This window comes from Somniosus microcephalus, chromosome 7 (genome assembly GCF_052327205.1).
Source record: "Somniosus microcephalus isolate GS21.2 chromosome 7, FLI_Smic_1.0, whole genome shotgun sequence".
NCBI lineage: Eukaryota > Metazoa > Chordata > Chondrichthyes > Squaliformes > Somniosidae > Somniosus > Somniosus microcephalus.
Genome location: NC_140993.1, coordinates 120,351,138 through 120,495,316, shown reverse-complemented (window position 1 = coordinate 120,495,316; position 144,179 = coordinate 120,351,138).

Below are 144,179 nucleotides of genomic sequence, written 5' to 3'. Positions count from 1 at the left end.
GTCATTCGTGTAGATGTTGTACAGCAGCGGTGCAAGCACGCTTCCCTGAGGAAGACCATTCTTCTGAATACGCCACCTGCTGCGCTTCCCACCTAGTTCAACATAGAACCGGCGATTCTGAAGCATGCTTTCTAACAGCTCTGTTAAGTGAATATCTTTTGTCATCTCTAGAATCTTGCAGAGGAGACGTCTATGGTTCACTGTATCGTATGCTGCTGACAGGTCTACAAAAACAGCACCTGTTACCATCCCTTGCTCAAAACCACCTTCGATGTGTTGTGTGAGGTTGAGCAGTTGGCTTGTTGTTGATTTGCCGGGGCGGAAACCTGCTTGCTCTGGAATGATCTTCTCATCTACAGTTGGTGCTATCCTATTGATTATCAGGCGTTCAAACAGCTTATAGGTGTGGCAAAGCAGTGAAATTGGCCGAAAACTCTTAGGATCTGAGGGATCTTTTCCAGGCTTTAATAATGCTATTGCATGTGCCTTCTGCCAGATATTAGGTAGCTTGTGTGTTGCCAGACAGTGGTTGAACAATTGTAGGAGCCACTTCTTTGCTTGCTCTCCAAAATGCTTTATCTGCTCCGTTGCTATGTTGTCAAGACCAATTGCTTTCCCATGTTTTAGACTAGATGTACCAGTTTCCAGCTCTTCCATGGTGAATGGTCTAGTGAAGCCAGGATCATCGCTGTACTTCTTCCTATCTAGTTGTGCTCTTGGTTGTTTCTTGTTGATTTTTCCATTTAGGAGCAACTGGTGTGCAACTTGGTTAGCAGACACATTTGGATGTTGGGCAGCTTTCTTGGGATCACCTCCAAGTTTGCGTATGAGAGACCATGCCTTCTTGCTGTTTTTTGTAAGATCTGTTGTCTCTATCAAGGTGTTCCAGGTGTTTTGACGTACTTGAGAGATACTTAACATCACCCTCTCACCGGTAGATATTGTTTCCTCTGAGAAGGGGTCAGATTCAAACATTGAGACATACTCCCAGTAGAGTTCAGCATTCTCCTTGGTGAGACCAGGGATGTAGTGTACTCTGCAACCTCGGGGGATCTTCCTTCTAGCTGTTTTTTGGGCAGCTTTTGCAAAGAGGTTGTAGTGCTCAGGTAGTGGTTTAATGCATTTAACCTTGCGGTCAAGTGCTCGTGTGAAACCGTTCCAATCGGCCTTCTTGAAGTTGAAGCGCCTTTTGATTGGTACGATGGTTGGTAACACTGCTGCATTTACCTGGATGCCAATAGGGCGGTGTTGTGTCTGTGGTATTGGGTCTGTGACAAACTTCTTGCAGAGGCCAGTGATGTCGTTGCTGGCAATGGCAAGATCTGGATTATACCTACACTTCCAGCGGGCACTGTGGAAGGAGGTTGGCAATTTAGGATCATGGATGAGACTAAGCTGGTTAGCGTCCATCCATTCTTCGACTGCTTCTCCATCGTTGTTAGTCTCCTTGTACCCCCATTGGGTACTGTGGCTATTAAAGTCTCCAATGATGATCTGTGGTTTATTGTGCAGGTTGGGTACAGGGTTAGAGAAGTTGAAATCTGTGCCAGGTGGCTTGTACACTGAGGTCACTACTACTTTGCTCAGCTCTACGGTTAGAATTTCGATGTTGTCTTCCTCTGTTTTAGAAGTGGCTTCTACAACTGAACCAGCTCTAACAAATACAGCACTGCCATATTGTCGATGAGGTCTTTCAATAGCCAGGACCATTCCTGGTATTTTTGGGCGGTTGTTCTCACTTCCTCTATGTGTCTCCTGCAGGCAGAGGATATCACACTCCAACTCATTGCATAATGTAGCGAGGATGTTTTGTTTAGCTATAGAGAACCCTTCAACATTAGCAGATATAACAGTCAATGCCGGTCTTGAAAAAGACCCGTGTTTCTGACATCGACGACTACTTCCGTCTTCAGGCATGATGTTGGTACTTGATCAAATTAGCGGTACGAAATCAATGTATACACTACTTGGGACCAGTACAAATGGGACGGTTTGCACCTGGGCAGGGCTGGGACCGATGTCCTAGGGGTAGTGTTTGCTAGTGCTGTGGGGGAGGGTTTAAACTAAAGTGGCAGGGGGTTGGGAACCTGAGCAGGGAGACAGAGGAAAGGGAAACAAGGAAAAAAGCAAAAGACAGGAAGGAGAAAAACAAAATTAGAAGGCAAAGAACTCAATGGTTTAAATCAAACATGGTCACAGTAAATAATAATTCATATAGGTCTGAGAGCATTAATAAAACAAGCCTGAAGGCTTTGGCCTAGAAATTCATTATAGCCACTTTTGGGGTGATAAAGTCGGGCGGCCGCTAAAGTTTGCGCCCGGCGCAAAGTCGAGGTCACTTCGCCGATATTCAGTTGCATCGCCCTAAGAGGTTGCTGCTGCGCTAAAACAGGCGATGCACGACTATCATTAGGCGCTAAGCCGGCAGCCCGGGGCGCTAACACCGGAAGTTGGGCGCAGGGCAGGTGCGGCGAGCTGCTGATTGTCGGCAGACACTCTGGCTCCGGTGAGCTCTTAAAGGGGGAGGGTGGATTTGTTTTTTTGACAGGCCGAGACTAGTGTATTTGTGTTTTTGGGGAGGGCTTTCCTCCTCCTCCTCCTCCTCCTCCTCCTCCTCCTCCTCCTCCTCCTCCTCCCAAAGAAGGAGTGTTGCAAAACGGCTGCCTTTTCTACTGCAGGAGTGCCCTTTAATTTGCGCTCCCCGCGGCCCGCCTCGGCTGTGCACCGTTCCACTTCACAGTCCTTCGGGCCGCCAGGCACACAATGGGGCGGCGTGAGTGAAGCTCCGGTTCTGGGCGCACAAAGGGTGTTGCACGACGAAATGACGTCATGATCTGCGCGCGCAGATGAGCGCGCGCAATGACTTTGCGCCGGTGCTAAATGTCTACTGAAGTTGGGGCGAGGCGCAGATCGCGCTGCGCCCGGGCACTAAGCGCCTAGCGCTCGAGATCTACTCCTCCTAAGGCGCTAACGGCTGGCGCAGCCAACTGAATTTCTAGGCCTTTGTGTCTTAATGCAAGGAGCATTTGAAACAAGGTGGATGAATTAGCTGCGCAAATAGAGGTAAACGAATACGATTGAATTGGGATTACAGAAACATGGCTCCAGGGTGGCCAAGGCTGGGAATTCAACATCCAAGGGTATTCAATATTTAGGAAGGATAGGCAAAAAAGAAAGGGAGGTAGGGTAGCATTGCTGGTTAAAGAGGGGACTAACACAATTGAAAGGAAGGATATTAACTCTGATGATGCGGAATCTGTATGAGTAGAACTGAGAAATATCAAGGGGCAGAAAATGTTAGTGGGAGTGGTATATAGACCTCCAAACAGTAATACGGAGGCTGGGGATGGCATTAAAAAGGGAAATTAGAGAAGCATGCAGTAAGGGCACAGCAGTCATCATGGGTGACTTTAATTTACATATAGATTGGGCTAACCAAATTAATAAAAATACTGTGGAGGAGGAATTCCTAGAATGTTTATGGGATGGTTTTCTGGAACAATATGTCGAGGAACCAACCACAGATCGGGCCATCTTAGACTGGGTATTATGTAATGAGAGAGGATTAATTAGCAATCTTGTTGTACGAGGCCCCTTGGGTCAGAGCGATCATAATATGATAGAATTCTTCATTAGGATGGAGAGTGAAGTAGTTGACTTGGAGACTAGGGTCCTGAATTTAAATAAAGGAAACTACGATGGTATGAGGCGCGAATTGGGTAGGATTGATTGGGGAATGTCACTCAAAGGGTTGATGGTGGATAGGCAATGGCAAACATTCAAAGACTGCATGGATGAACTACAGAAGTTGTTCATCCCAGTTTGGGATAAGAATAAAACAAAAAGGGTGACTCAACCGTGGCTAACAAGGGAAATTAGGGATAGCATAAGATCCAAGGAGAGGGCATATAAATTGACCAGAAAAAGCGGTAAACCTGAGGATTGGGAGCAGTTCAGGATTCAACAAAGGAGGACAAAGGGATTAATTAAGAAGGGGAAAATAGAATATGAAAGTAAGCTTTCAGGGAACATAAAAACTGACTGTAAGAGCTTTTATAGATATGTGAAGAGAAAAAGATTAGTGAAATCAAGTGTAGGTCCCTTGCAGTCAGAAGCAGGGGAAGTTATAATGGGGAACAAAGAAATGGCAGACCAATTAAATGCATATTTTGGTTCTGTCTTCACAAAGGAGGACACAAATAACCTCCCAGAGATGTTGGAGAACATAGGGTCTGATGAGAGGGAGGAACTGAAAGAAATCAGTATTTGTAGAGAAATGGTGTTAGGGAAATTGACGGGATTGAAGGCCGATAAATCCCCAGGGCCTGATAATCTACATCCTAGGGTACTTAAGGAGGTGGCCCTAGAAATAGTAGATGCATTGCTGATCATCTTCCAAAATTCACTGGAATCTGGAACTGTACCCATGGATTGGAGGGTAGCTAATGTTACCCCAATATTCAAAAAGGATGGCAGAGAGAAAGCGGGGAATTACAGACCGGTAAGCCTGACATCGGTAGTGGGGAAAATGCTAGAGTCCATTATAAAGGATGTACTAGCTGAGCACTTGGGAAACAGTGACAGGATCGGACAAAGTCAACATGGATTTACAAAAGGTAAATCGTGCTTGACTAATCTACTGGAATTTTTTGAGGATGTAACTGGGAAAATAGATAAGGGAGAACCAGTAGATGTGGTGTATTTGCACTTTCAAAAGGCTTTCGATAAGGTCCCGCATAAGAGATTAGCATGTAAAGTTAAGGCACATGGGATTGGGGGCAAGGTATTGACTTGAATAGAGAACTGGTTGGCGGACAGAAAGCAGAGAGTAGGAATTAACGGGTCTTTTTCCGAGTGGCAGGCAGTGACTAGTGGGGTACCGCAGGGATCGGTCCTTGGACCCCAGCTATTCACAATGTACATTAATGATCTAGATAAGGGAACTAGATGTAATATGTCCAAGTTTGCAGACGACACAAAGCTGGGTGGGCGTGTGTGCTGCGAGGAGGATACCGGGAAACTCCAGGATGATTTGGACAGGTTGGGTGATTGGGCAGAAGCATGGCAGATGCAATATAATGTGGATAAATGTGAGGTTATCCACTTTGGTGTCAAAAACAGAAAGGCAGACTATTATCTGAATGGCAATAGATTGGGAGAAGGAGAAGTGCAACGAGACCTGGGTGTCCTTATGCACCAGTCACTGAAGGTAAGCATGCAGGTGCAGCAGGCAGTGAAGAAGGCAAATGGTATGTTGGCCTTCATAGCGAAAGGGTTTGAGTACATGAGTAAGGATGTCCTGCTGCAGTTGTACAGGGCCTTGGTGAGACCGCACCATGAGTACTGTGTGCAGTTTTGGTCGCCTTATCTGAGGAAGGATGTTCTTGCCATGGAAGGAGTTCAGCAAAGATTCACAAGGCTGATCCCTGGGATGGCAGGAATGACGTATGAGGAGAGATTGGGTCGATTGGGCTTATACTCGCTGGAGTTTAGAAGAATGAGAGGGGATCTCATCGGAACTTATAAAATTCTGACAGGCCTGGACAAACTAGATGCAGGTAGAATGTTCCCGCTGGTCGGAGAGCCCAGAACCAGGGGTCATAGTCTAAGGATAAGGGGTAAGCCATTTAGGACAGAAATGAGGAAGAATTTCTTCACCCAGAGAGTGGTGAACCTGTGGAAGTCTCTACCACAGAAGGCAGTTGAGGCCAAGTCTTTAAATATATTCAAGAAGGACTTAGATATATTTCTTAGAGCTAAAGGTATCAAGGGATATGGGGAGAAGGCAGGTACGGGGTACTGAGTTTGGATGATCAGCCATGATCTCATCGAATGGCGGAGCAGGCTCGAGGAGCCGAATGGCCTACTCCTGCTCCTATCTTCTATGTTTCTATGCATTCAAGTGCTGGGGACACAGGATTATGTGTGCTCCCTGGCCCCGGCACCCTGAGAGGTCAGTACCTGTCATAGCGTGCTCCCACTTAATGACGTAAGGCGGGACCGCTGTGAAACGAATGTGTGCACCCCCTTGAATGACTCCAATGTTCACAACCCTGTATACCGGCGTGGGTCGGGCTGTCCTACCTATGACCGGCATCCTAACTACTACTCCCATGATTGAGTGGTTGGACCGCCCACAATCCACGAAGACTGGGTAGGCTTCGGAGGCTAGCCGGAGTTGACACGGGCTCAATGCATTCTCAAATGGGTGGAGGGCTGCGAGGTGCTTGTTGCTAATCCAGGAGGGGACCAAACCTTGTTATAAATCCTCCAGATTACTGTGGCCCTCGCCCAGTAACCATGCCCCATATAACACGCACACCTCATTCTGCGCAGCCTGGTCAGAAGCATTTCTGTTCTCCCTTATGACAGCATTTACCTTCTTTGCGTGCTTTTCCAACTCGGCTATGATCTCTTTTAATTGGACCATCATGGCCTGGTCCTCATGCAACTCCGAGCCCACTACCTTGTTCTCGTCCAGTAATCTCCTTTTTAACTGTGTTTTTAAACCATTTATCTGGGTCTGCAGCTCTTTGTCATCCAAGCTGTTGATGACAGAGGACCCAGTATTAAACGCAGTAAAAAAACATCATTCCATACTCCCCTTCTTTGCCTCCCTGCATTACCCAAAAACTCTCGGTGTGTGGTGCAGAGTACGGTCTTGTCCACGTGTGCAAAATCGAACTCGTAAAACTTCTTGAACATGTCCTTCAATAGGGCCTGGTATAACTGCTCTGTTTCTTTGGGGCGCCACTCCGGTAAATGTACCTCGGTGAGATTTAAAATCACTGAGGCTACAGCGTAGTGTACCCCCTGGTACTGCATCTGATCGGTGGGGACTAGTACCAACCCATTCCCTGGTCCCTTGGTGGCGGTGGGGCAACCTTCCCTGAGTAACCTTGCTGCCTGCACCGTGGGCGGAGCACAAGCTCATTGGCGTTGACTGGGATCGGGGTGTAAGGGACTGCACACACCTTCAGGCTGGAATCCCACTTCATCCCCTCCCCGGTGTCATGCCACTGCCGGTGGAAAATAATGGATATGCCTGCGGGGCAGACCTCCTCTGACCCCCACATACAGATGTAAATCCCTTGGTCCGGTTCCCACCACTTGTCCCAACACACGCTTAGTCCTCCATGAGTCCCTGTAATCATCCGATGGGTGTTGATTCCCAACCGTTCCCACTCGACTTCGGGGTTCCTCATGTCCTTGCTCAACTTCTTGAGCAATCACCACCTATCCAGTGGAATGTGTCCTTTACACGTCAAACATATTCGCTTTCCAACGGTGAGGCTGACCCTCGTGGTAACGACTCGTACCCTGGGGCACAGGAGGGAGGCTTCCCCGTACGTGAATCCGGTTTGGCTGGAGTACTGAGATGAATTGGACCCCAGCCATCCTGGCCACCTTCCCTCGTGGAAGTAAATGGCGGTCTCCTCCACATCCCGTTCACAACTCCCATCGATCGCCAGGGGCGCCTTGTCTCCTGAACACCCATAGATGTGGGAGTCCTGGACGTCACCCCTCCTCTCCACACTCATCCCGATCAGGGCGAATGGGATCACGATCCATTCCATCCCGAATATCGTTCTGCAAAAGATGTAAAAGAACATGCAGCCAGGTCCCCAAGAGATTCTCTGGCTTGGTGAACCATGGTCGGGTCCCGCTACCTCGACCCAAAGATACACTCTTAACAGATTACTTAACTTAAAACTACCCATCACCTTATTTAACTTAAATTATTAACACCCACACTTAAGCCAAATAATTACACTTTACTTAAACTTAACTTAAACTAAACCTTATACATGCGCCGCCCGCCTCTGGGCGGCCAGGCTAATCCCTGGTCGGACTGCGGCTCGCCGCTATCCCCAGCGTGGCCATACCGTCCTTCACTGTTGGTCCCTCGCAGCCCGTGGCTGCTGGCTGAGGGCCTGTGTCCTTGGACCTCTCCCTGACTCGAGGGGCGGCCCTTGGTAACTGGAGGGCTGGTGACCATGGCTTTCTCGGCTGGGGCGTCCGTGGGGACCTTCTGGGGGCCTTGGCGGGTGGGGCTTTCTTGGCTGGTGGGCCTTTAACCTGAACCGCTGCTCCCTCAGGCTTGACCTCTCCCGAACCTGGGCTGGGGGCAGGTAACTTTTCGCAGCCTGCTGCTGCGAGCTGAGAGTCTCCGCCCCCAGGTCCCATGGCTGGGTCTGGGGCGGGGTTTTCGACCTCAGGTCCCTCCCTCTTTATACCTGGGTTAGGGGTGGGGTTTTCGCCCTCCGGTCCCTCCCCCTCGTCTGGATCCCAGAAGAGTGGGGGAGTGTCCCAATTGATGGGCGGGATGGCCCCTCCCTTGACGCAAGCCACAGCGCCTGCCTGTGCAGTCTGTGAACTCGCTCCTGCTCCAGGCTGAGGATCTTTATCCTCAGACCTTACCCCAACTGGCTGTTTTCCCCTTTCGGGTGTAAACAGCTTACACTGGTTGATATGAAACCATTTTGTACGCCGGGGCATCTTCACGGCGTATACCATGGGGCTGGCTTTATCTACAATATTGTCGGGCCCCATGTACAATGGCTCCAAACTTCCTACTCGGGCATAATTTCTCACCATAACCTGATCTCCAACCTCCCACTCGTGGTGCTTTCTCGGTTCGAGCAGCAATTGGTTACTCCGATGCTGCCTTTCCATGTTCCCAGCCGCCTGCTCATGGACCTGCTTCAGGTGCTCAAAGAGGTTTCGGGCAAACCTGTCCCGGTTTACCTCTCTGAGCTGACCTTCCGTGAGCACCGGGACTAGTACATGGGTGGGGGTCCGCATAACCCTGCCGGTCATTAGCTCGTATGGGGAGTACCCCGTGCTTTTAGACTGGCTGGCCCGGATTCCTATCAAAACCAACGGTAGGACTTCGGCCCATTTACGGAGCGAGTCCACCGTTTCCTTTCTTAATCTTTCTTTCAGGGTCCGATTCATGCATTCTACAATCCCCGATGACTGGGGGTTGTGGGCTACGTGCCATTTCCCTTCAATGTCTAGCAGCTTCAGGGTGTTCTGCATCACCTGTCCGGTGAAGTGACTCCTTTGGTCGGACTCCACAAACTGCGGTAGTCCCCACCTCGAGAACACTTCCCGGACTAGGATCCTGGCAGTACCCAGAGCTGTGGCAGTCTTGCAGGGAAAAGCCTCTACCAACTTGGTAAACACGTCCACCAGGACTAGGCAGTATTTATAGCCTCCCCGGGCGGTGGGCAGGGGCCCGATGTAGTCGACTTGTATCAACTGCCATGGTCCCTCTACCCTCCTGACTTGTCCAATAGGGACCTTCCTTTTGTGGGGGTCAGGGTTGTGCGCAGCGCACACAAGACAGCCTGCACAGAACTCGCGGACATCGTCCCTGCGTCCCGGCCACCATCCCGCCTGTTCCACCCGCTGCCAGGTTGTGTCAGGCCCGGGATGCCCCACTCCTGGACCCTCGTGGGCCAGTTGAAGGAATTCCCTCCGGTGCTGCTGCGGCACAACCCACTGTTCCTCCCGGAACAGCATACCCTCTTTAACTGAGGGAGTCGCTGTGCCGTACGGACCTTCCATTCCCTTTCCCTCAGCAACTGTGCCGAGGACTGCTTTTAGGACGGGGTCTTGGGCTTGGACCGCCTTTAGGTCCGGGGCTAACGTTACTCCTACACTCCTTTGGGTCCCATCCCTACCTCTAACCGCTGCCATGGGTCTGGACCCAAATGGGTCCCAGAAAGTGCCTGTGCGGGCACCCTCCTTGGCGAGCAAATCAGCCTGCTGGTTGCCTTGGCCATGGAGTTCTGTGGAGGAATGAGCCTTCACCTTCTGGATGAAAACCTCCCCTTCCTCCCCCACTGCTGCCAGGATCTTTTCCAGCAGGGGCTTTATTGTGAGGGGTCTCCCATCAGTGGAGGTGTATCCGCGGCGGGACGAGATGGCCAGGTACTCCGTACACGAATTGCACGTGAACATGCTGTCCGAGCAAATCATGTAGGGGGTGGGGAAAATTTCGGGGTGTAAATCATTCTTGATAAGATTACTTAAGCAGTTTAAGTAAAGGGGAAAAGTTAAATATTTGGGATTCTGTTGGTTTAGGAAGAGTAAAACAAGGTTACACTGCAGTAGGAGTAAATTGGCACAGCAGGCAGTGGAAACCAGTTTTCTAACCAATCAGCAGGGGTGACTCATTTGGCTGTAAACAAACAAACAGCATAAAAAGACCAGTCCTAATGCGAGCAAGCACTGAGTGCGAGCCATCAAACAGTGCTGTGAGTTTGGGTAGGTGTGAGTTAGGGTAAGTGGGGTGTTAGGTGCTCTTTTCAAACTTTAACTCTGTGGGTTGCAGTTAATGAGGCCTTTCTGGTGCAGAGTGACTGTTGGTAAACCATTTAACTGGTGTAATTAGAGGGATTGATTTAATTTAAATCCAATTAATTAAAGGAGATAGTGGCATCTAAAATCAGGCAGAGGGTGTCCATAACTAACAATAAAAAATTTAATTAATTACATAGAATGGAGCAGGTGATGTGTTACTGTTGCGAGAAGTGGGAGCCGGTGAACCCCATTGAGGCTCACAGTGATTACGTCTGTGACAAGTGTCTGCTGCTACAGGAACTCCAGCTCTGTGTTGATGAGCTGGAGCCTGAGCTTCAGACACTGCGACACATCAGGGAGGGGGAGAAGTACCTGGACTCTGTATCAGGAGGTGGTCACACCTATGAAGTTAATTAATTCAGATGTAGCCCATGGTCAGGGACAGGGCGGTGTGACTATGAGTGAGGCAGGTACGGGGATCCAGGAGGTAGAGCTGGAGGAGCCGCAGCCCTTGCTCTTGTCCAACAGGTTCGAGGTTCTTACTCCCTGTGGGGACAGGAGCAGGGACTGCAGGGAGGATGAGCAACCTGGCCACAGCACCGTGGAACGGGGGGCCATTCAAGAGGGGGGAGTAAATAGAAATGTTGTAGTGGTAGGGGATAGTATTATTAGGGGGATAGATAGAGTTCTCTGCAGCCGAGAGCGAGAGTCCCGAAGGCTGTGTTGCCTACCCGGTGCCAGGGTTAAGGACATCTCCTCTGGGCTGGAAAGAAACTTGCAGTGGGAGGGGGTGGATCCAGTTGTCGTGATCCATGTTGGTACAAACGATGTAGATAGGACTAGGAAGCCGGTTCTGTTAAAGGAGTATGAGCAGCTAGGGGTCAAATTAAAAAACAGAACCTCAAGGGTAATAATCTCTGGATTATTACCTGAGCCACGAGCGAATTTGGCTAGGACAAGTAAAATTAGAGAGTTAAATGCGTGGCTCAAAGACTGGTGTGGGAGAAATGGGTTTTGCTTCCTGGGACACTGGCACCAGTACTGGGGCAGGAGGGAGCTGTTCCGTTGGGACGGGCTTCACTTGGCCAGTGCTGGGAATAGAGTCCTGGCGAATCATATAACTAGGGCTGTAGAGAGGGCTTTAAACTAACTAGTCGGGGGGAGGTTCCTAGAGAGCAAATAATAAAAATGACAACAGAGAAGGTCATAGACTTAGGTAGCAGTGGGGAAATTAAAAAGCAGAGCGTGTTGTAACGTCCGTGTGTAATTGAGACACAGACTGCAGGAGTTGGTTATAACAGGTGTTTACTGAATGGAGACAAAACTGGAACTACTATAGAAAGTTACTACATAGGCTTATATACAGGGGTGGTCACTACTGGTACTGCAGTATACAGGGGCTGCAGAATATAGTTCCTTCTTCAAAGTACATACACTACAATTCCTCCCCTTTTAGTTAAACAGTACATAACATTCGATTAATAATTAAATAACATATTTACAATTACAGTTGCTATATGCATTAGCTGAAGTTAAGCAATTATAAATGCAGTCTTTGAGGAGGCTTCCTGATTCTGTCCGGATAACGCCTCTTTGGGGTATCAGGTTCTTCTGGCAAAGTTGATTCGGGATCAACGTCGTTGTTTGGTTCGTCTGCTTCCAACATCACCGATTCTGAGGTAGATGCAATTGGTACTTTGGTTTCATCACCAGGTGTATCGGATCGTGGTGTGGATTTGACGTTTTCCAGTGACTCTAGAATCTGGTCAGCATGGCGTCTTACAATGCTCTCTCCAATGTCCACGGTATACATTAGAGGTCCTTGCCGTGTGCAGATCGATCCTGGCTGCCATTTCTCTGCACGGTAGTCCCGGGCCAAAACTGGTTGACCTATCTTAAAACTCCTGGTTGGCCTGTCATTCATATTCTGAAACTGCCTGTTCTCCACATCTCTTCTGATATTTGGCTTAACCAAATCCAAGCGGCATCTTAGTCTTCGATTGAAGAACATCATGGCTGGAGTTTGGTTGGTAACCGCATGTGTCGCAATCCGGTGGGCAAACAAGAAGTTATCCACCTTGTGTTGTAGGGGTATGTCTTCATTACACATTGCCTTGATAGCCTTCTTGAATGTTTGAACGAACCTCTCAGCCAATCCATTGGTGGCTGGATGATATGTGGCGGATGTGTAATGCTTAACACCATTGTTCTTTAAGAACCTCCTGAACTCTTCAGACACAAACTGTGGTCCATTGTCGGAGCAAATTAGTTCAGGCAGCCCATTTCTGGCGAATATGGTTCGTAAGACTGTGATAGTTTTTTCTGTGGTGGTTGAGGACATTTTTATTACCTCTGGCCACTTTGAATGTGCATCCACCGCAATTAAAAACATCGAGTCCATAAATGGACCAGCAAAATCAATGTGCACCCTTTGCCATGGAGATGAGGGCCACTCCCATGGATGTAGAGGGGCTTGTGGTGGGGCGTTTTGGACCTTCTGGCATCCTGTACAGCTCTTGGTCATCTCTTCGATTTCTCTATCGATTCCCGGCCACCACACAAACGCTCTGGCTAAGTTCTTCATTTTTACCCCTCCCAGATGACCCTCATGAAGCTCATTGAGCACTCTATCCTTCAATTTGGGTGGAATTACTACTCTGGATCCACACATCAAGGTTCCTCGGCACACTGACAGCTGTTCTCTTCTCAGCGAGAATGCTGGCAACAGTGGCTCGCCATGTCCCTCTCCTGGTCCCTCAACACCTCCTCTCTGGTGAAGAAGGTCCAGCAGCACCTATATTTCTTGAGGAGGCTGAAGGGATGTAATCTGTCACCCCCGATCCTCTCTAACTTCTACCGCTGCACTATAGAGAGCATCCTGACAAACTGTATCACGGTATGGTACGGCAGCTGTAGCTCCCATGACCGGAAAGCCCTGCAGCGGGTAGTCAAAACTGCCCAACGCATTACCGGCACCCGGCTACCGACCATAGAACATATATATCAGAAACGCTGCCTACGGAGGACACGGTCCATCATCAAAGACCCTACCCACCCCAGCCACAGTCTGTTCGCCCTCCTACCATCTGGAAGACGCTACAGATGCATTCGCACCCGTATGACCAGATTTAGGAACAGCTTCTTTCCCAGGGCTGTCATCCTACTGAACTCCACAAATAAACACTAAAGCCTGCACATCTGCCGATGCACTTTATTATGGTCATATTTATGCTAATATACATGTACAAATGTATGTTGAAATGTTTAAGTGTCCTAATCCAAATTGTACACTCTCGGGAGCCGCAAGCCTACATTTCGTTGTACTGCACTTGTGCACTAACAATGACAATAAAAGTTGATTTGATTTGATTTGATGTGCTCGCCATCCCTTCACCGTTAAATCATAGACCCTGGAGAGTGTCGGGTCATTTCGTGTTTCCTTTTCCATGTTTGCATTCATCACAGGTAGACATTCGACTATGGTCGAGTGGAATATCTCCACAGGATCCACTGCAGGTGCTTCTTCCACCGTCAGCAATGGTAGGCGTGACAATCCATCAGCATTCCCATGCTGTTTAGTTCCTTTGTACTCGATGTCATATTGGTGTGCCCCTAGGAAAAGGGACCACCTCTGTAGCCGTTGTGCTGTCATTATCAGGACGCCCTTCTGAGGGTTGAAAATGGAGACAAGAGGTTGATGATCAGTTAGTAGAGTAAATTTCTGTCTATGCAGGTAGTGATTGAACTTCTTCACCCCCCATACCAGGCTGAGGGACTCTCTGTCAATCTGGGTGTAGTTACGCTCGGCTGAAGTTAACAAGCATGACGCAAAAGCTATCGGCCTCTCTGAACCATCAAGGAATTTATGTGACAGTACCGCTCCAATGCCGTAGGGAGACGCATCACACGCCAGTCTTATCGGTAGTGATGGGTTGTAGTGAGCCAATACTTCTCTTGAAGTGATCAGGTCTTTACACTTCTGAAAGGCCCGCTTACATTCATCACTCCATTTCCATGCTACTCCAGTTTGTATCAGGGCGTTCAGTGGGTGCAGAATTGTGGACAAATTCGGCAAAAACTTATGGTAGTAATTCACCAATCCGAGGAATTACCTCAGTTGCGACACATTTTCAGGTGCTGGAGCTTTAACTACCGCTTCAATTTTGTCAGGGGACTTATGTAACCCCTCTTCATCAATCACGTGGCCACAATACGATATCTGTTTCTTAAAAAACTCGCACTTGGGGTGATTGGCTCGTAGCCCATATTCTCTTAGTCTAGTGAGCACCTGCTCTAGGTTGGCAAGGTGTTCACTGTCATTTTCACCTGTCACTAGGGTGTCGTCCAAGTAACACTGAGTCCCCAGAATCCCTTACAGGACTTGTTCCATCGCTCTTTGCCATATCGCCGGAGCTGATGCTACTCCGAGTACCAGTCGATTGTACTGGTAAAGACCTTTGTGAGTGTTTATCGTGAGATATTTCTTAGAGGATTCTTCAACCTCCATCTGCAAATATGCTTGGGCTAGGTCAATTTTTGTAAAACGCTTCCCTCCAGATAGTGAGGCGAAAATATCTTCTATCCTTGGGAGAGGATACTGTACTTTGTGAAGGACTGGGTTCACAGTCACCTTGAAGTCCCCACAGGTGCGAACCTTCCTTGGCTCCTCAGACTTATTGTTTAGCGTTTTCTTCATGACAGGAACGATGGGTGTCGCCCACTCGCTCCAGTCTACCTTAGATAATACGCCTGCATTCTCCAGATTCTCCAGCTCTGCCTCGACGGCTGGGCGAATTGCATACGTTACCGGTCTTGCTTTGAAAAACTTGGGAATTGCATTCTCTTCTATTTTTATCGAGGCGGTTATGCCTTTAAGAGTTCCCAGTTCTTGTTGAAATACCTCTTTAGCGTTAGCTAAGATTTTTGACAATCGTCCAGGTGTGACGTCGTTATCCTTTTTACCAGCCACAGTCAGTGCCTGAATGGAGTGCCAGTCTAAACTTATCCTTCTGATCCATTCACGTCCCAATAACAGTGGTCCACCATCTTGCAGTATGTACAGACACAATTTCGGTATTTTGTTGCCGTTGTATTCGACAGGCACCCTTATTTTCCCTCTGGGGTATACTTTCTGCCCCGTATACGTCTTCAAGACAATGGATGTGTCTTTCAAGTGTATGTGTGAGAGTAGCCTCTCGTAGTCTCGTCGATTCATGACGGTCAGGGCTGATCCTGTATCCAATTCCATTTTGACTTGGGACCCTGCTATTGTGAGGGTGACCCAAATGGTTCGGTGATCCTCTTTTGCAATTATGTTGCGCAGTTTGAGACAGCTTAGTCTCTTGTTGCCGGATTCACTATCGCTCTTCTGGTCTTCGGAACTACTGTCCGTCATCTTTTGTACTTTCCTGTACTGTTCCTTAGTAGCCTTTTTGTTGTCGTTAGTCTTCTTCCCGGACCTGCAACCTCGTGCAATGTCGCCCATCTTTCCGCATTGCCTGCATGTTTTGTCCTTGGACCAGCAGTCCTTCTGGTCATGGGTTGTTCTGCCGCAGCGATAACATTTTTCAAATCCCCGTGTCATCTCATGGGTGCCGTATTCCTGTGGCTTTTGCTGTATTTCTGCAGCTCCCCTTGCTGCTGCTTCGTACGATACTGCCACGCTGAAAGCCTTATCTAGCGTCAGCTCTTTCTCTGAGGGTAACCTCTTCTGGGTTCCTTCACTCAGGAGTCCACAGACAAATTTGTCCCGTAGGGTATCTGTCAGTCCTGCTCTGAACTGGCAGTGCTTTGATAGCTTGCGTAGTTCTGTAAGGTAATCAGCATTGCTCTCATCTTTATGCTGATTTCTCTTGTGGAATTTAAATCTTTCTGCTATCAGCAGCGGTGTAGGATTTAGGTGTTCCTGTAGGATATCAACAATTTTGTTAAAACTCTTCGCCATCGGTTTCACTGGAATGATCAGGTTCCGCAATAGGCCGTACGTTTTGCACCCATTAAGTTTAGTAGTACCGATGCCTTTTTCTCATCGTCTACTTCATTTGCCTTGCAATATACTTCGACTCTTTCCACATACGTGGTCCAGTCTTCTATTGCATTATCGAAGGCAGTGATATTGCCAGTCTTTGGCATCTTCGAGATCTAAGATGGCGCCTCCCGCGCTTTGCCTTCTTCCCCGATTGAGCAAAATGGCGCCTCCCGCATTTGCCTTCATCCCCACTGGATTAAGATGGCGCCTCCCACGCTTTCTGTCTTTTTCCGCTGCTGCTAGCGCTGTTGCTGGCATTTTTATGCCTTGATGGCGACGCCCTATGGTCTTCGCGCACTTCCCCCCCGCGCTGCTGCCAACGCCGCTCTCCGCGGTCCCCGTGGCAAAATGCAGCTCCTCACGGCTTTCTGCGCTCCTAATTTCTTTTATTTTAATTACTGTTCCCGTCGTCAGAGCAGACCCTTTGGGACACTTTCCTCCCTCTTCTCGGGTCTGTATGCTGCCCGGCTTCGTAGCACCGGCCGCGCCCAATGTGCTCCACCCTCTCTCTCTCTCTCCTCTTCCCGACAAAGCTGCTCGGCCCCGTTGAAAAGCCAGCCGATCGAGCTCTAGCCCGCCTCAGCCCAGGAAGGATCAGTGTACTACCTGCCATCAGCCCGATTAGCTGGAACACCATAGACTGGATAACCAAGCCCAGATATCGACAGCCTCTCCTGCAAATCTTCAAAATCGATGAATCAGAGGGCGGTTGCCCACGGTCAACGCCCGTTTCTTCTGTTTTTTTTTTTCTTTTTGGATTTCTTCCTTCTGGCCTCGACCTCTAACAACTTCGCTTCAGTGATGGATCCCCGTGAGGTGGTGCAGAACTGTAGGAAAGTTCGGATCTGTTCCTGTCCCTGACGACTATGTGTGCGGGAAGTGTGTCCAGCTGCAGCTCATGTGGGACCGCATGACGGCCCTTGAGCTGCAGATGGACTCACTTTGGAGCATCCACGATTCTGAGAGGGGTGTGGATAGCACATTTAGTGAGTTGGTCACACCGCAGGTTAAGGCCAGCGTAGACAGTACATGGGTGACCAAAAGGCAGAGCAAGGGCAGGAAGGTAGTGCAGAAATCCCCTGGGGTTGTCTCCCTTAGCAACAGGTTCACCGTCTTAGGTACTGTTGTCGGGGGGGGTGACGCATCGGGGGAAGGCACCAGCAGCCAGGCTCATGGCACCATGACTGGCTCTGTTGCAAAGAAGGGAGGGAAAAAGAGTGGCAGGGCTATAGTAATAGGGGATTCGATTGTAAGGGGAATAGATAGGGGTTTCTGTGGTCGCGACCGAGACTCCAGGATGGTATGTTGCCTCCCTGGTGCAAGGGTCAAGGATGTCTCGGCGCGGGTGCAGAACATTCTGGAGGGGGAGGGGGAACAGCCAGTTGTCGTGATACATGTTGGTACCAACGACGTAGCTAAAAAAAGGGAAGAGGTCCTACAAGTAGAATTTAGGGAGTTAGGAGCCAAGCTAAAAAGTAGGACCTCGAAGGTAGTAATCTCTGGATTACTACCAGTGCCACGTGCTAGTAAGAGTACAGAGAACAGGATAGTTAGGCTAAATACGTGGCTTGAGCAGTGGTGTAAGAGGGAGGGTTTTAAATTTTTGAGGCATTGGAACCAGTTTTGTGGTAGGTGTGACCTATACAAAAGGGACGGTCTACACCTGTGCAGAGATGGAACTGATGTTCTCGGGGTAATTTTTGATAAAGCAGTTCGGGAGCATTTAAACTAGTATGGCAGGGGGCTAGAAACCTATGTAGTGAAATAGAGGAAAGTGAAAGGCAGACAGAAATAAATGGTAAAAGGGTGAGGAACAAAAAACAAAGGGCCAAACTAATTCATAAAAAATGTGAGCATAAAAAAAGCCTGAGGGTTTTATACCTTAATGCGAGAAGCATCAGGAACAAGGTAGATGAATTAGCTGTGGAAATAGAGGTTAATAATTATGATCTAATTGGGATTACGGAAACATGGTTGCAGGGTGAGCAGGGCTGGGAGCTTAACATACAGGGGTATTCAGTATTTAGGAAGGATCGACAAAAAAGAAAGGGAGGAGGGGTAGCATTGCTAGTAAAAGAGGGGATAAATGCAATTGAAAGGAAGGATATTAACTCAGTTAATACAGAATCTATATGGGTGGAGCTAAGAAATAGCGAGGGGCGAAAAACATTAATAGGAGTGGTATATAGGCCTCCAAATAGTAAAATAGAGGTTAGGGAGGGCATCACGAGGGAAATTAGAGAAGCGTGCAATAAGAGCACAGCTGTCATCATAGGTGACTTTAACTTACATATAGATTGGACTAGCCTAATCAGTAAAAATAATGAGGAGGAGGAATTCCTTGAGTGTTTAAGGGATGGTTATCTGGATCAATATGTCGAGGAACCAACTCGGGAACAGGCTATATTGGACTGGGTACTGTGCAATGAGAAGGGACTAATCAGTAATCTTGTTGTACGGGGACCCTTGGGTCAGAGCGATCATAACATGATCGATTTCTCACTCGAAATGGAGAGCGAAGAAATTGACTCAGAGACTAAGGTCCTGAATTTAAACAAGGGGAATTATGATGCCATGAGACGGGAACTGAGTAGGTCTGATTGGACAACGTTCCTGAGAGGACTGGAGGTAGATAAACAATGGCAAACATTTAAAGATAGAATGACAAAATTGCAAAAATTGTTTATACCAATCTGGCATAAAAGGAAATCTAAAAAGGTGACTCAACCGTGGATAACAGGGGAAATTAGAGACAGCATAAAATCCAAAGATAGGGCGTATAAAATAGCCAAAAAAAGCGCCAGAGCGGAAGATTGGGAACAGTTTAAGATAGAGCAAAGGAGGGCAAAGGGCATGATCAAGAGGGGCAAAATAGCTTACGAAAACAAGCTGGCGGAAAATATAAAAACTAACTCCAAAAGCTTTTATAAATATATCAAAAGGAAAAGACTGGTGAAAACCAAAGTTGGTCCATTGCAGTCAGATACGGGGGAATATATAATGGGAAATAAGGAAATGGCAGATCAACTAAATGCATACTTTGGGTCAGTCTTTACGAAGGAAGACACAAAAAACCTCCCTGGGATATCGGGAAAAATAGGGACATTGGCAAAGGAGGAACTGACGCAAATCAATATCTCTAAGGATATGGTGTTAAGGAAGCTAAAGGGATTGAAGGTGGACAAATCCCCAGGGCCTGATAACATGCATCCTAGGGTACTGAAGGAGGTGGCCCTAGAGATAGCGGATGCACTAAGGATGATTTTTCAGAATTCATTAGACTCGGGAACAGTGCCGATGGATTGGAGGGTAGCTAACGTTACCCCACTATTCAAAAAGGGGGGTAGGGAAAAAGCAGGTAATTACAGACCTGTAAGCCTTACATCAGTTGTGGGCAAAATGCTGGAGTCCATCATTAAGGATGAAATAGCGGAGCACTTAGCAAATGGGGACAGGATAGGACAGAGTCAACATGGATTTACAAAGGGTAAATCGTGCTTGACTAATCTATTGGAATTTTTTGAGGGAGTAACTGGTAGAATAGATGGGGGAGAGCCAGTAGATGTGGTGTACCTGGACTTCCAAAAGGCCTTCGATAAGGTCCCACATAAAAGATTAGCATGGAAAATTGAGGCTCATGGGATAAAGGGGAAAGTTTTGGCGTGGATAGGGAACTGGCTGTCAGATAGAAAACAGAGAGTTGGAATAAACGGCTCATTTTCTGAATGGCAGGCAGTAACAAGTGGGGTACCACAGGGATCTGTCCTGGGCCCCCAGCTGTTCACAATTTACATTAATGACCTGGATCAGGGAGTCGGATGCAGCATTTCCAAATTTGCAGACGACACTAAACTAGGAGGTGGGGTGGGCTCAGAGGAAGAGACCAGGAAGCTCCAGAGCGATTTGGACAGACTGGGCGATTGGGCGGATAAATGGCAGATGCACTATAATGTGGACAAGTGCGAAGTTATCCACCTTGGGTGCAGGAACGGGAGGGCAAATTATTATTTAAATGGCAATAGATTGGGAGAGGGGGAAGTACAGAGAGACCTGGGTGTTCTTGTACACCAGTCACTGAAGGCGAGCATGCAGGTGCAACAGGCGGTCAAGAAGGCAAACGGTATGCTGGCCTTCATAGCAAAAGGGTTAGAATACAGGAACAGGGATACCTTGCTGCAGCTGTACAGGGCACTGGTGAGACCACACCTCGAGTACTGTGTACAGTTTTGGTCGCCTCATCTGAGGAAGGATGTTCTTGCCATGGAGGGGGTGCAGCGGCGATTCACCAGGCTGATACCAGGAATGGCGGGAATGACCTATGAGGAGAGACTATGTAGTTTAGGGATGTACACACTGGAGTTTAGAAGATTGAGAGGGGACCTCATAGAAGTGTATAAAATTCTGACAGGTCTAGACAGACTGGATGCAGAAGGAATGTTTCCCTTGGCGGGTGAGAACAGAACTAGAGGACATAATTTAAGGATAAGGGCTAAACCATTTAGGACAGAGATGAGGGGGAATTTCTTCACTCAGAGAGTGGTGAACCTGTGGAACTCATTGCCACAGAGGGCAGTGTACGCCAGCTCATTAAATATATTTAAGAGGGAATTAGATATATTTCTACGGGCAAAAGGGGTTAAGGGTTACGGAGAGAAGGCGGGGACGGGATACTGAATTAAAGGATCAGCCATGATCTCATTAAATGGCGGAGCAGGCACGAAGGGCCGAATGGCCTACTCCTGCTCCTATCTTCTATGTATCTATGTATCTATGTTCGTCGTCAGTGTAACGTCCGTGTGTAATTGAGACACGGACTGCAGGAGTTGGTTATAACAGGTGTTCACTGAATGGGGACAAAACTGGAACTACTATACAAAGTTACTACACAGGCTTATATAAAGGGGTGGTCACTACTGGTACTGCAGTATACAGGGGCTGCAGAATATAGTTCCTTCTTCAAAGTACATACACTACACGTGTCAGGAAGGGGCAGAAGGTATGGTGTAAAAGGTAAAGTAATAAAAAGGGCAAAAGCAGGAACTACGTGTCACAAAACATATTTGAAAGTTCTCTATCTGAATGCACGTAGCATTCGTAACAAAATAGACGAGTTAATGGCACAAATCACGGGTTTGGGGGTAATATTGTGGCATGGATAGAGGATTGGCTATCTAACAGAAGGCAGAGAGTTGGGATAAATGGTTCATTCTCAGGCTGGCAATCAGTAACTAGTGGTGTTCCGCAGGGGTCAGTGCTGTGTCCCCAACTCTTTACAATCTATATTAACGATTTGGAGGAGGGGACCGAGTGTAACATATCAAAGTTTGCAGATGATACTAAGATGGGAGGGAAAGTAGTGAGTGAGGAGGACATAAAAAACCTGCAAGGGGACATAGACAGGCTAAGTAAGTGGGCAGAGATTTGGCAGATGGAATACAATACGGGAAAGTGTGAGGTTATGCACTTTGGCAGGAAAAATCGTAGAGCAAGTTATTATCTTAATGGCAAGAAACTGGAAAGTACTGAAGTACAAAGGGATCTGGGGGTCCTGGTGCACGAAACTCAAAAGGTTAGTATGCAGGTGCAGCAAGTGATTAAGAAGGCCAATGGAATGTTGGCTTTCATTGCTAGGGGGATAGAATATAAAAATAGGGAGGTATTGCTTCAGTTGTACAAGGTATTGGTGAGACCGCACCTGGAATACTGCGTACAGTTTTGGTGTCCATACTTAAGAAAGGACATACTTGCTCTCGAGCCAGTACAAAGAAGGTTCACTCGGTTAATCCCGGGGATGAGGGGATGGACATATGAGGAGAGGTTGAGTAGATTGGGACTCTACTCATTGGAGTTCAGAAGAATGAGAGGCGATCTTATTGAAACATATAAGATTGTGAAGGGGTTGGATCGGTTGGATGCATGGAGGATGTTCCCGATGATGGGTGAAACTGGAACTAGGTGGCATAGTCTTACAATAAGGGGCTGCTCTTTCAAAGCTGAGATGAGGAGGAACTACTTCACTCAGAGGGTGGTAGGTCCATGGAATATGCTGCCCCAAAAAGCTGTAGAAGCTACATCATTACATAAATTTAAAACAGAAATAGACAGTTTCCTAGAAGTAAAGGGAATTAAGGGTTACGGGGAGCGGGCAGGAATTTGGACATGAGTCTAGGTTCGGATCGGTCATGGCCCTGTGGGTAGCGGAGCGGGCCCAGTGGCCGTGTAGCCTGATCCTGCTCATATTTCGTGTGTCTAATTCTGTTAGATTCAGGAGATGGTTATGTGATAGTGGATTGGCGGTTAGGATCAGATCAGCCATGATCTTATTGAATGGCGGAGCAGGCTCGAGGGGCCGATTGGCCTACTCCTGCTCCTATTTCTTATGTTCTTATGTTCTAAATAACTACATATGGGTATGATCTTGTGGCCATTACAGAAACATGGCTGCAGGGTGACAATGCCTGGGAATTAAACATAACAGGTTATTTAACGATCAGGAAGGACAGGCAGGAAGGAAGGGAAGGTGGGGTGGCTATGTTAATAAAGGAAGGAATCACTGTAATACAGAGAGATGATATTGGGTCAAAAGATCAGGATAATGAAACAGTTTGGGTGGAGATGAGGAATAATAAGGGGAAAAAAACACTAGTGGGCGTAGTCTATAGGCCTCCGAACAGTTGCAACTCTGTTGGGCGAAGTATCAATCAGGAAATAGTTGAGACTTGTAATAAGGGAACATCTATAATTATGGGGGATTTTGACTATCATATTAATTGGACAAATCAAATTGGGCAGGGCTGCCTTGAGGATGAGTTCATTGAGTGTATTAGGGAGGGGTTTCTTGAACAGTATGTAACTGAACCGGCCAGGGGGCAAGCAACCTTAGATCTGGTCCTGTGTAACAAGACAGGATTAATTAAAAATGTCCTTGTAAAGGATCCCCTTGGAATGAGTGACCATAACATGGTTGAATTCCATATTCAATTAGAGGGTGAGAAGGTTGGATCTCAAACAAGCGTGCCAAGCTTGAATAAAGGAGACTATGAAGGTCTGAGAGCGGAATTGAGTAGAGTGGATTGGGAAAATAGATTAAAGGGTAAGACGATACATGATCAGTGGTGTACATTTAAGGAGTTATTTTACAACTTCCAAAAAATATATATTCCACTGAGAAGAAAAGGGTGTAAAAGAAAAGACAGCCATCCGTGGCTAAGTAAAGAAATTAGGGATAGTATTCGACTAAAAACAAGGGCATATAAGGTAGCCAAATCTAGTGGGAGGATAGAGGATTGGGAAAACTTTAAAAGACAGCAAAAATAACAAAAAGATTGATTAAGAAAGGGAAGATAGATTATGAAAGTAAATTAGCAAAAAATATAAAAACAGATAGTAAGAGTTTTTATAGTTATATAAAAAGAAAAAGGGTGGCTAAAGTAAATGTTGGTCCCTTAGAGGATGAGACCGGGAAATTAATGGTGGGAAATATGGAGATGGCAAAACCACTGAATGAATATTTTGTATCAGCCTTTACAGTAGAGGACACTAAGAATATCCCAACACTGGACAAACAGGGGGCTATAGGGGGGGAGGAGCTAAACACGATCAAAATCACTAAGGAAGTGGTACTCAGTAAAATAATGGGAATCAAGGCGGATAAATCACCTGGACCTCATGGCTTACACCCTAGGGCCTTGAGGGAAGCGGCGGTAGGGATTGTGGATGCATTAGTAATAATTTTCCAAAACTCCCTGGACTCAGCAAAGGTCCCGGCAGACTGGAAAACTGCTAATGTAACACCCTTATTTAAAAAGGGCAGTAGACAGAAGGCTGGAAACTATAGACTGGTTAGCCTAACATCTGTCGTAGGTAAAATTTTGGAGTCCATTATTAAGGAGACAATAACAGGACATTTGGATAATCATAATTTAATAGGACAAAGTCAGCATGGTTTTATGAAGGGGAAGTCATGTTTGACAAATTTGCTGGAGTTCTTTGAGGAAGTAGCATATAGGGTGGATAAAGGGGAACCAGTGGGTGTAGTGTATTTAGACTTCCAAAAGGCATTTGACAAGGTGCCACACAAAAGATTATTGCTTAAGATAAAAAATCACGGGATTGGGGGTAATATTCTGGCATGGATAGAGGATTGGCTATCTAACAGAAGGCAGAGAGTTGGGATAAATGGTTCATTCTCAGATTGGCAATCAGTAACTAGTGGTGTTCTGCAGGGGTCAGTGCTGGGTCCCCAACTCTTTACAATCTATATTAATGATTTGGAGGAGGGGGCTGAGTGTAACATATCAAAGTTTGTAGATGATAAAACAAGATGGGAGGGAAAGTAGTGAGTGAGGAGGACATAAAAAACCTGCAAGGGGACATAGACAGGCTAAGTAAGTGGGCAGAGATTTGGCAGATGGAATACAATACTGGAAAGTGTGAGGTTATGCACTTTGGCAGGAAAAATCGTAGAGCAAGTTATTATCTTAATGGCAAGAAACTGGAAAGTACTGAAGTACAAAGGGACCTGGGGGTCCTGGTGCACGAAACTCAAAAGGTTAGTATGCAGGTGCAGCAAGTGATTAAGAAGGCCAATGGAATGTTGGCTTTCATTGCTAGGGGGATAGAATATAAAAATAGGGAGGTATTGCTTCAGTTGTACTAGGTATTGGTGAGACCGCACCTGGAACACTGCATACAGTTTTGGTGTCCATACTTAAGAAAAGACATATTTGCTCTCGAGTCAGTACAAAGAAGGTTCACTCGGTTAATCTCGGGGATGAGGGGATGGACATATGAGGAGAGGTTGAGTAGGTTGGGACTCCACTCATTTGAGTTCAGAAGAATGAGAGGCGATCTTATTGAAACATATAAGATTGTGAAGGGGTTGGATCGGGTGGATGCGGGGAGGATGTTCCCGATGATGGGTGAAACTAGAACTAGGGGGCATAGTCTTAGAATAAGGGGCTGCTCTTTCAAAACTGAGATGAGGAGGAACTACTTCACTCAGAGGGTGGTAGGTCCATGGAATATGCTGCCCCAAAAAGCTCTAGAAGCTACATCATTACATAAATTTAAAACAGAAATAGACAGTTTCCTAGAAGTAAAGGGAATTAAGGGTTACGGGGAGCGGGCAGGAATTTGGACATGAGTCTAGGTTCGGATCGGACCTGTGGGTAGCGGAGCGGGCCCAGGGGCCGTGTAGCCTGATCCTGCTCCTATTTCATGTGTCTAATTCTGTTAGATTCAGGAGATGGTTCTGTGATAGTAGATTGGCGGTTAGGATCAGATCAGCCATGATCTTATTGAATGGCGGAGCAGGCTCGAGGGGCCGATTGGCCTACTCCTGCTCCTAATTCTTATGTTCTTATGTAACAACGTACACCACCGCGGACAGTTCAGCCTGCTGGGCGCTCATGGTGCTGGGGAGCTTAATTGCCAGGGCAATGTTTGCTGCTGGGTCGTAAACTCTACACCCCGCGAGATGCTCGCCAGCAGATACAGTGCTGGAACCATCTACATAGATCTTGGGGCCTGTGGGATGTATCCCGGACGTAAACCTATGTCCACTTCCCAAACCCCTTCAATGGAACACCGATGGGCTGTTCCAGGGTATACCATGTTGGCTGCGAGCTTTGGCTCACAGAGACCCTTCACCTTCAGATCCATCTGTGAGAGGAGCAAGGTCCAGCGGGCAATGCGGGCACTGCTCACTGTTCCATTCTTGATCCTCCCGTCCAGAAGCATCTGGGTGGGTGTGTGATGGGTGAGGAGTGTGATGGGAGTGGTGCCTGTGAAGATCAATGATCTTTTCACAGTCCAATGTGTGGCCAAAAGATGCCGCTCACAATTGGAATAGCTCCTTTCCACATCCGTGAGTATCCTGGAGGAGTAGACCACCGGCCTCAGCCTGCCGTGCCGCTCTTGGAGCAGCACAGCACTGAGGCTGTCCCTGCTGGCTGCTACCTCCAGGAAAAACTCTTTCCCCCCATCTATGGCCCCTAATGCTGGCGTGATCTGCAAGTCCTTCTTGAGCCGGACAAATGCTGCCTGGCAACCCTCATCCCAAAGCCACTCCCCTCCCTTGTGTAGGAGTCAGAGCAGAGGGGCTGCGGTGGCTGCATAGTCATCAATGAACTCTCTACAGTACCCGGTTAGCCCCAGGACCGACCTCACACCCGTTACTGTGTTAGGGACCAATAGTTCTTGTACCGCCTCCCTTCTAGCCTTATCTATGGCTCTTTCTCCAGCGCGCACAGTCAGACCGAGGAATTTCACCTCCTGCTGGCCAACCTGCGCTTTCTTGTGATTTACCTTGAAACCCTTCTGTCCTAACAGCTCCAGCAGTTCGGCCAATAGCAGGCCACGCTCCTCTTTCGAATCAGTGAACAGGAGCAGGTCATCCACATATTGAACCAACTGCCTGGGCTGGCTAAAATCCTTTAAACTGTTGGCCATGCACTGATGGAAAATGCTGGGGCTGTTGTGGAAGCCCTGAGGCAAACAGTTCCATGTGTACTGTTGCGCTTTAAACGTAAAGGCAAACTTGTACTGATCCTCCCTCCTTACAGGGATGGACCAAAACCCATTTGAAATAACCAGCACCGTGAAAGTGGTCGCGGATGCTGGAATACTCCCGATGAGGTCGGCAACTGCTGCTACTGTGGGTGCACAGGCTGGGATGTTACTATTGAGCACTCGATAGTCCACCGTGGCCCTCCAGGAATTGTCCGGCTTTCTGACTGGCCATAACGGAGAATTCACGTGGGTCGCTATCGGTCTCGGAACTCCCTGCTGCACTAACGAGGACATAGCTGCTTCCATGTCCGGCTCTGCTTCCCTGGGGAAGTTATACTGTTTCTGTGGTCGGGCCATGGGATCCCCGTCTACGCTGACCGCAAACCCTGTGACCCTCCCACAGTCGTGTTTGTGAGTGGCAAACGTGGCCAGGTGGGCCTGCACAAATGCCTGGAACTCTGGTGGGGTGTTGCTGACCATGGGCTTCATGGTGCAGAGGGTCCCCTTCCCTTCCTTTCCCGGGATTACTACGATCTCACCGTTCTTTACTCTACCTGACCCCCAAAGGCAGTAATTCCTCAAATCCACTAGGATCCCATGGCCTGCGATAAAATCGGCCCCCAGGACCCCTCTTCCACCCTCCACGTCCCATTTCATCAGGACGCATGTCCACTTGGAGCGGAGCGGTCCTATCCGAATCGCGGGCGGGATGGAAAACGAGCCGGCCTGTTCTCTACCCGTGAACCCCGACAGACTGTATGGGGCTCCGCTGGAGAGAGGTGAGGCGATGGGGTTAGCTGAGCAGATCAAGATGCACGATGCCCCCGTGTCTAACAGATAAGTCCTTGTCACCTTCTGCACCTCCATCTCCAACAGGGGTCTTTTCCACTCATCATATCGGAGCGAACACAGATAAACAGGTTGCGCTGGCTCTAGTCACGGCTGTGGGTTGGATGGGGCTGACGGGGTGAGAGTATCGGTGGCGGCTGCTGCTCTCACCTGGCCAGTCAGTAAGGACCTCATGGCATCCAGAAGTGACTCGACCTCTGCGGAAGGGGTCCCTACCCCCGCCTTTTGGGCTGGGGCTGTGGGCTGCTTTCCCTTGTTATCCTTCCAAGGGTTTTTGTACTCCTTCCGCCAGTGACCATCCTTCCCACACGCGTAATGTAATGAAATCTGTTTGTCTTGCCTGTATTCGTTTTGCACTCATGTATATTACCCTCCCCCACACGGTGTATAGTTTCACTTCCTCTTTCCTGACTAACCTAGAAGGTTCCAGGTCTTGGCTCTTGGCTCCGCCCCTGACTTCTCTTACTTAAAGATCCCAAGATCTGTATGACTCATTCCTGTGAGCCAGTCGGTGTGTTGAGATGTTAGCTCTGACCTTAGTGATTAAAAGCCAACTTGTTAAAGTCTATAACTTCTAGTTTTGTGGTTATTGAAGGCACATCAATTTTAATCACTAAAGAATACTAGGATGGATCGACTTCTAAAACCAGAGCGTCTGGACTTGGATCCACATTCTGCTGATGCATCAAATCAATTTGGACACTGGCTCAAATGCTTCGAACTCTTCGCGAGGGCCTCATCCGCTAGCGAGGTAGATAAACTGAGCCTACTGACTACTCGCGTTAGTCATCGGATTTAGTCGTTCATCCAGGACGCCACCTCTTACACGGAGGCCATCACTATCCTGAAGGCCCAATACCAGAGGCCAGTAAACGAAGTGTACGCCAGATATCTGCTGGCTACACGCAGGCAGTGACCAGAGGAATCAATGGACGATTTCTTACAGGGCCTAAAGGACCTGGTCCGGGACTGTAACTGCAAGGCCGTGATGGCCAACGCGTACTCTGATGAATTCCTTCATCACGGGCCTCAAATTGAATTATATCCGGCAGAGACTGCTGGAGGAGGAGGTCCTGGACTTAAAAAAGGCAGTGGCCACTGCGCGATCGCTGGACGTGGCCCAGAAAAACTCTGACTCTTATTCTTCCGGCCATGCGGCCCTCACCGCCTCGTGCGCGCCGAGGGGGCCGCCATCTTGGAATCAGCCATCTTCCCCATCCAGGTCTCAGACCAGCTCTACGCCGTTGGAGTCCCCACAAAGAAGTTCACCCAGGAGTCCTACTACAGCGGCAATGCCTCGAGGCCCGAAATGCTACTTCTGCGGCCAGGCCAAGCACCCCAGACAACGATGCCCAGCGAAGGACACCACATGCTTCAAATGTAAGAAAAAGGGGCATTTTAGCAAAGTCTGCAGGGGGAATCCGATTTCCAACTCCGTCACCGCCTCGTGCGTGCCGTGCAGACCGCCATCTTGGGATCCGCCATCTTTTCCCGACTCAGCGGCCGCCCAGGGCCCAACAGTGGCTCCGATCACGGTGGATCAATCCAGGCCACACCCGTTGACAAAATCCATGATGGACATACAGGTAAACGGGAATTTAACTAAATGTTTAATTGACTGTGGGAGTACCGAGAGTTTTATCCACCCTAGCCTGGTACGGCGGTACTCATTAACGGTAACCCCTACACGGAGCAGAATTGCTATGGCTGCTAAGCCCCACACTTCGGACATTTTGGGCTACTGCGTGGTAACACTAACTGTAAAAGGCACGGACTACAAGGATTTTAAACTCCTCGTGATGCCAGAACTCTGTGTTAATGTAATCTTGGGCCTGGACTTCCAGTGCCACCACGAAAGTGTCACGCTAGCATATGGCGGGTCCCAGCCGCCACTCACAGTCTGTGGCCTATCAACCTTAAAAATCAGCCCGCCCTCTTTATTCGCTAATCTCGCTCCGAACTGTAAGCCCATAGCGACCAAAAGTAGACGGTACAGTCTGGAAGACAGACACTTTATCAAGGCGGAAGTGGACAGACTCCTGCAGGAAGGCATTATTGAATGCAGTACCAGTCCGTGGCGTGCCCAAGTAGTCATAGTTAAAAATAGCGAAAAGAAACGGATGGCAATTGACTACAGCCAGACTGTTACTATTTATACCCAGCTGGACGCCTACCCTTTACCCCGCATATCAGAAATGGTCAACCAGATTGCGCAATACCGAGTCTTCTCGATTATCGACCTCAAATCTGCGTATCACCAGCTCCCCATTAGAACGGAGGACCGCCCATACACCGCCTTTGAGGCGAACGGACGCCTCTACCATTTTCTCAGAGTGCCCTTCGGGGTAACAAATGGGGTCTCGGTCTTCCAACGTGAGATGGACCGCATGGTTGAGGAGAATAAACTACAAGCTACCTACCCCTATCTGGACAATGTCACTATCTGCGGGCACAACCAGCAAGACCACGATCTAAATCTTGCGAGATTTTTAAAAACTGCCCTAAAGCTGAATCTAACCGACAACGAAGACAAATGTGTCTTCAACACAACCCGTCTCTGTATCCTCGGCTGTGTGGTGGAAGATGGGGTAATTGGACCGGACCCTGACCGATTACGCCCCCTAAAGGAACTGCCCCTGCCACACAATCCCAAAGCTTTACAAAGGTGCCTGGGACTTTTTTCGTATTATGCCCAATGGGTGCCCAATTACTCTGATAAGGCCCGACCCCTCATTAAATCGACGTCCTTCCCACTACCAGCTGAAGCTCGGGAGGTTTTCACCAGTATCAAACAGGACATTGAAAGGGCTGCACTGTGTGCAGTGGACGAAAGCATTCCCTTTCAAGTCGAAAGCGATGCGTCAGACTTTGCCTCAGCTGCGACCCTCAATCAGGCTGGGAGACCTGTGGCCTTCTTCTCCCGAACCCTTCAGGGACCTGAAATCAGGCACTCTTCTGTCGAGAAGGAGGCACAGGCTATAGTGGAGGCAGTGCGGCACTGGAGACACTACCTAGCCGGCAAACGTTTCACCCTGCTCACCGACCAGCGGTCGGTGGCTTTCATGTTTAATAACAAACAAAGGGGGAAAATCAAGAATGACAAAATACTCAGGTGGAGGATCGAACTATCCACGTTCGACTATGATATTATGTACAGGCCGGGAGCCCTTAATGAACCCCCAGACGCCCTATCGTGGGGAATGTGTGCCAGCATTCATACAGACAAATTACAGGGTCTCCACAACGACCTCTGTCACCCTGGGGTCACCCGACTATACCATTTTATAAAGTCCCGCAATCTGCCCCACTCCATCGAGGAGGTCAGGGCAATGACCAGAGCCTGCCGCATCTGTGCAGAATGCAAGCCTCGTTTCTACAGGTCTGACCGTGCACACCTTATCAAAGCCACACGGCCATTCGAGCGCCTAAGTCTGGACTTCAAGGGAGCCCTTCCCTCTGCCGACCGTAACGTATACTTCCTCAATATCATCGATGAATATTCCCGCTTCCCCTTCGCCATTCCCTGCCCAGACATGACCAGTGCCACAGTCATCAAGTGTCTCTGTAATCTATTCTGCATGTTTGGCATGCCGAATTACATACACAGCGATAGGGGGACATCATTCATGAGTGACGAGCTGCGCCAGTTCTTGCTCTTGAAGGGTATAGCCACTAGCAGAACCACTAGCTACAACCCCCGGGGTAATGGGCAAGTGGAAAGGGAGAATGCTACTGTTTGGAAGGCTGTCACGTTAGCCTTAAAGTCAAAAGGCCTTCCGACCTCCCGCTGGCAGGAAGTCCTCCCAGACGTGCTCCACTCCATAAGGTCTCTGTTATGTACAGCCACTAACGCTACCCCTCACGAAAAGATGTTCGTTTTCCCCCGAAATCCACCTCGGGCATATCTCTACCCGCGTGGCTGACGTCTCCGGGGACAGTACTATTGCAGAAGCACGTGAGAGGCCATAAAACGGACCCCCTTGTGGAAAAGGTACAGCTCCTCCATGCAAACCCGCAGTACGCCTATATCGAATACTCTGACGGGCGAGAGGACACTGTTTCCATAAAAGACCTCGCTCCCTCGGGGAGCGGAGAGAACGATGAGAGACTACCCGAGGAAGACCTGCACCAAAAAGAGACAGGACGCCCAGAGGTATCAATACCCAACTTTAACCTGGAGGACACTGCAGATAACCTGGAAGACACTGCGGAGGCCCGGACAGCGGAGGAACCAGAATCCACTCCCCTAGAGGCACCCCAACCAGCTTTGTGCCGATCACTGAGAACCGCAAAACCTCCTGACAGACTCACTTGTACCAACTTTTAAGAAACATCACCCCGATGGACTAAATCTAAAGAAGGGGTGAATGTAATGAAATCTGTTTGTCTTGCCTGTTTTCATTTTGCACTCATGTATATTACCCTCCCCCACACGGTGTATAGTTTCACTTCCTCTTTCCTGACTAACCTGGAAGGTTCCAGGTCTTGGCATTTGGCTCCACCCCTGACTTCTCTTACTTAAAGATCCCAAGATCTGTATGACTCATTCCTGTGAGCCAGTCGGTGTGTTGAGATGTTAGCTCTGATCTTAGTGATTAAAAGCCAACTTGTTAAAGTCTATAACTTCTAGTTTTGTGGTTATTGAAGGCACATCACGTAACAATTGGTCTTTGTGTTGGGGGGGTTACTCCCTTCCTGGTGCCACTCTTTCCTACCCGGTCCGGGTTTTACCTCATGCACCTTTCCCTTGGGTGGGTGTGCATCGGCTCCCCTACCGTTTTTGTAAGCCAGAGTGAGCTGTCTAATTACCGTGAGTTCGGTGGTCTGGGGATTTCTGAGATCGAACCAGTCTTCTGCCTTGGCCCGGACCTGTGGCAAACTGTTCGCCACCAGGCAACAGAGCCAATGCGTCAGGGAATCCCCGTTCAGGAACGCCCGGTCCGGCGTCCCCCGGCAATCCCTCCAGTACACCGGCCACAGCCGGTCCACAAAAGCCTGCGGGGTTTCCCCTGAGAGCTGGATCGTTTTCTCCACACGGGAGAAACGACTTCCCTCATCCATCCCCATGGCCTCCAGAACCGCATCTCTAAGCTCCTCATACCAACACTGCCCCCTTTTACACTCGTCAGAGAGTGATTGGAGGAGATTACTCTCCAGGGAGAATAGCAGCATTTTGGCCTTCTCCGTGTCATCGCAGTCGTTGACGCTGGCGGTTTGCTCTATTTCCCTGAAGTGGATCGAGGGGTCTCCCTTTTCAGAGAGCCTCGGGAGATGGCTGACCATTGCCCTAAGCTGTTGGGTGTTAAAGGGTAATACGAACTGGTTTTGGAGGGGTCCCTCAATGTCTCCATTGGCGGGTGGGCCGAACCTCCGATGCCGCGCTGGGCACATCGGTCCCGGCTCCGACCTCTCGGGCGGGGTTTGCTCTACCTCCGCCTCCACCTCTGGCTCCACTTCGGGTTCCACCCCCCGGTTCCATCCCCCTTGCTGCCAAACCTCGCTGAAACTTGGCGCTACGGGTGGTGGCCGTGAGGTCTCATCTCTCTCAACCGGGTCGTCCCTAGACACTACCAGTGATGTTGGAACTGTCCTCCCCTCGTTCCCCAAAAAATCTGCCTGGCCTGCCTTTGGGGTTATGAGGCATACCATGCCTTTTGCCTTCCGGAGGGCCCGGCTCATTTTCTATCCCCTCTTTACAGGGGCCGTGGTCTGCCTCCTCAAACCCCTGTTCAGTCGCAAGCTTACACGCTGCCTTTACCTCCTGTACTTTCTCTTCCTGTTCCCTGATCTGCCTTGCCAAGTGGGCGTTTTTCTCTCGTAACCTGAACTCATTTCCCTTGGCCTCGGTGACTTGGCACCGTAGGTATTCCAACTGGGCCTTGTGTTCTCCCACTAAATGCACTCTCTCCTGATTCAAAGCCTGCAAAGCTACTAGTAACTTTTCCCCTGCGAGAGCCTTATCCTGGATCTCCAGGGCGGACTCCCTTAACTCGACTGCCTGTGCTGCAACGAGCCTGTCCAAAAGCTGGACCTGCTTTTTAAAGCACATCAGCCAAACTGCCTTCTCCAAGGACTTCTTGTGTTCCTTTCCCTCTGTCCACTTAGTTGCTGCATCTACCGGATGCCCAGCCTTTAACAGAGTGGTGATCCACTTCTTAGTGATATTCACCTTGCTAAACACGTAATCAGAAATCCTTTCCTCCATCGCGGTTCGCTCATCCGAGCCATTGTCTACTGTATCACAACACTGTTGCCGGTGTCCTGCCACGGTCGCCATTTCTGTAGGGGGTGGCCTGTGGTGGTGGTGCGTGCGCCTAGCCAGTTATGCCTCTGACTGTTTTTGGTGAGCGGTTCAAATCGCTCCCACGCCCCTGGGTTCGAGACACCAGACTTAGGTACAAGGTGGCGGTACAGAGAAGACTCGAGTAGACAGGTGGTTGGATGTAAACAAAAACCAAGATTTTATTGAAAAGGAAAACAACTGACACAATCTTATGGAAAATTACTAGTGTACACTTCTACAGGCAAAAAATACAAAAGAATAACTATACTTATACAGGGAATGGAGAACACACGGCACATCGAGGGAAAACAACTATCTTAACAATCCCCTTATCTTTATCCCACCCCCTACACCTAACTAGATTAAGCTATGAGGGGTTAGAACTTCATGCTTACCAATCAAAATGGTTTGTTGGACTCAAAACAGCAGTGTGGTTCGGGGTTCGCTCTTGGTGCTATCTGGAGCCTGCCATCATCACGTGGTCTCTGGGCGCTGCAAGGGCATTGTCCAGGTTCGAGTACCCCAAAGTTAAAGTCTCTGTTTGGGTACTTTACGTTGCAGGGATGATTCTTCGTCGCCAGCCGACAGTTTGAGTTGGTGTGCAGATATTCGCAGGTCGGCTGAGGCTGAAGGCCCGATAATTCGAAGCTTCCCCTCAGTTCATCTCCTCAGTTGGTCTTCTTCAGTCGGTCTTCCTCAGGTGGCCTTCCCTCCAGTGGTCTTCCCTCCTCCCCTCGTCGCTCCCCGCCTCGCCTGGCCTGAATTGTCCGTGTCCGCCCGATGCATTGCCAGGGCTCTTTTTCAGATGGAGTGGCAAAAGGCACGGGCAAAGGCCAGGGGGTAAGCGTGGGATGGGGAAAGTGTGGCAGCCACGAGGGCGAGGGGCTGAAGAGCAGAGAGAGAAGAGAAGAGAGCGATTGCTACCCGGGGGCCTTCAATTATACTGCTTTCGAAAACCCTTATCTGCGCCACCTAATTTTGGTGGGTTATTTTAAATAATGGTAGCAATCCATACTAACTGGTTTCAGATGGCCGGTAATCGCATCTACCGGCCCGATAATTGACATGTATTGTCATGAATGTTACTTGATGGGCCTGTCCAGCCTCGATGGCTCTCTTAATCTGTTTCCGATTATATATGTAGACTGCTTGATGGCCTTAACTATAGGCCTAAACTGAATTTAGAGTTGTCTCCAATTCGGTCTAATACATAATTCAGAGTCCTGTCTGGTTTCAAAATACAAAGTCTCTCTTCACAGAAAACTACAGCTTGGGTTTCGATCCACAAGCTGTCTGCGTTGCAGAATCCATTTTAAAATCCCACAGGTTTTCTGCCACGAGGCACGGACGCCATCTTGGGTACCCTTTTTGATTTAAAATGTCCACGCAGTGTCCCGTTTATTAATAACAGCCTTCGGGGAAATGCAGAAATTTTGCAAATCTTACACCATTTCCTCTGTTCCCATCCAACGATCGCGTGGCCCCATTATTGGGCCTCTCACACTCGGGATACGCAGGCAGTGAGGCTCCGGCTTGGTGTTCCTCCTCCTCTCCCGCATCGCTGGCACTGGGAGGCTGAGGGACGGGCTGGTCAAATGGTGGCTGATTATCTGAAAGCATTAAGGCACAAGAGTGGGTTTAACGTCAGGAGAGGGGGCAGGAAGGGAGCAAGAACATAAGAACATAAGAACATAAGAAATAGGAGCAGGAGTAGGCCAATCGGCCCCTCGAGCCTGCTCCGCCATTCAATAAGATCATGGCTGATCTGATCCTAACCGCCAATCTACGATCACAGAACCATCTCCTGAATCTAACAGAATTAGACACATGAAATAGGAGCAAGATCAGGCTACACGGCCCCTGGGCCCGCTCCGCTACCCACAGGTCCGATCCGAACCTAGACTCATGTCCAAATTCCTGCCCGCTCCCCGTAACCCTTAATTCCCTTTACTTCTAGGAAACTGTCTATTTCTGTTTTAAATTTATGTAATGATGTAGCTTCTACAGCTTTTTGGGGCAGCATATTCCATGGACCTACCACCCTCTGAGTGAAGTAGTTCCTCCTCATCTCAGTTTTGAAAGAGCAGCCCCTTATTCTAAGACTATGCCCCCTAGTTCTAGTTTCACCCATCATCGGGAACATCCTCCCCGCATCCACCCGATCCAACCCCTTCACAATCTTATATGTTTGAATAAGATCGCCTCTCATTCTTCTGAACTCCATTGAGTAGAGTCCCAATCTACTCAACCTCTCCTCATATGTCCATCCCCTCATCCCCGGGATTAACCTAGTGAGCCTTCTTTGTACTGACTCGAGAGCAAGTATGTCTTTTCTTAAGTATGGACACCAAAACTGTATGCAGTATTCCAGGTGCGGTCTCACCAATACCTTGTACAACTGAAGCAATACCTCCCTATTTTTATATTCTATCCCCCTAGCAATGAAAGCCAACATTCCATTGGCCTTCTTAATCACTTGCTGCACCTGCATACTAACCTTTTGAGTTTCGTGCACCAGGACCCCCAGATCCCTTTGTACTTCAGTACTTTCCAGTTTCTTGCCATTAAGATAATAACTTGCTCTACGATTTTTCCTGCCAAAGTGCATAACCTCACACTTTCCAGTATTGTATTCCATCTGCCAAATCTCTGCCCACTTACTTAGCCTGTCTATGTCCCCTTGCAGGTTTTTTATGTCCTCCTCAGTCACTACTTTCCCTCCCATCTTAGTATCATCTGCAAACTTTGATATGTTACACTCGGTCCCCTCCTCCAAATCGTTAATATAGATTGTAAAGAGTTGGGGACCCAGCACTGACCCCTGCGGAACACCACTCGTTACTGATTGCCAGTCTGAGAATGAAACATTTATCCCAACTCTCTGCCTTCTGTTAGATAGCCAATCCTCTATCCATGCCAGAATATTACCCCCAATCCCGTGATTTTTTATCTTAAGCAATAATCTTTTGTGTGGCACCTTTTCAAATGCCTTTTGGAAGTCTAAATACACTACGTCCACTGGTTCCCCTTTATCCACCCTATATGTTACTTCCTCAAAGAACTCCAGCAAATTTGTCAAACATGACTTCCCCTTTATAAAACCATGCTGACTTTGTCCTATTAAATTATGATTATCCAAATGTCCTGTTACTGTCTCCTTAATAATGGACTCCAAAATTTTACCTACCACAGATGTAAGGCTAACCGGTCTATAGTTTCCAGCCTTCTGTCTACTGCCCTTTTTAAATAAGGGTGTTACATTAGCAGTTTTCCAGTCTGCCGGGACCTTTGCCGAGTCCAGGGAGTTTTGGAAAATTATTACTAATGCATCCACAATCCCTACCGTCACTTCCCTCAAGACCCTAGGATGTAAGCCATCCAGTCCAGGTGATTTATCCGCCTTGAGTCCCATTATTTTACAGAGTACCACTTCCTTAGTGATTTTGATCGTGTTTAGCACCTCCCCCCCTATAGTCCCCTGTTTGTCCAGTGTTGGGATATTCTTAGTGTCCTCTACTGTAAAGACTGATACAAAATATTCATTCAGTGTTTTTGCCATCTCCATATTTCCCACCATTAATTTCCCGGTCTCATCCTCTAAGGGACCAACATTTACTTTAGCCACCCTTTTTCTTTTTATTTAACTATAAAAACTCTTACTATCTGTTTTTATATTTTTTGCTAATTTACTTTCATAATCTATCTTCCCTTTCTTAATCAATCTTCTTGTTATTTTTTGCCATCTTTTAAAGTTTTCCCAATCCTCTATCCTCCCACTAGATTTGGCTGCCTTATATGCCCTTGTTTTTAGTTGAATACTATCCTTAATTTCTTTACTTAGCCACGGATGGCTGTCTTTTCTTTTACACCCTTTTCTTCTCAGTGGAATATATATTTTTTGGAAGTTGTAAAATAACTCCTTAAATGTACACCACTGATCATGTATCGTCTTACCCTTTAATCTATTTTCCCAATCCACTCCACTCAATTCCGCTATCATACCTTCATAGTCTCATTTTTCAAGCTTAGCACGCTTGTTTGAGATCCAACCTTCTCACCCTCTAATTGAATATGGAATTCAACCATGTTATGGTCACTCATTCCAAGGGGATCCTTTACTAGGACATTTTTAATTAATCCTGTCTCGTTACACAGGACCAGATCTAAGGTTGCTTGCCTCCTGGTCAGTTCAGTTACATACTGCTCAAGAAACCCATCCCTAATACACTCAATGAACTCATCCTCAAGGCAGCCCTGCCCAATTTGATTTGTCCAATTAATATGAAAGTTAAAATCCCCTATAGTTATAGATGTTCCCTTATTACAAGCCTCAACTATTTCCTGATTGATACTCCGTCCAACAGAGTTGCAACTGTTCGGAGACCTGTAGACTACGCCCACTAGTGTTTTTTTCCCCTTATTATTCCTTACCTCCACCCAAACTGTTTCATTATCCTGATCTTTTGACCCAATATCATTTCTCTGTATTACAGTGATTCCTTCCATTGTTAACATAGCCACCCCACCTCCCCTTCCTTCCTGCCTGTCCTTCTTGATCGTTAAATAACCTGGTATGTTTAATTCCCAGGCATTGTTACCCTGCAGCCATGTTTCTGTAATGGCCACAAGATCATACCAATATGTAGTTATTTGTGCCATTAACTTGTCTATTTTGTTACGAATGTTATGTGCATTCAGATAGAGAACTTTCAAATATGTTTTGTGACACTTAGTTCCTGCTTTTGCCCTTTTTATTACTTTACCTTTAACTCCATACCTTCTGCCCCTTCCTGACACGCTCTGGTTTTTAATTTCCCCACTGCTACCTAAGTCTATGACCTTCTCTGTTGTCACTTTTATTATTTGCTCTCTAGGAACCTCCCCCCCACTAGATAGTTTAAAGCCCTAGTTATATGATCCGCCAGGACTCTAGCCCCAGCACTGGCCAAGTGAAGCCCTTCCCAATAGAACAACTCCCTCCTGCCCCAGTACTGGTGCCAGTGCCCCAGGAAGCAAAACCCATTTCTCCCACACCAGTCTTTGAGCCACGCATTTAACTCTCTAATTTTATTTGTCCTAGCCAAATTCGCTCCTGGCTCAGGTAATAATCCAGAGATTATTACCCTTGAGGTTCTGTCTTTTAATTTGACCCCTAGCTGCTCATACTCCTTTAACAGAACCGGCTTCCTAGTCCTATCTATGTCGTTTCTACCAACATGGACCACGACAACTGGATCCACCCCCTCCCACTGCAAGTTTCTTTCCAGCCCAGAGGAGATGTCCTTAACCCTGGCACCGGGTAGGCAACACAGCCTACGGGACTCTCGCTCTCGGCTGCAGAGAACTCTATCTATCCCCCTAATAATACTATCCCCTACCACTACAACATTTCTATTTACTCCCCCCTCTTGAATGGCCCCCAGTTCCACGGTGCTGTGGCCAGGTTGCTCATCCTCCCTGCAGTCCCTGCTCCTGTCCCCACAGGGAGTAAGAACCTCGAACCTGTTGGACAAGAGCAAGGGCTGCGGCTCCTCCAACACTACCTCCTGGAGACAGTATACTTAGATGGAAAGTGGGAAGGGCTTGTGTTGTGAGGGGCAAGTGGCATGAGAGAAGAAGGAGAGGTGATGAACATACCTTTGTCCCCTAAGGAGGTCGACCTCTCCGACTGCCACAGCGCCCGTGACCTGGGCTGCAATGATGCTGCGCACCCGCTCCTCCAGGTCTGTAAGGGGGTGCAGTGCCGCCTGACCTCCCCCGGTGCATTGCGGTTTCCTCCTGTTAAGAGCAAGCTTGGCCTGCAAGAAAAAGGACAGCGTGTGAGTGAGTGTGCAGCCATGTGTTTGGCAGATGTGCCTACCATAGTTCAATAGCTGTTAATGTATGCAAGGCATGAGATATGGATGTCATTTTTAGTAGGTGGGCATAGTTGCTGGGTGAGTGTTGGGGATTTGGTGGTTTATACCGTCTGTGCATAGAGTGAGGTTGAGATGGTGGCATGTACAGATTTTTGAAGCACGTACTCACCCTGACCACCCGAGTAAGGTCGTTGAACTTTTTGCAGCACTGGGTGGGAGTCCTCTGGACCACGCTTCTGGCCAAGACATACTGGGCGACCTCCCTCCACATCCTCCTGAACCCCTGCCGCAATGGGAACAGCACTGTCTGTCGGCATTCCACGGCCGCGACCAGAGCCTTCAAAGCCTGATCACTGAACTGGCGAGCTCTCTCCCTGGGCCTCTGATCAGCTATGAGATTTGTGGTTGATGGATTGCACCTCTTTGCAGGCCCAGTTCACAAGCAGCAATGATCAGAGTGAGGCTGTGCAGCATGATTGAATCTCCCCTTTAGGAACTGAAAGGCGCCAGTCTGTCTGTGGTCTTGTAATTGACAGCTCCGCGGTTGCACCCTGCTCTCTGACATTAGCGCCCTAAGAGGAATGTTTAGCATTTGATTTAGCGCTCCACTTCCCACTTGGGCTGCTAAAACTGAAATTCATGATCGCCGGCGCTAATTAGCGCCAGGCGCTAAAGTTAGAGCCCAGGCCATGTTGGCGCCCCAAAATGGGCGATACCAAATTTTTCCCCCTTAAACTTTAAAAGGCCTGTTTCCCAAAAGCAATGAATCACAGAACAATCGAATTGCTTCTGGAAAAGTGGCCTGCAGAGAAAGTGGCACCATTTCTTGTTACTTGTTCTGGCAATGCTGTAATCAGTGCCATAAATGGTGCATGTACCCACCAGGACAGCGGAAGTACCCCTGACTCTGAAATTTTGGGACAGGGTCAGGAACATATCCACAGAAAAATCAGAAATCCCACTCTGCCCGAAAATTACCAAAAGGTCCTTCCCTGGATTTTCTGGATCCTTCTTCCTAATGCAACTTTCACAAGTCAGATGTCATACTCAGTTCAAACCACAAAAAATGAAAAATCTTTGTAAAAATATGCAAAAAGAGAAAGAATTGCAGTCATTCACTGTTGTTTTACGGATTTTGAGAGATCCTCACCTGCTGCCAATGAGAGGAGTCAAACAGCTGCCAGTCCAGAGACATGTTCAACAGCAAGGTCAATTGGCCTCCACCTGGCCTCCGGATGTGCCTATTTACTTCCCACAAGGTATATCTGACAAAGGGACAGGTCAGGCTACCAGCTAATCTTCACAACGGTGCTTCAGACCCAGATAACCCATAAGCAACACCACAGGAAATCAGTCAGTAACTATCTATCTTATATACATATAATATATATAAAAGGATCATGCTGTCTGTCTGTCTGTCTGTCTGTCTGTCTGGGGCATCACTCAAAAGTTATAGAGCGTGACTACACATATGTTATATCAAAAGAAAGCTTATGATTAGGGGGCTCTCATAGGTGTATTTACTTTTTGGCCAGACAAATATTGTTCGGACTGTATACAAAAAACTTTTAAAAAACGGACAAAATCCGCTCATTAGCGGTTGACCAAACCTTCCGCTCATTAGCGTTGAGTGACGTGATGGTTGACCAATTGGGGGGCATTTCATGGCATTTGTGGGTGGGGCCTAATCCTTCAAACTGCCGAGCAGGAGCTGAGCTGAGGTGAGTGGCGGCCATTAAAGATCGGCCGGGCCTGAAGCTAAAAAAATGGTAATGGAGGTGAGGAAATTGTTCATTCATTAGTATTGATTCAGGAATTTCTCTCTCTCTCTCTCCTTCCCCCCCTCGCTTTCTCTCTCTCTCTCTCTCTCCCGAAGCGGGAGTGCACCATCGCGGCCATCAGGCGCCATTCCCTCCTTCCTCCCCGCCCAGTGATAAGCAAGCTGCGGCTAATCGTGACAGGTGTTGACGTTGGGTGGTGGTCCGAAGTGGGAGCTCAGCTCGGGTGACTCGGGCCGGCCCTCAAGCGCGAGCTCGGCTGGGGTGACTTGGGCCGGGCCTCAGGTGCTACTCCGCGCACTGGGACTCCGGGCCTCTCTCACTCTCTCTCTCCTTCCCTCTCTCTCTCTGTCTCTCTCTCCTTCCCTCTCTCTCTCTCTCCTTCCCTCTCTCTCTCTCTCCTTCCCTCTCTCTCTCTCTCTCTCCTTCCCTCTCTCTCTCTGTCTCTCTCTCCCTCCCTCTCTCTCTCTCTCCTTCCCTCTCTCTCTCTGTCTCTCTCTCCTTCCCTCTCTCTCTCTCTCCTTCCCTCTCTCTCTCTGTCTCTCTCTCCTTCCCTCTCTCTCTCTCTCCTTCCCTCTCTCTCTCTGTCTCTCTCTCCTCCCCATCTCTCTCTCTCTCTCTCCTTCCCTCTCTCTCTCTCTCTCCTCCCCACCTCTCTCTCTCTCTCCTTCCCCCCTCTCTCTCTCTCTCCTTCCCCCCTCTCTCTCTCTCTCTCTCTCTCCTTCCCTCTCTCTCTCTCTCTCTCCTTCCCTCTCTCTCTCTCTTCTCTCGCTCCTTCCCTCTCTCTCTCTCCCTCCCCTTCCCTCTCTCCTTCTCTCTCTCTCTCTCTCCTTCCCACTCTCTCTCTCCTTCCCACTCTCTCTCTCTCCTTCCCTCTCTCTCTCTCTCTCTCCTTCACTCTCTCTCGCTCCTTCCCTCTCTCTCTCTTCTCTCTCTCCTTCCCTCTCTCTCTCTCCCTCCCCTTCCCTCTCTCCTTCTCTCTCTCTCTCCTCCCCTCTCTCTCTCTCCTCCCCTCCTCTCTCTCTCTCCTTCCCCCTCTCTCTCTCTCTCCTTCCCCCCTCTCTCTCTCTCTCTTTTTCTCTCTCTCTCTCTCCTTCCCTCTCTCTCTCTCCTTCCCTCTCTCTCTCTCTCCTTCCCTCTCTCTCTCTCTCCTTCCCTCTCTCTCTCTCTCTCCTTCCCTCTCTCTCTCTCCTTCCTCTCTCTCTCTCCTTCCCTCTCTCTCTCTCCTTCCCTCTCTCTCTCTCCTTCCCCCTCTCTCTTTCCCTCTCTCTCTCTTTCCCTCTCTCTCTCTCTCTCTCCTTCCCCCCCTCTCTCTCTCTCTCTCTCTCCTTCCCCCTCTCTCTCTCCTTCCCCCCCTATCTCTCTCTCCTTCCCTCTCTCTTTCTCTCTCCTTCCCCCTCTCTCTCTCTCCTTCCCACTCTCTCTCTCTCCTTCCCCCATACAGACAGACAGACAGACAGACGGACAGATGGACAGACTCATTGATATATATAGATAAAAATTATTTATACTTTTTTCATAACAACATGCCCTCAAAAAACCCTCGGCACTGCCGGGCACTCCAGCTAGTAATCTATAGTTACTATGCTGCGAGTGCAGTGAAAAAACAAGTGCTAACGTATGTAAAATATGCTTAATTTGCCATTTCTAAATTCATTCTCCATCGTCATGACAAGCCATATAAGCACTGTTATTGACCATATTTTACATATTAACCCAGCCTGTCAGGGGATAATCCCAGACCTCCCCAGGGATTCCACCAGATGCACTCCTGATAGGCCCAGTTGAATGGACTGAACTATAGATGTTTCACAAAATTCATGTTTGATGACAACATTTCTATTGATATTCATTTTATCAAAAAGGTGAGTAAAAAGTGATAATTTGCCCTTGTCAGACTGTAGTCCATAATCCAGACTTGCTTACCTATGAAACCCAAGGGACCTTATGGATGTTATTTGAGATTATTAACTTAAAACAAATTTTAATAACGCCCATATAGCTGCTAACAATTACTGAAGATAAAGGGGGCGGTTTAAAAAAAAATATTCGTTCATGGGATGTGGGCATCGCTGGCACGGCCAGCATTTATTGCCCATGCCTAGTTGCCCTTGAGAAGGTGGTGGCGAGCCGCCTTCTTGAACCACTGCACTCCGTGTGGTGAAGGTATTCCCACTGTGCTGTTGGGAGGGAGTTCCAGGATATTGACCCAGCGACGATGAAGGATTGGTGATCTACTTCCAAGTCAGGATGGTGTGTGACTTGGAGGGGAACTTGGAGGTGGTGGTGTTCCCATACATCTACTGCCGTTGTCCTTCTAGGTGGTAGAGGTCGGGGGTTTGGGAGGTGCTGCCAAAGAAGCCTTGGTGAGTTGCTGCTGTGCATCTTGTAGATGATACACACTGCAGCCACGGTACGCCGGTGGTGGAGGGAGTGAATGTTTAAGGTGCTGGATAGGGTGCCAATCAAGCGGGCTGCTTTGTGTTGGATGGTGTGGAGCTTCTTAAGTGTTGTTGGAGCTGCACTCATCCAGGCAAGTGGAGAGTATTAAATCACACTCCTTACTTGTGCCTTGTAGATGGTGGAAAGACTTTGGGGAGTCAGGAAGTGAGACACTCGCCATAGAATACCCAGTCTCTGACCTGCCCTTGTTGCCACAGTATTTATGTGGCTGGTCCAGTTAAGTTTCTGGTCAAAGGTGAACCCCAGAATATTGATGGTGGAGGATTTGATGATGGTAATGCCATTGAATGTCAAGAGGTGATGGTTAGATGCTCGTTTGTTGGAGATAGTCATTGCCTGGCCCTTGTGTGACGCGAATGTTACCTGCCACATATCAGGCCAAGCCGTCCAGGTCTTGCTGCCTGCGGGCATAGACTGCTTCATTATCTGAGGAGTTGCGAATGGCACTGAACATTATGCAGTCATCAGGATAGGCAATGGCAAACATTCAAAGACAGAATGGATGAACTGCAGAAGTTGTTCATCCCAGTTTGGCATAAAAATAAAACAAAAAAGGTGACTCAACCGTGGCTAACAAGGGAAATTAGGGATAGCGTAAGATCCAAGGAGAGGACATACAAATTGGCCAGAAAAAACAATAATCCTGAGGATTGGGAGCAGTTTAGGATTCAACAAAGGAGGACAAAGGGATTAATTAAGAAAGGGAAAATAGAATATGAGAGTAAGCTTTCAGGGAACATAAAAACTGACTGTAAAAGCTTTTATAGATATGTAAAGAGAAAAAGATTGGTGAAGTCAAGCGTAGGCCCCTTGCAGTCAGAATCGGGGGAATTTATAATGGGGAGCAAAGAAATGGCAGACCAACTAAATACATATTTTGGTTCTGTCTTCACAAAGGAGGACACAAATAACCTCCCAGAAATACCGCGGAACATAGGGTCTGATGAAAGGGTGGAACTGAAAGAAATCAGTATTTGTAGGGAAATGGTGTTAGGAAAATTGATGGGACTGAAGGCCGATAAATCCCCAGGGCCTGATAATCTACATCCCAGGGTACTTAAGGAAGTGGCCCTGGAAATGGTAGATGCATTGCTGGTCATCTTCCAGAACTCAATAGACTCTGGAACAGTACCCATGGATTGGAGGGTAGCTAATGTTACCCCACTAGTCAAAAAAGGTGGCAGAGAAAAAGCGGGGAATTATAGACCGGTAAGCCTGACATCAGTAGTGGGGAAAATGCTAGAGTCCATTATAAAAGATGTAATAGCAGAGCACTTGGAAAGCAGTGACAGGCTCGGACAAAGTCAACATGGATTTACAAAAGGTAAATCATGCTTGACTAATCTACTGGAATTTTTTGAGGATGTAACTGTATCGATTTGTATGTGGGTTCAATGACGAGACATTTATGAAAGAGATGTCTTTTTATCTAAAGTCTGTTCAACTCTTTTTAACAGCATTACAGGAGGCACCATGCTAGTGATCCATCTAAAAGCAAAACTAAAACTCTACAGCTTGCCTCTGTCACATGCCCTCTGCTGGTCAGGCATAAGTAATCAATCAGGCAAACATGCTGGTAAGGCATCATAATCAAACAGGCAAAAAGCATCACTACTTGCTGATATCATTACATCTCCCTTTCTTAAAACAAAAGTATTTTACTTTTAACGAACAACATGTTTTCTTTGTATTAATCTGCATTTTAACTGTAACACTTAATGAACTTACATTAACATTATCATTATCAAGGTCTTTTAACCTTGCTTTGTGTGTTCACTGAAATATGTAAATACACTAGAACTTGAAGAAAGAATAAGATAACATTACTTCCTTCTATCACAAGAGTCCTTAAATTTGCTCAATGAGTCTCTCAGGAGGCTTCACGTGTCTTGAGGATTTTCTGATTGATTGTCCTTGAATCTGAGTTGTTGCCTCAGATGATGTGTTCTCAGCTGTGTGATCAGGTTGTTCAACAGTATCAGTCTTTTGACTTGCTGTGGCTGGTCCCATGAGAAGATCTCGACGATTTCTTCTCAGAACAACACCCTCATCTGTCTGAATGGTGTATGATCTTGGTTGAACTTCACTCAGGACAGTTCCCTTCTGAGTCCATATGTTTGTTTTGTCTTTGAACCTTACTTGGTCACCAGTGTGGAGTTCAGGTAGGTTTTGTGTTCCTCTGTCATAGTAGTACTTTTGCTTTTCTTTCTGTTGTTCTTTGAACTTCCTCACTTTCTCCCCCTCTTTTGTTTTCAGGAGGTTCTCCGGGATGGGTAGGTTTGACCTTAGCCGACGTCCCATAAGGAATTGGGCTGGTGACATACCACACTCGAGCGGCATTGTGCGGTATACAAGCATGCTTTGGTAGAAGTCAGTTCCACCGTCTCTTGCCTTGTACATCAGTCTTTTCACTGTCTGGACCGATTTTTCCACTAGTCCATTGGACTGTGGAAAGTGAGGACTTGACGTTGTGTGGACAAAGTCCCACTCTTTGGCAAAGTGTCGGAAACTTGCATTGTAAAACTGGGGTCCGTTGTCTGTGAAGACCTCGCTTGCCACGCCATGTCTGGAGAATATGGCTTTCATACATGTTATTACAGCATCTGCAGTGGTGGTGTACAGTCTACAAACCTCTGGATACAGGGAGTAATAGTCTGTGACTACAAGATAGTCCTTCCCTTGACATACGAATAGGTCAGCTCCTACCTTCTGGTAAGGTCTGTCTGGCGCTGGGTGTGGCTTTAGTGGTTCTACCGGATTGCTTGCTCGATATTTCAGGCATATTGTGCAGTTTGACACCTCATTTGTCACATCTTGGTTGATTCGTGGCCAGTACATCGCCTCTCGTGCTCTTTTCTTACACTTTTCGATTCCCAGATGCCCTCCATGGATCCTTTTTAGCATCTCTTTTCTCAGACTCTTTGGGATAACTATTTTACTTCCTTTGTAGATGATGTCTTCGACCACTGATAGTTCCGCCCTGGAGTTCCAGTACTCTGCCATGTCAGGTGAGCAGTCTTGCTTCATGTTGGGCCATCCATCCAAGATGCTTTTCCTCAGTCGTCTCATTGTTTCATCTTTGTTTGTCTCAGTCTTTATGAGCTCCATTTTTGCATCTGCTATGGGCAGTGCACTTGTGATCATGTCCACGTAGGCGTTCACTTTTTCATCCATTTTGGTGTTTGCGGGCTCACTTGGGTCAACAGCTCGGGACAACGTGTCTGCTGTATACATCAGCTTACCCGGTGTGTATGCAACATTCAGTGTATAGCGTTGCAGCCTGATCATCATTCTTTGTATTCTAAGCGGACAGCTATTTAGTGGCTTTTGGAACAATGCAATCAAGGGCTTATGGTCAGTCTCTACACTGATTGCTTGTCCTGCCACAAACTGGTGAAATCTTTCACAGGCGTATGTGATGCTGAGCAGCTCCTTTTCTATTTGAGCATATCACGTCTCCGCGTCTGTCATTGAGCGCGATGCATATGCAATAGGTTGCCAGTAGTCATATTTTTGCAGAAGAACGGCACCGAGCCCACTCTGTGATGCATCTGATGATATCTTGATGGGTCTCGCTGGGTCATAAAACCTCAGAACTGGTTCCTCTGTGAGAAGTTTCTTTAGATCGCTCCATGACTTCTCATGCTCATGATTCCATTCCCATTCTATGTTCTTTTCAGTTAGTCTTCTCAGTGGCGCCATCTTTTCTGAGAGGTTGGATATGAATTTACCCATGTAATTGATCATTCCATTAAACCTCTGCATGTCCTTTTTGCATTGTGGCTTTGGCATATTCTCAATGGCGGGCACCTTTCTGGGATCTGGTCTGATGCCCTCACTGCTAAGGATATCTCCCACGAATGTCAGTTCTGTCACCCCAAGCTGGCATTTCTCTCTATTCAGCTTCAGGTTTGTTTTGCTTGTTGCTTCCAGCACATTTTTCAATCTCTCGTCATGCTCAGTTCTCGTGGTTCCCCATACTATGATGTCATCCATTGATGTATCAACTCCTTCCAGGTGCTCATAGATCATATGGTTAGTTTTGTGATACACTTCAGGAGCTGAGGCAATGCCAAAGGGTAACCTTAGGAATCTGTATCTGCCAAATGGACTGTTGAACATGCATAGTCTTGAACTTGCCTCGTCCAATTTCATCTGCCAAAATCCTGATGATGCATCTAACTTGCTGAAATACTTTGCATTTGCAAACTGTGACATGATTTCCTCACATGTAGGAAGCTTGAAGTGCTCTCTCTTTATTGCTCTGTTTAGATCTCTTGGATCCAGGCAAATTCTGAGCTTTCCATTCTTTTTGTCCACAACGACGAGGGAACTCACCCACTCAATTGGCTCATCTATCTTCTGAATCACGTTCAGGCTTTCCATCCTGTCCACCTCTGCCTTCAGTTGCTTTTGAAGAGCAAACGGAACTTTTCTGCATGGATGTATGACCGTTGACATACTTTTATCTACTCTGATCGTGTGTTCTCCTGGAATGCAGCCTAGACCCTTAAATAGGTCATTGTACTCTTTCATGAGTTCATCATAGACTGTCTCTCCTTCGCTTTCCACAACGAGGACTCTCTTTACCAGGTTCAGTCTCTCACAGGCTTTTAAACCTAGTATGGCTTGCACATCCTTGGGCACCACGATTAATGCTAGCGTGTGCTCTCTGTCCTTGTGTGTTACTTTGACAATGCATCTTCCTTTCACTGGTATATCAGTACCTGAGTATCCTGTCACTTTCACTTTTATTCCATGTATCTTTGGTCTGGGTCTAATTTTCTTAAACTCAGTCTCTAATATCACATTAACTTGTGCTCCAGTATCCAATTTAAATGGAATGTGTATGTCATTCACTTTTAGTGTCAACATCCAGTCTCTTTTTTCTTCTTTGTTTTCAGACACAACATCTACATTGAACTCCTCTATCTCGCTTTCATCTACTGCATGGACCTTGCTTTGTTGCACTTGGTTCTTGCAGCAATGGGCATAATGGTTGTTTTTGTTGCAACTATTGCATGTTTTACCATATGCTGGACACTTTTTTGGTGTATGCTGTGTACCGCATCGACTACATGACTTTCGATTGTCCCTTTCATTTTCGTTCGCTGGCCACGCCTCTTTTTTCACATTGGCGCTCTTTTTGTTAAACGGTTTGTGTCCGTTCATTCTCACTGCATCCACGTTGCAGCTATTGTCACTGAACAGCTCCTTTGCCTGCAACTTCACAGTCTCTGTAGCCCTACACAGTGCTATGGCTTTTCCCAGGTCTAGATTTTGCTCTCTTAGCAGTCTTTCCCTCAGACCATTATCTGGAATACCACACACCAGTCTGTCTTTTATCAGCGAGTCTGTCAGTCCCCCAAATTCACATGTTTTGCTTCGGTTTCTCAGTTCAGTCACATACTGATCAATAGCCTCTCCCGTTTTCTGTACACATGTGAAAAATCTGTGCCTCTCAAACGTCACGTTACGTTTAGGTATGCAGTAGGCCTCAAACTGTTCCATTATTTTATCTAGCTTCATTTTGTCTCCATCAGCAGCGAATGTGAAGTTATTATACACCTCCAGCGCTTCATCACCCACGACATGTAAGAACACTGACGATTTCTTTTTATCACTTTTCTCGTCAGCTCTGATTGCCGCTAAATACAACTCTAAACGTTGTTTGAATCTCCTCCAATTTTCAGCCACATTACCTGTCAACTGAAGCTTCCATTTTTTCACTTCGTTAGCTATTCTCCAATGGTAAGTAACGATGTTCTCTTTTGGCTTGCTAATATGTGGAGAGCTGATTTAACTTCAGATTTTTCCTCTTCATCTCTTTCAATCACTTCTGACACCATGTATCGATTTGTATGTGGGTTCAATGACGAGACATTTATGAAAGAGATGTCTTTTTATCTAAAGTCTGTTCAACTCTTTCTAACAGCATTACAGGAGACACCATGCTAGTGATCCATCTAAAAGCAAAACTAAAACTCTACAGCTTGTCTCTGTCACATGCCCTCTGCTGGTCAGGCATAAGTAATCAATGAGGCAAACATGCTGGTAAGGCATCATAATCAAACAGGCAAATACCATCACTATTTGCTGATATCATTACAGTAACTGGTAAAATAGATAAGGGAGAACCAGTGGATGTGGTGTATTTGGACTTTCAGAAGGCTTTCGATAAGGTCCCGCATAAGAGGTTAGTGTGCAAAATTAAGGCACATGGGATTGGGGGCAAAGTATTGACTTGGATAGAGAACTGGTTGGCGGACAGAAAGCAAAGAGTTGGAATAAACGGGTCGTTTTCCGAGTGGCAGGCAGTGACTAGTGGGGTACCGCAAGGATCGGTCCTATGACCCCAGCTTTTCACAATATATATTAATGATCTGGACGAGGGAATTGGATGTAATATCTCCAAATTTGCAGATGACACAAAGCTGGGTGGGAGGGTATGCTGTGAGGAGGATGTCATGAAACTCCAGTACGATTTGGACAGGTTGGGTGATTGGGCAGAAACATGGCAAATGCACTATAATGTGGATAAATGTGAGGTTATCCACTTTGGTGGAAAAAACAGGAAGGCAGATTATTATTTGAATGGCAATAGATTGGGAGAAGGGGAAGTGCAAAGAGACCTGGGTGTTCTTGTGCACCAGTCGCTGAAGGTAAGCATGCAGGTGCAGCAGGTGGTTAAGAAGGCAAATGGTATGTTGGCCTTCGTAGCAAGAGGGTTCGAGTACAAGAACAAGGATGTCTTGCTGCAGTTGTACAGGGCCTTGGTGAGAACGCACCTTGAGTATTGTGTGCAGTTTTGGTCACTTTACCTGAGGAAGGACATTCTTGCCATGGAGGGAGTGCAGCGAAGATTCACCAGGCTGATACCTGGGATGGCAGGAATGACGTACGAGGAGAGATTGTGTCAATTGGGCTTATACTCACTGGAGTTTAGAAGATTGAGAGGGGATCTCATCGAAACCTATAAAATGCTGTCAGGTCTGGACAGACTAGATGCAGAAAGGATGTTTCTGATGGCCGGGGAGTCCAGAACCAGGGGTCATAGTCTAAGGATAAGGGGTAAGCCATTTAGGACTGAAATTAGGAGGAATTTCTTCACCCAGAGAGTGGTGAACCTGTGGAATTCTCTGCCACAGAGGGCGGTGGAGGCCAGTTCATAAAATATATTCAAGAAAGAGTTGGATATATTTCTTGAGGCTAAAGGGATCAAGGGATATGGGGAGAAGGCAGGAACAGGGTACTGAATTTGGATGATCAGCCATGATCTCATTGAATGGCGGAGCAGGCTCAAAGCGCCGAATGGCCTACTCCTGCTCCTATCTTCTATGTTTCTATCCCCACTTCTGACCTTATAATGGAGGGAAGGTCATTGATCAAGCAGCTGAAGATGGTTGGGCCTAGGACACTGCCCTGAGGAACAAATGCAGCGATGTCCTGGGGCTGAGATGATTGACCTCCAACCACCACCAGAACTATCTTTCTTTGTGCTAAGTATGACTCCAGCCAGTGGAGCGTTTTCCCCCCGATTCCCATTTACTTCAGTTTTACTAGGGCTCCTTGATGCCACACTCGGTCAAATGCTGCCTTGATGTCAAGGGCAGTCACTCTCACCTCACCTCTGGAATTCAGCTCCTTTGTCCTTACGGTCTGGAGCAAAGTGGTCCTGGCGGAACCCAAACTGGGCATCAGCGAGCAGGGTATTGGTGAGTAAGTGCTGCTTGATAACACTGTCAACGACACCTTCCAACACTTTGCTGATGATTGAGAGTAGACTGATTGGGTGGTAATTGGCCGGATTGCATTTGTCCTACTTTTCGTGGACAGGACATACCTGGGCAGTTTTCAACATTGTCGGATCGATGCCAGTGTTATAGCTGTACTGGAACAGCTTGACTAGAGGTGTGGCTAGTTCTGGAGCACAAGACTTCAGCACGACAGCCGGGATTTTGTCGGGGCCCACAGCCTTTGCTGTATCCAGTGCGCTCAGCCGTTTCTTGATATCACGTGGAGTGAATCGAATTGGCTGAAGACTGGCTTCTGTGGTGGTGGGGACCTCAGGAGGAATCCGATATGAATCATCCACTCGGCACTTCTGGCTGAAAATGTTTGCAAACACTTCAGCTTTGTCTTTTGCACTCATGTGCTGGGCTCCACCATCATTGAGGACGGGGATATTCATAGGGCCTCCTCCTCCCGTTAGTTGTTTAATCGTCCACCACCATTCATGACTGGATGTGGCAGGACTGCAGAGCTTTGATCTGATCCGTTGATTGTGGGATCGCGTAGCCCTGTCTGTAGCATGCTGCTTCCGCTTTTTAACATGTGTGTAGTCCTGTGTTGCAGCTTCCCCAGGTTGGCAACACATTTTTACGTACACCTAGTGCTGCTCCTGGCATGCTCTTCTACACTCCTTATTGAACCTGTGGTGTGGAGATGCCAGAGTTGGACTGGGGTGGACAAATGTAAGAAGTCACACAACACCAGGTTATAGTCCAACAGATTTATTTGAAATCACAAGCTTTCGGAGCGCTGCTCCTTCGTCAGGTGAAGTGGAGAAATGCATAAAGACACAGCTTATATAGTCAGAGAATAATGTCAGATGTTTACAGGTAATGTTTCCAACTGCCATTTATCTCACCTCGGCAGAGAGATAATCACAGCAATCAAAGGTGTGAATGGTGTCCAACAGGTCAGTCAGGAAAACATTACATCAAAGAACAATGAGGTGGGGTCACAAGGGGTCAAATATTGCAGATGCTGGGGTCTGTATGAAAAACAAAAAAACAGACAAAAAACATTTTTTTTGCTGGAAATCACAGCAGGTCCGGCCGCATCTGTGTAGAGAGAACAAGCCAATGTTGACTCGAGTCTGGATGACCCTGCGTCAGGTGGGGTTACATGTAGCGTGACATGAACCCAAGGTCTCGGCTGAGGCCATCCTCATGGGTGCGGAACTCGGCTATCAGTTTCTGCTCGACAATTTTGCGTTGTCGTGTGTCTCGAAGGCCGCCTTGGAGAATGCTTACCCGAAGATCGGAGGCTGAATGTCCTTGACTGCTGAAGTGTTCCCCGACTGGGAGGGAACACTCCTGCCTGGTGATTGTTGCGCGGTGTCCATTCATCCGTTGTCGCAGTGTCTGCATGGTCTCGCCGATGTACCATGCTCCGGGGCATCCTTTCCTGCAACGTATGAGGTAGACAACGTTGGCCGAGTCACATGAGTATGTACCATGTACCTGGTGGGTGGTGTCCTCATGTGTGATGATGGTATCTGTGTTGATGATCTGGCATGTCTTGCAGAGGTTGCTATGGCAGGGTTGTGTGGTGTCGTGGTCGCTGTTCTCCTGAAAGCTGGCTAATTTGCTGCGAACGATGGTCTGTTTGAGGTTAGGCGGCTGTTTGAAAGTGAGTAGTGGAGGCGTGGGAATGGCCTTAGCGAGGTGTTCGTCGTCATCGATGACATGTTGAAGGCTGCGAAGAACATGGCGTAGTTTCTCCGCTCCGGGGAAGTACTGGACGACGAAGGGAACTCTGTTGGTTGTGTCCCATGTTTGTCTTCTGAGGAGGTCGGTGTGATTTTTCGCTGTGGCCCGTCGGAACTGTCGATCGACGAGTCGAGCGTCATATCCCGTTCTTACAAGGGCGTCTTTCAGTGTCTGTAGGTGTCCATCATGTTCCTCCTCGTCTGAGCAGATCCTGTGTATTCACAGGGCTTGTCCATAGGGGATGGCTTCTTTAACGTGGTTAGGGTGGAAGCTGGAGAAGTGAAGCATCATGAGGTTGTCCGTGGGCTTGCGGTAGAGTGAAGTGCTGAGGTGTCCGTCTTTGATGGAGATTCGTGTGTCCAAGAGTGAAACTGATTCTGAGGAGTAGTCCATGGTGACTTTGATGGTGGGATGGAACTTGTTAATGTTATCGTGTAGTCTTTTCAGTGATTCTTCACCGTGGGTCCATAGGAAGAAAATGACGTCGATGTATCTGGTGTATAGCGTTGGTTAGAGATCCTGTGCAGCGAAGAAGTCTTGCTCAAACTTGTGCATGAAGATGTTTGCGTATTGGGGTGCGAATTTGGTCCCCATGGCTGTTCCGTGTGTTTGGGTAAAGAACTGGTTGTCGAAGGTGAAGACATTGTGGTCAAGGATGAAGCGGATGAGTTGTAGGATGGCGTCTGGAGATTGGCTATTGTTGGTGTTGAGTACTGAGGCTGTCGCAGCGATGCCGTCATCGTGGGGGATACTGGTGTAGAGTGCTGAGATGTCCATCGTGGCGAGGAGTGTTCCTGGTTCAACTGGTCCATGGGTGCTGAGTTTCTGTAAGAAGTCTGTAGTGTCGCGACAGAAGCTGGGGGTTCCCTGTACGATGGGTTTCAGGATGCCCTTGACATATCCAGAGAGGTTCTCACACAAGGTTCCGTTGCCTGATGCGATAGGACATCCGGGTGTGTTGGCTTTGTGTATCTTTGGGAGGCAGTAGAAGTCTCCCACGTGGGGAGTACGTGGGATGAGAGCATGTAGGATGCTTTGAAGGTCTGGATCGAAGGTCTTGATCAGTCTGTTGAGTTGGCGGGTGTGTTCTTTGGTCGGATCTGCGGGTAACTGTCTGTAGTGTTCCTGGTTGTCCAGTTGTCGGTATACTTCTTTGCAATAGTCCGTTCTGTTCTGTATGACGATGGTGCCTCCTTTGTCTGCTGGTTTGATGACGATGTTGTGGTTGGTCTTGAGAGCGTGGATGGCGTTGCGTTGTGCTCGGGTGACATTCTGGACTGTCTTGTGAGTGCGGCTGATGAATCTGGCGTTGATGCATCTCCTGACAGCTTGAGCATACATGTCAAGCTTAGGGCAGCGACCCTCCGGAGGGGTCCAATTTGACTCTTTCTTCTTCGGTTGCTGCACTGCGGATCCCTCTGTCTGCTGTTCCGGATCATTGATTGTCTCATTGGGTTCGCTGCTGACATCTTGGGATTTGTGGAAGAATTCCCGGAGCCTCATTCTCCTGATGAATTCCTCTGTGTCTGCCGCGAGACCGATGGGGTCCATTTTGGTGGTGGGGCAGAAATTGAGCCCTCGGCTGAGAACTTCAATTTCGTCTGGTTGAAGGGTGTGGTCGGACAGGTTGATGATGGATTTTCCTATGGTTTCAACCGTGGTACCGTGGGAGGCTTGGTTGCTGCTGCTGGTGATGCCGAGGTTCTCAAGCTTCCTGTTCTTGGTGTGCATGTAGGTAGCGTAGTTCCATTGCCTTGTTTGTTTGGCAGTGTCTCGTAGCTGGTCTGCTGTGTCCTGAGCACAGGCTGAGAACATGGACTCCATCTCGGTTTCGAGGTTGCGGCGTCTGCTGTAGAGCTGGTGTACGAGATGGTTGAGGAGTGTGCGAGAGGTACGACGGCAGAGTCTCTCAGCATAGTCTGTGTTGTAGGTTGACTTGAGTGGGTTCGTGATCTGTAGTCCTTTCGGGATCTTGTCTGCTTTCTTGCATCTCTGTAGAAACTTGATGTCTGTGTCGATATGCGCGATCTTCTTGGAGATCCTCTCCACTTTGAGCCGGCAGTTTGTGGTGTCGATAGTAGCCATGTTGTGGAGATGCCGGAGTTGGACTGGGGTGGACAAATGTAAGAAGTCACACAACACCAGGTTATAGTCCAACAGCTTTATTTGAAATCACAAGCTTTCGGAGCGCTGCTCCTTTGTCAGTTGAAGTGGAGAAATGCATAAAGACACAGCTTATATAGTCAGAGAATAATATCAGATGTTTACAGGTAATGTTTCCAACTGCCATTTATCCCACATCGGCAGAGAGATAATCACAGCAATCAAAGGTGTGAATGGTGTCCAAACAGGTCAGTCAGGAAAACATTACATCAAAGAACAATGAGGTGGGGTCACAAGGGGTCAAATATTGCAGATGCTGGGGTCTGTATGAAAAACAAAAAAACAGACAAAAAACATTTTTTTTGCTGGAAATCACAGCAGGTCCGGCCGCATCTGTGTAGAGAGAACAAGCCAATGTCGACTCGAGTCTGGATGACCTTGCGTCAGGTGGGGTTACATGTAGCGTGACATGAACCCAAGATCTCGGTTGAGGCCGTCCTCATGGGTGCGGAACTTGGCTATCAGTTTCTGCTCGACAATTTTGTGTTGCCATGTGTCTCGAAGGCCGCCTTGGAGAATGCTTACCCGAAGATCGGAGACTGAATGTCCTTGACTGGGTTGATCCCCTAACTTGATGTTAATGGTAAAGTGAGGAATATGCCGGGCCGTGAGGTTACAGATTGTGTTGGAATATAATTCTGCTGCTGCTGATGGCCCACAGTGCCTCATCGATGTCCAGTTTTGAGCTGCTAGATCTGTTCTGAATCTGTCCCATTTAGCATGGTGGTAGTGCCATACAACACGATGGAGGGTGTCCTCAATGTGAAGACGGGACTTCGTCTCCACAAGGACTGTGCGGTGGTCACTGCTACCAATGCTGCCATGGACAGATGCATCTGCGACAGATAGACTGGTGAGGACAAGGTCAAGTAACTTTTTCCCTCGTGTTGGTTCTCTCACCACCTGTCGCAGGCCCAGACTGGCAGCTATGTCCTTCAGGACTTGTCCAGCTCAGTCAGTAGTGGTGCTACCGAGCCACTCTTGGTGATGGACATTGAAGTTCCCCACCCAGAGTACATTCTGTTCCCTTGCTACTCTCAGTGCTTCTTCCAAGTGATGTTCAACATGACGGAGTACTGATTCATCAGCTGAGGGAGGGCGGTAGGTGGTAATCAGCAGAAGGTTCCCTTGCCCATGCTTGACCTGAAGCCATGAGACTTCATGGAGTCTGGAGTCAATGTTGAGGACTCCCAGGGCCACTCCTTCCCGACTGTATACCACTGTGCCGCCACCCCAGGTGGGTCTGTCCTGCCGGTGGGACAGGACATACCCAGGGATGGTGATGAAGGAGTTTGGGACATTGGCTGAAAAGTATGACTCTGTGAGTATGACTATGTCAGGCTGTTGCTTGACCAGTCTGTGGGACAACTCTCCCAATTTTGGCACAAGTCCCCAGATGTTGGTGAGGAGGACTTTGCAGAGTCGACTGGGCTGGGTGTGCCATTGTTGTGTCTGTAGCCGGTGCCGAGGTTGATGCCGGGTGGCCTGTTTGGTTTGATTCTTATTGTGTTTCGTAGCGGTTTTTTACAACTGAGTGACTTGCTAGGCCATTTCAGAGGGCAGTTAAGAGTCATCCACATTGCTGTGGGTCTGGAGTCACATATAGGCCAGACCAGGTAAGGATGGCAGATTTCCTTCCCTAAAGAACATTAGTGAACCAGATGGGTTTTTACAACAATCCAATAGATTCAGTGTCGCCATTACTGATACTAGCTTTTTATTCCAGATTTATTTAATTAACTGAATTTAAATTCCCCAGCTGTCGTTGTGGTATTTGAACTCACGTCTTCGGATCATTAGTCCAGGCCTCTGGATTACTAGTCCAGTAACATAACCACGATACTAGCGTTCCCATTTTGCCGGCTCCTTTAGGCGTGAAAGAGCCTCCGAGGTGGCTAAGATGGGATCTTAAGCTGAAACGCCAGAATACTGGACCAGAATGAGAAGTTTTATTTATTATTAAAATATGAATTCTACTATGGACAAACTGCTGCTATGAAAATGATACAGAGCCTGATGTTTCATTTGAGCTGGAAAGTTGTTATTTTAAATAAAACAGTTTATAGGGAAGAATATATATACAAAGGTAGTAATGGGTATAGCTAATGGCTGGGAAGAAGTATTTTAAATATAACAGTGAACTAGATGAATTGTCTGGTTTAAACAGCTTAACATATTCAGAGCCTTTGAGCAAAATTAATAATTGATATGTTCAAACAATTTCTTGTCCTGTTGCACCTAATTTCTTCAACTGCCCCACAGGAATGTAACTCCGTGTTTTGCAATTTATTTCATGTAACCAATTATGAAGTAGTTTGTTCGTGTGAGGTATACAGAATCTAAATTTAAATTGTCCATTGCTTATATTACAATATTTTGATGTTCCTTATTCTGCAATCGGAGTACCAGCTTCACGACGGCCGTGTGCTGCACAGCTCTGGATGACTCGGCTCTACATTTAGAAAGGAACAATGAAAAAAACGATCAAAAATTGAATAAGTTATAGATTTGTAACCCATGGATGGAAATATGAAGTACATGGATTTGCAGCTCCGGGTTATGTTGACTGAAGTGCAGACTTTATTATATCTCTGTGCTTCAAGTACTGAACTCTCCTGTGTTACATGGTCATCGAAACATCTCTGAAATTCTATCCCCTGTCGCCTGTAATGCTGATTCACTTTTCACTCTGAGACCTACATGAATAGGGTTTTCATTCACTTTGTGCAGGCTTCCAGCATACTCCAGTTTGACATCCATAAAGTAAAAGTGATGCTTTTTTATTAGGGATGGATAATATCTATGGCCTAGAAATTGGAAAAGGCCCGAAAACGGGTGCTGGCAGCGCGAAGCGAGATGTGCCCGCGCCAATTCAAAGTGGTGCAGGCACCATGCAAAATTCGTGCTGCCTGTTCATTTCAATGATTGCAGGGTAAACACGCTGCCGATTGGATTAGGGCTGAACAGGGGGGCCAATAACGGGTGTAGTCTATTGGCCAATACAGTTTGGCCCAGGCTCCCTGCACTATTTAAAGGGGGGGTGCTTTGTTGCAGAAGCATCTCATTGTCATTGTGGAGAGAGCCATGGCCCAACAGCCAAGAGAGGGGGTGAGGAGATTTTCCGATTCAGCACTGGAGATCTTGGTCCTGGGGGTTCAAAGATGTAAGGTGTTTAGCTTTCTCATCCTTACAAGGGTTCTTTAACTCTGGGTTTTACAGGAACAAAATGGTAGATGATACAAAGGTTCAGGTTCAACCCAAAACTGTTAGTTTATTAAAACCAACAAAACACAGACAAAAACCTGTTGAGATTTGGCTAAAACAATCACCTATATGGCCGGTTGTTACCGTTTTGGATTGTAGGCCTGGATCAGAGATGACCTGTCCCCGTCCTCCTTTATCTGACTGCAGCTGCCTACATAGCGTAAACCCCTTGTAGAGTCAACTGATACTTACAATCACCCGTCCGGCTGGTCGTGGCCGACGTCGATTGCAGGCTGGGAGCCGGAGATGACCGTCTTCCCTTTCTTCTTTCACCTGGCAGTTGCTGTAGTCAGAGCTAGCTTCCAAGAGAGAGAGAGCTGTGGTGTGGTTCCTTTTTACTGCTCTTCCGTCACACCTTTATCGAGTCTGGGCCTTCCCCCAACTCTTGTTTTCCAATATACACCTGGTAATCCAAACCACAGGATAGGTACAGGGCTGAGGGATGGAAGATAATTCCTTACCTTGTCTCCCCCCTGCGCCCCACCCGTGGTACATATTTAATGTGATTTAGTCTTACTGCTGATGTGTTTTGCCCAAGGCTAAAGTGTTTTCCATTGAGGCCAGGAAGTCCATTGTTCCAGCGAAACTGGTATTGTTGTTGTTACATTGTTATAGTATCACATCGTTAAATGGAACTACTTTGGTATGGAACTACTTTGGTATGGTGTAGTTATATTACTATGTGGCACACTGTGCACGGGCAGTGCACAGTGCAGCGTCAGACATCATGTATCACTCTGCACCATGCGGCAGCACAGAAACAAAGCAAGAATACAGCTAAGTAAAAGCAGTAACTAAAATGATCTAAAAGTGCCTGTATTATTATAGTATAAGAACACAAGGAGACACAACATGGTGGCAGCGGTATAAGTGAGTACAAATTGTGCTATACGAACTACGAATAAGACGAAAAGTGATTTTATGAGCTGATTGTGAGTGCTGCTGTCTGCGGTGATTGAGAGTAAATCGTACGGGAAACTAAAATGACGGCTGCCGCTGCACTGACTGTGCAAATGCAACCCCTCATGAACTGAGAAGCCGACAATATAGTAGAAGCATTCCGCAAGTTCAAACAGAAATATGAGCTTACATTCAAAAGCTTCCTGAAGGGTACTACCAATGAGGAAAAGGTTAGTTACATTCTGTTGTGGACAGGAGAAAAAGGCCTAGATTTGTATAATAGCTGGAGCTTGACTGAAGAGGAAAAGGAAAACCCTGTGACAATTTTTGATAAATTCAGCAACCATCTAGAGCCTAAATCCAATCACCGTATACACAGATACAAATTCCAGAGTCTAAGACAGGAACCCAGTGAAACAGCTGACAATTTCCTGACAAGGCTGAGAAATGAAGCCAGCAAGTGTAAATTTAAGGAAATGGAGGAAAGGCTTGTGGATCAGCTGATATGGGGGTCAGCGCATGTAGAGGTACAAAAAGCCCTGATAGGAAAAGAAAAGTTCAGAATAACAGAGGCTATAGATACTGCAAGAGCTCATGGAGCCATGAAGCAGCAAATGAAAACGCTGATTTCTCAAACGGTTGACATGCGGACGGCTTCTGAGGCGGACAACAGAGTGGATGCAGTGAGAGAAAAGTACAGCACACAAAGACATGCACATGACAACAGGGGAAACATGTGCAGAAATTGTGGAAGGCTGCACGATTACACAGACAAGAGGAAATGTTCAGCATATGGAACAAGCTGCAATGCATGTGGCAAACTAAACCACTGGGAAAAGAGGTGTAGAACGAAGAAAGAAGGAACATACATCAAAAACAAAGGCGGACAGCAGAACCAGAGAAAGAAACACAATATCCATGCCATGGATGAGCAGGATGATGATGATGATCACGACAATGCACTAAACATCGAAACCATAAAGATACAGCTTCACCATCGATCCAGAGGTAAAGCCCGTTATCCATGCTCCACGAAAAGTACCCATCGAGCTGAAGGCAAAGCTTGAAAGAGAGCTAAAGGAGGTGGAAGAAAAGGGAGTGATCATAAAGGTCACTGAACCCACAGGCTGGGTAAACTCAATTGTGGTACGAGAAAAGCCAAACGGGCATCTCAGAATATGTTTGGACCCAAAAGATCTAAACCAGGCGATAAAGAGGGACCACTATCCCACCCCAACGCTAGAGGAGATTACGCCATCACTGGCAGGAGCCAAAGTTTTCTCAAAACTAGATGCCAGAAATGGATATTGGAACGTGAAGTTGGATGAGGAATCAACAACACTGACAACATTCAACACACCATTTGGGCGTTACAAATTCCTGAGGCTACCATTCAGGTTAAAGGTCAGTCAAGATATCTTTCAACAGAAAGTAGACGAGACATACAGAGGCAGTGAAGGAGCTATAGGAATAGCTGATGATATTCAGATCTATGGAGCAGATGAAAGAGACCATGACATGCACTTACATGAGGCCATGGAGCATACCAGGAAGGCTGGCAGCAAGTTAAATGCAGATAAGTGCATAGTTAAAGTCAAGGAATGCCAATTCTTCAGTATGATTTATACACCAGAGGGAGTCAAGCCAAGTCCAGAGAAGATTGCGGCGATTGCTGAAATGAAACCACCCAAAGATAAGAAAGAGCTGAGGAGTTACCTCGGCTTAGTCCAATACATGAGTTCTTTCATCCCACACATGTCGGAACATACAACAAATCTCAGAGAGCTATTGAAAGAAGACGCCGAATACCAGTGGTCTGAATCACACGAAAGGAATTTCAAACAACTTAAAGAACTGTTGTGCAAAGAAACAAGTCTGTCATATTATGACAGAAGAAAACCAGTCACTCTACAAGTAGATGCTTCTACCAGAGGACTAGGGGCAGCTCTGGTGCAGGAAGGAAAGCCGATAGCTTTCGCATCAAAGGCCTTGATGTCAGCCAAGACGAGATACGCCAACATAGAAAGAGAACTATTAGCAGTAGTGTAAGGATGCGAGAAATTCCATACATACCTGTATGGCAGGCGATTTACAATAGAGAGTGACCATCGTCCACTAGAACAGATCTATAAGAAGAATCTGTGCAAAGCGCCTGCAAGACTGCAAAGACTACTTCTAAGGCTCCAAAGCTATGACTTCACGCTTAAGTATAAGCCAGGAAAGGAAATGGTGCTAGCAGATGCGTTGTCTCGGTTGTCACCATATGAGAAACGTGAGGTGGAGGGCCTAACAGTAAAAATCTACCACCTAGTGAATGTTACCCCTACAAAGCTCAGTCAAATCAGAGATGAGACTCGCAAAGATGAGGAATTGCAACTACCCACACAACAAGTAATACAGGGGTGGCCGGAGAGAATCCAGCAGGTACAGGCGACAATTCGTCAATACTGGACGATTAAAGACGATATTGCAGTAGAAGACGGTATTCTCCTTGCTGGATCGAGGATCATCGTGCCAAAGACGATGCAGACACAAGTTCTCCATCTCATACATGAAGGCCACATGGGAATGGAGAAATGCAAGCTGAGAGCCAGATCAGCTGTATACTGGATAGGCATGTACAAAAATGCGCAACAGAAAGAGGAGATGATACCTAGTGAAATACCGTCAAGACCATGGCACACTGTTGGGGCAGATCTCTTCATGTGCAATCAAGAATGGTATCTCATAGTGGCAGATTACTATTCCAAGTTTCCTTTTGTGAGAAGGATGAAAGACTTGAGAGCCACAACTACCACCAGGATTGCAAAGAGCTTGTTTGCTGAACAAGGAATCCCGGAAAAGGTAATCTGTGACAATGGAACCCAGTTTACATCGAGCGAATTCAGAGCTCTGGCAGAAAAGTATGGGTTCAAAATAGTAACCTCATCCCCACATTTCCCAAGGGGACACGGGTTCATCAAAAGACAGATCCAGACTGTCAAGAGAACTCTCATCAAAAGTAGTGAGATGGGGGAAGACCAAGACCTTGCCCTCCTATCATTCAGATCAACACCACTGAAAGCAGACATGAAATCACCTGCGGAATTGCTGAATGGGAGGAAGTTTAAGACTACACTACCAGCAAAAATACATCCTCCCCAGGACCAGGAGGACTTCAGACAAAAGCTGGCAGAAGCACAAATCGTAGGAAGCAAACATTACGATAAACATGCAAAGACGCTACCAGAATTGTTGAATGGACAATCAGTGCATGTGCAAGACCCGGTGTTGAAAACCTGGAATCCAGCCAAGGTCATTGGAAAAGCTGATACTCCAAGATCCTACTTCGTAGAGACTGAACCTGGTAACCAATACAGACGGAACAGACTCCACATCAGAGCTTCACCTGAACTGGATAAGGAACAGACAACATCAGCAACATTGACAACACCAGCTACCACAAGCAGTACAACACCAGAAACAAGTGCTACAAATCAAACAACCACGAGCATGCACACTCCAACTCCAAAGGCGACAGCAACAACAACAATGAGAGCGGAACACACCAAAACACCGCAGAGAGGAATGGTCACCACCAAATCCACAAGATGGAGGGACAACATCCAACCACCTGAGTGATATCGCGATTAAAAAAAAACCTCACGATTCTTTGTAGTTGATAATAAGAGTTTAGATATAATATTTGTTAATTTAAATTGTTAAATTTCATGTTTTAGTTTTTTTGAGAAAGAGGGATGTTACATTGTTATAGTATCACATCGTTAAATGGAACTACTTTGGTATGGAACTACTTTGGTATGGTGTAGTTATATTACTATGTGGCACACTGTGCACGGGCAGTGCACAGTGCAGCGTTGGACATCTTGTATCACTCCGCACCATGCGGCAGCACAGAAACAAAGCAAGAATACAGCTAAGTAAAAGCAGTAACTAAAATGAGCTAAAAGTGTCTGTATTATTTATAGTATAAGAACACAAGGAGACACAACAGTTGTCTTATCCATTGAAGATCCATCAAAACCCATTAAAACACGAAGTCTCATTGTCCAAAGTTAAATCACCTATTCACCGTTAAATCAAAGTTAAATTAAAACTCACAGGTGTGTCTGTGCTTCTAGGTTTAACTGTATCATGCCCTTACCACTGGGCCAAACAGGCTTCCAGCATTTTGCTATTGTACAGGGTTTTTTTGAAATCTACAAAGATGCTGTCAGGTCCTCTACCCGCAGGGGGGGACAAAAGGACTTTAAGGCAGAAGAGAAGGAGGCTGTGTGAGGAGATAGCTGAAGCCGTCAGTGCGACGAGTGTTGTCCCAAGGACCTGGATCCAGTGCCGCAAGAAGTTTAATGACCTCACGTGAGTGGTCAAGGTGACTGAATGCCTCTTCAAATGCCATATCTCACCATCTGCACCACTAACCTCACACACTGCTCAATGCACCACACCCCCATTACTCACCTACCAACAATCTCTAGCAATCACCACACATTCCTCACATTCATAGTGTCAATTCACCCTCACACACTCACCACTGCTGCAAGACTCACACCCACATCTCACACCTTGCACACACTGCCAGCTATTCAACCATGGCAGACACATCACCCAGCACATTGCACCACACTCACTGACACACTTCCCTTTCTCTTGCAGGCAAAGGTGGCGCATAAGCACTGGGAGCAGCAGCAGACAGGTGGAGGGAAGCCCGCCTGCAGAACTTGACAGAGCTGGAGAACACTGTGCTAGAGATTATTGGAGGGCCGTCACGGAGTCCATGGCGAGTGACAAAGTTGAAAGCATTGCTGATGATGACGGTGTGCTGATACCTAATCCTTCTTCTCACATCCCACTTCTCCCTCATTCCACAATCTCTTCTCACTTACAAGCTGCTGATGGTGTATGCATGGATACCTTGCTTCCCCCCCCACTCCCCTCACCACAACCCGACTCTTGGGCCTTTCTCCTTTCAGATACCCAAGAAGTCCCACCAGCACAGCCAGTCTCCGAAGTGATGGAGGAGGAGAGTGAAGAAGAAGAAGACACAGCCTCACTGCATCTGACATTCGCAGGCACCAGCTCAGAAAATGGTGGGATCTGCTCGTGGTGAGTTACTGGACACGAGTGGGCTGCAGCCAGATCAGGGGGAAGGGGTAGCTCGAGTGCCAGCTCCCCCGAGGGTGAGTCCGCACAAGAGTTCTGCTGCACAGGACTCAGATGATGGCCTCGATGTGGCGGGCTTCCGAAGAAGGGTGATGGGCATGCACACAGAAATGCTTTGCTCTATGGCAAACCTGCCAGAGAGACTCTTGTCAGTGTCAAGGAACATGGAGGAGTCCAGCTCCAACATTGCACAGGGCTTTGCGTGGAGATTGATTTCCAGGATGGAAATGATGGGCAACTCCATGAGAGACCTTGTGGATCCAACCATAATGCTGTGTGTGATGAGCAATTTCACAGCTTCTGTTGCAGGACAGACAGAAGTGACACATCTGATCTGGAATGTGTAGGGGGTGGCATGTGCCCAGTCAGCTCTGCCCCTGACTGACTCTGAGTGGTTTGAATCGCTCCCACATCCCTGGGTTCTGGACATCGGACTTAGGTACAGGCGGCGATACAGAAAATAGAGTAGACAAGTGGCTTGGTGCAAGAAAACCACAATTTTTATTAAAGGCACAATAAAACACAATACTGAGAATTACTGGAATAATTACAGGCATATAAAATTACACTTATTTGGGAATGGAGAACACACAGCACATCAAGGGATAAAAAAACAAATTAAAAATCCCCTTATCCTTATCCCACTCTCAATACCTAACTAGATTAAGCTACGAGGGGCCAAGAATTCATGCTCACCAATGGGGTTTCTTTTACGGTTCAAAACCTGTCGATTAAGCTGGTTGTGGTTTTTGGGGTTCGCTCTTGTTGTCCTTTGGGCCTGCCGTCGTCACGTGGTCACAGGGTGCGGCGATGGAGTTGTCTGTGCGAAGTACCCTCCTTTTCCTTCGTTAGAAAATACAGTGTAAAGTCTTTCTTTGGGTACTTTACTTTGCAGCAATGGTTCTTCTTCCGGTGGCGGTTTTGTCGCCGACGGTTTTGTTGCTGTTGGAGCTCGGTTGGCGGTTTTTACGGTCGATTTGATTTTACTACCCAAGCTTCAAATGCCAGCTTATAACTAGGCCATTTGTCCCCCAACGCTTCTTCTTGCTGCCCTTCTCTGCCTATCGGTTTTTACCATTTGTCTTGTCTCGTCTGCCCGTTTGCGGCCTGTGTGTCTTGTGCGTGTTCGATTCGGTTCCGTTCTCCTCCCCACGTTTGGCCCCCGGTGTTGTAATGGGCGTCCTCGGTGTCGGGAGAGGCAAGGGCACGAGGCAAGAGAGTGAGAGGCAAGAGGCAAGAGGCAAGAGAGCGAGCAAGAGAGCGAGAACTACCGGTGGGCCTACCGCTCTCGAATTATACCTGGTTCTTCACCCCTTATCTGCGCGTCAAATCAGGTCAGTTCTTTGTCTAACTTTTGGCGGGCTCATCTAAAATGATTACAGTCATTTACTTTAACGACTTCTGGGGCGGTTGTCTCCTTGTTTAATGGCTTCGATATCCTGGCTGTTTGTTATTTATGAAATTTAATCATCTTTCCTGGCTTGGCAGCTACCTGTGAGCTGTTACCGATTATTTATGCGAAAAGTTAATGGCCTCAAGATTAGGTCCATCCTGACTTGATCTGTTCCAAGGTGAAGAATGCATATTCTGTGTTTATTTAGCTGTCTGGCTTTAGAAAATGGTAAAGTCCTTCACAGATCCACGCATGTTAGGTTTCGTTTCAGGTTTTGAATGGGCCTGCCTTCTGCAGGGCCTTGCTTTTAAAATCCTGCAAGCCTTGGTCACGAGGTTTCAGAAGCCATTTTGGGTACCCTTTTTAATAACTTGTCCATACACCCCTGCACCACTTGGTACACATACATCTTTATTAAAACAACACGTCAAAAATCTTTATTGAAAACAACAAAAACACAAAAAAATAACAATCTTTACTCAGAAACACAAAATAAAAGATTCAAACAGGTGTATCTCCCTCCACCTTAACATAATGTTACTTCCAAGTCCTTTGGTTTTGGAATTTTAGTATTTGACCTTTTCCCTTGCACTGAGTGCACACTAGGTACAATACCATTCCCAGCTGACAAACCACGAGGGTGTGTGAAGCCAGTCTAATCCATGAAGGGACCTCTATATTTTCAAAAATGTCCCACCAGGGTGGAACTACAATGTCCAGTGTCTTGGCCCCTATCTCTACCGTCTTCTGCTCCAGAGTGTAGAAATGTTTCTGTGAGACTATTACTGCTTTGAGTATTTTGGTAAGGTGTTCTGGGAGAGGGGGGATTTCATAGTCGAAATGCGCTACATACTTTTGCAGGTTGGTGAAATTCTCTTTTACAGTGAGGTGAACAGTGGAGGGTTCAGGAATAGGGACAATTCATTCCTGGGCCACTTGAACTTCTGCCTCGGGTTTAAAGCAGAAACTGCTATCACTTACCGGACACCAGCTATGCTGTCCATGCTGGTAGTGGGGCGCACCTGTGGTGACACAATATGTCCCACCTCCTATATATGCTACCTGTGGGGGAACATGGTCTTGTGCCATTACCTCCATGGTACAGTTTATAGGTCTTGCACCTGCAGCTTTAAACCTGCACTGTGGTTTTGAATAAGCGTTCAAGTGCTGGGGACACAGTATTATGTGTGCTCCCCGGCTCCGGCACCCCGAGAGGTCAGTACCTGTCATAGCATGCTCCCACTTTATGACATAAGGTGGGACCACTGCGAAACGGATGTGTGCACCCCCTTGAATAAATCCAATGTTCTCTACCCTGTATGCTGGTACGGGTCGGGCTGTCCCACCCATGACCAGCATCCTTACTACTATACCCATGATGGTATGGTTGGAACGCCCACAATCTACTCGGACTGGGTAGGCCTCAGAAGCTAGCCGGAGTTGACACGGGCTTAATGCATTCTCAAACAGGTGGAGGGCTGCTTGGTGCTTGTTGCTGATCCAGGAGGGGACTAAACCCTGCTATAAATCCTCCAGGTTGCTGCAGCCCTCACCCAGCAAACATGCGCCGTACAGCACGCACACCTCGTTCTATGCAGCCTGGTCTGAAGCATTTCTGTCCTCTCTTATGAGGGCTTTTACAGTCTTGGCGTGTCTTTCCAGCTCAGCTATTATTTCCTTTAAATGGACCGTCATGGCCTGGTCCTCATGTAACCCTGAGCCGACTACATTATTTTCATCCATCAAAATTTTCCTCAATTGTGTCTTTGGACCGTTTATCTGCGTCTGCAATTCTATTTCATCCAGACTGTTGATGACAGAGGACCCTGTGTTAAATGCTGTAAAAACATCATACCAGACTCCCCTTCTTTGTCTCCCCGCATTACCAAAATACTCATGGTGTGTGGTGTAGAGTTCGGTTTTGTCTACGTTGGCAAAATCGAACTCGTAGAATTTCCTAAATATGTCTTTCAACAGAGCCTGTTACAGCTTCTCTGTCTCTTTGGGGCACCACTCAGGCAAGTGTACCTCGGTGAGGTTTAGGATCACGGAAGATACTGCATAGTGTACCCCCTGGTACAGTACCTGTTCCATTGATACAATACCAGCCCATTCCCTGGTCCCTTGTTGGTAGCAGGGCACCCCTCTCTGTGTGTCCTTGCTGCCTAAGTCGTGGGCAGGGGCTTCCGGGCGCGTGCCGCTAGCACAGTGGCTTTGACTGGGGTTGGGTAACGTGGGACTATGCAAGTGTGTAGGTGGGAAACCCATTCCACCCCCTTCCCCTTATCCTGCCATAATGCGGAGAAGATGATAGATATGCCTGTGGGGCAGGCCTTCTGTGACCCCCACATGCAGACATAAATTTCCTGTTCCGACTCCCACCACTTATCCCAACATACGCTAGTCCCTCCTTGGGTCCCTGTGACCGTCCGGTGGGTGTCGTTCCCCATTTGTTCCCAGTCAGCTATACGGTCCCCCACACCTGTGCTCAGCTTCCTGAGCCACCACCACCTTCCCAGGGGAATCTGTCCACTACAAGTCAGGCACACGCATTTCCCCTCAGTGACCCCGACCCATAAGGCCACAAACTGTACGCTGGGGCAGGGGAGGGAGGCCTCCCCGTAGGTGAACCTGGTCTGGCTGGAGTACCGGGTGGAGTTGGATCCCAACCACCCGGGCTATCTTCCCTCATGTGAATAGATGGCGGGCTCCTCCACGCCTTGTTCGCTGCTCCCAGCAGTCACAATTGGTGCTTTCTCTCCCTAGCACCCATAGATGTGGGAGTCCTCCACGTCACCTCGCTTTCCAATGCTCATCCCTATCAGGGCGAGTAGGAGTACGCGCCCCTTCATCCTGAAATCCTTTCCTGCAAAGAGACACAAGAGCATACAGCCAGGTCCTGAGGAGATTCTCTGGCTTGGGTGAAGCATAGTCGAGTCTCGCGACCTCGACTTAATATAAACACTCTTAACAATACTACGGCTATTTAAACTACCCATCACCTTATTTAAACTTTAACTAAACACCCAAACTTAACTTAAACTAAAATTACGTAAACTATGTACATCTGCCGTACGTCTCCGGGCGGCCAGCCTAATCCCTGTTCGGGCTGCGGCACACTGCTCCCTTCGGTGTGGCCGCACGGTCCTGTACTTTTGGTCCCTCGCAGCCTGTGGCTGCTGGCTGAGGACCTCTGTCCTTGGACTTACCCCTAACTCGGGAGGCTGTCCCTTTAAAATGGGGAGCCGGTGACCACGGTTTCCTTGGCTGGGGTGTCCGTGGGGATCTTCTGGGGACTTTAGCGGGGGGGATTTTCTGGCTGGTGCTTCTTTAACCCGAGCCACTGCCCCCTCCGGTGCGGTCTGTGGACTTACCACTACCGCTGGCTGGGGATCTTCATCCTCAGGCTTTACCTCTCCTAAACCCGTGCTAGGGGCAGGTAGCCCTTCACAGCCTGATGCTGCAGGCTGGGGGTCCTCGCCCTCAGGTCCCAAATCTGTGTCCGGGGCGCGGTCTTCGCTCTCGTGTCCCCCCTCCTCTAAACTTGGGTCAGGGGCGGGGTATTCACCCTTGGGTCCCTCCTCATCTGAATCCCAGAAGAGTGGGGGAGTGTCCCAAGTGGTGGGCGGGATGGCCCCTCCCCTTAAGCAAGCCACAGCGCCTGCCTGTGCAGTCTGTGAACTTGCTCCCGCTGCAGGCTGAGGATTTCTATCCTCAGACCTTGCCCCAACTGGCTGTTCTCGCTTCTCAGGCTTAAACAGCTTACACTTATTAATATGGAACCATTTGGTGTGCCGACGCATCATAATGGCGTATACCATGGGTACAATGCTTTAGGGCCTCATGTATAATGGTTCCAGACTTCCTACCCGAGCAAAATTCCTCACCATGACCTGGTCCCCTATTTCCCACTCGTGGTGCTTTCGGAGTTCTAACAGCAATTGGTTACTCCGATGCTGCTTTCCCATGTTCCCAGCCGCCTGCCCGTGGACCTGTTTAAGGTGCTCGAAGAGGTTTCGGGTGAACCTGTCCCGGTTTACCTCCCTGAGCAGACCTTCTATGAGCACCGGGGCTAGTACATGGGTGGGGGTCCGCATAACCCTGCCAGTCATCAGCTCGTGCGGGGAGTACCCCATGCTTTTTGACTGGCTGGCCCGGATCCCCATCAGGACAAACGGTAGGACCTTGGCCCATTTTCTAGGTGAGTCCACCGTCTCTTTCCTCAGCCTTTCCTTTAAGGTCCTGTTCATCCTTTCCACAATCCCTAAGGACCGTGGGTTGTGTGCAACGTGTCACTTCCCCTCGATGCCGAGCAGCATAAGGTTATTCTGCATTACCTGCCCGGTAAAGTGACTCCCTTGGTCAGACTCCACATACTGTGGTAGCCCACATCGCAAGAACACCTCCCGGACCAGGATCGTGGCTGTACCCAGAGCTGTGGCTGCTCTGCAGGGGAAGGCTTCTACCAATTTCATGAACACATCTACCAGGACTAGACAGTACTTATAGCCTCCCTGGGCGGTGGGCAGGGGCCCAATGTAGTCGACCTGTATCGACTGCCATGGTCCCTCTAACCTCCTGATGTGTCGCACAGGTACCTTCCTTTTGTGGGCATCAGTGTTGTTAGCAGCACACACCAGACAGCCGGCGCAGAAATCGCGGACATCTTCCCTGAGTCCTGGCCACCATCCCGCCTGTTCCATCCGCTGCCAGGTGGTCTCAGGCCCGGGATGCCCTGCTCCTGGATCCTCATGGGCCAGTTGAAGGAATTCCCTCCGGTGCTGCTGTGGTACTACCCATTGTTCTCCCTAAACAGCATGCCTTCTTTCACAGAGAGGGCTGCTGTGCCGTAAGGGCCCTCTACCCTTTTTCCCTCAGTCACTGCACTGAGGACTGCCTTGAGGACGGGGTCTTGGGTTTGGACTGTCTTAAGGTCCGGGGCTAAAGCGACCCCTGCCCTCACTTGTGTCCCATCCCTACGCCTGACTGCTGCTTTGGGTCTGGACCCATATGGGTCCCAGAAAGTGCCTGTGCGTGCACCCTCCTTAGCTAGCATGTCAGCCTGCTGGTTGCCTTGGCTAAGGGGTTCTGTGGAGGAATGGGCGTTCACCTTATGGATGAAAACCTCCCCTTCCTCCCCGACTGCTGCCAAGATTTTCTCCAGCAGGGGTTTTACTGTGAGGGGTCTCCCGTCAGCGGAGGTGTATCCGCGGTGGGACCAGATGGCCAGTAACTCCGTACACGAATTGCACGTGAACATGCCGTCTGAGCAAATCGTGTATGGGGTGGGGAAGATTTCGGGGTGTGTAACGACGTACACTACCGCGGACAGTTCAGCCCGCTGGGCGCTCATGATGCTGGGGAGCTTAATTGCCAGGGCAATGTTTGCCGCTGGGTCATAAACTCCACACCCCGTGAATCGCTCGCCAGCAGATACCGTGCTGGAGCTGTCCACGTAGATTTCACGGCCTGTGGGGTGTATCCCGGCCCATAAACCTATGTCCACTTCCCAAACCCCTTCTATGGAACACCGGTGGGCTGTTCCAGGATATATCAGGTTGGCTGCGAGCTTTGGCTCGCAGAGACCCTTCACCTTTAGGTCCATCTACGAGAAAAGCAGAGTCCAGCAAGCAATGCGGGCACTGCTCACTGTCCCATCTTTGATTCTCCCGTCCAGGAGCATCTGGGTGGGTGTGTGATGGGTAAGGAGGGTGATGGGAGAGGTGCCTGTGAAGATCAGTGATCTTTTCACAGCCCAATGTGTGGCCAAGAGGTGCCTCTCACAATTGGAGTAGTTCTTTTCCACATCCGTGAGTATCCTGGAGAAGTAGACCACCGGCCTCAGCCTGCCATGCCGCTCTTGGAGCAGCACAGCACTCAGGCTGTCCCCGCTGGCTGTTACTTCCAGGAAGAACTCTTTTCCCCCATCTATGGCCCCTAGAGCTGGTGCGGTCTGCAGGTCTTTCTTGAGCCTGACAAATGCTGCCTGGCAACCCTCATCCCAAACCCACTCCACTCCCTTGTGTAGGAGTCGGAACAGAGGGGCTGCTGTGGCTGCATTGTCCTCAATAAAGTCTCTGCAGTACCCGGTTAGCCCTAGAAACAACCTCACACCCGTGACTGTGTTGGGGACTGGTAAATCCTTTACCGCTTCCCTCCTAGCATTATCTATGGCCCTTTCTCCAGCGCGTACGGTCAGGCCCAGGAATTTGACCTCCTGCTGGCTGATCTGCGCTTTCTTTGGGTTTACTTTAAAACCCTTTTGCCTGAGCAGCTCCAGCAGTTCGACCAGTCGTGGGCCATGCTCCTCTCTTGAATCGGTGAATAGGAGCAGGTCATCCACATACTGTACCAACTGTCTGGGCTGGCTGAAATCCTTTAAACTGTTTGCCATGCACTGATGGAAAATGCTGGGACTGTTGTGAAAGCCCTGAGGCAAACAGTTCCAGGTGTACTGTTGCCCTTTAAACGTAAAGGCAAACTTGTACTGATCCTCCCTCCTTAAAGGGATGGACCAAAACCCGTTGGAAATATCCAGCACCGTGAAAGTGGTCGCGGATGCTGGGATACTTCCTAGCAGGTCTGCAACTGCTGCTACCATGGGTGCACAGGCTGGGATGTTACTGTTGAGCACCCGATAGTCCACTGTGGCCCTCCAGGAATTGTCCGGCTTTCTAACCAGCCACAGTGGAGAGTTTACGTGGGTGGCTATCGGTCTCAGGACTCCCTGCTGTACTAAGGAGGACATGGCTGCTTCCATGTCTGGCTCCGCTTCCCTGGGGAAGTTATACTGTTTCTGTGGTCGGGCCATGGGCTCCCCGTCTACGCTGACCTCAAACTCGCTGACCCTCCCGCAGTCGTGTTTGTGTGTGGCAAATGTGGCTAGGTGGGCTTGCACAAATGCCTGGAACTCTTTTGGGTTATTACTGACCATGAGCTCGAGGTTATAACCCTCTTTAGGCTTCATGGTGCACAGGGTCCCCTTCCCTTCTTTCCCTGGGATGACTACTACCTCGCCGTCCTTTCCTGTACTTGCCCCGGATAGGCAATGGTTTCTTAAATCCACCAGGATCCCGTGGCCTACAATAAAGTTGGCTCCCAGGATCCCTTTTCCACCCTCCTGCTCCCACTTCATTAGGATACAGGTCCACTCAGAGCGGAGCGTACCCAAGAAAATGGAGAGCGGGCTGGAAAATGAGCCGGCCTGTTCTCTGCCTGTGAATCCCGACAGGCTGTATGGGACCCCGCTAGAGAGAGGTGAGGTGGTGGGGTTAGCTGAATGGACCACGGTGCATGATGGCCCCGTGTCCAACAGATAGGTCCCCTTCACCTTTTCTACCTCCATCTCCACGAGGGGTCTCTTCCATTCATCGCACCAAAGGGAACACAGGTAAACAGGCTGCACTGGCTCCAGTCATGGCTGTGGGTTGGATGGGGCTGACAGGGTCAGAGCACCGGTAGCGGCTGCTACTCTCCCCTGGCCAGTCAATAAGGACCTCATGGTGTCCAAAAATGACTCGACCGTGGCGGGAGGGATCCCTGCCTCTGCCTTTTGGGCTAGGGCTGTGGAATTCTTTCCCTTGTTATCTTTCCAAGGGTTTTTGCACTGCTTCCTCCAGTGACCATCCTTCCCACACCCGTAACAATTGAGCTTTGTGCTAGAAGGGTTATTCCCCTCCTGATGCCACTCCTTCCTAACCTGTCCGGGTTTTACCTCATGCACCTTCTCTTTGGGTGGGTGTGCATCGGTTCCCCTACCATTCTTATAGGCTAGGGTCAACTGCCTGATCACCGTAAGTTGGCCCGGACCTGTGGCAAGCTGTTGGCCACCAGACAACGGAGCCAGTGGGCCAGCTGACCCCAGTTCAGGAATGCCCGGTTAGGTGCCCCAGGGCAGGCGCTCCTATATACCGGCCATAACTTGTCCGCAAAAGCCTGTGGGGTTTCCCCTGCGAGCTGCACTGTCTTCTCCACACGGGAGAAAGGACTTCCCTCATTCATCCCCATGGCCTCCAGAACTTCATCCCTGAGCTCCTCATAACCATTCTGCCCCCTCTTACACTCATCAGAGAGGGACTGGAGGAGCCTACTCTCCAAAGAGAACAGCAGCATTTTGGCCTGCTCAGCGTCATCGCACTCGTTGACACTGGCTGCCTGTTCCACTTCCCTGAAGTGGACCGAGGGGTCCCTTTTTTCGGTGAGCCTTGGGATATGGCTCACCATAGCCCTAAGCTGTTGGGTGCTATAGGGTAATACGAACGGCTTTTGTAGGGGTCCCACGTCCTTGCCATTAATGGGTGGGCCAAACCTCCGATGACGGGCTGGGCACATCGGCCCCGGTTCCAGCCTCTCTTGCGGGGGTTGTTCCACCTCCGTGTCTACCCCTGACTCCACCCCCCCTTGCCACCAGACCTCGCTAAAACCTGGCGCTACGGGTGGTGGTTGTGAGACCTCCTGTTCCTCCATCGGGTTGTCCCTTGGCAGAACCAGTGATGTCTGAACCGATTTCCCCTCGTTCCCTATAAAATCCGCCTGGCCTGCCTTCGGGCTTATGAGGCATACCATGCCCTTTGCCTTCCTTAGGGCCAGGCTCAGATTCTCTATTTGTTCCTTGCAGGGGCCATGATCTGCATCTTCAAACCCCTGTTCGCTCGCTAACTTGTAAGCTGCTTTTACTTCTTTTACTTTCTCCTCCTGTTCTCTTACTTGTCTCGCTAGGCGGGCGTTCTTTTCCCGCAACTTCAACTCATTACCCTTGGCCTCGGTGACCTGGCACTGTCAGTATTCCAACCTGGCCTTATGTTCTCCCATTAATTGTACCCTTTCCTGATTCAGGGCTTGCAATGCTACCAGTAACTTTTCCCCTGCTAGAGCCTTGTCCTGGATCTCCAGGGCTGACTCCTTTATCTCGGCTGCCTGTGCTACAGCGAGCCTGTCTAAAAGCTGGACCTGCTTCTTGAAGCACATCAGCCAGACTGCCTTCTCTAGGGATTACTTGTGCTCCTTCCCTTCTGTCCACTTGGCTGCGGCATCTACGGGACGCCCAGCCTTTAACAGATTGGTGATCCACTTCTTTGTGATATTCACGTTACTAAACACATAATCAGAAATCCTTTCCTCCATCATGGTTTGCTCTTCCGAACCATTGTCTACTGTATCGCACCCCTGTTGCCGGAGTCCTGCCGTGTTCGCCATTTCTGTAGGGGGTGGCGTGTGCCCAGTCAGCTCTGCCCCTGACTGTCTCCGAGCGGTTCGAATCGCTCCCACACCCCTGGGTTCTAGACACCGGACTTAGGTACAGGCGGCGATACAGAAAATAGAGTAGACAAGTGGCTTGGTGCAAGAAAACCGCAATTTTTATTAAAGGCACAATAAAACACAATACTGAGAATTACTGGAATAATTACAGGCATATAAAATTACACTTATTTGGGAATGGGGAACAATCGGCACATCGGGGGAACAAACACATTAAAAATCCCCTTATCGTTATCGCACCCCCAATACCTAACTAGATTAAGTTACGAGGGACCAGGAATTCATGCTCACCAATGGGATTTCTTTTTCAGTTCGAAACCTGTCAATTAAGCCGGTCGTGGTTTTTGGGGTTCGCTCTTGTTGTCCTTTGGGCCTGCCGTCGTCACGTGGTCACAGGGCGCGGCGATGGAGTTGTCTGTGCGAAGTACCCTCCTTTTCCTTCGTTAGAAAATACGGTGTAAAGTCTTTCTTTGGGTACTTCACTTTGCAGCAATGGTTCTTCTTCCGGTGGCGGATTGGTCGCTGACGGTTTTGTTGCGGTTGGGGCTCGGTTGGCGGTTTTTACCGTCGATTTGATTTTACTACCCAAGCTTCAAATGCCAGCTTATAACTAGGCCATTTGTCCCCCAACGCTACTTCTTGCTGCCCTTCTCTGCCTATCGGTTTTTATCGTTCGTCTCGTCTCGTCTGCCCATTTGCGGCCTGTGTGTCTTGTGCGTATTCGATTCGGTTCCGTTCTCCTCCCCGCATCTGGCCCCCGGTGTTGTAATGGGCATCCTCGGTGTCGGGAGAGGCAAAGGCACGAGGCAAGAGAGCGAGAGGCAAGAGGCAAGAGAGTGAGCAAGAGAGCGCGAGCTACCGGTGGGCCTACAATTATACCTGGTTCTTCACCCCTTATCTGCACGCCAAATCAGGTCAGTTCTTTGTCTAACTTTTGGCGGGCTTGTCTAAAATGATTACAGTCATTTACTTTAACGACTTCTGGGGCGGTTGTCTCCTTGTTTAATGGCTTCGATATCCTGGCTGTTTGTTATTTATGAAATTTAATCGTCTTTCCTGGCTTGGCAGCTACCTATGAGCTGTTACCGATTATTTATGCGAAAAGTTAATGGCCTCAAGATTAGTTCCATCCCGACTTGATCTGTTCCAAGGTTAAGAATGCATATTCTGTGTTTACCTAGCTGTCTGGCTTTAGAAAAGGACAAAGTCTTTCACAGATCCATGCATGTTAGGTTTCGTTTCAGGTTTTGAATGGGCCTGCCTTCTGCAGGGCCTTGCTTTTAAAATCCTGCAAGCCTTGGTCACGAGGATTGGGTACCCTTTTTAATAACTTGTCCATACAGGGTTCCTTTGTCCATAACTTTTGGGGAATGTGGGAATTTTGAGAACCCTACAAATGCACTGCCTGAAAGCGTGGTGGAAGCAGATTCAATAATAACGTTCAAAAGAGAACTGAATAAATACTTGAAGAGAAAAAGCAGGTGAGTGGGACTTTCAAAGAGCCGGCACAGGCCTGACCAGCCAAATAGCCTGCTTCTGTGCTGTATTATTCTATGATGCTATGATTCTGTATCATTATTTCTGTTTGTGTTTCGTTTGGAGTCTCCGTCAACTAAAGTTGGGCCCCAGTATGCTGTTCGATTTTACATTTGCATGGGAAGTGTCATTGATGGATCTTGACTACTCACCCTGGCCTTTCTTGACAATTATTTGAAAATCAGGCTGTAATTCAATTCATAAAATTAATCTCAGGTAATGGCAATGTGTAGGGGTTCTATCTTCCTTAGGTATCATTCCCTCCCCTGTAAATAGGAGTAAAGTATTTGGGCATCTAACAGAACTGGATAATGTAAGTAATAATCAATTTTTATACAGCGCTGACAGTGTCTAGAAATTGTCCAACACTCCTGCTTCTTCTTTAGGTGGTGGTGGATCGGGAGGGAGCGGGGTAAATAGATGCCTTTTTTTCATTATCTTAAGGTCCCGCATAAGAGATTAGTGTGCAAAATTAAGGCACATGGGATTGGGGGCAAGGTATTGACTTGGATAGAGAGCTGGTTGACGGACAGAAAGCAAAGAGTTGGAATAAACGGGTCGTTTTCCGAGTGGCAGGCAGTGACTAGTGGGGTACCGCAAGGATCGGTCCTAGGACCCCAGCTGTTCACAATATATATTAATGATCTGGACGAGGGAATTGGATATAATATCTCCAAATTTGCAGACGACACAAAGCTGGGGGGGAGGGTATGCTGTGAGGAGGATGTCGTGAAACTCCAGCACGATTTGGACAGGTTGGGTGATTGGGCAGAAACATGGCAAATGCACTATAATGTGGATAAATGTGAGGTTATCCACTTTGGTGGCAAAAAGAGGAAGGCAGATTATTATTTGAATGGTAATAGATTGGGAGAAGGGGAAGTGCAAAGAGACCTGGGTGTTCTTGTACACCAGTCGCTGAAGGTAACCATGCAGGTGCAGCAGGCGGTTAAGAAGGCAAATGGTATGTTGGCCTTCGTAGCAAGAGGGTTCGAGTACAAGAACAAGGATGTCTTGCTGCAGTTGTACAGGACCTTGGTGAGACCACACCTTGAGCATTGTGTGCAGTTTTGGTCGCCTTACCTGAGGAAGGACGTTCTTGCCATGGAAGGAGTGCAGCGAAGATTCACCAGGCTGATACCTGGGATGGCAGGAATGACGTATGAGGAGAGATTGTGTCGATTGGGCTTATACTCACTGGAGTTTAGAAGATTGAGAGGGGATCTCATTGAAACCTATAAAATTCTGTCAGGCCTGGACAGACTAGATGCAGGAAGGATGTTTCTGATGGCCGGGGAGTCCAGAACCAGGGGTCATAGTCTAAGGATAAGGGGTAAGCCATTTAGGACTGAAATGAGGAGGAATTTCTTCACCCAGAGAGTGGTGAACCTGTGGAATTCTCTGCCACAGAGGGCGGTGGAGGCCAGTTCATTAAGTATATTCAAGAAAGAGTTGGATATATTTCTTAAGGCTAAGGGATCAAGGGATATGGGGAGAAGGCAGGGACCGGGTACTGAATTTGCATGATCAGCCATGATCTCATTGAATGGCGGAGCAGGCTCGAAGGGCCGAATGGCCTACTCCTGCTCCTATCTTCTATGTATCTATGGAAAGTTAACTATCCAGGGCAGATCCAACTTGCTGAAGTGGTTCCTACATACAAAGGAAAATGAATGTTATATAAATTGTTATAAAACATTTTGCTTGGAAAATTAATGTTATATAAATCTACAGATCACACAATCTGGTAAATATGGAGGTAGTTATCCCTTACACTACGGAAATGTTAGGTTTATATTATTAATTCAGTTAAATGTTCTTCACGAAGGGTCATTTTTTTTTAAAAAGGTTATCCTTTTTCATAGATTTTAATGATCAGCAATCAAATGGCAAGGACACCTGATTTTGCTATTGGTGATTTTGTGCAGCATGATTCAGTAGTGGGAATGACAGAAAATTGGTCAATCAAAAGACAACTGCAATAATGATCTTTGAACATTTCCTGAACAGTGAACAAGATACTTAACCAGTATCATTGATGGCAAGTTATTTAATCCAGCTATGGAGTGAGCAAAACTGTTCAGAAATGGCTTACATTTGTAAAGCCTGTTTCCCTGACCAAGATATGGTCATCCCATTCAACTGTCTAATGCGGTGATGGGACAACATTTTTGATCCAGCAGTATAGTTCAGAGATAAACCCTGTGACAATATAGAATAATATTATAATATGGAATGAAAGTATTAAATTATTAAACTCTTGGAGAAACATGAGTTAATCAGGACCAGTTGGCACAGGTTGGGAATCACTAACCTTGTAGTATTGTTTGAAGAAGTAACAGAGAAAGCAGACAAAGGAAATGCAATGTTTATGGGTTTTCAGAAAGCATTTACTAAGGTATGACTTAAGAAATTTATGGCCAAGATAGTGGCACATGGCAGCAAAGGGAATGTGGTCACACAGATAGAGAGATGGTTGGAAGACAGAAAACAAAGATAGGTTTTAAAGAAGGTTTCCCAGTCTGGAAGAGTATTGTGATATCCGAGTGGTAAGGTCAAGAACTGTGATAAGCCAGACTTCAGGAACCAAAACTTTAACTGTTTAATTAGACATATGTAGCAGAGAACATAGCTTTACAGCTGGAAGCAACCACACTCTATTTCTTACTGCATGAGCCAAAAATAGAGGATCAACCTCTGAGTCATACCCAGAATGCAATGCCACTACCTTAATAAGTGGTGTGCCAGGACATTACCTTAAAACACTGGTAATTGTGATCCCTTAACATTTGTCTCCATCTGGTGGATAACTTAAGCATTACATCCCAGATTACTATACCCACCCCCTCTTATGTTTACAATAATTTCTTAACAACATCCTTAAAAAGTCCATAAGGAAACTCCTTTAATGACAGTCCATACTGAACGAATCTAGCAGGTCGTGATCAATCTCTCTGGCGGCTTGTGAGTCCTTGGTGAACGTCTTACACTCAAGTCCCTGATTGGTTGTGGTAGAGCCACCTGCTGCTCCTGAGCAGTACTCAGAGTATCTGACTCTGCTACGATGGTTTCCTCTTGACGAAGGGGTCCAGGTATAACTGGCTCTGTTCGTGGTGTTGGTACCACCAATGCATTTGGATAACTGTGGACCAACTTGTCCTCCAACATTTCCTCTGGAACCTCCAGTTCAATTTCCCTTTGTCTGGTCAGTATCTGATCTACATGTCTGTGTACTACCTGACCAGTTCCCACCATGACCGTATATGAAACTGGACCGGTCATTGAGTCTATGATGCCAGGAATCCATTTTGGACCATAACTGAAATTCCTGGTAAGGACCACATCTCCTTCTCCAAAACTGCGGCTCTTTGTCCTTCTGTCATGGTTCTCCTTTTGTTTGATTTGTCGGTTTTCCACCTTCCTTTTTAGATCTGGGTGAACCAGGTCAAGCATGGAGCGTAGTCGACGTCCTAACAACAACTCAGCAGGAGAGAGTCCTGTGGTAGATTGAGTTGTTATTCTGTAACTGAACAGAACTCGTGACACCTTTGCTGCCAAACTCCCTTCCGCACTTTTTTTCATTATCTCCTTAAATGTTTGTACGGCTCTCTCCGCAAGTCCATTTGAAGACGGATGATATGGAGCTGAAGTCACGTGCACTATGCCATTGTTTCTCATGAACTCTTTTGTTTCTGTACTCACAAAACACGTGGCATTGTCACTTACTACGATCTCCGGTATCCCTTGATTACTAAAACTCCTATGCAGGCAGTCTATAGTAACAGTAGATGTAGCAGAATTTACAGGATACACATCCATCCATTTGGAATGTGCATCAATGATTATGAGGAACACCTTTCCCATGAATGGACCCGCATAATCTACATGTGGAGTGGAGCTGCTGCTGGTGCCTTCCTGTGTACTTGACAAGTGATGCATGTCTTGACTAGATTTTCGATCTCCTCATCTAGCTTTTACCACCACAAGTAACTCCTTGCCAATGCTTTCATGCGTGAAACTCCAGGATGACACTGGTGTAGTTTTTTTTTTTTTTTATTCATTGATGGGATGTGGGCGTCGCTGGCTAGGCCTGCATTTAGTGCCCATCCCTAATTGCCCTTGAGAAGATGGTGGTGAGCCACCTTCTTGAACCGCTGCAGTCCATATGGTGTAGGTACACCCACAATGCTGTTAGGAAGGGAGTTCCAGGAATTTGGCCCAACGACAGTGAAGGAACGGCGATACAGGTCCAAGTCAGGATGGTGTGTGGCTTGGAGGGGAACTTGTAGGTGGTGATGTCTCGAACTCTGACCCCAGTGGAAAAAAACTATTCCCAGTTAGATAAAGAGGGATTAGCAGTAATGTTTGGGTTACAGAGGTTTCACAAGTACATATATGGCAGGAAATTCACCATATGCACCGATCATAAACCTCTTCTAGGATAGACTGTCGTGCTGGCTGTGGAGCTCCCCACAACACGCAACCATCCTGCACACTCAGCTCTGTCTTCCTGACATTGTAAGGTGTGAAATCAGTCGCTTCCGGATGTTGTGGCCAACCCCACATATTCTCGGACTCTAGACAGTACTGGACCTTTACCTGTCCATGTCCTTACTTGTTCTGCGGTCACAATTGCCGTATCCGTGTCCTCCAACGTCAAAACTCTGTCCTCTGGAGCTGCACGGATAGGTGTACCTGGTAGTGGAAGACGGCTCAAGGCATCTGCGTTCCTATAGTACTTGCCCGCCTTGTAAATGATGACTTACATATATGCCCTCAACGTCACTGCCCACCTCTGGATCCGGGGTGACACCATCTTTGGTACTGCTTTCATCTCATTAAAAAGAGATAGAAGAGGTTTAAGTTTGATGCATATGGTGAATTTCCTGCCATATATGTACTTGTGAAACCTCTGTAACCCAAACGTTACTGCTAATCCCTCTTTATCTAACTGGGAATAGTTTTTTCCGCTGGGGTCAGAGTTCGAGACATAAACCCTATCAGTCTTTCTGTTCCATCGTCCAAGCTGTGTGAAAGAGCTGCCCCCACCCCGTAAGGTGAATCGTCACAAGAGAGAATGATGTCTTTCTCTGCATTGTAGTGAACCAGCACAACCGAGGACAGTATCAGTTTCTTGGACTGTTCAAATGAAACCCTCTGTTCCTCTTTCCACTGCCACTGTGTCTCCTTGTGCAGTAGTTTGTGAAGAGGTGCTAACACTGTTGACAAGTTTGGCAAAAACCTGTTATAATAGTTTAGCAGTCCCAGGTAAGCTTTTAACTCAGTCACATTTGTAGGAGATGGGGCCTCCTGCAGTGCTTGTACCTTCTCCTTGATTGGATGGAGCCCAGTGGCGTCCACTCTGTGTCCCAGGAACACGGCCTCATTCCCCAGGAAAGTGCACTTACTCCTCTTGAGCCGTAACCCAGCCTTATCCAATCTTTGTAGTACCTCTCTCAGAGTGCTCAGATGCTCCTGGTCGGTTCTTCCCGTCACCAGAATATCATCCAGATAGATTGAAACATGTGGAATCCCTTGCAGTACACCCTCGATAGTTCTCTGGAAGATAGCTGGACTAGATGAGACACTGAATGGCAAGCGATTATAGGTAAACAAACCCTTGTGTGTATTTATGGTTACATCCTTCTTGGATTCCTCATCTAGTGTAATCTGCAAGTATGCATGACTCATATCCAGCTTTGTGAATTTCTTCCCTCCAGCCAGGTTTGCAAAAAGATCCTCAGTTTTAGGAATAGGATACTGTTCAAGTTTAGACACCCTATTTACTGTCAATTTATAATCCCCACAGATTCTTACCGAATTGTCTGGTTTTAAAACAGATACAATGGGAGCTGCCCATTCTGAACATTTCACGGGTTCCAGAATGTTCTCTCTCAAAAGACGGTCAAGCTCAGCATCTACCTTCGGTTTCATGGCATACAGCACAGGTCGTTGTTTAAAAAACCTTGGCAGTGCCTCCTTGTCTACATAAATCTTAGCTGGGGGGCCATTAAATGTGCCAAGTTCTTCCTTGAACACGTTCTCATGTTCAATCAACACTTCTTGCAAAGACAACTGTTTGCCTCCCTCTAGTTGATTTATCGCTCCCCAATCTAATTTAAGTTCTTGTATCCAGCCCCGACCTAACAAGTTTGGCCCGGAACCCGATACTACAACTACAGGTAGCTGTTCCACGGTGTCCCTGTGTTGCACAGTTACAGTAGCTGTACCCAATGTTGCCACTCATTCACCGGTATATGTTTTAAGCTGCATAGAGCAAGACTTTAACTCTGGAACTTTTGCACGGTTCCACAATTTTGAGTACTCCTCCCTGTTCATAATGGTAACACCACATCCGGTATCCACCTCAAAGTTCACCTTAGACTCATTTACTATCAGTAGCAAAGTGATAGGATCCACTTTTGGAATGTCCTCTACCATACTATGCAATATGAACATGTCGTCTTCTTTCTCAGCTTCTCCACTGATGTGATGTGCTCCCTGTTTTTTCACTTCTCTTCCTAGGTTTTGCTTTTCTCCCCCTTTAGGTTTGTAACCCTCCACGGTAGCTTTTGCTCTGCATGCACGTTTTATGTGTCCTTTTTTCCCACACTTGTGGCACTTTTCCTCCAGAAACCTGCATTCCCTCACCAGGTGATCTCCATTGCATCTATAACATGCCTTTACATGCTCACGTTGTGGTTTTTGACTCATATTTAACTTGTGCACCAGTGGACCTGCAACTTGCTTTGTCGTAGCCCAGTCTGAACCTTGAATTTCTTTTAAATCACGGTTAGCTGTCTCTATGGCTTGAGCAAGTGCCAATGCTTTTTCATAAGTAAGCCCAGTCTCGGATAATAATCTACGCTGCATTCGGTTGTCCATAATTCTGCAAACTAGCCTATCCCACAGCATTTCTTTCAGGTTGTTCCCATAATTGCAATCTTGTGCTAATATACGCAACACCACTACATAGTCCATTACAGTCTCTCCCGGTTTTCTGTTCCGTGAATTAAATTTGAAACGCTGTACAATCTCACTCGGTCTGGGATTGAAATGTTCCATTAACAAGGCCACTAAGTTAGCAAATGTAATGTCTCCAGTCTTTTTAGGACTGCATAAGTTTCTCATTAAACTATACATCTGACTTCCCATGGAAGTGAGCAAAATAGCTCTCCTTTTCCCGACATCAACTATATCATTTGCTACAAAGTAATGCTCCAGCAACTCACAGTATTCTTTCCATGTCTGCGTCTGAACATCAAAAGCAGAGAGCTGTCCTACCATAGCCATGATTCCTTGATTCAGTGCTTTTCTTTTCTTTTCCCTTCTTCAAGATGAGATCTGTTCAGCCTCGTCGCCAAATGTGATATCCGAGTGGTAAGGTCAAGAACTGTGATAAGCCAGACTTCAGGAACCAAAACTTTAACTGTTTAATTATACATATGTAGCAGAGAACATAGCTTTACAGCTGGAAGTAACCACACTCTATTTCTTACTGCATGAGCCAAAGATGGAGGATCAACCTCTGAGTCATACCCAGAATGCAATGCCACTACCTTAATAAGTGGTGTGCCAGGACATTACCTTAAAACACTGGTAATTGTGATCCCTTAACATTTGTCTCCATATGGTGGATAACGTAAGCATTACATCCTAGATTACTATAAGTATCGTGGGTGGTGTCTTATGACGAAAGGTTGAGCAGGTTGGGCCTTTACTCATTGGAGTTTAGAAGAATGAGAGGTGATCTTATTGAAACATATAAGATTCTGAAGGGGCTTGACAGGGTAGATGCAGAGAGGATGTTTCTCCTCATGGGGAATCTAGAACTAGGGGGCATAATTTCAGAATAAGGGGGCACCCATTTAAATCGGAAATGAGAAGGAATTTCTTTTCTCAGAGGGTCGTGAATCTTTGGAATTCTCTTCCCCGGAGAGCTGTGGCGGCTGGGTCATTGAGGTGAAGATAGACAGATTTTTGAAAGGTAAGGGAGCCAAGGGTTATGGGGAGCGGGCAGGGAAGTGGAGTTGAGGCCAAGATCAGATCAGCCATGATCTTGTTGAATAGCGGAGCAGGCTCGAGAAGCCAAATGACCTACTCCTGCTCCTATGTCTTATGTTCTTATGTCTTTGTTCGTGCCACTCTTATTTACCACATTAAATGATCTGGACACAGGAAATAAGGAACAATGTTAAAACTTTCTGATTATGCCAATTTGGGAGATATGGCAAACTGTGAAGAGGATTGTGAAAGACTACAGGAACACAGGAACAGGACTAGGCTGTTCCACTATTCAATTAGAACATGTCTGATCTGTACCACAACTCAATTTACTTGCTTTTGATCCCTATCCCTTGACACCCTTACCTATAAAAATCTGTCTTGAAAGTTTCAATTGACACAGCATCCACAGCCTTTTGTGGGAGGGAATTCCAGATTTCCACCACATTTTTTGTGTAAAGGTGCTTCCTGATTTCACTCCTGAGTGCCCTAGCTCTAACTTTAAGATTTTGCCCCTTTGTCTGGATTCCCTCACCAGAGGAAATACCTTCTCAGTATCTACTCTATTGAATCATTTAAACACCTCAACGAGATCAACCTTCAACCTTCTAAACTCAAGGGAATACTAGTCAAGTTTATGCAACCTGTCCTCATAATTTAACCCTTTAAGCCCCAGTATCATTTTGGTGAATTTGTGCTGTACCCAACCCCAAAGGCCAATATATCCTTCCTGAGGTGTGGTGCCCAAAACTGAAGGCAGTATTCCAGATGGGGTCTGACCAAGACTGTACAACTGAAGCATAATTACCTCCCCTTTGTATTCCAACTCCCTTGAGATAAAGGCCAACATTCCATTTGCCTTTTTGATTACTTTTTGTACCTGTGTACCAGCTTTTAGTGATTTGTGCACATGAACACCTAAACCCCTATCCTCCTCCACAGTTCCTAATCTCTCGCCATTAAGAAAATATTCTGATTTGTCTTTCATGGATCACATTCTCCACATTGAACTCCACATGTCACAATTCTAGGAACATAGGAATTGCTAGACGATAAAAGATCAAAGTTCATCTAGTTCACTTTCTACCACCTGTGTAGTCGCATGATACAATGATAATACAGTTGTTGACTAATCATAGCAATCAATTGTTATCAATTCGTCTACAACAGACTCAGGCATGTGTGAAGAAAATCACACACCTAGCACTCACCCTCACACATTTTACCTCACCCTCACACACGTAGTTGCAAGCCTCACACCCACAAATCACAGCTCACACTGGCAGCTATTCAACCAAGACAGCCACATCACCCAAACATATTGCAAGACACACACTTTACTCTTCCTTGCAGGGGAAGGTGGCAAATAACAGGAGGCAGCAGCAAAGAATTGGAGGAGGACAAGCGCGCCTGCATATTTTAACCCCCATGACTCTAGCCAGTGGAGCATTTTTCCCCCCATTTCCCATTGACTTCAATTTTACCAGGGCTCCTTCATGCCACACTCGGTCAAGGGTAGTCACTCTCACCTCACCTCTGGAATTCAGCTCCTTTGTCCACGTTTGAACCAAGGCTGTAATGAGGTCAGGAGCAGAGTAGTCTTGGCAGAACCCAAACTGGGCTTCAGTGAGCAGGTTATTGGTGAGTAAGTGCCACTTGATATCACTGTCGATGACACCTTCCATCACTTTGCTGATGATTGAGAATAGACTGATGGGGTGGTAATTGGCCGGATTGGATTTGTCCTGCTTTTTGTGGACAGGACATACCTGGGCAGTTTTCCACATTGTCAGATAGATGCCAGTGTTGTAGCTGTACTGGAACAGCTTGGCTAGAGGTGTGGCTAGTTCTGGAGCACAATAGCTGGGATGTTGTCAGGGCCCATAGCCTTTGCTGTATCCAGTGCACTGAGCTGTTTCTTGATATCACATGCAATGAATCGAATTGGCTGAAGACTGGCTTCTGTGTAGGTGGCGACCTCATGAGGAGGTCGATATGGACCATCCATTCAGCACTTCTGGCTGAAGATTGTTGCAAACCCTTCAGCCTTGTCTTTTGCACTCACGTGCTGGGCTCCATCATCATTGAGGATGGGGACATTCATGGAGCCTCCTCCTTCCATTAGTTGTTTAATGGTCCACCACCATTCACGACTGGATGTGGCAGGACTGCAGAGCTTTGATCTGATCTGTTGGTTGTGGGATTGCTTAGCCCTGTCTATAGCATGCTTCCGCCCGCTTTCTAGCATGCATGTAGTCCTGTGTTGCAGCTTCCCCAGGTTGGCACCTCATTTTTAGGTACGTCTGTTGCTGCTCCTGGCATGCTCTTCTACACTCCTTATTGAAGCAGCGTTGGTCCCCTGGCTTGGTGGTAATGGTAGAGTGAGGGACATGCCAGGCCATGAGGCTACAGATTGTGGTGCAATATAATTTTGCTGCTTCTGATGGCCCACAGTGCCTCATGGATGCCCAGTTTGGAGCTGCTAAATCTGTTCTGACTCTATCCCATTTAGCACGGTGGTAATGCCACACAACACGATGGAGAGTGTCCTCAATGTGAAGATGGGAATTCGTCTCTGGAATGACTGTGTGGTGGTTACTGCTACCAATACTGTCATGAACAGATGCATCTGCGACAGGTAGGTTGGTGCGGACGAGGTCAAGTAGGTTTTTCCCACGTGTTGGTTCTCTCACCACATGTCGCAGGCCTAGACTGAAAGTTATGTCCTTCAGGACTAGGCCAGCAGTGGTGCTACCGAGCCTCTCTTGGTGATGGACATTGAAGTACCCCATCCAGAGTACATTCTGTGCTTTTGCTGCTCTCAGTGCTTCTTCCAAGTGGTGTTCAACATGGATGAATACTGATTCATCAGCTGAGGGAGGGCGGTAGGTGATAATCAGTAGGAGGTTTCCTTGCCCATGCTTAACCTGAAGCCATGAGACGTCATGGGGTCCGGAGTCAAGGTTGAGGACTCCCAGGGCCACTCCTTTCCGACTGTATGCCACTGTGCTGCCACCCCTAGTGGGTCTGCCCTGCCGGTGGGACAGGACATACCACCCAGGGCTGGTGGTGGAGGAGTTTGGGACATTGGCTGAAAGGTATGATTCTATGAGTATTGCCTAGTCTGTGGGACAGCTCTCCCAATTTTGGCATGAGTCCCTAGATATTGGTGAGGAGGTCTTTGCCGGGTTGACTGGGCTGGGTGTGCCTTAGCCGGTGCCAAGGTTGATTCCCAGTGGTCTGTCCAGTTTCTTTCTTATTATTTTGTTTTGTAGCAGTTTATTACAACTGAGTGGCTTTCTAGGCTATTTCAGAGGACAATTAAGACTCAACCACATTGCTGTAGGTTTGGAGTTACATATAGGCCAGACCAGGTAAGGTCGGTAGATTTCCTTCCCTAAATGACATTAGTGAACCAGATGGGTTTTTACGACAATCCGATGGTTTCATATTTACCATTTCTGACATTCGCTTTTTATTCCAGATTTACTTAATTAACTGAATTTAAATTCCCCAGCTGCCATGGTGGGATTTGAACTTACGTCTCTAGATCATTAGTCCAGGCCTCTGGATTATTGCCTAGTTGATATTACCAATATGCTATCATTCCCTCGGTTGCAGTTGTGGCTGTAGCAATTGGCAGATTTCAGTCATGACCGCTTTAGTGTAGCGAAGATGTCTTAAGCATTGGTCGTTCCTGAAGTTCAGGTAAGAGAATTGCTCCCTAAAGACCTTCTGCTGATATGGTCTCCCTCTGAGAGCCCTTCTCCCCCTCCTCCTCCTCCCTCTTTACCAGCTTGTCCTGCTCTGCATGGCCTCTCTTCATTCACCCATGTAAGAAGTCACACAACACCAGGTTATAGTCCAACAGCTTTATTTGAAATCGCAAGCTTTCGGAGCGCTGCTCCTTCTTCAGGTGAAGTGGAGAAATGCATAAAGACACAGCTTATATAGTCAGAGAATCATGTCAGATGTTTACAGGTAACCTTTCCAACTGCCATTTATCGCACTTCGGCAGAGAGATAATCACAGCAGTCAAAGGTGTGAATGGTGTCCAAACAGGTCAGTCAGGGAAACATTACATCAAAGAACAATGAGGTGGGGTCACAAGGGGTCAAATATTGCAGATGCTGGGGTCTGTATGAAAAACAAAAAAACAGACAAAAAACATTTTTTTTGGCTGGAAATCACAGCAGGTCCGGCCGCATCTGTGTAGAGAGAACAAGCCAATGTCGACTCGAGTCTGGATGACCCTGCATCAGGTGGGGTTACATGTAGCGTGACATGAACCCAAGATCTCGGTTGAGGCCGTCCTCATGAGTGCGGAACTTGGCTATCAGTTTCTGCTCGACGATTTTGCGTTGTCGTGTGTCTCGAAGGCCACCTTGGAGAATGCTTACCCGAAGATCGGAGGCTGAATGTCCTTGACTGCTGAAGTGTTCCCCGACTGGGAGGGAACACTCCTGCCTGGTGATTGTTGCGTGGTGTCCGTTCATCCGTTGTCGCAGTGTCTGCATGGTCTCGCCGATGTACCATGCTCCGGGGCATCCTTTCCTGCAACGTATGAGGTAGACAACGTTGGCCGAGTCACATGAGTATGTACCATGTACCTGGTGGGTGGTGTCCTCACGTGTGATGATGGTATCTGTGTTGATGATCTGGCATGTCTTGCAGAGGTTGCTGTGGCAGGGTTGTGTGGTGTCGTGGTCACTGTTCTCCTGAAAGCTGGGTAATTTGCTGCGAACGATGGTCTGTTTGAGGTTAGGCGGCTGTTTGAAAGCGAGTAGTGGAGGCGTGGGGATGGCCTTAGCGAGGTGTTCGTCGTCATCGATGACATGTTGAAGGCTGCGAAGAAAATGGCGTAGTTTCTCCGCTCCGGGGAAGTACTGGACAACGAAGGGTACTCTGTTGGTTGTGTCCCGTGTTTGTCTTCTGAGGAGGTCTATGCGATTTTTCGCTGTGGCCCGTCGGACAAGCCCTGCGAATACACAGGATCTGCTCAGACGAGGAGGAACGCGATGGACACCTACAGACACTGAAAGACGCCCTTGTAAGAACGGGATATGACGCTCGACTCGTCGATCGACAGTTCCGACGGGCCACAGCAAAAAATCGCATAGACCTCCTCAGAAGACAAACACGGGACACAACCAACAGAGTACCCTTCGTCATCCAGTACTTCCCCGGAGCGGAGAAACTACGCCATGTTCTTCGCAGCCTTCAACATGTCATCGATGATGACGAACACCTCGCTAAGGCCATCCCCACGCCTCCACTACTCGCTTTCAAACAGCCGCCTAACCTCAAACAGACCATCGTTCGCAGCAAATTACCCAGCTTTCAGGAGAACAGCGACCACGACACCACACAACCCTGCCACAGCAACCTCTGCAAGACATGCCAGATCATCAACACAGATACCATCATCACACGTGAGGACACCACCCACCAGGTACATGGTACATACTCATGTGACTCGGCCAACGTTGTCTACCTCATACGTTGCAGGAAAGGATGCCCCGGAGCATGGTACATCGGCGAGACCATGCAGACACTGCGACAACGGATGAACGGACACCTCGCAACAATCACCAGGCAGGAGTGTTCCCTCCCAGTCGGGGAACACTTCAGCAGTCAAGGACATTCAGCCTCCGATCTTCGGGTAAGCATTCTCCAAGGTGGCCTTCGAGACACACGACAACGCAAAATCGTCGAGCAGAAACTGATAGCCAAGTTCCGCACTCATGAGGACGGCCCCAACCGAGATCTTGGGTTCATGTCACGCTACATGTAACCCCACCTGATGCAGGGTCATCCAGACTCGAGTCGACATTGGCTTGTTCTCTCTACACAGATGCGGCCGGACCTGCTGTGATTTCCAGCCAAAAAAAATGTTTTTTGTCTGTTTTTTTGTTTTTCATACAGACCCCAGCATCTGCAATATTTGACCCCTTGTGACCCCACCTCATTGTTCTTTGATGTAATGTTTCCCTGACTGACCTGTTTGGACACCATTCACACCTTTGACTGCTGTGATTATCTCTCTGCCGAAGTGCGATAAATGGCAGTTGGAAAGGTTACCTGTAAACATCTGACATGATTCTCTGACTATATAAGCTGTGTCTTTATGCATTTCTCCACTTCACCTGAAGAAGGAGCAGCGCTCCGAAAGCTTGTGATTTCAAATAAAGCTGTTGGACTATAACCTGGTGTTGTGTGACTTCTTACATTTGTCCACCCCAGTCCAACTCCGGCATCTCCACATTCATTCACCCAGTCATACTTAACTCCAAGAGGAAGGCCTACCAGGCCACCCATGTCTGGAAGCAATTTGTTTATGCACAAGCTTGTAAATGAACAAGAAAGTACTTTCTGTTAAGTCCGTGAATGATTGAGACATGGACTAGCAGGAGAGAAACAAACAGAACTTTACTGGTGAAAGGCATAAACGAATCTAACAAAACAGAGGCTCTCTAGCGCCTTTTATACAGGGGTGGTCACTGCCGGTACTGCAGTCTGAGACCAGTTATTCTCTTAAAGGTACATACACAACAATTCCTCCCCTTTTAGATAAACAGTACATAACATTCATTTAACAACTAATGATAACGAATTACAATCACAATTACTGTTGCTAGATACATTGGTTAAGTTTAAGCAATTATAAGTTCAGTCTTTGAGGAGACTTCCTGATTCTGTCTGGATAATGCCTCTTTGGGGTATCAGGTTCTTCTGGCAATGTTGAGTCAGAATCAATGTCATTGTTTGGTTCATCTGCTTCCAATATTACCGGGTCTGCGGTAGCTGCAATTGGAACGTCGATTTCATTACCAGGTGTATCAGGTCGTGGTGTGGAGTTGACATTTTCCAGTGACTCTAGAATCTGGTCAGCATGTCGTCTTACAATGCTCTCCTCAACATCCACGGTATACATGAGAGGTCCTCCTTGTCGTGTACAAATCGTTCCTGGCTGCCATTTCTCAGTGCGGTAGTCCCGGGCCAAAACTGGTTGACCTATCTTAAAACTCCTGGTCGGCCTTTCATTCATATTCTGAAACTGCCTGTTCTCCACATCTCTTCGGACGTTTGGCTTAACCAAATCCAAGCGGCATCGCAGTCTTCGATTGAAGAACATCATGGCTGGAGTTTGGTTGGTAACCGCATGTGTCGCATTCCAGTAGGCAAACAAGAAGTTGTCCACCTTGTGTTATAGGGGTATATCTTCATTACACATTGCCTTGATAGCCTTCTTGAATGTTTGGACAAACCTCTCGGCCAATCCATTAGTGGCTGGATGATATGGGGCAGATGTGTAATGCTTAACACCATTGTTCTTTAAGAACCTCCGGAACTCTTCAGACACAAACTGTGGTCCATTGTCAGAGCAAATCTGTTCAGGCAGCCCATTCCTGGCGAATATGGTTCGTAAAACTGTGATAGTTTTTTCCGTGGTGGTTGAGGACATTTTTATTACCTCTGGCCACTTTGAATGTGCATCCACGCAATTAAAAACATCGAGTCCATGAAGGGACCAGCAAAATCAATGTGCACCCTTTGCCATGGAGATGAGGGCCACTCCCATGGATGCAGAGGAGCTTGTGGTGGGGCGTTTTGGACCTTCTGGCATCCTGTACAGCTCTTGGTCATCTCTTCGATTTCTCTATCGATTCCCGGCCACCACACAAATGCTCTGGCTAAGCTTTTCATTTTTACCCCACCCAGATGACCCTCATGAAGCTCATTGAGCACTCTATCCGTCAACTTAGGTGGAATTACTACTCTGGATCCACACATCAAGGTTCCTCTGCACACTGACAGCTGTTCTCTTCTCGGCGAGAATGCTGGCAGCAGTGGTTCGCCATGTGCTGGCCATCCCTTCACCGTTAAATCATAGACCCGTGATAGTGTCGGGTCATTCCGTGTTTCCTTTTCTATGTTTGCATTCGTCACAGGGAGACATTCGACTATGGTCGAGTGGAATAACTCCATTGGATCCACTGCAAGGTCTTCTTCTTCCACCGTCGGCAACGGTAGATGTGACCATCCATCAGCATTTCCATGCTGTTTAGTTCCTTTGTACTCGATGTCATATTGGTGTGCCCCTAGGAAAAGGGACCATCTCTGCAGCCGTTGTGCTGTCATTATCGGTACGCCCTTCTGAGGGTTGAAAACGGAGACAAGAGGTTGATGATCGGTTAGTAGAGTAAATTTTTGACCGTGCAGATAGTGATTGAACTTCTTCACCCCCCACACTAGGCTGAGGGCCTCTCTGTCAATCTGGGCGTAGTTACGCTCGGCAGAAGTTAACGAGCGTGACGCAAAAGCTATCGGCCTCTCCGAACCATCAAGGAATTTATGTGACAGTACCGCCCCAATGCCATAGGGAGACGCATCACACGCCAGCCTGATTGGCAGTGCTGGGTTGTAGTGAGCCAATACTTCCCTTGAAGTGATTAAGTCCTTACTGTTCTGAAAAGCACGCTTACAATCATCGCTCCATTTCCATGCTACCCCCGTTCGTAGCAGGGCGTTCAGTGGGTGCAGAATTGTCGACAAATTCGGCAAAAACTTATGATAGTAATTCACCAACCCGAGGAATGACCTCAGCTGCGACATATTTTCAGGCGCTGGGGCCTTAACAACCGCTTCAATTTTGTCAGGGGACTTATGTAACCCCTCTTCATCAATCACGTGGCCACAATACGATATCTGTTTCTTAAAAAATTCGCACTTGGGGCGGTTGGCTCGCAGCCCATGTTCCCGTAGTCTAGTGAGCACCTGTTCTAGGTTGTTAAGGTGTTCACTGTCATCTTCACCTGTTAAAAGGATGTCGTCCAAGTAACACTGAGTCCCCGGAATCCCTTGCAGGACTTGTTCCATCGCTCTTTGCGATATCGCCGGAGCCGATGCTACTCCGAATACCAATCGATGATACTGGTAAAGACCTTTGTGAGTGTTTATCGTGAGATACTTCCTAGAGGACTCTTCAACCTCCATCTGCAAATATGCTTGTGCTTGGTCAATTTTTGTAAAACGCTTCCCTCCAGACAGCGAGGCGAAGATGTCTTCTATCCTTGGAAGAGGATATTGTACTGTGCGAAGGACAGGGTTCACCGTCACCTTGAAATCCCCACAGATGCGAATCTTCCTTGGCTCTCCGGACTTATTGGTTAACGTTTTCTTCATGACAGGAATGATGGGTGTCGCCCACTCGCTCCAGTCGACCTTAGACAACACACCCGCCTTCTCCAGATTCTCCAGCTCTGCCTCGACGGCTGGGCGAATTGCATATGGTACCGGTCTCGCTTTGAAAAACTTGGGAACTGCATTCTCTTCTATTTTTATCGAGGCGGTTACGCCTTTAAGCGTGCCCAGTTCTTGTTGAAATACCTCTTTGGCGTTAGCTAAGATTGTTGACAATCGTCCAGGAGTGACGTCTTCATCTTTTTTACCGTTCACCGCCATTGCATGAATGGAATGCCAATCTAAGTTTATCTTCCTGATCCATTCCCGTCCCAATAATGGTGGTCCACCATTTGGCAGTATGTAGAGATACAATTTCCATTTTTTCTTGCCATTGTATTCGACAGGCACCCTTATTTTTCCTCTGGGGTATACTTTTTGCCCCGTATACGTCGTCAAGACGATGGATGTCTCTCTCAAGGGTATGTGTGAAAATAGCCGCTCGTAGTCTCGTCAATTTATGACGGTTAGCGCTGATCCTGTATCCAATTCCATTTTAACTTGGGACCCTGCTATCGTGAGAGTGACCCAAATGGTTCGGTGATCCTCTTTTGCGATTACATTGTGAAGTTTGAGACAGCTTAGTCTTCTGTTTCCGGATTCACTATCGCTCATCTGGTCTTCGGAACTACTGTCCGTCATCTTTTGTACATTCTTGTACGGTTCCTTAGTAGCCTTTTTGTTGTCGCTGGTCTTCTTCCCAGACCTGCAAACTCGTGCAATGTGTCCAATAATCCCGCATTGTCTGCATATTTTGTCTTTGGACCAGCAGTCCTTCTGGTCATGGTTAGTTCTGCCGCAGCAATAACATTTTGCAAATCCCCGTGTCATTTTGTGGGTGCCGTATTCCTGTGGTTTTTGTTGAATTTCTGCAGCTCCCCTGGCTGCTGCTTCATACGATACTGCCACGCTGAAAGCCTTATCCAACGTCAGCTCTTTTTCTGCGAGTAACTTCTTCTGTGTTCCTTCACTCAGGAGTCCACAGACAAATTTGTCCCGTAGTGTATCTGCCAGTCCTGCTCTGAACTGGCAGTGCTTTGATAGCTTGCGTAGTTCCGTAAGATACTCAGCATTGCTCTCATCTTTGTGCTGAGTTCTCCTGTGGTATTTAAATCTTTCTGCTATCAACAGCGGTGCAGGGTTTAAGTGCTCCTGTAGAACAGCAACAATTTCGTTAAAACTCTTCGCCTTCGGTTTGGCTGGAGTAATCAGGTCCCGCAATAGGCCGTACGTTCTAGCGCCCATTAAGTTTAGCAATAGCGATGCCTTTTTCCCCTCCGCTATATCGTTTGCCTCGAAATATACCTCGACTCTTTCCACATACGTGGTCCAGTCCTCTAATGTATTATCAAAAGCAGTGATACAGCCAGTCTTCGGCATCTTGCAAGTCTAAAATGGCGCCTCCCGTGCTTTGCCTTCTTCTCTGATTTAACAAAATGGCGCCTCCCGCGCTTTTCCTTCTTCCCCGCTGTTGTTAGCGCTGCTTTCCACGGTTTCCTGCGCGTTAAATATTAATTCGTTTTCTTTTATTATCTTCCCGTCGTGGAGCGGACCCTCTGGGACACTTCCCTCCCTCTTCTGAGGTCCGAACGCTGCCCAGCTTCGAAACACCGGCCGCGCCCTGTATGCTCCACCCTCTCTCTCTCTCCTTGCTTCCTGACTCGCTGCCCGGCCCCGTTGCAGCCCAGGAAGGATCAGAGCACTACCTGCCACCAGCCCGATTAGCTGGGAAACCACGGACCGAGGAACCCAGCCTGGCTCTGGACAGTCTCTCCTGCAAGTTTTGAAATCGATGATTGACGGTCAACGCCCATTTCTCGAGTTTCAATGGCCTATTTTTTTCTTTTTTTTCTTCTGGCTCCGACCTTCAACACGTCGTCGGAGCTGCTGCTGAGTTGCAGGTAAGTTCATTTCTAACTCGTCGCCAGTGTTAAGTCCGTGAATGATTGAGACACAGACTAGCAGGAGAGAAACAAACCGAACTTTACTGGTGAAAGGCATAAACGAATCTAACAAAACAGAGGCTCTCTAGCGCCTTTTATACAGGGGTGGTCACTGCCGGTACTGCAGTCTGAGACCAGTTATTCTCTTAAAGGTACATACACAACACTTTCGTACCAGCCAGACCACTCCCTGTACACTATTGAAACTTTCGGCAAGTACAGGAAAGCTCCAAAATCATGTACAATTGCACTAGCAGCCAGAAGAAATAATCCAGCAACTAACCTATAAGTAGTTCATGATCCTTTTAAGTAGCGCTGGTGGGGGAGCCTTCATGTTATTTAATGTCGTGTTCAGCCGTGCAAGGCTAAGACTGGAGTGTGGCTTTGGAAAATGACAGCACTGGCATCAAATCAGCATTGCACATTGACTGACGTCATAATCTGCCTGCTCTACATGCTGCCGATGGTCATTAGGTATGCATGTGTGCAGACTTCTTTACCAAGATGGCATCTGGCGTAATTCGCATTGGAAGTGTGCGCGCACACCTCGGATGCCATTTTCAAGCATTATGAGGCTGCGTAGCACCTAAAGAAAATGGGTGCTATAGAGCCCAACTTAGCCCCGCATAGGTCCAAAGTCACCTTTTTCCTCCCTAACATGCTACACTTACCACATGTCCTGTCTCAAATTATTCATATAGTGTATCCCAAAATGATATTATCTGCCCACTCACTTAATCTGTCTATGTATTTGTAACTTCCTGCTCCCATCTACACAACTTACTATGCCTCTTAATTTAGGATATAGGTAGTGTAGAAGAATAGGCAGATGCATAGCAGATGCAATTCAATATAGAAAAGTGTGAAGTAATGCATTTTGGAAGTAAGAACAGGGAGAACAAGTACATCCTAATTGCTAAGATTTAAAAGGCATAAAGGAGTTAAAAGGCATTGATGTGCAGATACACAGATCATTAAAGTCACAGTACAAGTAGATAGGGTCATAAAAAGACAATCTTGGTTTTGTATCTAGAGGCATAGAATACAAAAGCAAGTTGGTAATATTAGGCCTGTTCACATAGAATTACATAGAATGTATAGCACAGAAACAAGCCATTAAGCCATTAAGTCTAACTGGTCTATGCCATTGCTTATGTTCCCATCAACTTTAGCTAGGCTGCAGTTGAAGAGTTTGCAAAGTAAATCACTCTGTCTTAATCTACATTGCTTTTGTATTTTAAGGCAGAATTTGCACACAATGGGCACACAATGGCCCAGAAATTCGGGTCGGGGGCTTCCCGCGGGTGCAAGCCCCCGACCTACACTTACCTAGCGCGCCGGCAGTTGACCTCTTGGCCTGCGTGGAATTCCTCTCCGAGGCCTGTCCCAGAGGCCGGCGCACTATGCTGGCGTGTCCCAGGGGCGTAGTTAGTGCGATGCGTCCCCTGGGATCACGTGAGCAACAGGCAGCCAATCGGAGCAGGGAATGCTCCATTCATAAGTCTTGACAGATAGACCTGTCAAAACGTATAAATGCTGAGGCTGTAAAACTGTACTTTACCTTCAAATAAAAAAAATTTTAAATCACACTTTGTAAATAAACTATAAATGACATTAAATAACTATTTTAAACAAAAATTTAAATTTTTGAAAAATTAATTTTATAAAAAAACGGGGCTAAAAATAAACTTACCTTGCTTTAAATATTTAAAATTAAAAAACCTGTGGAAAAAATGTTTTAATTTTAAATAATTGACCACTTACCTTTGAAAATGAAGTCCTTACGGCTGCTTTTTACATTTCTAAAATGTACAGACTTACCCGCACGCTAAAACCTGTAAATAAAAAGGAAGTTCAACGCGCACGCGCAGACTCCCGCGCGCACGCGCTCGACCTCTGAACCCCTTGGTTCAGGGGATCAGAAGTGTCGGTTTCCCGCGCATGCGTAGTGCATGCAAGATTCCGGCACTTCCATCGGGTCCACGTGTGAGTACTCCGTCCGTACTCACGCGTTGGGACCCGAATTTCTGGGCCAATAGTTCCTGCCAGGAGAAGACTTTAATTGATTATACAATAAGAATTGTGGAATTTATAACGAGAGCGGTTTCCAAGGCTGAATAAAGTTAAATGGCTGCGCAGAACAACTGACATGTGCCATATTAATCATGTACTCTGGGCTAGCATCTGTGGATGATTTATAGATGTTACATCAATATGTCGATTAAGCACAAATACTTAATAATTCATGTAATGGAAATACAAATAAACACATTTGGTTATGTACTCGTAGGAGTAGTTACCAGAGCATTATCCTTCCAAGGCTGGCTGCTGGTCATCATCCAAATCTATGGCAAGACTGTGTCTATGGCATTATTGTACTGCATGAAACATACTTTTGGGGGGAGAAATTGCATATCACCCCATTTGGAGCGCTAACCTTTAAAAGTTGAAAAGGCGCTAATGTTTTCAACTTTTAAAAAATTTGGTTTAGCGCTTCAGGAAGTAAGTGGAGCACTAAATCAAGCGATCCACTTCCTTCCTGGAGCAGAACAGGCAGCAGGCTTGGCGGTAGGTGAGCAGCACTGCACAATGGGCCGTGCAGCGAAGCCACGTTGGAAGGCTCCTTCCCTCCCTTAAAGGGAAGGGCCATCGCTGCAGGCTCTGCCAGGGGATAACTTACCTGGTCCCCGACGGCAGCTGCGATCCGGCCCAATCAGCCCGCTGCGCTGCAGCAGAGTGCCGGGCTGATCGACGGCTGGCGAAGACAAGGGAAAAAAATGAGAAACAGCATTTCTGAATTTTTTTCACTTACCTCGGCCACCTCGCCTTTAAGTATCACACCTAAAGCGCCCAGCCTCCCGATGAACGCCTCCTGCAGCTACCGCTGTTTTCGCCTGGCGATGCTGCAGGGGGTGGAATCGAAGTTCAGGACCAGGGCGATGCGCACAGTGATGACGTCATGACCTTGGGCGAAGGAGATCGGGGCACAACGCCATACCACTGCCGTAAACCTTCCGCTGAATATAGCGGGAGTCAATATTCTCGCCGCGCCCGGTCGGTAACTGCTTAGCGCCCAGTTAGCGCCCCTGGCTAAAGTGCCCAATTTCTAGCCCTTAGAATTTTGTCTACCTCTCAAAAAAATTGTTAGACTTCTGACTGGTGAAAATATCTGAAGTATTGCTTTAGCACTCCAAGGCCTAGAAATTCAGTTGCGTTCGCCAGCCGTTAACGCCATAAGAGGGGTATATTTCCAGCGCTAGGCACTTAGCGCCCGGGCGCAGGCCGATCTGCGCCTACGCCCAAATTCAGTAGACATATAGCGCCGGCGCAAAGTGTTTGCGACCGCTCAGCTGCGCGCGCAGCTTATGACGTCATTTCGTTGTGCAACGCTGTTTGTGCGCCCCAAACCGGAAATTCAGTGGCGCCCGCCCAATGTGGGCGTGGCGCTGTTAAGAACTGTGAAGTGGAACGCAACAGAGGCCCTGTGGGCCTCGGGGAGCGCTAATTAAAGGGCACTTACACTGACCTATAAAGCCCAGCCATTTTGCTGCAATGACTTTACTGCTTTGGATTTCTGGACAGAGACCAAGGAACAGAGCTTACTGACTTGGGACAACATAGGAGAGGTACTTTTGGCTTCTGGCCAGAGCTTTGACATTTGAATCATTGTGATTTCACTGTTTGCAAGTTTATTATGGGGGCTGTATGGGGTTCCAACCCTCAGTTGCAGCATTATGTGCGAAGGGCTCGTAGACGCTGTGTGAGAGGGCCAGCCATGCCTAGACGCAGAGGGGCCATCAGGCGTTGGCAACGTAGGCCTTACCCACTCAGGCAATACCGGCAGCAGGTGTCCTATCTCACCATGGCTGCGGCGCATTGTGTTAAGAGGCTGCGCTTCAGAAGGGAGGTGGTTGCAGAGATCTGCCAGCTGCTTCACAGAGATCTGCGTCCACAGCTGATGTGCAGGACGTCTCTCTCGGTGGAAGTGAAGGTCACGGTGGCTCTGAACTTTTATGCAAGCGGCTCCTTCCAAGCCGCTGCTGGGGACATAGCGAACATCTCCCAGTTCGCCGCGCATCGCTGCATCCGGCAGGTCACCGATGCACTTTTCGCGAGGAGACACCAATTCATCTCCTTCCCCATGACCCTAGAGAGGCAGGAGCAGTGTGCAGTCGGATTTGGCAGGATAGCGGACTTCCCCATGGTGCAGGGCGCCATTGACTGCATGCATGTGGCTATGCGGGCACCTATCGACAATGCCGAGGATTACCGCAACCGGAAGGGCTACCATTCCCTCAATGTACAGCTGGTGTGTGACCACAGGCAGCGCATCCTAGCTGTCAATGCCCGCTTTCCAGGAAGCAGCCACGATGCATTTATCCTGCGCCAGACTACTGTGGCTGACATGTTCGAGGCACAGCCTCCACCAAGGGGATGGCTTATTGGGGACAAGGGCTACCCTTTGTGTGCATGGCTCATGACCCCGCTCCGCGCGCCCAGGACCCCAGTGGAGGAGGCATAAAACGAAAGCCATCAAGCCACAAGGAACATCATAGAGCAAACGATTGGCATCCTCAAGCAACGGTTCCACTGCCTGGATCGTTCCGGCGGATCTCTACAGTATTCGCCGGATAGAGTCTCCCAGTTCGTCGTCGTGTGCTGCATGCTGCACAACCTGGCTATCCGCAGGACTCAGGCACTGCCACCTGACGTTGCACCACCACCTCAGGAGGACGAGCAGGAGGACCATGAGGAGGAGGAGGAGGAGGAGGAGGAGTACCAGCCCAGGAGGGAGCCACAAGGTCCAAGGGCCGTCCACCGGCGGCTTATTGAACGACACTTCTAGGCCCCCTGTCAGGGAATGGCCTGTGGCAATGAACGCACCTGAATGCAGCCGCTCCGCAAGCCCTCAGCCGCTTAACGCAACAACCACTTGAAACATGACACCTGGACATGCTGAATAAATAAAAAGCTTTATTTTACAAACTCAGGGCCCTTCCCACATGAAACAGAAAAACAGACGAGACCCCCAAAAAACAGTCAAAAACATCTGTCACTCCCACAACCTGGGGAGGAATAACAAAACTTGCCCATCCAATTGGCGTTCATCATCGGCCTTACAAAAATAAGCCCCCCCCTCCACAACACAAACACCCCCATAAAAACAAAAAATGCCTTCATCTTCGGCCTTACCAAAATAAGCCCCCCCCAGAACACAAACACCCCCATATAAAAAAAACCGCTATCACCACACTCTACTGGGTGTGCCGAGAGGGCGAGTCCTTATGCAGGCTTCTCCGGCCCCTGCCGACCTGCTGCTCCGCCTCAACCTGGGCCCTGTGGGTGTGGCAAGGCTGGGGGAAGGCTCATGAGGGCCACAATGCGTGACGGCAGATGCCCTTGGGGGTCGGCCTAGACGAGGCCCGGCCCGGGAGGGGCCGGCTGCTGACTGCTGCAGCTGTGGCTGGCCAGCATCAGTCTCAGCAGCAGCTCGTCGCACCTTGGCTGGGGGAGTGGCAGTGTCGGCTGCACCAATGGGGGCAAGCTGGCTGATTCCAGGCGCGCGCTGTTCGCCAGAGACACTGGCACTCGGCCGGGCTGGCAGTGCAGCAAGCGCAGCAATCTGGTGGAGGCCAGACCGCTGTGCTGCAGCAGGGCGGCGGGTGCCCTGGCGATGCCTCCGCGCCACAGCGAGTGTGGCAGAAGTGAGTGCCCGAACTGCCCTGGTATGTGCCCGCATCAGATCTGCCAGTGTCTGGACGGCACCACTCATGGACTCGCGACTCGCGTCCTGCGCTGCCGCGAGTTGCTGGACACCCCTGTCGTGTGCTGCCGTGAGTTGCTCGACCCCCCTGGCCTGTGATTCCCCGAAAGCGACCACACTATGAGCCAGGGACTCAATGGCCTGAGGCAACTGTCCCACAACCCCCATGAACTCCTTGTGGCGCCGCTCCGACGCCGCGGACAACCAGTGGGTCCCAGTACAGGGTCCGCATCTCCAATGGCAACAGGGCCAGTCACCCGGCCACGCATGAGTTGAGCCACGCTCTCCTCCAGCTCACTGAGCGCCTGGTACTGGGGACGGCCTCCCCCGGTGGCAGACTGGCTCCTCAAATTCCGTGCCAGCTTGGCCTGCAAGAGAAAGGGCGGCCTCTAAGTACAGTGTGGTGCCCTGTTGCTGTGTGCACTGCCTCCCATGGTCGAATAGCTTGGCCAGTGTGGTGCCCTGTTGCTGTGTGCACTGCCTCCCATGGTCGAATAGCTTGGCCAGTGTGGTGCCCTGTTGCTGTGTGCACTGCCTCCCATGGTCGAATAGCTTGGCCAGTGTGGTGCCCTGTTGCTGTGTGCACTGCCTCCCATGGTCGAATAGCTTGGCCAGTGTGGTGCCCTGTTGCTGTGTGCACTGCCTCCCATGGTCGAATAGCTTGGCCAGTGTGTTAAGTGCAGAAAGTGCTATTGATGATCATGCCAGTGCCATAGCTGCGGGAGGAGGGCTGGCCATTAGGCCTTTGAGGTCCCTTTGCCCATAATGTGAGGTGCACATGCAAGGATGAAGAGGACACTGGAAAGGGTACTCACCTTCACCATCCGAGTGAGGTCGTTGTACTTCTTGCGGCATTGGTCCGCACTCCTGGGGACATCGCTGGTGTATGACACCCTGTGGGCGATTTTCTTCCAGGCTCTCCTGTACTGCCTCCTGGGAGCCTTCTTGCCACTGTCCGGGCACAAGATCTCTCTTTTCTTTTCCACACCATTAACCAGCACCCTCAAAGCATGCTGGGAGAAGCGCTGCGCTCATTCACGGGCCTTCTCCATGGCTTCAGGCGCTATTTGGGTCCACCAGCAGTGTTGAGGCCTAGCTGCAGGGCTCCACTATGCAGGGCGTGGCAGCAGTCAAAGTCGACCCTTCCCCCTTTAAGAGCTGGCCGGCGTCAGGGTGTCTGCTGTCAATCAAAACATGACCGCACCTGCGCTGCGCCCGGCCTCGGCGTTATCAGTCCGCATCGCCGGCTTAGCGCCTGAAGATAGCAGTGCAACGCCAGTTTCAGCGCTCGCCCAAACTCTTCGCCAAATCTACTGAATTTCGGCGAAGTGGCCTACACTTTCCGGCGGGCGCTAACTTTAGCGACCGCCCGACTTTACCGCCCCAAAAGTGGCCAGACTGAATTTCTAGGCCCAAGTGTCTTATTTCTTTTCTGCTGAGTACGGGAGATGTGCAGATTTGTCATCATTTTGTATCTCTGAGGAACAAGCCCCCCATGCTTCCTTCTTCAAAGAGTTGTATCATATATGATTGCCTCACAATGCAAGTATCATGCATTAATTTCTGGTGAGGTCATATATTATTTGTATGTTTATAGAATAATAGCCCTTCTTATTTAACTCTGCCATAGCGTAGGTGCATGAATGGTTACATGCATGTACCCAATGCTGCTCATTAACTTAAAGGAAGTGGCCAGTTGGTAAAACTTTAACTGCCTCTCCTGTGCTGCGTTAAAGTGTGTGTGGATGGGTGCACAGCAAAACCTATAGTCTGGAAGCTGGACCTGAACCCGACAGGTTTGTGGACCAAGTGGTCAACTTCAATCACAGCCTCCCTGCTAAGCATAGCCTTCCACATTCACTACAGTTTGTCTACTGCCTGGAATAGTTTGTTCTGTGACTTATGTACTTAATGGCCCATAATTTCCGATAGGAGGCTTCCTGCATGCGGATGCCTCCTATCAGAAAAAAATCTACGCTCTTACCTGAGGGCCCCCGAGGTCCGGACACTTCCGATGCTGGGCCTCTCCACAGTCGAAATGCGCAGGGCCCACGTATCCCAGAAGTGCATGCAGTTCGCAAGCTTCTCTGAGATCACGTGGGCCAGGCCAGCCAATGGGGGAAGGGAATCTCCCTTCATACTTTTGACAGATAGACCTGTGAAATATATGAATGGAGATAACCCCAAAAACACAATAGCACATTAAATAAAAAAAAATTTAAATCATGTTTTTAAAATGAGTTACAATTAAAATAAATGTAATATTTTAAACAAAAATTAAATTTTTTGAAAAAAATAATTGAAGTTTTTTACGGGGCTAAAAATAAACTTATCTTTTATTAAAAGTATTTTTAAATTATAAATGAGGGGGCAAAAAAATTTTTTTTTTTACTTTTTTCAACTCTTACTCTGGTAAAAGCAGGCCTTACGCCTGCTTTTACCAGGCGTAAGATTTCTAAGAGTTTTCAGCGGGTGGAGGTTCTCCAGAAAGCAGAACTCTCGCCCCTCAGAGGCCCTTCTCTAGGGCAGGCATCCGATCTGCCAAGAGCATTCTTGATAGATCAGAAATGCCGGTTTTCAGCGCATGCGCTTCGCATGCCTGAAATCGGTATTTCCGATGTCCCTACGGGTGTATACACAGCGCGTACACACCCGTAGGCATCGGAAAATATGGGCCATTATCACCTCTGCTCTATGGACTACCCATTACTCCTGCTTCTGGTACTTTAAGTAAAAGCTGGGTTTAGCCAATACAAGCACTCTGTGGTGCTGAATTCTTCTGTACTATTAAATTCTGTCAGTGTAGTAATAATGCTTCATTCAGGTTAATGCCAGTTTTGAGCTGGAGTTAGTCACTCCCCGCCAAATAATTTAATACGACTTGCTCTTGATTACCTTTTAACAAAACCTTAACAACAAAAAATTCGATTTTGGCAATTTCTGTAAATGCATATTAGGATGTAAGCAAGACTCAGATTATCAATTCAAAGAGAGAAATAATCCATTACTGCTATCTACCAATTTTGTAGACCTTTTATGCTCATCTACTTTTTTGTCAATATTAACAAAATAAAATGTGACTCCATGGGGTACATTTTATGAATATACATTCCAAATCATAGCCTCACTCACTGGGAATGCATAACCAGTGGTCTGAGATCATGAAGCTTCTTTTAGGCACTGGAGCCAAATGGTGGGGGTGACACTGCTGGCAGTGACGGCCTCGGTCATGTGTTCCCGCATAATTCTTTCTGGAGGGCCTCCTGGCCCCTGTGGGTAGAGGACCTCTCTTACAATATTGACCCCCTGCACAAAGCTGGAGTGCTGCACGTGCGACCCTGGGTGCCCCTTCCCTGGCTTGCTGAGCCATTTGTGTTAGTGCTGAATCATTTTTCCCATTTTTTGAGGTTTGGAAGGGAATTCAGCTTTAAGTGCTGAAGACTTCCACTTGGGACTTCGTTTCAATGATAATTTTTTTAAAAGGCTGTAAGAGCTGAAAACTGCATTTTTTCACTTAATTTTAATTTGTTCAGAATGTATGGCCCTTTTAATGCATGGCCCTTTTAATTTCCCACAATTCTTAGTGAGCTCCATAGCCTCGCTTCCAGAGGCAGTTAGAATCTGGAACTCCACTTCAGGACGGGAACCTCAACTTCCATGCCTGCATTAACGCCACCAGGAGGGCGTTACATGGTAAGTTAGCACTGGCCTAAAAATCTTTCGCCCCCAGTGCAAATTTTTCCCAGTTAGCACTTCAGCCATTTTCAGCGGCCATTAACTCGAGTTGCCGGTGGCACAAATTTTTCCTCCCAGTGTTCACCACCAGATGCTTCCTGATTCAGAGCAGTATGTGTGGAGGGCAAGGAATAATTCACCTGATCAGTAAAGTTGCATGAAGCTGCACAGCACAATAAAAGGAGAAAGTATCTTAAGTACTCATGGTCTTACTCCTAACAAAAAAAAGTGTGCTACAATTGATTCTCTGCCATTGCATCAAGTGAATTCATTCAATACTGTGCAAAACTATGAGTCACCGCAAATAAATTACAGGAATCTAACATCCCTCAAGTATAAATAAACTAGAATTGGTAATAAGACAGAATGATTCATTGTTTTCATTGTTTCTTTGCCCACGCTTTTTATCTAAGCTGCCAATTCTTGCATTCTCTGCTGCGGTCAATCATATTTAATTTAAACTGATGATTTAAAAAGTAATTAAAAGGTAGGGAAATGTTTCTCTGGCCTCTGCCAATGCTTCTCTTTGGCCAGCCATCAGCAGATGTGTGGAAGTGATCTTGGTGGCTTGCCTTCTGTTTTTAAGGCCTTCAATAAAAGGAGGCTTATCTATGGCTGTTGCATCCTCTGATGACTCATATAAAATTAATTATTCTCCATGTTAATAATTATGGAGTCAATTTGCCGCCTCTGGTATTAGATATATTTTCAAACTTCATAAATTTAACATGATTTTGATGAAAACTGTTGAAAACAAGGCATTTATTGCCTATCCCAGTTGCCTTCAGAAGGTGTTGTTGGTGGTGGAATTTCCTCTTAAACCACTGCAGTCCTTGCGGTGATGGTGGTCCCGCAGTGGTGTCAGCTAGGAATTCTACAATATTGCTCCAGCAATAATGAAGGAATGGCAATATATGCTCAAATCAGGACCGTGTATGACTTGGAGGGGAATTTGAAAGCAATAGTGTTCCAATGACAATGCTGCTTTCGTCCTTCTCCTTGTGTAGGTTTGGGGGAAGGGAGGTGCTGTTAAAGTAAGCTTGGCAAGTTGCTGCAGTGCATCCTGTGGAAAGTACGTATTAGAGCCAAAGCTGGTCCAGGTGAGCTTCTGATCCAACGGTGACCTCCAAAATATTGATGGTGCTGTTAAAGTTCAGGGGGAAGTGGTTAGGCTTTTCCTTGTTGGAATTAATCAGGCCAAGCCTGAATGTTGTCGAAGTCCTACTAACTGGCATGGTCGGCTTCATTACTGGAGAAGTTAGGAACATTGTGGAATCATCTGCAAACAACCCAACTTCTGATCTTATGATGGAGAGGTCATTGATAAAGCAGCTGAAGAAGAGTGGGCCAAATCGCTGCCCTGAACAACTCCAGCATGACTCCTGCATGGATATTCTGGGGCTCAAATAATTAGCCTCTGAAAACCATGACCATTATTTTATGTCTGGAGGGTTTTCCATTTCACTCCCATTGACCTCAATTTTACTAGGATTTAGTCAAATGCTGCCTTGATGGTGCGAGCAGCTATTCTCATCCCTTTTTATTGACGTATTTATTGATGCACAGCATAAATAAAATATTAATGAGTCAACAGCTCCTGCCTTAAGATTTTTCAAAATCACTAATATGTCAGTATGGTTTGACTGTAGCACAATGTACATTTTTATGGCAAGCATGTTGATGTCTGATGACATTACATAAATCCTGAGTGCAAGCAAAGTACAATATGATAGATTTTAGGATTTTAGGCTTCATTAATACATTTTTTAAATCAATCTCACAATTGTAAAAACACAATTCGTGCCATACTTTACAGAAGTCTTTTTTTTTCTTTACAGAAGTCTTAATGCAATGCCAGCTAAAAATATTTTACAGTAATATACTGAAAGGTAATATAGATTTCTGCTGTCACAGACATGATAAATTTCAACTGTAATAATATGTCTTTCCAAAGATCAATATAGTCTTTCAACCTTCCCTGTAGTTGTCCTTATTTCTTGTGAATTAGGTGAAATTATTAATTGGGTGTTACTCTAAATCATCATTGCAAGAGTCACAATCATCAAGCTAATGAACCGTCAAATTGAGCAGCTGAAGATAATTGTACTGGTCTCACTAGACATACTCCTATCTAGTTATCCAGCCAGCTAAACACGCATTCAAATAATTCCTCAAGAAGCAGGTTGCTGTTTTGAAGCTTTACTTGAATAAATTTGTGAAACTGTAAACAAAGACAAAGTATGTTTTGTACATAGAGCTGAGTACTATACATTAGATGTTACATAAGATATAAACATGTTTATGACAACAGAATAGACTAATTGTATAACTAAATAGCACTGAAGCTAAACCTCGGTAGCTAACAGCTAATAACTTCTTATAGACAAAGTATTGTCAAAATACTACACTGGCAAGGTTGTTATCATGTTACTAAACAAGGATACTCACAGACATTGCGTCTTGCCTAGCGTATAAGAAGGGATGGCAGCGGCTTCCTGCCTCATGTGGCTTTCTTCACAACTCAGCAAAAGCACTCCCTGGAATACTACTTCCGGGGCAACAGGAAGAAGGTCAAATAACACCCTGCTATACAATAACACTGCTATACACTAACTACCACTAGAGGGTGCTATCTGCATGTAATAAGTCCAGAACACTCCCCGTCTGGGGTCGTTAACGTCCCCACATAATCCTAACTCTACTTGTCACTGGAGTCCTCTGGCGACAAAAGAAGGACCACCTCTGAGAAGGCCGTCGGTGTTGACGATAGGATGCAGCTTCCGTAGACTGCTGTGAGGGGGTAGGTTGCATTCTGCTGCTATGCACTTCAACTCTTCTAAGTAACACTCGTGTTGGATGCTCTTCATCACAAGGATTTTGGCTCTCTTGAGCTCCTCTTCAGAGGGACTCTTATGACAGGTGTGCCACCCATGGCAACTACTCTCTTGTGTAGGCTGGGAAAAGGTATGAGCTATGTGGGTTAGGCGTGCTACTGTCTTTATGAGAGTGTTCCATTTGGAGAAACGCTCAAAGCGTTTGGTGCTCATCAGGTCCTTAGAGATTTGAGTAATGTTCGCTGTGACTTGTGGGCGTATCTCGGAGTCAGAAACAGGGTTGAGGAGGTCAAATGACTCACTGCATTCAGAGGAGTGCAGGGACTGATCCTGAAGAAAAGCAGGTCCTGACAGCCAAGTTGTGCTGCTGAGAAGGGACGCTGTTACAGATCTAGACCCATGGCCAGCTGTGGGGACGTACCTCCACTGGTCGGGGGATGTGGACTGTCGAATACGTTGGACCCTGTTGTTCACGTAGACGTAGAACCGTCTACTTTGGTGATGGATGTATCCTAGCACCACTTTGCTGTCTGTATAATACTTGATGCTGTCAAACTTCAGATCAATCTCCTCTACCATGAACTCTGCAATCTCAACTGCTAATACTGCTGCGCACAGTTCCAATCTGGGTATGGTGAGGTCTGGCTGGGGTGCCAACTTGGCCTTACCAAAGACGAAGCCGACTTTGCTTTGTCCATCTTGAGTGGTGACCTTCAGATAAGCCACACCTGCAATGGCCTTAGCGGATGTGTCTGCAAAGACACAAAGCTCTTTGAATTGGACATTTGAGGGGGAGAAGGACGTATAAGAGCGAGGTATTTGGAACTCCTGTAAGTCTTGAAGTGAGTCTCTCCATCTGTCCCACTCTGCTTCCATCTCTTCAGGGAGGGGTGAATCCCACTCTTCAGCGCATGTGGAGAGTTCCCTGAGGAGCAGCCTGCCTTGTATGGTGACAGGGGCTAAGAAGCCGAGAGGGTCGTATAGGCCTTTGACTGTAGAGAGCACTCCTCTACATGTGGAGGGTTTCTTGTCATCTAAGGCTTGGAACGTGAACGTGTCTGTTGCTATGTTCCAAGACACTCCTAGGCTACGCTGTAGGGGGAGGTCATCAGTGAAGAGGTCTAGATCCTTGACGTCCTTAGCACGATATTCAGGGGGGAATGCCTCCATCACTGCTGGTCTGTTAGAGGCTATCTTGTGTAGCCTGAGGTTGGATAGTGCAAGTAGTTCCTGAGCTCATCCAAGGGTACTGATGGCCTTTGCTTCGGTCGGGAATGACTTCAGTGCATCGTCGACGTAGAACTCTCATTCAATGAACCCTCTCACATCACTGCCAAAGTCATCTTCTTCTTCCTTGGCAGCCCTCCTTAGTCTGTATATGGCGACAGCAGGGGGCGGGCTATTCCCGAAGACATGGACACGCATTCTGTAGTCCACAATGTCTCTGCTGGGGTCGTTGTTGTGATACCACAGGAAGCGGAGGAAGTCTCTGTGGTCTTCTCTCACCACAAAGCAGTGAAACATGTGCTGGATATCGGCAATGATGGCGGTGGGCTCTTACCTAAATCTCATGAGTACCCCCAAGAGGCTGTTGTTGAGATCGAACCCTGTGAGGAGTACGTCGTTGAGAGAGACTCCCTGATATGGTGCACTGGAGTCAAACACCACGTGGATCTGATCCGGCTTTTTGGGGTGATAGACTCCAAAGGAGGGGAGGTACCAACACTCTTGGCCTTCCTGGAGTGGAGCAGCTAGCTGTGCATGATTGTTGACAAGCATTTTCTTGACAAACTCTAGGAAGTGTGCTTTCATCTTTGGCTTCTTCTCTAGTGTGCGACGGAGTGAGTTATGACGATTATAGGCATATTCCCTGTTGTTCGGCAGCCGTCGCCTGGGGTTCTGGAAGGGTAAGGGTGCAACCCAGCTGTTAGAGCTGTCACGAGAGACCTCATTGTCCATTATCTGGAGGAATCTCATGTCGTCGATCGATGGAGCAAGTTTGTGGTCATTGGCGGTGTGACAGAAGATTGACTGACACGGGTTCTCTCCGGTGAGCATCATCTGTGTGCTGTCTGTGGAGATCAGCGCTGGGGGGTTCTGAGGCTGGGACATATGACTGAACTTCTCTGTCACTCGGATCTGACTACTGCATGGGGTAAGGTAGCTTGGACAACCATTCTCCAAGATGGAAGTCTTGAGTGTGCTCACCTGAGATGGCTTGTGAGCACCCCTGAGGCACACGTCTCCAACAACGACCCAGCCGAGGTCTAGCCTTTGGGCGAAAGGGGCTGCATGTGGACCGTTGATCTGTTTCCTTATCTTATGTACCCTTAGGATGTCCCTTCCCAACAACAGGAGTATGTCTGCGTCTGGATCAAGAGGTGGGATCTCGTCTGCAATGCGTCTCAGATGACGGTGGTGATGAGCTGCATTTGGAGTGGGAATCTCAGAACGGTTGTCGGGGACTTGATTACATTCGATGAGTGTAGGAAGGGGGAGACTAATCTTACCGTCGGCTGACTCAACAACATAACCACAGGCCCTCCTGCCAGCTGTCTCTGAAAGTCCAGCACACGTCTTCAGCGTGTAAGGTGACGGACTTCCTTTGACCTTGAAGATGTCGAAGAACTCAGATCTTGCTAGAGAACGGTTGCTTTGTTCGTCTAGTATGGCATACACCTTTTCAGATTCCTGGCGACGTCCTACCGGGTACACATTAATGAGGCATATCTTGGAGCATGCTCTTGCGCTCACTCCTTCTCCACACACCTCGGTGCACTTGGATGTAACCTCCGGATAGGCGGCTCCCTCTCTCTCCCCGCTGTGTTCTGAGGCGGGAGGAGATGACTCTGACTTTCAAGGAGCTGGGCCTGGGTGGAGTGCTGAAATGTGCCGATCACTTTCACATTCTGTGCATTTTGCATCTACCTTGCAGTTCTTGGCGAGATGGTTCGTGGAAGAGCAGCACTTGAAACATATAGAGTTCTCTTTGAGATACTGTTTGCGGTCTTCCAGGGACTTCTTTCTGAAGCCTCTGCACTTCTTTAATGGATGGGGCTTGTTGTGGATGGGGCATTGTTTGCTCATATCCTCAAATTTCTTCTGATCCCTTGTGTTCTCGGTTGAAGACACTTGCATTTTGTGGACAGATATTGGTGTCTTTCCATGTCTGTCAAACTTGTCTCTTCTGGCAAGTGCTGTGTGGGAGGAGAAGAGATTGAAGCTGGGGTCGGTCCTGGCTTTGGCTTCTCTACGGATGAAGTTGGCAAACACAGAGAATGGAGGGAAGGTAACGTTGTGCTTTAGCTTGAACTCTGACCCGAATGATATCCACTTCTCCTGCAGATTGAATGGAAGCTTCTCAATGATGGGACTTACCCCTCTGAAAGTGTCTAAGTACGATAGGCCGGGTAGGTAGCTGTCCTGCTTTGCGGCTTTGAGTTCCGACAGCAGATCTCCAAGGTCGAGAAGCTTCTGGGGTTCCTTATTTGTCAACTTCGGAAAGTTCTCCAACCTGGCAAAGAGAGCCCTTTCAATGGCTTCAGGTGAGCCGTAGCTTTCTTCCAGCCTCGCCCAAGCCATCATCAACCCAGCTGGCGGATGTCTCACATTGACTGCTTTTATCCTGTGTGCCTGTCCGGTGGACTCTGGGCTGAGCCATTTGATAAGGAGGTCGAGCTCTTCTCCTGCTGACCGGTCTAAGCCGATATGGCACCGTGGAAGGACTTCCAGGCCCAATAATTCTCTGGTCTATCATCAAACGTGGTTAACCCTGTAGTCACCAGCTGGCTGCGTGCCAGGAATTTGGCAAGGTCCTAGGTGGTGGGGCCTGTGCCATGCTTGCCTTGAGTAGGGGCTCTGTTGGGGGTCTCAAGGAAACGAGAGGGGGTTTGCTGCTGACTTTCTCTCTTCAGCACTCCATTCCTCTACACTGTGTCCTCTGTTTTGCAGGGGAGGATCCTGTGACTTGGGGCACGCAGTCCATTTTGACCTTGGTTGGTGACATGGGGCATGTTATATGAAGTGCTTGAGTCTGCAGTAGAGATGTGCGGGTCTTCATCTCTCTCTCCCGTAAACTGTGTGTCGGCTTGGTCGCTCACATAATCTGCGGTGCGCTGTAGTCGACTCTGCCGAGGAACGGGAATTAAAAGTTTGTTAGCTGTCTCAGGATCAGCTTCCACCAAAACTGCCTCCAATACTTGTGCCTCAGCTAATGCAGCATCTATCTCTTTTTCTTCCTGCAGAGCATCTAATGTGGCTTGGAGACGGGCCTGTTCAACTTGGAGTCCAACTTGGAGACGGGCCTGGTCAACTTGGTGATGGGCCTAGTCAGCTTGGAGACGGGCCTGGTCAGCTTGGAGTTCAAATTGGAGACGGGCCTGGTCAGCTTGGAAACGGGCCTGTTCAACTTTTATTTCTATTCCTTTGTTGGCATAAGCAGCTCTGGCTTGGGCTGCTTCTAGCCTAGCCCGTGCTTTGGCGATGGCCATGCTTTCCCTAGAACCACCTGACGACCGTGAACCAGCTGATGACCTGATACCAGCTGACGATCTGTAGTAACGAGAGCTTATAGACAGATTGTCACATTCTTCAGTTTCATCTAACTGTTTAAGGTCCTCTACTCGCTGAGTAACTTTTTCGGTATTACCTTCTGCCATGATGATGTGAGGTAAATGTGGTGTACAAGGTGAAGACTTAAGCTGGCTGTGTTGTGATGGCTTACTCTGCGCCTTGATGATGGCCACTTAACTCTGAATCCTTGCTGCTCCACGTGGAGGATCTCCTCTCTTCGCAGCTAGCTGTAATGCTGTCTTTTCACTGTACTGGTCTCGCTAGACATACTCCTATCTAGTTATCCAGCCAGCTAAACACTCATTCAAATAATTCCTCAAGAAGCAGGTTGCTGTTTTGAAGCTTTACTTGAATAAATTTGTGAAACTGTAAACAAAGACAAAGTATGTTTTGTACATAGAGCTGAGTACTATACATTAGATGTTACATAAGATATAAACATGTTTATGACAACAGAATAGACTAATTGTATAACTAAATAGCACTGAAGCTAAACCTCGGTAGCTAACAGCTAATAACTTCTTATAGACAAAGTATTGTCAAAATACTACACTGACAAGGTTGTTATCATGTTACTAAACAAGGATACTCACAGACATTGCGTCTTGCCTAGCGTATAAGAAGGGATGGCGGCGGATTCCTGCCTCACATAGCTTTCTTCACAACTCAGCAAAAACACTCCCTGGAATACTACTTCCGGGGCAACAGGAAGAAGGTCAAATAACACCCTGCTATACAATAACACTGCTATACACTAACTACCACTAGAGGGTGCTATCTGCATGTACTAAGTCCAGGGCAGTAATGAATGATTACTTGCAAAAGAATTGTATGCCAGTTAAGCTAAGAAATAGGAGCAGGAGTAGGCCATAAGGCCCCTCGAGCCTGCTCCACCATTTAATAAGATCATGCCTGAACTTCTACATCAACTCCAGTTTCCCGCCCTGTCCCCATATACCTTGATTCCCTTAGTAACCAAAAATCTATCGATCTCAGTTTTGAATATATTCATCAACTGAGCATCCAGAACCCTCTGGGGAAGAGAATGTCAAAGATTCACAACACTCTGAGTAAAGAAATTTCTCCTCCCCTCAATGCTAAATGGCCGACCCCTTATCCTGAGACTATGACCTTTAGTTCTATACTTCACAGCCAGGGGAAATAGCCTCTCAGCATTTACCTTGTCAAGCCCTCTAAGAATTTTAAACGTTTCAATGAGACCACCTGTCATTCTTCTAAACTCCAGAGAATATAGGCCTAGTCTACTCAATCTCTCCCCATAGGACAACCCTCTCATCCCAAGAATCAATCTAACAAACTTTCATTGCACCCCCTCTAAGGCAAGTATATCCTTTCTTAGGTAAGGAAACCAAAACTGTACACAGTACTCTAGGTGTGTTCTCATCAAGGCCCTATATAATTGCAGCAAGACATCCTTACTCTTATAATCCAACCCCTTTGCAATAAAGGCTAACATACCATTTGCTTTCCTAATTGCTTACTGTACCTGCATGTTAACATTCAGTGATTCGTGTACAAGGACACCCAAATCCCTTTGAATACCAACATTTACTGGTCTCTCCCCTTTTAAAAAATATTCTGCTTTTCCATTCTTCCTACCAAAGTTGATAATTTAACACATGGGGCCTGATAATCTACATCCTAGGGTACTTAAGGAAATGGCCCTAGAAATAGTAGATGCATTGCTGATCATCTTCCAACATTCAATGGAATCTGGAACAGTACCCATGGATTGGAGGGTAGCTAATGTTACCCCACTATTCAAAAAAAGGTGGTAGAGAGAAAATGGGGAATTACAGACCGGTAAGCCTGACATTGGTAGCAGGGAAAGTGCTAGAGTCCATTATAAAAGATATAGGCCTAGAAATTGGGTTGTGGGTTCGCCAGGGCTGTAGAGCCAGAAATTTTGCACCAGCGTTAATGCGGCAGCGCCCAACGAAAATTCGATTGCGCCGGGCCCAGACGGCGGCGGGCGCTAAAGGAGGGTTTTAGCGCCTCAAAACGGGCGTTCAATTGGGTTTTCTGGCGCTAATCCCCCGCTGCGGCACCCGATGCGGTGCGGCAGGCTGGGGAACTGCAGGCCTCCTCCTTCTGTTAAGGAGGAGCTGCCTGCAGCCGACAACTGACCAGCGGATTCCCCCGACATCTGAGCCCGGCACCTCGGGGAAGTGCCGGGCTCGCAGCACACACACATCAGGGCCGCGGGGGGGGTGATGCAGGAGTCCGGGAAGGGAGGTGCGGGCAGGCGGCCGCCGGGAACGCGGCCGGCCGCCGCTCCACCTTTATGCGCCGGTGCAAAGGCGTGTAAGAACCCTTTCCACAATCGTTGGTTGCACCTGCCACGGGCGAGGCAGGCGCAACTGAATTTGGGCTTGGGGCCGGGTTACCACGGCAACCGGGACGCTGCGCACACCGATGACGTCATCGGTGCTGGCGCAGCGCTACCGGCTAACGCCGGTGGTAAGGCCCAAGTCAATTTCAGAAATGGCTATAACTCCAGCGCAATGCCCTCCAGCGCCGCTAATTGGGCGCTAACCCCACTCAATTTCTAGGCCATAATAGCAGAGCACTTGGAAAACAGTGATAGGATCGGACAAAGTCAACATGGATTTACAAAAGATAAATCGTGCTTGACTAATCTACTAGAATTTTTTGTGGATGTAACTGGTAAAATAGATAAGGGAGAACCAGTGGATGTGGTGTATTTGGACTTTCAAAAGCTTTTGATAAGGTCCCGCATAAGAGATTAGCATGTAAAGTTAAGGCACATGGGATTGGGAACAAGGTATTGACTTGGATAGAGAACTGGTTGGCAGACAGGAAGCAAAGAGTTGGAATAAACGGGTCTTTTTCCGAGTGGCAGGCAGTGACTAGTGGGGCACCGCAGGGATCGGTCCTTGGACCCCAGCTATTCACAATATATATTAATGATCTAGACAAGGGAACTAGATGTAATATCTCCAAGTTTGCAGATGACACAAAGCTGGGTGGGCATGTGTGCTGTGAGGAGGATGCCGAGAAACTCCAAGATGATTTGGACAGGTTGGGTGATTGGGCAGATGCATGGCAGATGCAATATAACGTGGATAAATGTGAGGTTATCCACTTTGGTGTCAAAAACAGGAAGGCAGATTATTATCTGAATGGCAATAGATTGGGAGAAAGGGAAGTGCAACGAGATCTGGGTGTCCTTGTGCACCAGTCACTGAAGGTAAACATGCAGGTGCAGCAGGCGGTTAAGAAGGCAAATGGTATGTTGGCCTTCGTAGCGAGAGGGTTTGAGTACAGGAGCAAGGATGTCTTGCTGCAGTTGTACAGGGCCTTGGTGAGACCATATCTTGAGTATTGTGTGCAGTTTTGGTCACCTTATCTGAGGAAGGAGGTTCTTGCCATGGAAGGAGTTCAGTGAAGATTCACCAGGCTGATACCTGGGATGGCAGGAATGACGTATGAGGAGAGTTTGGGTCGATTGGACTTATACTCGCTGGAGTTTAGAAGAATGAGAGGGGGTCTCATTGAAACTTATAAAATTCTGACAGGACTGGGCAGACTAGATGCAGGAAGGATGTTCCCGATGGCCGGGGAGTCCATAACCAGGGGTCACAGTCTTACTTTAAACTGTAGCTCTTTAATAAAAAGCCTTACAACTCCTAAGTGCCTTTGGGTAATCTGTGTGTGACCTGTGATCCAAATTTTACAGTGGTGTCAGAAGTGGGATCACAGAGTTGGGAATTGTAAGGTTCCAGGTTGGGGGGATCAGAGGGACTTGGTCAAACGCATGTGATCATTGCTTAGACTGAGTATTTTTCTCTCTGAAAGACGGGAGCGGGAAAGAGCGTGTTAAAAAGTAAAACCAGAAAAGCAATGGCGTTGGCATATCACCGGGAACAGTTGATAGATAGCCTGAAGGAGGTGAAGAATAAAGTGCAGGAGAGAGAGGGGGAAGATAGAGAAGGAAAAAATCCAAATTGCAGGCTAACTAATCTGAAAACTCAGCAACGAAAGGGAAAAACAGATTTGGAAAGCCAGGAAAAGCTGCTGAGATGCAGATTTAAAAAAAAAAAGGGGGGAAAAGAGAAACTTAAAGTTTTACCGACATGGAAGTTATTAACATCTGTGCCGAGACAAATAAAACACAAGATTTGCTGAGTGAAAGGAACCTTAAAAAATGCTGGAATTTCAGTTTGTGTGAAAGTGTGTGTTAAAGTGTGGAAGTTTTCCTGACTATGAATGTTTAACAAGTTACAGTATTCCTTTTCTCTGAAAGTCTGTCTTTAAAACAAAAAGTGTCTGTTATGTGTGTTTTAGCTCCACCCACTTCTGTGTTTAACCCTTTTGTCTTGTCTTGGATTTTGGAAGTTTTAAAAATGTGCGAATAAGATTGTGCACCCAGAATTGGGGAAAAAAAACTTTGAACTACAATTTAAGTTAAGCTGGTGTGGAAAAACTGAGAAGAACATCAAATTTGTTTAATAAAAGATTAAGTTTCAGTCTAAGATTCAACCTTGGAGTCACGGTTGCTATGGTGAAATTTTCCAAAACAGTTTGATTTGATTTGTTTAAATGTGAAAAACTATTTTTTCTCCAGCTATATTCAATGTTTTTACAGTCATTTGGAAAGGCATCTGATGAAAGAACAAAGAGAAATATTACGTAACTTACTGTTTTTTTTGTTTTATTTTCTATTTTGTGTCATGTTCAGTTAATAGGAATATTTGTCCCGCCACCTTATAAACCTGCAAAGGAGTTTCTGCTGGCAGCTGTTTTTTTTAAAAATTGGTTCACCAAACAACTTTGATCTATATTTTCTATCTTTAATATTGTATTGGACAGTAAAGTTCCTCCAGGGCTCATGAATGAGATATGAATAATGGCCCAGAAATTCGGGTCTCCACTGGTGAGTACGCATGGGGTACTCACCCGTAAGCCCAATGGAAGTGCCGGTTTCCTGCATGCACTGCGCATGCGTGGGAAACCGGCACTTCCGTTCCCCTGAAAGAAGGGGTTCAGAGGTCGAACGCGTGCACAGGAGAGGTTGCCCGTGCGCATCGAACTTATGTTTTTTTTGCAGGTTTTCCCGGGAGGGTAAGTCTCCAGAAGTTAGACATGTAAAAAGCAGTCGCAAGGCCTGCTTTTTACAAGGTAAGTGGTGAATTAATTAAAATTAAAACATTTTTTCCACAGGTTTATTATTTTTAAATATTTAAAGAAAGGTAAGTTTATTTTTAGCCCCGTTAGAAAATAAAATTATTTTTTCAAAAATTTAAATTATTGTTTAAAATAGTTATTTCATGTAATTTATAGTTTATTTTAAAAATGTGATTTAAAAAAAATGTATTTGAAGATTAGTGATGTTTTGGGGCTTATAGTATTTATACATTTGACAGGTCTTCCTGTCAAACTTATGAATGAAGCATTCCCTGCTACAATTGACTCTCCATGGCCCACATGATCCCAGGGGATGCATCGAACTAACTGCGCCCCTGGGATATGCAAGCACTGCATACCAGCAGTTGGAGGAGGCCCAGGATTGGAATTCCATGGGGGCCCACAACTCAACGGCCGGCACGCAAGTTAAGTGCAGGTTGGGGGCTTGCACCCGTGGGAAGCCCCCGACCCGAATTTCTGGGCCATTGTGGGATGCCCCACTTAAGATGTAAGATTGAAACAGGAAAATTATACCACCAAATGGGAATTTTCCAAACTTTCTAGTGAAAGTCAGGGAAGTGTAGCTACAATTAGTAAATCGATAGCTCTCTCTTGGAGACTTTTGTGACCCTGCCTATAATGAACTTAAAAAAAAATGAATTTGATAGCCTGGCCTCTACCCGAGGCATCGGGACCATGCTGAGGAAGATGAGCAAAGATCTCCAGACGACTAAAACCTTTTGATAGGATCACCTGAAAGCTAGAGAATGGCTTGTATTGGATAGCACATGTAGCATGATATTGAGATACCAGTATGAGTGTGTAAATGTGATTTGTTATGTATGAAGCAATTACCATCCAGAAATGCGTGGTGAATCTGCACTGAAGAACGGGTCTCAGACATGCTCAGTTACTTGACAACAGCATGACATGAAATGGTTAATATGGCTCAGGAGTGAGAGACCATTTTTAAAGCATTGACACGTACTCCATCGAGAAACTATCTAATTACTGAAACAATCAGAATAGAGTTAAAGACACTGGTACCTGTAACAGGGATTGAAATTGAAGTTGAAGTGGAGAGTTACATGGACTTTGGATTGGGACAATTGAGGCTAGGGAGAAATCATATTTATCAAGAACTATCCACAAGATGGATACGAGTAAGAAAGATCTGGAGAATCTTTTAAGCCCATGATTTGTTGATTAGATGTTAAACTGTAGTGTGACTTAAAATGATTGTAAGACTGAATTTAACTGTGATTGTAATAATTGTATTTTGTAGGTAACAGAGCGTGGGAAAAAACAGTACGAATCCAGTATGAGGTGTTTTTGGTGGTGCCTCCTGTGTCACTACTACCGCAACTACCGTGCTTTAGGGGTCTAACAGGACCTGTCCCATTAATAGTCCCAGATTCTGCTTCACACCACACATCTACCCACAACCATCAACTAACACGTTTTACTCAATATCAAAACCTATGCTCAAGTGAAACTGACAGTAAATTAGATTCTTAAGTATGAGCTGCACAGTTATGTGGCACAATTCAGGTACGACATTCTCCTGTTGTCTGAGGGCTTCAGTGAGCTTGTGATGTGACTAAACTCCCTAAATCAGTTTTATGTTTTGGAGCAAGACAACTCGAAAATAGATATTGAAATTGACAGCATGGGGGACAACTCACACTGATGGGAAATTGGGCTTAATACACCCCTAGGTTTGTATTATTTCACACACTCTGGTAGTTCTCCAACTTGTAATGATAGTGTATTTGATATATGTAACCCATGTAGTAAGACTTTGATACATAAGCCAATTGGATACTCATGCCCATGACTAACCAGCACCAACAAATTAATTGAGCACACCGAAAGAGAAGATCCGAAGCAACGTAGAGGAGACCCAGGCGGGGTAACATCAGGAAAGATAGAAGAAACAGAGGATATCCCAGGCGGGGCAGAATTGGAACACCGGACCAGTGACTTGAATTTGAGTAAGGGGTCAGAGGTTGCCCCACCCTTTGTAAGATTCGCAAAATTCCCACATTCCCCCAAGGTTATTAATAAAAGGGACCCTGCATGGGCAATTTAGAAAGGGTACCCAAAAATATGGCATCCGCACCTCGTGACCAAAAGCCTGTAAGATTTTTAAAAGCTTGGACTCTGCAGCACAGAGCAGGCAGTTTGGGGAAATCGAAACTTAAAATGCATTTCTGTGAAAAGGACATTGTGTTTGAAAAGCCAGACAGCTAGGCAAACACTGAATATGCATTGCGTCAGATTGGAACAGATCAACCCAGTTAGGCCTAAGCATGAGGCCATTAGTTTGTCCACATAAATAATCAGAAACAGCTTAAGGAAGCCACCAAGGCTGGACAGGCCGATTAAAATGCATTAATGACAATACAACTCAGACATTGGGCCATCAGGTGCGATAAACGGCCATCTAAAGCCAGTTAGTTTAGATTGGTATAATCATTTAAAACAGCCCGCCAAAAGTTAAACCATGGACTGACCTGATTTGGCGCGCAGATTAGGGCCTTCGGAAGGAGTACAATTGTAAGCCCTCAGTAGCAATCGCTCTTCTCTTGCTCTGCTCTCTCTTGACTCTGACCTCTTGGGCTGCTGCCGCCCGTACTCGTGCCCTGGCCTCGTGGCGGGTTCTCTTCTCGCTCCCAGCATTGGGTTGATACAGCCAAGGACATCCATACCAATCGCGGAGAGGGGAACGAGACCCGAGTCCAAAGTCACCCAGGACACACGGGCCATGAAACAAAATGAGACAAAGAACAAGGTAGAGACCTGACAAGAGCAGAGAAGGGCAGCAAAAGACTCATTGATAAAAGCCAAATGCCTAGTTATAAGCTGGCGTTTGGGGAAGAATTTAGACGGATATACTGGCATTCCAAGAATGGGTAGAAAAATCTAAGCAGTGAAGACTGCCAACCGTCCCACCAACGCGACGTTACCGCCGACGACCGCCCGAGGGAGAAGAAGAAGAGAACCCATCGCAACGAGATGATGATGGTAGCTGAGGAGAGGAAAGGTGTGTCGCAGCAACAGCTCCAGCACCACGCCCTGAGACCATGTGGCGATGGAGTACCCCAAAAGGCAGGAGACCAAACCTCAAAACTCGCAACTGTTAAAGCAACAGGCCTTGGATTGGTGAGCATGAATTCCTGGCCCCTCATAGCTTAATCTAGTTAGGTATGGGGGTGGGATAAGGATAAGGGGATTGTTAATGTAGTTGTTTTTCCCTCGATATGCCGTGTGTTCCCCATTCCCTGTATAAGTATATTTATTTGTTTATGCCTGTAACTGTTTACCAGTAATTTCTCATCAGACTGTGTTTTATTTCTATTTTAATAAAATCTTGGTTTTCTTACACCAAACCACTTGTCTACTCGATTTTTCTGTATCGCCGCCTGCACCTAATTCCGGTGTCTAGAACCCAAGGGTGTGGGAGCGATTCGAACCGCTCACAGGCAGTCAGGGGCATAACTGACTGGGCGCACGCGCCACCCGCCACCCCCTACACCTTTCAAAGGAATGGACTGTAAGAGAGGGGGAAATCATCATTTTCGAGACTCCCTACTAACTAATGCCCAATTTGAGAGAGCAATAAGAACTAGCTAAATTATTCAAGAGCCGATTGTGAGAAGTCAATAAGGATATTTCCTTCTCAAAGTGGGGAGATATAAGAAATTGTGGATTGAAAGAAATAATAGTCTGTTATGGGTTCCCTAGATCAGCATTTTGCCTAAGTTGATGACACAGAAATATTCCAGTCATGTCAGAAAAATAGCTGTACAGAGAGCTGAATTTTGAGGTCAGAACACAAAAACAGACCTTCGAGTGGGCATAACTGGGGCTGATAAGAGATGCAGCAAGGAGCTGTAGGATAAACAAGCTGTCTATGAGAGGGCAGCAAGACCTTTAGAACAGAGATAAGGTGGAAAATGACCTCATGAGGCTGGGAGGGGCCTGTGATAGGTAGCCTCTCCCTTGTAATTGGGAAATAGGATAGGGAACAACTGATTGACACCAGGTAATCACCAGCCCACCGAAATAACTATAAATATAGATGCTGAGAGAGGAAATCAGGCAGTTAGGGCGAAGGCCTCCCCGAGGTGGCTACAGCCTAACACTTTGGTCAAGTTTAGCCTCTGAGATGGCTGATGGCCTAACGCCTCCAACAGCTCAAGGGATGACCCAACAGAAGTGACCATTGTAGCAGACTGCAGGAATCCACCCAATCCGAGACCACCGTACTGCCTCACCGTTCGTCCGGTTGTTTCATTCCTTTCCATTCCAGGGCCGTAGATTGCCCTCATCTGTCACGGGTTGTATGTCGACTGTATCTATTTCAATCGCATGTAGTAATATCTGATTATGCTTTAAACAGTAGCTCTTTAATAAAAAGCCTTTCAACTCCTAAGACCCTTTGGGTAATCTGTGTGTAACCTGTGATCCAAATCTTACAGTAGGACATGGCATTCGAAGATGCATTCACTGACCTTAATTACTCGTGTGAGGCATTTGAACTTCTTACCGAACTGCATCAGGTACTCGGGGCTTGACTCCTCTCTCCCCATACCTTTCTAGACACAAAAGGCATCAAGGGGTATGGGGAGAGAGCAGGAATATGGTATTGAGATAGAGGATCAGCCATGATTATATTGAATGGCGGAGCCAGCTCGAAGGGCCGAATGGCCTTCTCCTGCTCCAATTTTTCTATGTTTCTATGATGCCTGGCAGTCACCACCATGGCTATCTGCTCCCACTGCCTTCTGAGCATATGTCTGGAGGGCCTCCTGGCACCCTGTGGATACAGCACATCTCTCTTCCTTTCTACCTCCTCCACCAAGGTCTTCAGTGCAGCTTTGGAAAAACTTGCAGCCTCCTCACTCCCATGTTATGCCATTATTGAGTGTTTCCTGGGTCGCAATCAGTTGTAGAATGACTTCCAGCATCTGCTTCAGCTACAGTGCACCTCCCCTTTTAAGAGGTGCAGGCTAGCTTTAAGCAGTGCAGGCTAGCTTTAAGTAGTGCTAGCAAGGTACGATTTTGGACCTCCTGCTGACGCATGCAGCCAATCAACAGCGCAGTCAGCACTGGCTGCACACTATAATTAAGCTGCATAAAAAGTTGGTAGGCTGCATGCATCACATTGAATGGGCGCAGGTTAATCGCGCCTTTCGATCCTTGCGCCCATTTTCGGGGGCTATCGAATTTAGCCCCCGATGAGTTTCTTGAAAAAGAGGAATATTAAAAAATAAATGGAGACTGAGCAGGAGAGTGGGATTAGACACATGGAGAAAAATATTGACACAGATTTGATGTGTAAAATGGTCCATTTCTGTGCTGTAACATTACAATTTTCTTCCTTTACATCTTCATCCAGCTGTTCAGATACAAAGATGATGACATCTTGAAAGGATATAACATTATTTGTAAACTATGAATTTGGGCTTTGCTGGATCTGAGGCCTTTTCTAAAAAAAACAAACTGCAACAAATGAACATTGAACAGAAGATGATATATGTGTATATATGTGTACTGGTATGCTTTTTGCATTCATATTATATATATATAAAATACATGGGGTCACAATAATGTATAATGTAAACAACAAGTAAAATACCAGAATTAGGGGTCATGATGTACTCTGAAGTAATACTTTTCTTTCTGTGAGTAAATATATGTTTTTTGAGTGTTGGAAGCCTATCTTTGCCTTTCTTTACAACCCCACGTCCTTTGCTAAATAGTTCAGGTCATTTTAGACTTTATGAAGTCTTCTGAATCCATCTTTTTGGATGGGCATCTTGATACTATTGTAGTGTAGGCACATGATTTTTCATATATTCATTATATTTTTCCTAAGATGTTCAACAATTGTTTAACTAAAATATCAGCTTCATGGTTTCCCAACTCTAACTTATGTTTCAGTAATTTCTTGCATACAAAATCTGATTCATTACCAAAGGACAAGTGTAATTGTTATTATTAGGTTGTTCAGTTTTTTTTAGATCCAATGCTCTTTTGATTATCTGATGTAGTAAATCCTGCACTAGTAGTTATGTGGTAATTGCAATGGATTACTTCAAATTTACTAGCCAAATTGTTTTAAAGGCCATTCAGGAGAATTCAGTCCCTATATATATATATAATAAAACAGAATATTGATTATATCTGTATTTAAAAAAAAATCAATTGTTTCTAGAAATGGTTTCAAATCAGGAAGTAAAGTTTCTCGATGATTTTGCATCCCATCTTGGAGCAGAATGTTGAAATCCCTATGTTTCACCTTTTATTCCATGTTCCTAATATTGGCACTGTAGGGGGTGGTGTGTGCCCAGTCAGCTCTACCCCTGACTGTCACTGAGCAGTTTGAATCGCTCCCACACCCCTGGGTTCCAGGCGGCGATACAGAAAATTGAGTAGACAAGTGGTTTGGTGCAAGAAAACCGCAATTTTTATTAAAGGCACAATAAAACACAATCTTACTGAGAATTACTGGAATAATTACAGGCATAAACAATTACACTTATATGGGAATGGGGAACACACGGCACATCGAGGGAAACAAATACATTAAAAATCCCCTCATCCTTATCCCACCCCCAATACCTAACTAGATTAAGCTACGAGGGGCCAGGAATTTATGCTCACCAATTCGAAACCTGTTGCTTTAACTGGTTGTGGGTTTTGAGTTTTACTCTTGTTGTCCTTCGGGGTTTGTCATTGTCACGTGGTCACAGGGCGCAGCGATGGAGTTGTTTGTGCGAAGCACCCTCCTTTTTCCTCCGTTAACGTCTTCGTTGAGTACTTTGTCGTGATGGGTCTTCTTCTTCGGGCGGTTCGGTTGCCGATGGTTTTGCTGCGGTTGGGGCTCAGTTGGTGGTTTTTACCGTTAATGAGATTTTCCTACCCAAGCTTCGAGTGCCAGTTTATTCTTAATTGGGCTTTACTGTCCAAGCATCAAACGCCAGCTTATAACTAGGCTGTTTGTCTTGATTTCACTGTCCATGCTTCAAACGCCAACTTATAACTAGGTCGTTTGTCCACCAACGCGTCTTTCCGCTGCCCTTCTCGGCCTTTACCGGTTTTACCATTTTTCTCATATCGTCTTGTCTGGTCGTGGCCCCGTATGTCCTGTGCGTTTTCGATTCAGGTCTCGTTCTCCTCCCGCTTTTGGCCCCCGGTGTAGTAATGGGCGTCCTTGGTGTCGAGCGGCGCGGGGAGGGAGAAGAGGGCCCGCAACGAGGCATGAAGCGAGAGCGAGAGGCAAGAGGCAGGAGCAAGAGGCAAGCAACAAGAGATAAGAGACCGATCACTACCGGTGGGCCTACAATTATACCTGGTTCTTCACCCCTTATCTGCGCGCCAAATCAGGTCAGTCCTTTGTCTAACTTTTGGCGGGCTCATCTAAAATGATTACAGCCATTTACTTTAATGACTTCTGGGGCGGTTGTCTCCTTGTATAATGGCTTCGATATCCTGGCTGTTTGTTATTTATGAAACTTAATCGTTTTTCCTAGCTTGGCAGCTACCTGTGAGCTGTTACCGATTATTTATGCGAAGAAGTTGATGGCCTTCAGATTAGGGCCATCCTGACTTGATCTGTTCCAAGGTGAAGAATGCATATTCTGTGTTTACCTAGCTGTCTGGCTTTACAAAGTCTTTTCACAGATCCATGCATGTTAGGTTTCATTTCAGGGCCTGCCTTTTTGCAGGGCCTTGCTTTTAAAATCCTGTCGGTTTTGGTCACGAGGTTTCAGAAGCCATTTTGGGTACCCTTTTTAATAACTTGTCCATACAGGGTCCCTTTATCCATAACTTTTGGGGAATGTGGGAATTTTGAGAACCCTACAGCACTTTATTGGAGTTGCCTTATTTTTACTCCAGATTATAATAGGCGCCTGATCCAATTGATTACAATGAAAGCTGTATTAAATTACTGGGAGCACATAATGAGATTGACGGGGATCAAAAGATGGTATTATGAATTAGATCAAATTTGTGCCTATGAACAGATTAAGTAATGACCAAGAGAAGCTGAATCAAGATTGGTATGAGTTGTCTATCCTTAAGTGAATTAGAAGAGAAAGCGTCCCTCTCCCGCTCCCCCCGCACCATGAGATTCCTTTGTGACCATTCCATTAGCTTGCCTTCCCCCAAATTTTCCCGCCCCTTCTGTTTATTCTGAAAACTGACCCAGAACCTTTTTGACTTCGTCAGCTGTAAGTGAAGATTGGTGTTGTATTTGTGTGTTATTACTTTTCATGCAGTTCTTTTAATGTAATCTTGCACAAACAACAGTTTATAAATAAATAAGTGTCTTTCTCTACCTCAGATAAATCACAGGTAGTTAGGAGATAGAAATCTGCCAAGCTCTTAAGTCTGAAGGTCAGTTTGCAGCTGGAATAGGTCTGTTATAAAACCTCTGATTCCTTCTTCTGCTGTTTAATGGTTTGCATTTGCTTTCAATATGGGAAATGTGGGTCTCATAGGATTGGTAACATAATCATCGGAACATTTTAATGCAACCTACTTTTTGATCACGTTCTAGTTTTAGGTCCTGATCTGACCAGTTTACATTTGTTCTTACTCCAAAATCTCCGATTCTGAATGTTCTGACCGAATCAGTATTCACTGCACTCGGTCTATTTTATAAGCCTGCTTCTCTAAATTCAATTTATTCCTAAAGTTTGGATTTTGATTAATTTGCGTTAGAATTATATTCTGTAATTCATTTCATTGGCCCACTTGTGTTTTTGTACCTGTTTTAATCATTAAAAATACTTTCATCCTGTGCCCTTTTTAGTATTTTGGCTGGTGTACCTACTTTTCATTTTATTTTAATATAATCTAATGAGAAGCAAAATTAATGCTTGAGCACTGTTGGACTCAATCTGCTACGCATAACAGCAAATGAGATGCATGGGCACATTGCACTTATTTCCGAACATAAGACAGAGAAGCAGTATCTGTGTTTAGGCAATATCTTTGTTTTCGAATGGAGGAAGGCTATTCTACTGTTGTAGAGATGCAGTTTGAAACTGCATTGTGGAACACTATTTCCTCATTCAGAATGCAAGTTGTACCATTTATATATCACTCCATAGTCTTTGCAATGGAAATATATATTTCAGATACTAGCTCATTAACTAATTCAAGTTTTGTATTATTAATTAGATTTCTGGTCTCTCTTTCCAATCTCAAGGGCTCAGTAATTGTCAAATTTAGGGGAAAAATTCAGTTGTTTGCGCTTCCCGTTAGCGCCTTAAGAGGGCGCCAATTGGGGCGCAAAGCAACTAGAGGCCGGGCGCGGCGATGTTTGCGCCACTCGCGAAATTAACTAGACATTTTGCGGCAGCGCTAAACACTTCTGCCACAATCTCCTGCGCCGGCAGATTGTGACATCATTCGAGTGCGCAATGCCCCGTTAGCACCCCGGACCGGATATTGCGTGGCGCCCCCTGCCTTACCACCTGCCGCTAGCAACAACAGGTTGAGGGTAGCGTTATGCTGTCAGAAAGGGACTAGGGGAGTGCTATTTAAAGGCGACCACTTCCTGCCTTTTTTTGTCAGTGACATTTTTGCATCACGCAGTCTGAGAGAGAGAGAGAGAGAGACTTCTGGAGAGATTCAACGCTGTGTGAAGGAGTTTTGAGAACTGAGCAGCACTTTGCAGGTTTATTTTGATTTGCCCTTCCTTGCTTTGCCAGCACTCTGAGGTAGCGCCTCGCTCCTCGGCGTTTGCGCCTTAAGACAGGTGTGAAGCACTTGATTTAGCGCTCCAATCACCTCCAGGGGTGATAAAAGCCAAGTTTGCAGTCGGAGGCGATAATTAGCGCCAGGCGCTGAACTTTACGCACGGCCGATAACGGCGCCCCAAATGGAGCGATACCGAATTTTTCCCCCTTAGTCTTTTAAAGCCCTGATTGCCTGTTGTTAATCTGTTGATCAAAACAAAAATCCAATTCATTGTAGCTGGAGAAGGTACATTTGTGACTAGTATTCATAGAATTCACTGTAAGTGGAAACTGGCAGCTTTTCCCAGTCCAAATCATTTGTGTTAATCTATTCCCGTATATATTTTATTTTAATTATAAAAGTATGAGCAAAGCATGCAAGAAGGTTTTAAGTAAAACCTGACAGTATAGCAGAAGAGCCCAGTAAAATTACATGTCAACATTTATTCTTGTGGGACCAGGAGGAGCAGGAGTCTTCCTGCGGGTTTCACGAGAATAATACGGTTGCTGCCTCGGGGTGCCCCCTCCCCCACCCCTGCAATTGCAACCCCTCCCCCAACAGACCTACTTTTTTTCAGGCGCAGTCGACCGCTGTACCACCCGATATTGTGCTGAGCCAGCCAGCTGCATCAGAATACCCTCTCGGGATGTGCAGCTTGCCACATGTATGTTAATGAGGCCAGTAAGTGGACTGGGACTCACTCCACAGCTCTCAGACTGTCAGCCCGGGCATTCCACTGACCACCTGTCTGGAAGTTAAAGACCCCCCGCCCTAGAATTGTTATTTTTGTCACGGTATCTCCCTTGATTCTTTTCTTTACATTAAGAAACAGTTGCTGATTACCTCTATGAAGCATCCCTTTCACCCTGTTCCTTCAGTTTCCCTTAGTCTGTTCATTTTACTTTTTGGATATTAAATTGAGCTGAAGATCATTACTTTATTTTCTCATAATTTTTTACCCATGTTGCTCTACCCTTCCCCCTTCTGTGTTTAAGTGACAAACCACATTGATAATACTGTCCAGGTCCATCTAAGTATGAACACAATCCACCGCCATCGATGGCTCACATTTATATAGTGCCTTTAATTTAGACAAATATCCCATGGTGCTTCACAGAGCTGTGAGGGTGATAAAAGGGATGCTGAGTCAAAGAAGCAGAGATTAGGAGTGACAGCCAAAAGCTTGTCCAAAGAGGTGACTTTTAAGGAGGGACGAGAAAGATGGTGGAGTAGTAGAGCTGGGTGTCATCAGTGTACATGTGAAAGCTGACCCTGTGCCTGCAGATGATGTCACCAAAAGGCAGCATGTAGTTGAGGAAAAAGAGAGGGCCAAGGGTTGATCCTTAAAGGTTCCAGAGGTGACTGTAGGAGGTTGTGAAAAGAACCCATTGCTAGAAATGCCCTGGCTAAAATTGGCTAAGTAAAGGTAGAACCAAATGAGGGCAGTCTCACAGAGATGAATAGTGGAGGATGGTGTTGACCATGTTTAAGGCTGCAGAGAGGTTGAGGATGACAAGGAGAGGAAATGCACCATGGTTACTTTCACAGAAAACGTCATTAGTGACTTGGGGGTAGGGCTGTTTCGATGCTTTTGGAGAGCTGGAAGACTGGCTGGAGAGATTCAGAATTGCAGGTGAGATAAACACATGTTCAAGGACATTGGAGAAGAAAGGTAGGTTGGAGATGAGACTGTACTTAGCTAAGACAGAGGATTAAAGATGGATTTTATTTTAGGAAGGGGGTGATTATGATTTTAAAGGAAGGAGAACTGTGCCTGAGGAGATGGGATTATTTACTTAATCAGCTAGCATGGGGACCAAGAAAGGAAGTTAGGTGATATGGAGTTTAGTAGGAATGGGGTCAAGGGAGAAGGAAATAGATCTCGTGGACAAGGTGGGGTAGATTTTCCCGAAGCTGTCGGGAAGAAAGCGGGACTACAACTTTCGGGTTTTAGTCCCACCTACTTCGACGTCCGGCCAATCCGCGTGATTTTCCCTTGATTAACCTTGTTAAGCCTGTCCAGCGGGCTCAGCAGGCCAATTAAGGGCCACCCGGCAACAGGTGATGTCACAGACTGCAATTTCATCTGTCAAGAGTTCTTGACAGATGAAATATCAGTGTTTCACAGCTTTTTGAAGCTGTGAAATACTGACAGTTTGAGTTCTAACATGAGTCCTTCTACGCAGACTCAGTTAGAACTCTCAGCAGCACTCAAAGCTGAAAGCTGTCACTTTTCACGGATCGCAGCCGTTCAGCTTTAAGTGCCGGCTGAGTGATGGGCTCCCGACGGCTACAGGAAGAAAGGCTGTTAAGGTAAGTACAGGTAAGTAAAAGTTCTTTACACACTTTAGACACACCAAACACACTTACCTTTGCACTCATGCACCCATCACTCACCTGAACAGCGACATCGCGACCCCTCCAACTCCTTCAACCCGACGGCCCGCCTGCTCTAACCTGGCGTGGTTTGGAGCCGTCGGGATTCCCACACGAAACCCCTCAAAATAGGGATTAGGCGAAAAACTGCCTGTTAACGACCTGTTAACAGGCAGTTAATTAGCACTAATCCCCTCCCGCCTGGTTTCGGCGGGTCCCAGTGCGGGGCGGGTACCTGCCGCCCCAGAAAGCTGCGTGGAGCGGGGTTTTGGGCGGGATGGTGTCGGGACACCTAAATTCGGGATTTTCCCCCCCACACGCCTGAAACCCCGCCTGACGGCTCCACGAAAATCGACCCCGATGAGTTTGGAGAGGCAGGGTAAGATGCATCCAAGTTCTTTTGACTTATTAATCAAAAGAAATTTGTATTTGTAACAAACTGGTTACAAAAACAGAACTCCAAATAATTCTGGCTGCATAAAGCATTTGCAGTAAATAGGTTTCAATAAATCAATTGGGTTCATATTCTGAGCATGATCCATTTTTAGTAGCCATGAAATTTAATCTATGGGTTTTAAATTAGAATGTTTGATAGGCTGTTCTATTTGAAGATTCATCTGAAGTTCAGCTTGGAAATGGAAGTGAATGGGATACAACATACTGTGATACCTGAATTGAAAACTGGAAATGGGAGATTTATTTTGTTTGATACAAAATAATTTGTACAATTTTGCATGTAAATCAGGGTGTGTGATGTATTAAAGCCAGATAATACAATTTTCTCTGAATCTCTTGCTGTAAATGTTTTACATAGGGTGTGTACCTCAAACGCCATTCACAGCAGCAGTTTCTGATATTTGTAGCTAACCTTCTTATTTTGCCAGTTAATGCATAACACTGCCAACATTAGAATGGTGGAAATAATAGCAAAGGAGGTGACTTCAGGCTCTATATTTGGATCAGCAGGTGTTAAAATAGTTTGAGAAATAATCGGTAACAACCCCTCTCAGTTAGTGTTGAATTGCAAAAGTGCAATTTTCCAATCCATCACATCTTAATTTACCTTCGGCAAATTAGTTGAAATTATTCAAATGTACCACTTTCGAAACTAGAAATAAGCCACTTGGTATATTTATATCAGCCTCACTTGTACCACTCCAGCAGCTAAGAATGGGAAAAGGTGGCTCCAAGCAAGCCTGCACACAGACAGCATTTTTATGTGTCTGAAAAATACTTTCTAGTTACAGAACATATGAAAGAAAGCATATATCATCAAAATACATGTATCAAAGGGCCAATAGAAGGCCTGGGTTACTATAACCCATGAACTTAAACAAATTAGAAAATTTACATGGGACACAGAAGACTGCTGATAGGGTCTTTCAACAGGTCTCCTTGGGCAGTTTTAATGCTGTGGCAATAAATTCACGTTCTCTTTTTTGTTATATGTTCTTTTTGTATAATGTTATTTAGGCTCTCTCAAGTGTGATTTGCACTTAGATTTGCTTTCAATGACCTTAAATGTGGAGCTCTGAGTTGCAACACAAAGCTCCAAGGAGGAGGAATGATCATTTCTGACCAGCGGCCTAAGCAGATTAATCGTACAGCAAGCCTGCTGAAAAACTGTGTCCCGCCAAATTGGGTAATGCAATCCAGCATTGCCACATTACTTTGTGTCTCGATTAAAATTAGTCTGCACATATTTCAAGACATGGGGGCCTAGAAATTCAGTGGGTTGCGCCAGCCGCTAACGCCATAAAAGGGCTATATTTCCGGCGCTAGACACTTAGCGCCTGAACGCAGTCCGATCTGCGCCGACGCCCAAATTCAGTTGACATTTAGCGCCGGCGCAAAGTGTTTGCGCCCGCTCAGGTGCGCGCGCAGCTTATGACGTCATATCGTCGCGCAACGCTGTTTGTGCGCCCCAAACCGGAAATTCAGTGGTGCCCGCCCAATGTGGGCATGGCGCTGCTAAGATCTGTGAGGTGGAACGCAAAAGAGGCCCTGTGGGCCTCGGGGAGCGCAAATTAAAGGGCACTTACACTGACCTATAAAGCCCAGCCATTTTGCTGTAATGACTTTACTGCTTTGGATTTCTGGACAGAGACCAAGGGACAGAGGTTACAGATTTGGGACAACATAGGAGAGGTATTTTTGGCTTCTGGCCAGTGCTTTGACATTTGATTCATTGTGATTTATCTGTTCTCAACTTTATTATGGGGGCTGTATGGGGGGCCAACCCTCAGTTGCAGCATTATGTGCGAAGGGCTCGCAGACGCTGTGAGAGAGGGCCAGCCATGCCTAGACGCAGAGGGGCCATCAGGCGTCGGCAACGTAGGCCTTACCCACTCAGGCAATACCAGCAGCAGGTGTCCTATCTCAGCATGACTGCGGCACATTGTGTGAAGAGGCTGCGCTTCAGAAGGGAGGTGGTTGCAGAGATCTGCCAGCTGCTTCACACAGATCTGCGTCCACAGCTGATGTGCAGGATGTCTCTCTCGGTGGAAGTGAAGGTCACGGTGGCTCTGAACTTTTATGCAAGCGGCTCCTTCCAAGCCGCTGCTGGGGACATAGCGAACATCTCCCAGTTCGCCGCGCATCGCTGCATCCGGCAGGTCACCGATGCACTTTACGCGAGGAGACACCAATTCATCTCCTTCCCCATGACCCGACAGAGGCAGGAGCAGTGTGCAGTCGGATTTGGCAGGATCGCGGTCTTCCCCATGGTGCAGGGCGCCATTGACTGCACGCATGTGGCTATGCGGGCACCTATCCACAATGCCGAGGATTACCGCAACCGGAAGGGCTACCATTCCCTAAATGTACAGCTGGTGTGTGACCACAGGCAGCGCATCCTAGCTGTCAATGCCCGCTTCCCAGGAAGCAGCCACGATGCATTTATCCTGCGCCAGACTACTGTGGCTGACATGTTCGAGGCACAGCCTCCACCAAGGGGATGGCTTATCGGGGACAAGGGCTACCCTTTGTGTACATGGCTCATGACCCCGCTCCGCGCGCCCAGGACCCCAGCGGAGGAGGCATACAACGAAAGCCATCAAGCCACAAGGAACATCATCGAGCAAACGATAGGCGTCCTCAAGCAATGGTTCCGCTGCCTGGATCGTTCCGGAGGATCTCTTCAGTATTCGCCGGATAGAGTCTCCCAGTTCGTCGTCGTGTGCTGCATGCTGCACAACCTGGCTATCCGCAGGACTCAGGCACTGCCACCTGGCATTGCACCACCACCTCAGGAGGACGAGCAGGAGGAGGAGGAGGAGGAGGAGGAGGAGGAGGAGGAGGATCAGCCCAGGAGGGAGTGACAAGGGCCAAGGGCCGTCCGCCAGGGGCTTATTGATCGACACTTCTAGGCCCCCTGTCAGGGAATGGCCTGTGGCAATGAACGCACCTGAGGCAGCCGCTCCGCAAGCCCTCAGCCGGTTAACGCAACAACCACTTCAAACATGACACCTGGACATGCTGAATAAATCGAAAGCTTTATTTCACAAACTCAGGGCCCTTCCCACATGAAACACAAAAACAGACAAGACCCCCAAAAAACAGTCAAAAACATCTGTCACTCCCAAAACCTGGGGAGCACTAACAAAACTTGCCCATCCAAAAGGCCTTCAACAGCGGCCTTACAAAAATAAGCCCCCCCCCACAACAGAGACACCCCCATGAGAACAAAAAATGCCTTGATCCTCGGCCTTAACAAAATAATGCCCCCCACAACACAAGCCCCCTAATATAAAAGAAACCGCTCTCACCACACTCTTATGGGTGTGCCGAGAGGGCGAGTCCTTAGACAGGCTTCTCCGGCCCCTGGCCGACCTGCTGCTCCGCCTCAACCTGGGCCCTGCGGGTGTGGTGAGGCTGGGGGAAGGCTCATGGGGGCCACAAAGCGTGTCGGCAGATGCCCTTGGGGGTCGGCCTAGACGAGGCCTGGCCCGGGAGGGGCCGCCTGCTGACTGCTGCAGCTGTGGCTGGGCAGCATCAGTCTTAGCAGCAGCTCGTCGCACCTTGGCTGGGGGAGTGGCAGTGTCGGCAGCACCATTGGGGGCAAGCTGGCTGATGGCAGGTGCGCGCTGCTCGCCAGAGACACTGGCACTCGGCCGGGCTGGCAGTGTAGCAAGCGCAGCAATCTGGTGGAGGCCAGACCGCTGTGCTGCAGCAGGGCGGCGGGTGCCATGGCGATGCCTCCATGCCACAGCGAGTGTGGCAGAAGTGAGTGCCCGAACTGCCCTGGTATGTGCCCGCATCAGCTCTGCCAGTGTGTGGACGGCACCACTCATCTCGCGAGTCGCGTCCTGCGCTGCCGCCAGTTGCTGCACACCCCTGTCGTGCGCTGCGGCCAGTTGCTGGACACCCCTGTCGTGCGCTGCCATGAGTTGTTCGAACCCCCTGGCCTGTGATTCCCCGAAAGCCACCATACTCTGAGCCAGGGACTCAATGGCGTGAGGCATCTGTTCGACCACCCCCATGAACTCTTGGTGGTGCCGCTCAGATGCCACCGACATCTCATCGAGGACGCGCACCTCCTGGGCGAGGACCGTGTCCGGACTGGAGGGCGGACTCTCCCTCCGGGGAGAAGGCCGCCGAGCTGGCCGACCCTTCCCACGTGCGTCGACCCCACTTGGGCCAGGTTGTGCCCTCCCCTCCAACACCTCCCCCCTCTGGGGAGAAGGCTGGCGTGCTGCCGGGCACTTCCCGCGTGCGTCCACCCTACTGGGACCAGCTTCGGCCCTCCCCTCCAACACCTCCCCCTGGCTCTCCTGCAGGCCAGACGTCTCCCCTCCATTGCCATCCCCTGGCGCGGAGGAGGGTTCCCCCGATGTGCCGCCTTCCTCCTGGTCCTCGACGTCCTCCTCCTCCAAGGGCCTGGCTCTCTGCGCTTCAGGGACCACCTCCTCCTCACCAGCTGAAAGCAGGAAGGCACAAGAGTAGCTTTAGAGTGAGGACAGGCCGTCAGCGAGGGAGGCCTGAGTGGTGCATTATGCGCATTTGTCGGTCAGTGGGAAAGGATGTAGATCTGAAGCGCGAGGGCAACGAGAGAGGTGCAACCGGTCATGTCCTTACCAGTGGGTACCAGTACAGGGTCCGCCTCGCCGATCGCGACAGGGCCAGTCACCGGGCCACGCATGAGTCGTGCCACGCTCTCCTCCAGATCAGCGAGCGCCTGGTACTCGGGACGGCCTCCACCAGTGACAGCCTGGCTCCTTACATTGCTCGCCAACTTGGCCTGCAAGAGAAAGGACGGCCTCTAAGTACAGTGTGGTGCCCTGTCGCTGGGTGCACTGCCTCCCATGGTCGAATAGCTTGGCCAGTGTGGTGCCCTGTTGCTGGGTGCACTGCCTCCCATGATCGAATAGCTTGGCCAGTGTGTTAAGTCCAGAAAGTGCTATTGATGAACATGCAAGTGCCATTGCTGCGGGAGGAGGGCTGCCCATTAGGCCTTTGAGGTCCCTTTGCCCATAATGTGAGGTGCACATGCAAGGATGAGGGGGACACTGGAAAGGGTACTCACCTTGACCATCCGAGTGAGGTCGTTGAACTTCTTGCAGCATTGGTTCGCACTCCTGGGGACATCACAGGTGGATGACACCCTGCGGGCGATTTTGCCCCAGGTTCTCCTGTACTGGCTCCTGGGAGCCTTCCTGCCACTGTCCGGGCACAGGATCTCTCTTCTCTTCTCCACACCATGAATGAGCACACTCAGAGCATGCTCTGAGAAGCGCTGCGCTCGCTCACGGGCCCTCTCCATTGCTCCAGGCGCTATTTTGGCACACCAGTAGTGCTGAGGCCTAGCTGCAGGGCTCCAGTATGCAGGGCGTGGCAGCAGTCAAAGTTGACCCTTCCCCCTTTAAGAGCTGGCCGGCGTCAGGGTGTCTGCTGTCAATCAAAACATGACCGCACCTGCGCTGCGCCCGGCTTCGGCGTTATTAGGCCGCATCGCCGGCTTAGCGCCGGAACACAGCATTTCAACGCCAGTTTCAGCGCTCGGCCAAACTCAGGGCCAACTCTACTGAATTTCGGCGATGTGGCCTACACTTTCCGGCGGGCGCTAACTTTAGCGAGCGCCCGACTTTAGCGCCCCAAAAGTGTCCAGACTGAATTTCTAGGCCGGGGAATTTTAACCCAAATAAATGGGTGGATTAGGAGCGGGGTGGTAATTAAAGTGTTAAAAATCAGAATCTTGATATGAACCCCCCTCCAACCCGCCCACTTCCGGATTTAACGGAGGTGGAATGTGAGCCGGGATGGGGGCGGGCAGCCAAACCGCTGCCAGGAGGCAGGACGTCAATTTAAGTATCACAGTGAGGCTGGAAACCTCTTCTTTAGCCTTTAATTATAACTGATCAGGTTTTACACACTTCATAAAACCCGGCAGTTACAGCAAGGCGAGGACTGCTGCATCCAGGCGTTAAGTGCCTTTATACCTACCTCCTGGATCCAGGGTCCCTACCTAACCCACCCCCTGCAATCGGAGACCCCGCCCCCAGGCCACCGATCACCCCATGAGGCCTCCCCCCACACCAGCCTCCGATCATGCTATGAGGCCTCCCTGTTCTGCTCCTCCGGCCCCTGATCCTCTTCGGACCCCCCTCCCGATCTTCTGCCCGACCTCCTGATCCTCTTCCGAGCCCGGCCTGACCCCCAATCCATTTCCAAGCCTGACCCAATCCCCAGTCCTCTTCCGGCCCGGCCCCCACGCTAACCCTCCCTCCCTCCTCTGTGCAGCCTAGTGCCACAGACCTACCCACCCAGAGCCTCTCAGTCTGGTGGGAAACAGAGGCTTTGCATGCAAATCAGGCCCTGCCATTAAAGTCGTAGGGCCTGCGGGAAACCTATTTTCCCGGGTTTGCCGACCGCCTTGGAGCCCCTCCAGCCCCTAACCTGCCTTCCTCATTAAAATCCAGCCCATGGAAGCATTGAACAACATATTGAAATCCCTGAGCTATTGAGAAAAAGCCACCCATCTACATCTTGAGAGCAGGTGGTAAACCAGTCCACTGTGGCTAATCTGGTGCAGTGTCTTTTTCACAAGCCTTTGTAGCTTATATAGGGTATAATCCAGAATTTGTCTCGTGGAGGATCTAGCTTTTAAAGATGCGCTTTCTGTCAACACCATCTCTGAAGTGTGCCCTAGATACCTCCTATTCAAGGTTTGTTGTTTGCTCTCCTTTGCAAACTATTTTAATATGTGTGTATGTTTTCTATTAAAAAAAGACGATAGAGGCTGTAAGTTGTATAGCTTGCATCATCTAAACTGTTTTCTACACTCACTCAGCAACCGGTCTGAACCTTTTATTTCTGGTCATGTACTTAAGCAAAGCATGCAGCTTACTGATGTTGCATGTGATGATGTAGTGGGATGTAATTACCCTAGAACTTTCTCCAAGCAGCACTATCATAATGTTGTACCTTACAATCATCAAGGTGACTACTTTCCACTCCTCTGAAATGATGATGGTGACTTCTACAGCAGACTTTGAGAAGACAGATGTAAAAACATCATCTGTAGAAATAGGAAAGAAAAATTCCAATTAATTACATTTAGATTGACAATGATGTGAATGTGTTATTACAATAAAACTGCCCAGAGACCAAAGTTTCAATTCTTCTTCTGTGTAGCTCGCAGCTCGAAGAATTTTCTGTCAAAAACGATTTTCCTTTCTCCTCTAGGTCTTTTTCTCATGATGTGTGATGGCTGAAATATATTTGTGACAAAAATTTAGCATTTACAAACATTTAAAAATTTTTAACAATTGTAATCACATATTGGCTTCCCGCACTTACCTAGCGCGCCGGCCGTTGTGCTGTGGGCCCGCATGGGATTCCGATCCTGGGCCTCATCCAACTGCCGGTGCGCAGTGCTTGCGTATCCCAGGGGCGCAGTTAGTTCGATGCATCCCCTGGGATCACGTGGGCCATGGAGAGCCAATGGTAGCAGGGAATGCTTCATTCATACGTTTGACAGGAAGATTTGTCAAACGTATAAATACTATAAGCCCCAAAACATCACTAAAACCTCAAATAATTTTTTTTTTAAATCACATTTTTAAAATAAACTATAAATTACATGAAATAACTATTTTAAACAATCATTTAAATTTTTGAAAAAATTAATTACATTTTCTAACGGGGCTAAAAATAAAATTACCTTTCTTTAAAGTATTTAAAAATAATAAACCTGTGGAAAAAAAGTTTTAATTTGAATTAATTCACCACTTATCTTGTTAAAAGCAGGCCTTGCACCTGCTTTTTAAAACTGTAACTGCTGGAGACTTACCCTCCCGGAAAAACCTGGAAAAAAAATGTAAGTTCAATGCGCACACGCTGCCTCTCCGGCGCACGCGTTCGACTTCTGAACCCCTTCTTTCAGGGGAACGGAAGTGCCAGTTTCCCGCTGTAAGGCTCGCAAAATTATACAAATTCCCCCAAAGTAAGAAAAGTAGAGATATTGGATAATATTGGGCCAAAAGCAATTTAAAATCAAAACCCCAGATTTTGGCTAGTTTAAAAGGCATGTTCAGGCCTGTGGAAAACCTGTGACAAAAGGAGGTGGGATGGGCCCCCGAAACACAGACAGTTTGAGTATTGGAAAGGCCAGATCGTCTGGGAATGTTCTGGGCCACCCCTACCATTCTACATAAAGGCAGTAAGCCCACTGAAAGACTGTTCCTGCCAAAACTCACAGAGCCACCAAGTACATGAATAATACAATACATGCCAAACAGTCAACAAAAGAGAACCTGGCCCCCGCAGGAAGAAAACAATCAAACAACAGTTTAAAACCAATCAGAAAGATTTCCAAAACGCTTTACATTTTAAACTGGTTTCAAGGCAATCCCGAAACCAATTAAAAGCCAATTAAAAATAGACAGGACCATCCCCGAAAACTCGATGAGGATTGAAACATATTAAAAATAACGAGCCCACCAAAATTTAACAAAGGACCAGAGATTTGGCGGTCAGATAAGCCAGGCCTCAAAACAGTATAATTGAGGCCTGCTTGTTCAGTGAAACAGTGTGAGTTGAGATCAGAGGAGACGAGATCAGATCAGAAAGAAGGCTCAAGTTCAGTACAGGAGTGAAAGTACGGTTCAGAAAAAGATATCATCATCACCGTACTCAGTCGGAGGATCGGAGACTTGAAGAAAGAAGAACAAAATGGAAGGAAAAGGAAATTACAGTGACCAAAGGCCTCAAGAAACCAACAACTAACAATATTACCACCAACCAGGTAATATTGGGCCACCGCAACCAACAAGAAACCAACCACCGAGAAATTGAAAATTCGCAAACTTGTTTCCACTCTACAGGCTAGTCTGACTTACCCCTGAGTAAGATTTGACACAAAAGACTCTAAAAACTATACCTAACCTGTAGGATTCGCAAAATCCAGAAAATACAGTCTAGATTGGTATAACCCCTGAAATGGCCACATTGTGAGAACACAAGATGGAGTTGGCAGTTCTCATGGCTCAGTTCAAAAGGACACACCAGCAGTATCTTACAGCAGCCTGAGTCATCACCGATTAGAAGATTCCAGAACTTACTGCTATTGATATGATAATATTGTTACAGCAGTAACGAACTCGTAAACAAAAGTATTTGCACCTGGAGGTGCGCTAATTGCTAGCAAAACGCAAACCCATCTCTGAAATTGCTGAGCACAGGAAAAAAAAACATTATCTGTACCAAACTCAGAGGGACACAGGACAGATCCCATCAGTTTCATTTACAAGACATTAAAATAAAGTACTTGCTTTTGTCAAAGCAGCCTGCCCATTACCTTGACAAAAGAAAACCCCTGATTTGGCGCCGAGATAAGGGCAAGGAAACAGTATAACTGTTGAGGGAAATTCTAACAGGCTAGATTCATTCAGAAGTTCAGTCCAGATCCAAGACCATCAGGAGTTCGAAGGCCGAGTGGAGAGGAGACGGTTCGAGGAGTTCGGAGGACTTTCAAAATTGTGCAGGAGAGAGATTCAGCCAGACTCAGACAGATCCACAAGATTCACCAGAAGCAGTGAAGTCCAAGTCCAGATACCATCAGGAGTTTGAAGACCATGCAGAAGAGTAGACGGCTCGAGGAGTTCGGAGGACTTCCAAGTTTGTGCAGGAGAGCCGGTCCAGGAGCCGGTCCCATAAGGAAGATTGGAGATCCCGGGCGTAACAAGGAGTACAAAGGTCCAGGAGGGTTTTAAAATTCTGGTGAGCATAAAGGCCCAACTCTACCTAACTGACATAGCTGAGGTATATTTTAGCAATGGGAGGGTTTGTAACATTAAGGGTTTGGTAATTCAGGAGTGTGATTTATCCCTCGATGTGTCCGTGCACTTTTTCCCACCCCCGTTTTAGTATACCGCTGATTAAGAATTGTTGTATGATTTAAGATAGTTAAAGTTATTCCTTGTGTGTTAAATTTTAGTTCCCATTGGGAGATGTGCTAATGATTTTTGTCTAAATTGATTCTTGCATTCTCTGTGTTTATTCTCCTTGAAAATAAAGATATTTCTGATTTAAAACTCACCTTGTCTCACCTGATCCATTTGTCTTCCGAGTCACAAGTTGGGCCACACATCAAGGTTGTCTGGCAATAAGCCCAGTGTTTAGAACTGGTGAGGGGGGAGCACTTCAGAACCGCTCACGAGCAGTGCGAAATCAAAACCGATCTAGCACACCATAAGCTCGTTAAAACGACCCCTTACAAACCAAAGAAAATTGGGTACTTACCCGATAAATCCAACTACGCATCTAACCGCATCAGCGGACAGGCGAAGACAGAAGACCCAATGCAGGTGCAGTTTTCCACCACGTCTGGGGTACGACAGGCCCCAACTGCCACAACTAAAGAGAACCCCGAAATCGCAAATTTCTACAATCTGTCAAGAAAGTCATTTGGTGAGCATTTCCTGGTCCTCTGGAATTCAACCTAGTTAGGATAGTGGGGTTGGGAGGGTAAGGTAATTTTGTCTATTGTAATTCTCCCTCGCATATTCCGAAGTGTTCCCCCTTTTAGAGTATAAGATTTATTGCATTGTATATTTTCCTGTCTCAAAATAAAATCTCAATTCTTTTGACCAACTCAGGTGTCTGTTGCAATTTCATTGCAACCCCCAAATAAGTCCAAAGTCTAGAACCAAGGGAGTGGGAGTGATTCGAACTGCTCAGGGAGTCAGAGGTGAAGCTGACCACACACACCACCCCTTACACTGCGCATGCGCAGTGCATGCACGAAACCGGCACTTTCGTTGGGCCTACGCATGAGTACCCCATGCGTACTCACGCGTTGGGACCAGAATTTCTGGGCCAATATAATAATAGTTTGTACCATACTAAAATGCAAGCATAATACAAACTATCAATTGGAATAAAGAACTAGAATTTAAATAACAATTTTATATTGATAAGTTGCTCAGTTTTAAAATGAAGGATATACCAGATTAAGACTGTGGAAGGTATCAAAAACCAGTTGGAATTGGTCTTCCTATATACAAGGGCTGATATTGTGATCCTGGCATGTGTGCTTCCTGAACCACATCACACGGTACTGCACTACTGGAAGAGTGGTAGACTCACATTGTGAACTGAACACATACGTATAATTTTTAAAAATTCCCAAGAAAGCTTTCAATCCTTGCAAATTTCAGTTCCCATTTAAAATGAATATGGCCACTTACAGGGAAATGGCCATATCTGAAGATAAATAATCTGTGAACTTTTTAAAGGCTTAAAACAGATTGCAAAAAGTTGTCGGCCTTTACAAAGGCTGTATGGGGGGAGGGGGGTGTGTAAGGGTGAAGAAGTCATAAGAAAAGCCGAAAAGAAGGAAAAATTAATATGGAGGCATCAGATGGAGTCGGTAGACAAAAGGATAAGGGTTGCTGCACCTGAACTCCTGTTTGATGGCTGATGAATGGATGTCTGGTGAAGCGAGCATGTTGCTGGCACCCCAGAGTATCCTCTCCAAAGCATAACAGTACACCAAGTCAGGCAGAGTTTGGCAACCCAGCTCAATGGCGACAGAGTTTCATGATATAGAAACAGATGTGAGAAAAGATGGCACGCTTGGCAACTAATTGGGAATTGGGTAAGGTAAAAGCACCAAAAGACTACTGAACAGTAATATGTAACAGGTAGGTTAAGCAAGATTTCATGTCACAAAGTGTTATCTGTCAACCTGTTCCTTATTTATTGCTAATCCATGGCTAATCTGTGCACACCTTACAAATCTATCCTTGCAGCTATTGCATACCCATACCCCAGCAGGGCACAGTCAAGTTGCAGCATACAATCAAAAGCCTTGCCACACACATATCTTTGTAGTTGTAACCTACACTGACACCTCCATCCCTACAGCCCAAGCTCTATGTGAGGCTTCCAGCCCTCAGTGCCCAACTCTTAATTCACTGGTTCTTACCCCACAAATGTGTCTGAGAATCTGGAGGCCCTTTCAAGTGCTGACACCTTCAAGATTCCTGCACAGTCAGAAATTTTGGCCACTGCTGTCTGCTGCTGCGTAGAAACACCTGTTCCCCTTTAAATGGCTGCAGAGTTTTAAATGCTGCAGTTTTGAATTTCCCTCCCTCCCAGTGGCTGAATTACCTCTCCAAACCTGCCCTGCTCACATAATGAAGGCCCCAGGGGGAAATTGGAGTAGGTTAGTGGCAGAATCACTTGGTTGAGCATTTTTCCGGCTCAGCCGCCAACCCACCAATAGGAGAAGAAACCAACTTATGAAGTCCTAACTGAAGAAAGGCTCACAAATTACAAGCCCTGAAGATCACAGGATATCAGAACATGGAGAGTGTAAGGAACAGTGAAACAGCAGGCCTCCCCAAAGCTCAGGCTTGATATTCTACTCTTACATTTTGTTACCTTATCACTCACTCCCACACAGGCATAAACACACCACACAAAATCTTGCAATGTACGCTCTTTGAAGACATGTCAAGAAGTCAGCAGTCTAACATTTGTCCCTTTTTTTAATCATTGTAGCCTGGAAGACATGCTGTCAGCACTGATAGTTTCCTAGAGCAGGGCAGCACCGAACAGCATCCTTTGTCCCTTTTACTGAAGTCAACCAGCACCAACACAGTTACATTGCGGTGGTTGCGGTTAGTGAGCTTGAAGTGATAGTACCAGTTGCGGCAGCGTGCACAAGTCAGCAGTGCGATTTCTCCCAAATTGTGAGATTCAGTGTGGGACAAATTGCTCCACCTTGAAGAAAGTGCGCAGACCCCCGCGCCTGATTGTGTGATCCACACTCCCATTTAGCGAGGCCAACAACAACTTATATTTATATAGCCCTTTTAACTTAGTAAAATGTCCCAAGGCAATTGTTTCGCAAATTAGAAAGACTACCTTGGCCAACTCAAAGAACTGAATGGCCGTTGTAACTTTGACAGAAGATCAAAGCTACGCACGTGAACGGGGCTTCCACCAAAATTTATCGTGCTGAGAACTTTAGCAAAAAGTTTGGTGCGAGTACAATTTTAGCCTGATGCAAAAAGCTAA